The following is a 144,179-nucleotide window of genomic DNA, read 5'->3' as shown; positions in this document are numbered from 1 at the left end:
CAGTAATTTGAATATGAGTCATATATATTCTGTTCTTGGTGGTTCCCATTTATTTATTCATTACATAATGTCATTATTTTGGTAGCACATTTTCTTTTTCTCATCTCTGCAGTTTCCTGTCATCTTATTCTGTCGATTTATCAGAATTTTCTTTTTACCAAACTTGTGCTTTTTTAATCCTTTTATAGCAAAAAATGATTGCAAGCAATTGCCTTCTGACCCTTGAGTTATATTTTTTCCAGTCTCAGTTGTCCACTTTTCTTTTTCATATTGTTTCCTTCTTCCAAATTTTTAAATTATATATTGTTTTCATAGTTGCCATACAATTTTTTCATATATATATAATGTTAATGTTGACTACTCTGAATATATATTTTATTTCCATGATATTCTACTGATGAATTCTCTTCCCACGCTATCTGAGCTGTAGTTTGAGAATAAGAGATGGGTTTGGTGAGATATCATCTTGGGTTAGTGCAGTTTTTGTAAAGTGGCCTTAGTTTTGCTCTCTCTTTTGGTGTTCTGTTAACTATCTCTTATAATTATTTACTTGACCTGGAGGGTGTATAATCTATTCACTGGGGGTATCTTCAGGCCTTTTAGTGTTACCACTATTTAATATGAACCACGTACACTTCATCAGAGTTAGCCTATGCTAGTTGTTAACTTTGCCTATTTTGCCCCGGTCCTTGAAGCCACTTCTATTCATCCAAAACAAGAGAGGAAAAATAAAAGATCAGAATTTGACCTCTTTTATTTCACTAGAACTGATTTTGTGGAGTTGGGGCCAGATCAGGAGCCAACAAAGCAAGGCTCAGGTCTTCTTTCTTTCCATGGCTACATATATTTTTAAATGTTATGTCATAAAACACTGCTCCTATTTCCCTGTTAGATTTCTTATGATTATATTTTTGCTAGTTTTTTTTTTTTTACTGTTTTTTTCTCATTCAGTTAAGTACTAATAAGGAAATTATGTGATTCATCCTCAGGCCATCATTTTTACCCAGGTGTTATTAGTGGAAAATAATGTTTTTATATTTTATTCATTCAACATGCAATATCTATTTATGAAACACCTACTTTGTTCCAAGTAATGTAGCTACACTCCCATGGGCCAGAGGAGAAAAAAGGTTTCCATGATGCAAAATTTGTGTGATCATTTTCTCCAACCTCTCCAAGCTACATCAGCCAGTACTTTTGATTTTATCAGTTTGGCAACTTACAAACTTTTCAAGCTCCCTAGTTAATCATTCATATCCCCAATCTTGTCTACATCACCAGCCATGACTGCTATTCTCTCTTATCTCCTCCAAAAGCTTTGACAAAAGCAGAATGATCTCTGTACCAGAAAGGAAGGCTGTTAGTACTCAAAGAACTGTAGAACTGAAACCACAAATAACAATAAAAGTAATTGATATAGGGCTTCCCCGGTGGCGCAGTGGTTGAGAGTCTGCCTGCTAATGCAGGGAACATGGGTTCGAGCCCTGGTCTGGGAGGATCCCACATGCTGTGGAGCAACTAGGCCCGTGAGCCACAACTACTGAGCCTACACGTCTGGAGCCTGTGCTCCACAACAAGAGAGGCCGTGACAGTGAGAGGCCCACGCACCGCGATGAAGAGTGCCCCCCCCACCGCAACTAGAGAAGGCCCTCGCACAGAAACGAAGACCCAACACAGCCAAAATAAATAAATTAATTAATAAACTCCTACCCCCAACATCTTCTTTCAAAAAAAAAAAAGTAATTGATATAGATTGACATCCATGTGTGGATTCTACAAAAACAAGAAAACAAAGAAATTATACTTTATTAACTAAGTAGTTATCTCTGAATTGTATTTATCTCCAGATTCTTCAGCTTTCAGAGGAGTCCCTTTGGCCTCTGCAAACATCCAGGGATAGGAAAGAGGAGTTGCTGAGGTTACAGACCTCATTATGCCCTAAAGCCTAGTTTACCCTGAGTATTTAGCAAAGAAGAGATGATATGACCATTAGTTCTTATTCTTGCTTGTGCAAAGAGCGTTGTCAAGACTGAGTGTGATTGGCAATCTCTTCAGTTGTTATGGAGCAGATCTGGGGATGTTATCAAGTAGCATAGCACTTTCCAGATTGAGTGCTGCCATGCATGTAGCCGGGTATGTGCCCAGTATGCAAAACTAGAATGTCTCGGTGGAGCAGGTAAACACTTGGTATTTGTTCTCTAATCAGAAATACAAATTTCTGCATAATAACACCCCACTATTAGTTAAGGTATTTCTTTGCAATAAATATAGTCTGTTATACTCTGTTATACAGTGAAACTAAATCACAGGTTGCAATGAGCTCCACATACATGTAAATTAAACTTCAGATTGCTTTATACGTGTACGGTAAAGTTTAAATATATATTAAACTGCTTGCTTTGTCACTTTTGATGGTATCATATATTTTGTGGAATTATTCCAACTTAGCAAGAGTGGAAATCGATGTATTTGTATAACTTATAATGAGGTGTAGCAGAAGCTCTCCTTGACTCTGTAATCTAAGAAAAAATTAGTATTGGTCTCTCAAAGAATGTAACATGATTTTTTATTTTTAAAATGCAAGTCAGTCAAATATAATGCCTTTTTTATATACATAATTTATAAAACCAAGAGGAAAGGTGAGGTTTCCAAGATGTATTTTATAAAGCAGGGGTCCCCAGCCTCTGCTTTAAAATTGTCTTCCATGAAGCTGGTCCCTGGTGCCAAAAAATGTTGGAGACCGCTGGTTATAAAGGATCTAGGGTTTCTCAGACTCCATGATCTGAACTTTATTTCAAGATTCGAAAATCCAAATGCAGGTTTGAAATGTAAACACTTAGGGCTGATAACCCACTAAATTACTGAAACTTCTATGTGGATGATTACGGTAGTTACCTATTATCTTGACACCCAGCATCTGTGTTTTCTTCTCCTGGTAATGAATCTTGATTTTCCAAAGAAAAACGAGTCTCTCACCTGCTTTCTGCCCAAGATCACAGGTGGTACATGTGGTTCAATCCTAATTTAAATACATCCAAAAACAATCAGCCTAACACATCTGCTGGATACATTCAGTGCTTGGCTCTTGAAAGGCAAAGAGATGTTCCCAACAGTAACACTTATACCAGCTATCTGACCCTTCTTCTATAAGGTCTGTAGCTAAGGCCGCCATAGCCAGGACTGTTACAGGAAATTTCTTTTATAGAAATCCATGGGAGCTTGAAGTAGAGGAAAATTTTGAATGGAAAGTTGAGAATGGGACTGAGATATTAAGACTATCTACAGAATCTAAACAGGTTACAGAAAATGAAACCACAGCCAGGAGATAGCAATTGGAATATACATGTGAGAATCAAAGAGCCAAAAAATGATAGGTTAAGCAGGAACCAGAAAAAGGGCTGTTTTCTAAGGCTAGCTTTTTCCATCTTTTTGCAGCCTTATGCTTAGACAAGTCAGCTGCATTTAAATTCAGACACCAGATATCCACTTGTTATACACTTGATATGATGCCTAGATCATAAGATACCTATAAAGCTGACATATGCATTCACAGATCATTGTATATCTGATCTTAATGCTGTCAGGTACTATAGACCTAAACTTAAAATACAACATAACAGAAATCACAGGAGATGGAGGTCTGAGGATCGGAAGGTTCCTTGGAAGCTTCTGTACAGTGGTAGTCCCAGAAAGCATTCCAGAGGAACACAGCGGTGGTTTATGGTTTAGTAACATAGACATTCTGGAAAAATGTGGGGAGAAACTAAGATGCTACTCACTGCAATGTTGAGCTCTCACACACTCAAATGCTCCAGCTTTAAATTCAGCCAGGAGCAAAACAGAAGAATGGGAAACTTCTCTTACCAGACAGTAAGCACAAGGCAATAGCCTCAGAATCACAGCTCTGCTGAATTCCTCATTATAAATTGTATTTTTAATGACCAGAGGCACAAAGAATGCCAGCCATTTAAGAGCCACTCCTTCTTTTCAGAACCCAGCTGGCAGAAACTGTCATTCCCAGCAGCCCTTGAACAGGTATCCGAGCAACAGCACCTTCCCCTGACTAATTACAGGTCAGCAGGGCTTCTCATCCTTTATTTCCTTTCTCTTACCTGTCACTTTATTCCTTATCTCTCTTCAGACACTCTTCCAACTGTGCCCTGTTTCTCTCTAAATCTTGAGTTCTCTGCATCCTGCTGCCTCTTCAGAGGGCCTTCTCAGAACCACTTTTACCAGGGCTCACACCTTCTGTGCAAACACTTCTGGTACACCATTCTTGTACCATGAGTTCCCTTCTGTGTTCTCTCTTTGGGAATACTCCATCTTTTCTCTCATTCTTTTCTAACTTCTCCTCTTTTTCCCTAGCATCTGGGCATTCCCTCATTCCTCGGTATAGCTCCTAATCTTAACAAGAGTAATTTTTCTCATAATTTTTCCTCCAGAGAAACAGCTTAGTGTTTAGCTCTATAGAAGCTGATGTAGACACAGTTCCTTGCTTACCCAAACTTCATTACTCTCACTTCCTTTATTTATAGAACAACTCTGATCTGGTTCAAGTAACCACCATTACTCCACAAAGCCATGTGCTTCAGAAGAAATGAGCTCCCCTTGGGTGAGCTAAGTACTGTAAGTACTGTAAGCCAACTGAAATCATCTCATTCCTTTTTCTTTTTTTTTTTAAATTAATTGATTTATTTTTGGCTGCGTCGGGTCTTCGTTGTTGCGTGGGGTCTTTCTCTAGTTGAGGCGAGTGGTGGCTACTCTTCATTGCAGTGGCTTCTCTTGTTGCAGAGCACAGGCTCTAGGCACACGGGCTTCAGTAGTTGTGGCACACAGGCTCGGTAGTTGTGGTTCGTGGGCTCTAGAGCAAAGGTTCGGTAGTTGTGGCTCACGGGCTTAGTTGCTCCTCAGCATGTGGGATCTTCCCAGAAGAGGGCTCAAACCCACGTCCCCTGCATTGCCAGGCGGATTCTTAACCACTGTGCTGCCAGGGAAGTCCTCATTCCTTTTTCTAAGCATAGGCTTAGAAAAGGAAATCTGTTCTGGCACATGAGACATGAGAGGAAGTCGGCCAGAAGACTTACGGGAAAAGAATTTCCATTTTCTTAAGAAGACCCCAGGTGAAAGCCGCCCCTTTCTTCTAAATGCCATCATTGTGCTTTAATAATAATATTTTAACCATTTGTTGAGATCATATTTCATCTCAGGCTCACTGATTTATAAATGATATTTCATCCTCCACAGTTCTGCAAGTATGTATTATAATCCCCTGAGCTTTAGAAGTTATAAATTCATACAAATAACAAAGCCAGGACATTAACCCACTTCTTTTTGATCTGTGGTACATTCAGTCACTTTAATTAGAATTTTTTCTTCCTTATGTATAAAAATTCTTTTAAACATGAACATAATTACTAACTGGTATTCTATGGAAAGAAAGCTTTTTATAAATATAGTAATAAATTAAGGTTATTAATTTGCTATATCTACATTCAATTATATTTGAGCAATATTTTTCTAATTACCTTATTAATACATTATAAAACTTGGAAAATCAAAAGAGAAACAATTATCTCTTATAATCTAAAAGTAACTGCTATCAATATTTTCATATGTGTTCTACCAGTATTTTTTAATTCAAGCTTATAAGATTTATAAATGCATTGCAAAGTTTGTATCATATTGCATGCATCATGCTGTAGCTCATTTTTTAAATAAAGCAATATATAGTGAACTATTTACCCCACCAAAAATACTCTTCCACAACATGATTTTTAATATCCTTGTATGATATACAAATATATTTTTCTTAATTATCCTACATAGTTGGACATTTGTTTTTTCCAATTTTGTAACTGCAGAACCAGACCAAACTGGTCCTTTCCTGTTTCTAACAAGATACTGAGTTGTTTTTCAGAGACAACAGAACAAAACCACAAGTAATGCAGCAAAAGCATGTGCAGAGAGGAAAATTTTGACCTCGAATAATGATGGGAATCAAAGTTTTTTCCCCACCTCCCACCCCCCACCATGTAACCAAAGGACTAGGATATGACCAGAACCTAAAGGCAGATCTGGAAGATCAGGTGCTGAAGTTTCTTAACCATACCTTACCGTAAATTGCCAAGTTCCAAACCCTCCAACCAAAATCTGTCCATCAGCGCTTCACATATCAACTATCCTCCCCTAACTTATAAAAATTTGACAACCCCAGATGGGGAGAGAGATTGAAGTCCTTTCTCCTGTCTGCTTGCTAGTCGACCTCACAATAAAGCTCTTTCTTTTCTCAAAAACCAGTGCCATGCTATTGGCTTCTATGGGTGTGAACAGTGAGCCCTTTGCTTGGTAACAATTTTTGCTATCATAAATAAGACTATGCTAAACATTTGTATACACATATTTTGTCCATTCCTCTACTTCCTTTCTTATTTTTTTGGTTTTCTTTCCATAGTATGGATTAATTTTATTTTTTTTCTTATTAGTTAACTATTTTATACATATTATTAGTTAACTATTTTATGCATATAAGTGTATATATGTCAATCCCAATCTCCCAATTCATCCCACCACCACCACAGTCCCACCTCCCGCTTTCACCTCTTTGTGTCCATACATTTGTTCTCTACAACTATGTCTCTATTTCTGCCTTGCAAACTGGTTCATCTGTACCATTTCTCTAGATTCCACATATATATGCGTTACTATACAATATTAGTTTTTCTCTTTCTGACTTACTTCACTCTGTATGACAGACTCTAGGTCCATCCATGTCTCTCAAAGACATGTGTTCCTTTCTATGGCTGAGTAATATTCCATTGTATATATGTACCACATCTTCTTTATCCATTTGTCTGTCAATGGGCATTTAGGTTCCTTCTATGACCTGGCTATTGTAAATAGTGCTGCAATGAACATTGGGGTGCATGTGTCTGTGTGAATTATGGTTTTCTCTGGGTATATGCCCAGTAGTGGGGTTGCTGGGTCATATGGTAATTCTATTGTTAGTTTTTTAAGGAACCTACATACTGTCCTCCATAGTGGCTGTATCAATTTACATTCCCACCAACAGTGCAAGAGGGTTCCCTTTTCTCCACACCTTCTCCATCATTTGTTTTTTGTAGATTTTCTTGATGCCCATTCTAACTAGTGTGAGGTGATACCTCATTGTAGTTTTGATTTGTATTTCTCTACTAATTAGTGATGTTGAGCACCTTTACATGTGCCTCTTGACCATCTGTATGTCTTCTTTGGAGAAATCTCTATTTAGGTCTTCTGCCCATTTTTGGATTGGGTTGTTTGTTTTTCTAATATTGAGCGGCATGAGCTATTTATATATTTTGGAGATTAATCCTTTGTCCGTTGATTCATTTGCAAATATTTTCTCCCATTCTGAGAGTTGTCTTTTTGTCTGTTTATAGTTTCCTTTGTTGTGCAAAAGCTTTCAAGTTTCATTAGGTCCCATTTGTTTATTTTATTTCCATTACTCTAGGAGGTAGGTCAAAAAAGGTCTTGCTGTGATTTATGTCACAGAGTGTTCTGCCTATGTTTTCCTCTACGAGTTTTACAGTGCCTGGCCTTACATTTAGGTCTTTAATTCATTTTGAGTTTATTTTTGTGTATGGTGTTAAGGAGCATTCTAATTTCATTCTTTTACATGTAGCTGTCCAGTTTTCCCAGCACCACTTATTGAAGAGACTGTCTTTTCTCCCTTGTATATCCTTGCCTCCTTTGTCATAGATTAGTTGACCATAGGTATGTGGGTTTATCTCTGGGCTTTCTATCCTGTTCCATTGATCTATATTTCTGTTTTTGTGCCAGTACCATATTGTCTTGGTGACTGTAGCTTTGTAGTATAGTCTGAAGTCAGGGAGTCTGATTCCTCCAGCTCCATTTTTTTTCCCTCAAGATTGCTTTGGCCGGGGCTTCCCTGGTGGCGCAGTGTTGAGAGTCCGCCTGCCAATGCAGGGGACACGGGTTCATGCCCCGGTCCGGGAAGATCCCACATGACGTGGAGCGGCTGGGCCCATGAGCCATGGTAGCTGAGCCTGTGCGTCCGGAGCCTGTGCTCCGCTACGGGAGAGGTCACAACAGTGAGAAGCCCACGTACTGCAAAAAAAAAAAGATTGCTTTGGCTATTTTTGAGTCTTTTTTGTCGCCATACAAATTTTAAGATTTTTTGCTCTAGTTCTGTAAGAAATGCAACTGGTAATTTGATGGGGATTGCATTGAATCTGTAGATTGCTTTGGGTAGTATAGTCATTTTCACAATGTTGATTCTTCCAATCCAAGAACATGGTATATCTCTCCATCTGTTTGTGTCATCTTTGATGTCTTTCATCAGTGTCTTCTAGTTTTCTGAGTACAGGTCTTTTACTTCTTAGGTAGGTTTATTCCTAGGTATTTTATTCTTTTTGTTGCAGTGGTGAATGGGATTGCTTCCTTAATTTCTCTTTCTGATTTTTCGTTGTTAGTGAGTAGGAATGCAAGAGATTTCTATGCATTTATTTTGTATCCTGCAAATTTACCAAACTCATTGATTAGCTCTAGTAGCTTTCAGGTGGCATCTTTAGGATTATCTATGTATAGTATCAAGTCATCTGCAAACAGTGACAGTTTTACTCCTTCTTTTCCAATTTGTATTCCTTTTATTTCTTCTTCTTCTCTGATTGCCATGGTTAGGACTTCCAAAATTATGTTGAAAAATAGTGGTTAGAGTGGGCATCCTTGTCTTGTTCCTGATCTTAGAGGAAATGCTTTCAATTTTTCATCATTGAGAATGATGTTTTCTGTGGGTTTGTCATATATGGTCTTTATTTTGTTGAGGTAGGTTCTCTCTGTGCCCACTTTCTGGAGAGTTTTTATCATAAATGGGTGTTAAATTTTATCAAGAACTTTTTCTGCATCTATTGAGATGATCATATGGTGTTTATTCTTGAGTTTGTTAATATGGTGTATCACATTGATTGATTTGCATGTATTGAAGAATCCTTGCATCCCTGGAATAAATCCCACTTGATCATGGTGTATGATCCTTTTAATGTGTTGTTGGATTCTGTTTGCTAGTATTATGTTGAGGATTTTTGCATCTCTGTTCTTCAGTGATATTGGTCTATAATTTTCTTTTTTTGTAGTGTCTCTGTCTGGTTTTGGTATCAGGGTGATGGTGGCCTCATAGAATGAGTTTGGGAGTGTTCCTTCCTCTGCAATTTTTTGGAAGAGTTTGAGAAGGATGGGTGTTAGCTCTTCTCTAAATGTTTGATAGAATTCACCTGTGAAGCCATCTGGTCCTGGACTTATGTTTGTTGGAAGATTTTTAATCACACTCTCAAATTCATTACTTGTGATTGGTCTGTTCATATTTTCTATTTCTTCCTGGTTCAGTTTTGGAAGTTTATATCTTTCTAAGAATTTGTCCATTTCTTCCAGGTTGTCCATTTTATTGGCATAGAGTTTCTTGTAGTATTCTCTTATGATACTTCGTATTTCTGCACTGTCCATTGTAACTTCTCCTTTCTCATTTCTAATTTTATTGATTTGAATCCTCTCCATCTCTTTCTTGATGAGTCTGGCTAAAGGTTTATTAATTTTGTTTATCTTCTCAAAGGACCAGCTTTTAGTATTATTGCTATTGTTTTCTTTGTTTCTATTTCATTTATTTCTGCTCTGATCTTTATGATTTCTTTCCTTCTACTGACCCTGGGTTTTGTTTTTTCTTCTTTCTCTAATTCCTTTAGGTGCAAGGTTAGATTGTTTATTTGAGATTTTTCTTGTTTCTTGAGGTAGGCTTGTATTGCTATAAACTTCTCTCTTAGAACTGCTTTTGCTGCATCCCATAGGTTTTGGATCATCGTGTTTTCATTGCCATTTGTCTCTAGGTATTTTTTTTATCTCCTCTTTGATTTCTTCAGTGATCTCTTGGTTATTTAGTAACGTATTGTTTAGCCTCCATGTGTTTGTGTTTTTCACGTTTTTTTCCCTGTAATTGATTTCTAATCTCATAGCATTGTGGTCAGAAAAGATGCTTGATATGATTTCAATTTTCTTAAATTTACTGAGGCTTGATTTGTGACCCAAGATGTGATCTATCCTAGAGAATGTTCCATGTGCACTTGAGAAGAAAGTGTAATCTGCTGTTTTCAGATGGAATGTCTTATAGATATCAATTAAATCTGGTCTACTGTGTCACTTAAAACTTGTGTTTCCTTACTAATTCTCTGTCTGGATGATCTGTCCATTGATGTAAGTGAGGTGTTAAAGTCCCCTGCTATTATTGTGTTATTGTCAATTTCCTCTTTTCCTAGTTTTATTGAGATATAATTGACATGTGGCACTGCCTAAGTTTAAGGTGTTCAACATAATGATTTGACTTATATACATCATGAAATGATGATAACAGTAGGTTTAGTGAATATCCATCATCTCATATAGATACAAAATTAGTGAAATAGAAAATATATATATGCATTTTCCCTTGTGATGAGAACACTTAGAAAAGGGCATCATTTTAATGCATTACTTTGCGTACTAGAAGGCTGAACTTTTTATTATTTTGTGAATTTCCTCTCTTGACTTTTAACTATGTTTATTTGGAGAGTCATCTTTTGATGTTGATTTGTAACACATGATAATGTAGGATAATAATAATTTGCTATATCCATTACCAAAAATTTCAATTTTCCATTTGCCTTTTATTTTTTAATGAAAATATTTAGCTTTTATTCCTTTTAAAATATATGTACCATTTTTTAAATCAGAAAATAACTAAAAGTATAAGGAAAAAGTGAGAAATCTCAAGTAATTTCCCAGTTTGGAGACAACAACTGATAAGATTTTCTTGTATACCTGTCCAGCCTTGATAGATGGACACATAGATGCCTGGATAGAAATGTGTATGTACAAACAGGCACACACATATCATTTTATAAAAGTTGGATCACATTTGCTGTTTTGTAGCCTGCAACATTTGCACTACTATCCTTACAAATTCATCTTTTTTTTCACTTTTTAAAAATTAATACTTTACTTTTTTAGAATGATTTTTGGATCACAGCAAAACTGAGGGGAAAGTGGAGATATTTCCCGTGTACCCTTGTCTTCACACATGCATAGACTCCCTCATTATCAACCTTACAATTTCATCTTTATGCCTGTGTCAGTTTTTCTTTAGGACATATTTATAGAATGTTTATGTTTTTGATGTAAAGAAGTGAACTCAATTTTTTTACAACTGAACAGTGTATACTGTTAACCACATGTGTAACTTCTATAAGGTGGAGAAGATGAAAGATTTTCTACAGAATGTCAAATTTATACAAGTATAGGCAGTAACAACTGTGGCACTTATTCTATCTGGTGGATGACAAGTTCATTTTGATATCTACTGTAATATTCACATTAGTTTCAGGACATTAAAATGGTGAGAAAATATGTGTTTCTGGGAAACAAGCAACTTTGGATCTTAAAGCTGTTTACTGTGAATTAAAATGTGGAAGTACATGCACCCTCTCATTTTTATTTCAATGTATTCTTATCTGTTTTACCTGTTTTTCCTTCTAGATCAGTGAGCTGCAATTATTTTCTATGAATAGTGAATATTTTAGGCTTTACAGGCCTAATGGTTTCTGTCACACTACTGAATTCTGCATTTGTAGAACAATAGGCACCATAGAGCATATGTAAACAAATAAATGTGTTCCAATAAAACTTTATTTACAAAAATAATATCAGGCCAAGTTTGATCCCTGGGCCTCAGCTTTCAGTTCCCTGTTCTAAATAAATATTAGAATCATTTTGCTGTGGGGGAATTTCATTGGAATTCCTTCAATGGTCATATTAATCTGGGGATGGTTAACATTTTTACAATAATGCAACTTGCCATCTTGGAGCAAGATACATTACTAAATGGATTTAAATTCTTTTATGTCCCATAGCAAAATGTCATCTATCTTAAAAACTGACCAAATTATCTGTCAGTTAACGCCTGTACAGTGCACATACCACGGATCAGTCTCTCTGTCCTTTAATCTCAGAATACGTCACTTTGTATAGAGCCCATTCTAAGGAGAGGGTTATTTTTTTTTATTTTTATTTTTTGGCTGCACCTTGCAGCCTGTGGGATCTTAGTTCCCAGACTAGGGATCAACCAGTGTCCCCTGCATTGGGAACGCAGAGTCTTAACCACTGGACTGCCAGGTAAGTACCAGGAGAGCGTTCTTTTCTCTTCCTACTTTAGTTACAGGTGTGTGGATAACTGACCGTATGGTTCAGCTTTTTTCTTTTTTTAATTTAATTTTTTTGAGAAGTTTTAGGTTCAAAACAGAAATGAAAAGAAGTGACAGAGATTTCCCATACACCCCCTGCTCCTACCCATGCATAGCCTCCCCCATTATCAACACCACTCAAGAGTGGTACATTTGTTACCAAGGTTGAATCTACCTTATACATCATAATCACCCAAAGTCCATAGTTTACCTTAGAGTTCATTCATGGTGATGTACATTCTATGGGTTTGGGCAAATATATAATGACATGTATCCATCATTATAATATCATATATAGTATTTCACTGCCCTAAAAATCCTCTGTGCTCTGCCAATTCATCCCTTCCCCCCAGCAACCACTGATCTTCTCACCGTCTATATTTTTACCTTTTCCAGAGATCAAATAGTTGAAATCAATGCATCCATAGCCTTTTCAAATAGGCTTCTTTCACTTAGCAATATGCATTTCAGCTTCCTTGATGACTTGATAACTATTACTTGATAACTATTTCTTTTTAGTACTGAATAATATTCCACTGTTTGGATGTTCCACAGTTTATTTGTCCATTTACCTACTGGAGGACATCTCGGTTGCTTCCAAGTTTTGGCAATTATGAATAAAGTAGCCATAAACATCCTTATGCAGATTTTTGTGTAGACATAAGTTTTCAACCTCTTTGGGTAAATACCAAGAAATGAAATTGCTAGATCTTATGATAAGAGTATGTTTAGTTTGTAAGAAACTACCAAACTGTCTTCCAAAGTAGCTATATCATTTTACATTTTTACCAGCAATGTATGAGAGTTCCTGTTTCTCCACATACTCACCAGCATTCAATGTTGTCAGTGTTCCATATTTTAGCCATTCTAATAAATGTGTAGTGGTATCTCATTGTTTTAATTTTCCTGATGACATATGAGATGGGCCATCTTTTCACTTGCTTATTTGCCACTTATGTATCTTCCTTGGTGAGGTATCTGTTAAGGTCCATGACCTATTTTTTAATCAAGTTATTTTCTTACTGTTAACTTTTAAGAGTTCTTTGTATACTTTGGATAACAGTCCTTTATCAGATCTGGCATTTGAAAATATTTTCTCCCAGTCTATGGCTTGTCTTCTCATTCCCTTGGCATTGTATTTTGCAGAACAGACATTTTCAATTTTAACAAAATCCAGCTTATGAGTGATTTCTTTTATGGATCATATCTTTGGTGTTGTATATAAAAAGGCATCACCATATCCAAGGTCAACTAGGTTTTTTTCTATGTTATCTTAAAGGAGTTTTATATTTTTGTGCTTTGCATTTAGGTCTATGATTCATTTTGAGTTAAATTTTGTGAAGAGTGTAAGGTCTGTGTCTAGATTCTTTTTTCTTTTTCTTTTTTTTTTTTTTTTTGTTTGTGGATGTCCAGTTGTACCAGCATCATTTGTTGAAGAGATTGTCTTTGCTTCATTGCATTGCCTTTGCTCCTTTTTCAAGGATCAGTTGGCTATATCTATGAAGGTCTATTTCTGGGCTTTCTACTCTGTTCCATTGATCTTTTAGTCTATTCTTTTTTTTTTTTTTTTTGGGTCTATTCCTATACTGCACTTTTCTTGATTACTGTGGCTTTATAGTAAGTCTTAATGTTAGGTAGTGTCAGTTCTCCAACTTTGTTCTTCTCTTGCAATATCATATTGGCTATTCTGGGTTGGTTCACTTATTTTACCAATAGAATTTAGATATTAATAACTTCTTCCTCTTACAGGCCGAGGCTTCAGATCAACTGAAAAGAGAAAGCAAAGAGAGTGAGAAGGTTGATGGAAGAGGGTGATAGATCTGATAAACATATTCTGAGAAGCCAGTATGGCCTTAACGCATTAGCTCCCTTGCCCTCTTAACAGAAACCTGCTAATGGTTTCCATTTATTCCCACAAATACTTTCTCCCTTTCATGATTTATAGATAAGATATAATGTGAGCACATTTCTCTCGTTGGCATAAGAAACAGAGCTAGGGAATCCCCTTTTATTACTGGTTTCCATCCTGAACAGCAACAACCAATTCTTACTTCACTGAGCCTGAGACAATCACATGTTATTAATCAGTGTGTCATTTTCTCCTTTGGATATAAGATGGTATGTTTGGAGCTTTTCCATTTCCATAAAGTTTCCTTAGAAACATTTGCCTTGCAGAAGAATACACTTGCATTGTAGATGGGAGTTTGGTATAAGGGTCATTCTGGAGGCTTTAGCTGAACTCAGATGGAATGAAACTACCATGCACCCTATGTTAATTACACATAATTGATATCTTCTATTGTAGAAGGGAAACATGCAAAAATAAAAGACCAATTTTCCCTAATTCAGTTTAAGAAAACGTAAGATAGAATTCAAAATCTATAGACATTAGTAGATGAATTATTGGGGACAGAATCTAGGAAATTTAATTGAACTCTTCATTCAAATATAAAATGTGTCCTTATTAAGGAAAAAAAAAGCTCCTTTTACCTCACCTTTTTGCCTTAGGTATCTCAGGGATTCTCTGCTGCACAGAACCATATAGTTAACAGGTGATCAATAACATTCATTGAGAAGAAGATTCCAGTTTTGCTTTTTCCATAGCACTAAGCTATATTTTTCTCTTATTCCCATCTGTATTTAATGTTAGGTAGATGCATTTTTTCATCTTTTGATTTTTTTTCTTGCTTCTGGACCACATAAAACCTCTTCTAATTACTTTCTTCTTTTTAAGTGTTCTTAATTCATATCTGTTATGGAAAAATTATAAAATACCAGTAGACAGAAAAGGTGAACCATTCAAAATTCTACTACTCAGAGATAACCACTGCTTAAATGTTGGTTCTTCCTGACCTGTGTATCATGCATTAATATACAATATGTAAAACAAACATGATATTTGATTCTACATATTCTTCTGTACCTGCTTTCATTTGAACATTTTTTGTATTGATAAATATAGACTCATAGGATTCCATAAAATTTCATGATATATAATGTGATAATTTAGTAAAACCTTTATCGTTGAACACTAAGATTGCTTCACTTACAAAGATGTCATTTAAAAAATACCTCTGCGGGTTTCCCTGGTGGCGCAGTGGTTGAGAATCTGCCTGCTAATGCAGGAAACACGGGTTTGAGCCCTGGTCTGGGAGGATCCCACATGCCGTGGAGCAACTGGGCCCGTGAGCCACAACTACTGAGCCTGCGTGTCTGGAGCCTGTGCTCTGCAACAAGAGAGGCCGCGACAGTGAGAGGCCCACACATCGTGTTGAAGAGTGGCCCCCATTTGCCACAACTAGAGAAAGCCCTCACACAGAAACGAAGACCCAACACAGCAAAAATAAATTAATTAATTAATAAACTCCTACCCCCAATATCTAAAAATAAATAAATAAATATTAAGGTGGGAACCAATTTGGCATATTTGAGGGGAAAAAAATACCTCTGCATGTTTTTTCTTTCTGTAGGATAGATTTCTAGAAGAGAAATACTGGGTTTAAGAGTAGGAAGTTCTTCCCTGGTGGTGCAGTGGTTGAGAGTCTGCCTGCTGATGCAGGGGACATGGGTTCGTGCCCCGGTCCGGGAAGATCCCACATGCTGTGGAGCGGCTGGGCCCGTGAGCCATGGCTGCTGAGCCTGCACGTCCAGAGCCTGTGCTCCGCAACGGGTGAAAAAAAAGAGTAGGAAAATTTTAAGGCTGTTGATGCATATTGTCAAATTATTCTTTGAAAAGGTTGTAACAACTTCCACCTGTATTATGTAAAAGTTCCTATATACCTATACTTCATCAATACCAAATATTTACATACTTATGCTAATTCACTCCTAAAGGGCATATTTTTATTATCAAAGTGGTTGCTATGGGTTAAAAGAACAAAGAAAGAAAGATCATATCATTTTTGAAAATTACAAAAGTTCTGTTGGTTGTTCCCCATTTACTGAACCATCATGGAGCCCCATCTCAATCTCTAACTCATAGTAATATAAATCCATATTCCTAATTATTCCTGTAGTTTAATGAAATGTATTAAGAATTGTTTGTTTTCAGCAAAGCCACTATTAAATCTGAGAATACTATTCATTTCAAGATCCTACAATTCTCAATCTAAAAAGCTTTTAACCAACTCCGTAAGGCTGAATATTGGCATCTTTCCCAGTGATTTAATGAAATAAACAACATAGAAAAGAAGCTTAAATTGAGCTGCCAGTTTAAGACTTGGGACTTCTACCATCTTCTGACTGAGATTTGACCCAGCTTTTTTTTTTTTTTTTAAACTTCTAACTGCTTCTATATAGGTGATTCTTCACCAATATTCTTCAAAATGGAGAGATTACCAGACATTTTTCTTCAGCTGAATCTCCAGGTCCTTGATATGGCAAAAGGGAGAAGTAAAATTCTGTAGGTTTTCCTGTTCTCAGCTGTGATTTAAAAAGATAATAATGACAGAACGTTAAAATGAGATATTTTTATCACAGGCGTTTTTGGGGGGTTTTGTTTTGTTTTTTGTTTCTTTGGCTGCTCCATGTGGCATGTGGGATCTTAGTTCCCTGACCAGGGATCAAACCTGTGCTCCCTGCAATGGAAGCGTGGAGTCTTAACCACTGGACCACCAGGGAAGCCCTTTACCTCAGTTTTGACTAATGTGGTACATAGCAGATATCAGACTACAAGTTCAGCCTATAAAGGGGGTGAGGGGTGGATATAGAGACAGGACTTGTAGAGAGATTTCTTTGGAAAGAGCTTGGCTTTTCTGTGATACCCCAACCTACTCCACCCAAAATGAAAAAAGGGTTTATCTCTGTCTCCTTTAGCTACTTGCAAGTTCTGCAAGAACTTTAAGTTGTTCTCTAAAGCTGAAGAACACTAAGGAATGTTTCCTTAACCCTCATATGAGAAAGATTACCATGACCTGCAGTTAAAGGATAAAAGTCGCTGCTTGTTATGAGCCATCACTCCCAGACTGTCGGGGTGAGCCATGAGTGCCTGTTCCTTGTGGGTCTGATATGAACCAGACAAGAGAGAAGACCAGCCTGGAGCTATGTTAAGCCAGTTCTAGAGGAATATCTAGAAGGGTGAAGAACTCCAATAAGGAGAATCTTCTGGAGAGAGGGCTGGAAAACTAGGGACTGGTGTGGCATGGTGGCATTGGGTGGAGAGTGAAAGGCAAAGCATTGCCTGCATCAGGGAGCTGCACTGAGGCCACAAAAGCCCCCAAAAAAGTGAGTCCACTTGAAGGTTGTGAAACTATGTGGCCAAGGTCAGAAATAGCAGTTGGCCTCCTTGGGCAGGAAGTGAACAGAGAGCAGAGGCCCTGGAAGCTGGTGGCTCACCAACTAGAAGAAGTCCAACTTTTCAGTTAACCTATAAGGGAAAATCAGTATTTTGGACTGGATATTTTAAACTTATGATCCAGACTGATTTGAAAGTTAATGAGAATTGTCTCTTGGGACCTGACAGAAATAAAGTTTTATCCAGGAAATGAGCACTATTTCCTCTCCAAAACTATATATATATACTTATGGGGAAAATGGCAGACTATTTTTTTTATATATAACGCTATTTATTTATTTTTGGCTGCGTTGGGTCTTTGTTGCTGCGCGCAGGCTTTCTCTAGTTGTGGCGAGCGGAGACTACTCTTCGTGGTGGTGCACGGGCTTCTCATTGCAGTGGCTTCTCTTGTTGCGGAGCACTGGCTCTAGGTGCGTGGGCTTTAGTAGTTCTGATGCGTGAACTCAGTAGTTGTGACTCGCAGACTTAGTTGCTCCGCGGCATGTGGGATCTACCCGGACCAGGGCTCAAACCCGTGTCCCCTGTATTGGCAGGCGAATTCTTAACCACTGTGCCAGCAGGGAAGCCCCAGTGGCAGACTTAATGATAGTGTTGGAGCCCAGGGAAGGCAGTCTCAAAATATGCCTCAGGGACATTATTTTGAATTAAAGTTACTTAAGAAATGGCTAATGCCAAAGATACAAGTCTCTATACTATTGGCCCAAATTTTCCACCTCCTTTGTGAGAAGTCTCGGTGATACCTCCCTCTCTGAACTTCTGTGTGGCCTTGTCTATGCCCCTGAGCTGGTGTCTTGTGACTTGTAGCTACCTCTAACCAGGCATGATCTATTATTTGATATTCAAGACCTGTCTTAACAGCACTGAGATCAAGGACCTTGCCTCATTCCTCTCCATTTGTCCTATAGCCACATACTCTCAGTGTGGAATGAGTTGAGAAGGAATGAAATCAATACCCGACTGGAGTGGCATCATGGAGCTTAGCTACACAGTAGGTTCTGAAAGATGGCCAAGAATCTCCCTCACAAAGAGAAGAGCTGATACTCAAAATACTGAAACAGAATGGACTCCCAAACAATCAGAATGGACACCAGCTATAATGGCTGCATGTAATGGCTGAATATTCTCCCTGCCTAAGGGGATACTAGTTATGGCATAAATATAGGAATATGAGATCTTCAATTAAATAAACTGCATTGAATCATGTGGCTGTTTAACCATAGAAAAATTTTCTTTGTCTGTACTCAATCTCCTTATCTTTAAAGGGTGTATAAAAATAGTGCTTTCTTCACAGTGTTGTTAAGAAGATTAAATATGCTAGAATAGACAACACATTTAGAATTATACCAAGTATATAAATGCTCAGTAAGTATTGGTAATATTTGTTAATTTCTCTGAGTTACAAGGCCAAGTCTGTGCACGTAGCCTGGTAGGAGGCACCAGGCGGAGGTGGAACTTGCAGTCAGACTGTCTAAGGCTGTTTATTAGTTAGCCATTGTTGCAGCAAAACCCCTGCTAGACAGCAAAAGAGGGACATACTCCCAAGCACAGGAACGAGACTGGGAGGTCAAGCACCTCCAGGCATCTCACTATGAGGTTTCATCCATATATAACAGATGCTGGGGTTACGGCAATGAGATTTACTCCAGAATCCACCCACTGGTAAGGAAGTGATATATGGCAAAGTCTCCTAACACAAACTCAGGGATGGAGTAGGGTACTGATCTATGGGATGATGATCATTGATGTCTATAGCTAAGCAGAGCGGAAGGAATAAGGACCTTCCTGGGTTCCCTACAAAATTTGGGTGCTCAAGAGGATAGTGTTGATGATGATCATGATGATGAAAGAATCATTTAATTATTCATCCCATCAGAACATTTTCTTGAGGGTTTACTATGACCTAAGCACTATACTTTACAATGGGAATGCAATAGAGAACAAGACAGACATGGTGTAGCAGGTCCAGATGAATACTACACAATATTCCAAATTTACCACCCTTTAAAACTTGTAGTGACCATGTAGAAAGGTAAATGCTCTTTACTTTGAAAGGGAGCTGCTGACTTCCACAAATTTGTTTGGCTGGTATCCTAGAAATCAGGGTGGGAAATATTTAGATTATAAATTTCACGATCTGACCCCAAAGCTCTCAACCCCAGGCAGCACCTAATCTAACACTTCTAAATTCAAGTCTTAAAAGAAACTATTTTTAAAAAGTAAAAATAAGAAAATTCTTACTCCTTGAGAGCACTAATCATTCAGGGAAGATATGATGTGCAAATTTGAATAGAAATATCCATCTTAGCACAGTTCGTTTTTTTCCCTTAGAAAGATAACTGCATATTGAATTCTTTCTTTTCTAAAAGGTCTTAGAAAACATGCTGTGCCCAGTAGAGAAAAGCTTTGTTCTTCTCTTTGGCTTCTCTCTGTTCCTTTTTGGTAAGTAATCATGCTTTTTAATAATGTAGTCAAGGAGAGTGTGAACACTCTACCTCTTTAGATTCTAGTTCTACAAGTGGAGCCAGAGGTGTCAGAGACAAAGCATAGGAAGGACTCCAGAGCTTCAGGTCAGTGGCCAGAGACAGCACGATACCCACCATTTCAATTTCATGAAATTAAATTTGCCCACAGTGATAGATGCTTTGGAAATAGAGAACCTCATATCAACACTGCTTCTCTCTCTCTCTCTCTCTCTCTTTCTCTCTCTCTCTCTCTCTCACACACACACACACACTTGTGCTTTTGTTCTTAACCCTTCAACTGGTCACAGGGTGAAAGACACACACCAAATTAAAAAAATTTTTTCTTCCTCTGGCCTTCTAATGAGCTGATCACCTCTCTCACTTGAAGGATTAAATGTCATCCTTGTCATAACGTCAGGTAGCAAATGGCTTCCCAGCAGGTGTGTGGTAGCTCAGCTTGAAACACAGCTGGTATTAGGATCAAGAAGATGAAACTGAGAAAAAGAGTTTCCTCTCCAGCTTTAATCAGTAGCCCTCAGCAGCACCCAGGCCAGCAGGCAGTCTGCATTCTGTACTTGCTTTTCCTCCCACTTGAAGGAAAATAGAGGGTGGTAATGAGAAGAAAGTGAAGGCAGCTCACAGGTGGTCAGTGACCCAGCCATCCTGGGACTGTTGCCTCCCTTTATTACCTGCCTATCACACATGTGTTTTGCTTTTTCTATTCCTAACTCTGTGAGCTTCCCTAGCATTGAGCCCTGGCAGCAGATGTGTTGATAGTTTTAAAATCCACTCTAAACATCGCTGTGCCCTGAGCAAAATAGTTGCTCCAGAAATGTTCGATCATGATCATAAGGATGGAGGATGGGAACATGAGAAAACCCAAGCTCACAATATCTTGATTGTATTCTTACATTCAAACAAATCTTTGAATGTTAAGTAGCTATTGAGTGATTACTATGGGACAGACACTGATGGTCTTCATAAAAGTGAATAAAAATGGTCATAGCCCTGCCCCTTGGAAGTTACATTTAAATGGGGGAAAATAAGTCAAATGAGTGTGAATTTGTAATAGTGATCAGTGTTAACAAGGAGAAGTTCAAGGTGCCAAAAGGGGGAATTTTAGAAGAATTTGATCTAGACTAAGGGGTCTAGTAGGTCTTTTCTGAGCAAGGACAATTGACCTGAGATCTAAAAGATGAAGAATTACTAGAGGTGGAGAATGGAAGGAAGAGGAAAGTATATTTCCAACACATGGAAGAGCATGGGCAAATTCCTGAGGTCAGAAACAGCACTGTGAGGACTGAAGGCCCACACAGGGGAACTATTAGGGCCATGGGGGACACAGTATGAGATGAGGCTGAAAGGCATGTGTATCCTGTGTTAAGGATTTGGGACTTGATTCTAGAGGCAAGGGAAAACCATTTAAGATTTTTTCTGAGGGTGAAGGTGAGACAGGAAGGGGGTAGGGCACAACCTTTAAAAGAATGACATAGCCCAAGGACATGACATAAACTGATTGGATCCAAGAAGGTCCAAGATGGGTTGATTTCCACTAGACCTTGAGCCTCAGTATATGCTCTTTGTAACACATCAGCACACTAAATGACACACCCACAGGGGCCATGACAGTTCCAAGGCTGACCATAAAGATCAAAAGGTTCCTTAAAAAACTACAAATAGAGGGCTTCTCTGGTGGCGCAGTGGTTGAGAGTCCGCCTGCCGATGCAGGAGACATGGGTTCGTGCCCTGATCCGGGAAGATCCCGCATGCCACGGAGCGGCTGGGCCCGTGAGCCATGACCACTGAGCCTGTGCGTCTGGAGCCTGTGCTCCGCAACGGGAGAAGCCACAACAGTGAGGGGCCCGTGTACTGCAAAAAAAAAAAAAAGATATGTCAAAGTTAATTTGCAAATGCAATGCTTATTTAAAGGATACATGATTATAAGGTAGATACTTGGAGAGTCCTTTCTAGTTAATGACGTGAATTTACCACAAGCTAGCCTACTATCAAGGAAGCTATATTATACTTCACACATCATGTCCTAGATGTGTAAATTGGTATAGAAGACATTTGCAACATAACCTACGTTACATAAATATCTCCTCCACATCATCTATAAATACTCAAGACCTCCCCATGCCTGTTATGGCTGAAATAAAATTATATCTGGTTCACTCAAAGGTAGCTATAGACTAATGTACAGGATAAAGCCAGTATATTAATTTGACCCCAAAAATCTTGCTTTTGTAATCTTCCTTACCATAAATAAAACCCCATTGTAATGAGCAGCACTTTTATGTATAATTGTTAATGACTTTGGGCAATTCTATCATGGATCCTTCTTGGCAATAAATAGATTAGCTGGTTGAAGTCAGATACACTCTGTGTTTTGAGCAAAGAATCAATGAAGAAGGTAAAGTGACCTTGGAAAATCTCCCTCACCTTCTCTTATTTCATTCAAACGTTTTCAGAGGCATTCATGCATATCCAATAACCATAAAAAATTTTGGGATAAACAATACTAATATTGAAAACAGTTTGAAAATCCTTGGAGCAATGAGACAACTTATACTTGGTGTAGAAATGTTTATCAGGCTCAAGTTAAATAAATTCTTCAGCCAATAAAACTCATGTGGGAAAAAGTCTTCCAAAGGGAACACCTTTAATGTGAATTCCATGTTCATAACTGTTTCATTTTTCTTTACCCTTATTTTAATGACTGATCTTGGATTTAGTATGGTTTGAAATGGGGTCTCAGAAACAGATCACAAATTTTAACATTGATCCTATAGGAGATAAGGATTCTACTCACAAAGGCACTCTTGTGACCATCATCTAGAAATGAATTAAGTCAGTGGCTTTCAAATTTTTCTCAGATCCTCACAATTCTTCAGAGGTGTCTCAGAGCTGGAGGAGGGCCAGGGGAGGCTAGGAATTACCTGGATGAGTACAGCAAGTTCCATCCCAGTCTCATCCGTTTTAAATGTTAGTGTTCAGTACAACATGTCACTTGATGAAAAAAAAAGTCTGAAGCTTTAAAAAAATTGTTTTTAAATAACTGAATGAGGATTTCTGCAAAGCAGAGGTGAGTGGGTTATCAGTTGTATGGTCCCAAAGCTTCACATACTTTTTATTCTCTCTGCAATCCTATTTTTCCTGTTCTGCCTCTTTGTTTCTTCCCCTCCTCTTTCCTCTTTCTCCTTCTTCTCCCCTTCCTTCTACTTCTTCTCTATCATAATAAATATTCATTCTGTACTTAAAGACAAAAGAAAAAGTTGAGGGTGGAGAGAGTCAGTTATGGGAGGTTTCTAGGAGAAGCACAGTAAACAAGGGTGATTGTGATGCAGATTTAAGTTGTAGCTTTCTTCATGATAAGAGTTTCTAGAGATTTGGTCATCCTCCTCTTCCAGGTACAGAGAGGGAGACACACTTAAGTGGAGGTTTCCTTTACAGATGTGTTTCTTACAAAAGGGCAACTTCTAGTTGGTTTTCAGAGCCCTTCCCCTGTCTGCTGTTTCTCAAAAAATAACCACACTAAAACAATGAATATGCCAAAGAGACATATTTTAGGGTGGCAAACTCTACTCCTCTCCCATGTATAAATGTTACTAAACTTTTGTTTGATTTTCTCCTGTTTGTCTCATGTCAATTTAATTCTTAGACAAGCCAGAACCTAGGAGGACAGAGGAAAATTTTTCTCCCTGACAATTTTATTATCCAGAAATAATCACTAAATAATTTGCCTATTTCTTTCTAGACTTCATAAGGCCTACTTGCTTTTCAGAATAGAAATTCATTATGAATATTTCCCCCTGTCATTATTCTTCTACAGCACATTTTTAATAGCTACGTAACATTCCATGTTAATTTATAAATAGCATGCTTGTTCATACACTTTTAGCACATTTTAATTATTTCCTTTGAATGATTTCCTAGAATTAGAATTGCCAAGTTAAGGAGTATACCCATTTTAAGGCTTTCGATGTATACGTACAGTCAAGATGTTACCGAATTCGTGTAACAAGTGTTGGTTGGAAAGGAAAGGTTTCTTTGTTGTTCAGGAGGCCAGAAACCTGGGGAGAAAGTGGACTCATGTCCAGTAACCAACTCCAAAGATTCTACTTAACCATGAAAGTTTTTAAAGGGAGAAAGGGGAAGTTGATCGTTTGGAGAGGGGGTCAGAGTCTTCGTTGTCTTCCCACCCTGTGTAGACTTTCTTCTGTTTGGCTGGCAGTGAGGTAACAGTGCGATGCTCCAGGACTCTTGTGCTCCTCCACCTCAGTGGGGGACTTAGTTCCTGCAGAAGAACTCAAAGGTATTGTTATGTGTATCCCTTGAGGAGAAACCAGGACCCTGCTTTATCACTGCATTATTGTTTCTTGATTGTTCCTCCTTTGTTTCGGCTTTCCCTCACCTTTCTGATTAGCCACCATTTGAATCTGCCCTTTGGAACTCAGGCAAGATCTAGGAGGCTGAAGCTTTTTTCCTGCAAACAGGAAATGGGAGACCCAGAAAGGATTTGTACCCAGGAGGGCCCCTGCGAGGGTCCTGCTTGGTTTCAAAGATACTCTTCAGAAAGTTTGTATTATAAATAGGGAACTCGCTGGGTGTCATTTTTCGTTACAATAATGCAGGCACTTGCTGGAGGTTATGCATCTGTCCAAGAGTAAGGACAATTTGTGGGTGAAACCTGAATGCATACATAACTGGAGACACAGAAAAATTAATCCCATGTCTAGAGGAAAAGATAAAAGCCAAGAGGTGAGAAAAATGACACAAATGTTCAGTGGCATTTCTGGTCATGTATTTCTTTCATAAAACGACATTCCTTGTAGTTGGTCAATTAATTTGTATCACCTCTAGTCCTTTCCCATTAGTGACTACAATACTTTCTGCCTATTCCTGTTCACTTGTCACTTCACTGGGAGTGTGTGTGTGAAAGTGAATTTCCACCTTTGCTGTTAAGTAGCTCTTGGTGAAACCAAGCAGGACACTGTCTTTGAGTTCTTCTGCAGGAACTAAGGCCCAACCAGGTGGAGGATGGTGACTTCAGGCTGAACACAAGAGTCCTGGAGCTCCACCCTGTTACCTCACCACCAACCAATCAGAAGAAAGTTTGCACATGATGGAAGATAACGAAGACTCTGAACCCACTCCCCAGATGATTCTCCCTTTAAAAACTTTCATGGTCAAGCAGAATCTTGGGAGTTGGTTCCTGGACATGAGTCCACCTTCTCCCCAGGTTGCTGGGCTGATGAACAAAGCAAACTTTCCTTTCCGACTAACGCTTGGCTCTCAAGTATTGGCTTTCAAGCAGCAAGCTGCTGAACCTGAGTTCAGTAACATCGGAAGGGTCAGTTTAAACTTTTCAATAAAAAGCACTTTTGAGGTGCAGTGTAAATATTCAGTGAGACCATGCTGGAGGTTGGAAGGATGGGAAGGATCTAATATTTGTTAAGCATCTACTACAGCCCAGCAATTTGCCTACATATATTATTTAATCCCTCAGTTACTGTCTAGGTAGTTATTATAGTCATTGCTATTTTTAAAGGATGAAATTGCAACTCAAGAAGATTAAGTGACCTATGTGACCCTGCTGAAGATAACTTGCAAAGCAGGGGCTCCACCCACACCCTGCTGAATCCCAAGCTCCCTCCTGCTTCCACCACCTCCTTGAAATGGAGACGCCCACAAATGCGAACTCCACACAGGCATATTCTAGCAGGCTATCCAGTCTTTTTCCATTGCTCCTTTGGGTACCATCTGGATTGATGTGCTAAACACTTAAAAGATAAAGGGCCGGGGCTTCCCTGGTGGCGCAGTGGTTGGGAATCCACCTGCCAATGCAGGGGACATGGATTCTAGCCCTGGTCTTGGAAGATCTCACATGCCAGGGAGCAACGAAGCCCATGCGCCACAACTGCTGAGCCCGCATGCCACAACTACTGAAGCCCGTGTGCCACAACTACTGAGCCTGCGTGCCTAAAGCCCATGCTCTGCAACAAGAGAAGCCACTGCAATTAGAAGCCCGTGCACCACAACGAAGAGTAGCCCCTGCTTGCCGCAACTAGAGAAAGCCTGCACATAGCCAACGAAGATGCGACGCAGCCAAAAATTAATTAATTAAAATAAATAAGTAAATAAAGGGCTGAGGAAGGAGTGGTTTGGTGCCTTGGGAAAGACAGGGGACGTGAGCAGCAAATAACCTGGCACAGAGTAGGTGTTTGGCTACTATTTGTTAAATGAGACATTTAAAAGTACAGGCTGTTTTCAGATGCCACTTTATTATTTTCTTTCACCAAGATACCACCAGGTAGCCACTCTCTGAGATGACAAACGAAATCAGAATACCACTTTGGGATTGGGGTTCAGGTCTTGGTTTCAAGGCTCCTGGCTAGAGTCCTGTGCAGAACTTCAGATCGATTTCAGTCAAGACACTTCATTTGCACTAGAAACCCAGAGCTGAACAGACTTCTGGGAGTGTGTGTGGTGGAGGTGAAGTGGATGCTAAGATTAGGAGGTGTGAGAAGGAGATTCACTTCTTGACACTCTTTGTGGGAATGGGAGGAGCTTTCTACTCCAGATTACCTCTACTGGCTGGAAAGCTGCGTTCAGCTCTGACCTTCAAATTATTCTTGAGAAAACCATAATTCAAAAACAGTCATGTACCAAAATGTTCATTGCAGCTCTATTTACAATAGCCAGGACATGGAAGCAACCTAAGTGTCCATCAACAGATGAATGGATAAAGAAGATGTGGCACATATATACAATGGAATATTACTCAGCCATAAAAAGAAACGAAATTGAGTTATTTGTAGTGAGGTGGATGGACCTAGAGTCTGGCATACAGAGCAAAGTAAGTCAGAAAGAGAAAAACAAATACCATATGCTAACACATATATATGGAATCTAAGAAAAAAAATGTCATGAAAAACCTAGGGGTAAGATGGAAATAAAGACACAGACCTACTAGAGCATAGACTTGAGGATATGGGGAGGGGGAAGGGTAAGCTGTGACAAAGTGAGAGAGTGGCATGGACATACACACACTACCGAACATAAAATAGATAGCTATTGGGAAGCAGCTGCGTAGCACAGGGAGATCAGCTAGGTGGTTTGTGACCACCTAGAGGGGTGGGATAGGGAGGGTGGGAGGGAGACAGATGCAGGAGGGAAGAGATATGGGGACATATGTATATGTATAACAGATTCACTTTGTTATAAAGCAGAAACTAACACACCACTGTAAAGCAATTATACTCCAATAAAGATGTTTAAAAAAAAAACAAAATAAGCTATTCTTCTTCCTGAACCCAGGACACCGACTTCTTCCTGAACCTAGTCTACTTCCTTGAGAAGGAAATGGAAACTCAGAAAGGAGAATACACGAAGCCAGGGCCACACTGAGAGTGGGAGATGACAAAACTCCAGGGCAGAGTAAAATTCTCACTTTGAGTCTGGCGTGAGACAGTCAGTGTTCTGTTTCCCTAAGGCCTATAATGGAATCTATGTTGACTCCAGTGAAGAAGTGGGACCCCAGTGTTGTTGTCCTGTGGTGTTGTTTTCTAGTCTTTAGAGGCCCTGAGCTCTCTTACTTTTGAAGAGCCCACCCTTCAAATACCAAGCCTATTACAAGCACCCACATCCCATATTACATTTAATGCAGGTGCAATATGTTTCAGTTCAGTGGCAAACTTTTCTGGGAAAGACATGTAATTACTCATTTATTCATTTCAATTTTGCAGTTTTTTATGTGTGTATTTTGAGGCCAATGTGTTTTGTTCTTTAGGCCTTGAATGTTTTCATAAGCTCTCGGCAAGTTGGTCCTAGAGATTTTGGCTTTAGGGCTATCCTACAAAATTGAACAAAGGTGCCTCCCTCTAGGCAATTGAATTTTTTAAAATGCTCACCCTTCTTGGGTTAAATTCAAGGCCTTTGTACTTCCAGTTAGGATTCAGCAGGTGATAGAAGGTAGGCAGAGGGGCATCAGAGCTAAGACGCTGCCTTCCTAAGCCAAGGAGGACTGAGGTTGGATCTGAGGTTCTGTGTGGGGTGAGTTTAAAGGCTCAAGGTTGAGAGGCCTGCGGTTCTCACCTGGATTCCCCCTGTCCTTCATCAGACAGCCCCTCCAACTGATATTCGGGGGGCTAAATTCCTTAGCCCAACACTCACTTTCTAATTAATAGCCTTTATTCTCTATCTTTTCTGACTTTCAATAAAGATTAAGGTTGAAACCTCTAAGGCTGAACTTTTCCCAAGGTATGTACTTGAAAGATCCTTGGGCTTGGGGATTCATTACCTTCATCATGGGTGTTGAAAGCTTGAGTCAATACAATTCACTAAAAAGATGAGGGAGGGAAGCTAAAGATGAAGAGTCTCCCTAATCTAAAAATGGCATTAAAACAGGAAATTGAACTTTAGAGCACATGCCAGCCTGGCAGGGACAGATACTTTCTAGGTATCAAAGGTGGTATCACAGAGGGGTCCAAGCTCAAATGCCTTTAGGGACCAGGCTGGTAAGTTTAATGTTGGAAACAGCCAGTTATAAAACAACTGGACATGTGGAGTGTGTAGCACGGGGAGTGTATGTGCCCAAGGTTCAAATGGAAAAAAGCAAGTGAATGAATATTTTCTTTCCCTAAATTTTTCACTGAGAGACTCAAGGAAGGGAGAGGATGTTATCTCTCATGTACTCTTGTACATATTTAGCAGACATACTTTAGTTTCATATAAAGATTAAAGAATTCCTTGTGGAAATTACAATTTAGTAGAATAAATTATTTACCCAAAGGTTTAGATCAGAAACTCAACTACAACAGGGAAAACTGAGAAAGATGTGCACCTAAAGAACTGAGCATCCAACATTTTTTTCGTTTGGTGCGTACCTAAATAATAAATGAGCGAAGTGATCGGAAATTTGGCATGGCAACATCTTCTACATTTTCATTCAATTTAAATTATTTTCGCTCTTCTTTAAAGTCTTTATTATGGAATTTTTCACACATTCACAAAAGCAGAGAGAATAGTATAATGAAGTACCCATCAACCAGTTTCAACTAATGTCAATATTTTGCCATTATTATTATTTCACTGATACCTAACCCCCACACACAGTACATACACACACACACACACACACACAATTTTTTTTCCTTTGGCTGGACTATATTAAAGTAAATCCCAGATATTGCATTCTTTCTCTGTATATATATTTGCATATACACTATATATGACATGAACATAACCACAATATTAATATAATACCCAATAAATTTTTTTTTCAATTCTTCAAAATCATGTAATTCCCAACCTGTGTTTGATTTTTCCTGATAATCTAAAAATATTTTTTATAATTGAAGGTCCACATATTGAATTTTATTAATATGTTTCTTAGGTATATTTCAATATATAGAAGTTCTTCCTCCTTTGTTTTCATATTACGTATCTGTTGAAGAAAACAAGTCATTTGTTTTGTGGAATTTCTCACATTCTGGATTTGGCTGATGGCAACTGCATGGTATCATTTGACATCTTCCTCTATGCTCTGTAATTCTTGGTTACTTGAGGTTAAATCTAGAGGAGAAGTCAGCAAACTGTAGGCCAAAACTATAGGCCAGCTACCTGTTTCTGTAAATAACTGTTTTTGGAACATGGCCATTCTCGTTTATTTACATCTTGTCTATGACTACTACATCAGTAGAGTTAAATAGTTATGACAGAGACTGTATTGCCTGAAACGCTGAAAATATTTACTCTCTGGCCCTTCAAGAAAATGTCTGCCAATTGCTGATCTAGAGGCTTGAATAAATTCAATGAATTCTCTGAGTTTCAAACATACTCCTTCCTACCCCTCCCCATTGTGTAGCAGCAATACTAACCCCTCATGGTAATCAGGGTCCACTGTGACAATCAATATAGTAATTCCTTTATTTACTGGATGGCTTACATGCATGAGGCGCCCAATGTGGCCAGGTGGCTGTCACTGCTTCCAATTCAGGAAACTGTGCAGAGGCTTGCCCTGAAAGGGGCCTCTTCCACTCCCCTGGGAATCAGGACCTCTCACATAGCAGAACTGAAGGTTGTGAGGACAGAAAGCACCATACCCTACCTGAGTCACTGGAAGTAACAAAGTCAAACCTAGTTCCATGCATTGCCTCCTGATCCATCTAGTCAAGCTATTGAGGAACTATGAGAGTATGACATTATAGAAGCCAAGATGATGTAATATTTAAAGGAAGGAAAAGTTATCCACAGAGTCAAATGCTGCCAAAAGATGAAATAAAATAAGGTCTGTGGCGAGGAGTCACTTTTCTGCCTAAATGCCTTCAAAAACTCACCTTTCCCTACAGAGAAATAGTCATGAACATGATGTAATAACTGGGATCTGCTCAGGACACATGAAGTTTTTTAAACAGAGGCACTTAGGATCAGGAATTGGTCACTCAAGTACTGGCAGGCTGAGAGTGCAAAGGGGAATAGGACGATAACCTGGAGAGTAAGAACTGCAGGAAGCAAGAACTCCTTCTCAGAACGGGGAACCTAAAGGGAAAGATGATGTTTCCAGAACCAGAGAACTTAAAGGAGGAGTTCTGAGAGCCTTGAATTTAGACTTCTTGGAGGAAGCTCTGCAAAGCTGGTACTCAGACTACCGAGGAAGGAGAATCCAGCAGAGGCTTTGATTAATTATCAAGGAATTTTAAGGCCCATCTGGTGAAGGACCAGCAGGGCTGGTTCACTGATTGTCAAAGGGGTTACAACCCAGCAGCTGCTGGCACCCAAGGGGCCTTGGAAAGGCTGGAGCCAACTGTCCATGACTCTCGAGAAACATGGACAACAGGAGAAGTCAACTTTCTCCTTCTTTCGCTCTCCAGCGCTTTCTAGTGCCTCCTATTGACAAAATCGAATAGAGAAGCAGCTGGCATCCTAAACTGCTTTAGCCATTCTAAACCTGCCGTGTACCCGCCATGTACTCTTCCAATTCCACACGTCTGTGCGTCTGTTGCCTCTGCCTGAAATGTCCACTGATTCCCCAGCCCCTTTATCCACTTCAAGTCAGTGAGCTAATTCCCATTCCTTACCTGTCCCCAGCCTGACACTCTCCAGCTTGGACTCCTGGAGAGCCTTGGGCATCCCTCTAGAGCACTTATTACACTGTGGCTGCTTCTCTAACAGGACTTGGGGCTGCTGGTGGGCTTGCACTGTGTCTCACTTGTGTCCACAGCCCCAGGGGCCATTAGCATGCCCGGAACATAATTGTCAAATCTGGCTGTTGACTAAGAAGTTACAAGGAGGGGAGAAGAGATGATAAGCCTGAGATTGGACTATGGAGGGGCTTATACTCACAGCTTTGGAATTCAGATTTTATTTGGTCAGTACTGGGTGTCGACTGAAAAAAAATACACCACCTAAAAGTTGAGAATTATATTTTCTTTGGCAGACTTGCTGAGGACTTAAGCCTGGAAGCTTCTCAGATAGTTCTGAGGGACTGCTCCAAAGAGGTAAGAGAGGAGCCAGGATATATAGGAGTTTCTGCAAAAAAAGGAACATAAAAGACTACTGATGGTGGTGTGGTGGTGTTGGTGGGATGAACTGGGAGACTGGGATTGACATGTATACACTAATATGTATAAACTAGATAACTAATGAGAACCTGCTGTATAAAAAAAAATAATAATAAGATTAAAAAAAAAGACTACCGATAATTAAATAAAACATCTCAAAGTAATGAATTTAGGGCTTTTCTATGTATGGGAGGATGCAAGAGCCTGGGCTCACTGAAATCATTCCTTTGATCTGCACCTTAACTGCTGGGCCAGTATCCTGCTTTCCTTCATCCTGAATCCCCTCAGAGTGCAGAGTCTGGGGCAGCTGCCATGGCTGATGGCTTGATGGCTGCAACATCCCTTTCTTTACTGATATGGCAGGCGACATTCTTAGCCCACACTGGGTAACTTGTAAATGTTTTTGACAGCATGGTGAGAACTGACCCTCCTCGTAGTTAGACGGACTGGACCAAGGCAGACTGGGAGCATGAAACCTCTTAGGAAACCAGTGGTATGGGGTGAGCAGAGGCAATGGAATGGAAGAAGGAAAGCACAGAGGGAAGGAGAGAAGATACAAATATCCTGGAGACAGAATCTTCAACGCTGAATACTTGTTTAGATGGGGAGAAGAGGCAAAACTAACTTCCAGACTTTACGTGTAGGTTTCTTGAAGGGTGATGGCCCCATTTTCAGAAAGGCAAAGGGGAGAAAAAAAGAGTTCATTGTGAGTGAGGAGAAGCTGGGTCCAATTTCACTCATGTGGTATTTCGGTTGCTAATGGGGAGAGTCTTGATTTTAGCCTCTCTCAGCTCATGTTAAATTGTATGGGTTCATAAGTCTTAAACTTTGATATTCACAAACATCTCCAATGGTAAAAAAGTCCTTGTGGTTCCTTCCCTCTCTCCCTTGACTTAATACTGAATGATGAATGTCTGTCTCTAGCCACTTGTTTGTGAACATTTCCCCAGGCGATGGAAAGAGATGTCATAGTGAGGACGGGTCGATTACCATTAACGGGGAGGGTTAGGGACAGAGGAAGTGGCAGGAGATCATGGGTGAAGCAGGAATGAAAACAGGTGGGGACACAAGGCAGTGCCAGGCCTCTGGACTCCAGGGCCAGCAGCATGCCATCCAAGCCAAGCTAGAGGCTGCATAACTGTCTACCATCTTCAAATTGCTGGTGTGAGTGAGCTGCAATCATGAAATAGAATTGCCTTTTCTTTTCTTTTTTTCTTTTGGCTGCCACGCAGCTTGTGGCATCTCAGTTCCTGGACCAGGAATTGAATCCACGCCACAGCAGTGTAAGCCTGGAATCCTAACCACTAGGCTACCAGGGAACTTCCCAGAATTCCCTTTTCTTTTCTGCTTTCTATCTCCAGCCTGGGAGACCTGTATCCATCCTACCCACAGCAAAAATTCCCAAGTGCCAGATCTCTGATTAAGAAATATTGGGGTGTTTTTTTACGTTAAAAAATGTTATGCCAGTAATAAATGTTCACTTTAGGGGGGAAAAAAAACACCTAGAAAATGCAGTAAGGGAAAATAATAATCTCATCACCTTGTCTTCTCAGATAAGTACTGTTGATATTTGGTCTTTTATCGGAAATTTATATTATTTGTATATGTGTGAATATATGCATTCACACATTATTTCTTAATGTTTCTCCCAGATTTTAGGTGGAAAAAAATAATGGTCAGTCTTCTGAAGTCACTAATGGATGTTTTTCAGTCCTACTGCACAATCTGGAGTCTGAGTCCCCTGCTGACCTCAAAAGCCCACCTAGCTAAATCCCTGGCATAACCAGGTCAGCTTCCTGCCAACTCTGCAGTGGTGCACACACCCCAAATGACGAGGGTCTGTCTTGCATAAGTCCATGACAGATTTTTTCAACTAGGGAGTCCTAAATGCCAGCAAGAAGTCTCCAAATTCTTGGGACTATTTCAGGCTTTAAGCGTGCTCCAAATGGGAGGACTACAAAGGCCAAGCATTTCCTTTGGGGCGGGGGATAGTTGGGGAGGTCGGGGAGAAGAATGAAGAACTCTCATTTGGAAAACGCCCACTATGCACCAGTCAGGCACTGCTGAGTGAACCATTATTTATATCAAAGGTTCAGGGGATGCAGGGGAGAGGCCTCTGTCGGCATCCTGTTTGAAGGCCGGCCGGAACATCAGACTCTGGGGAGAAGTCCTTCACTCTGAATTTTTCAGAAACACCTGAAAAATAGAGACAAGTCGAGGATTTCAAAACCAGCCCCTTAAGAACAACTGCAGGTGACGCTGTAGTCACTCTGTAGGGCTGGACTAGTAATGACAGCTTCACATGCGAAGCTTCCTATAGATGACCAGCAGGTGGTAGCAGAGCACAACTCAAATCAGGAGGGCTGTGGGCAAGATCTGGGAAAGAGAAGTTGGAACAATCATGCTTTTTTTTTTTTTTTTAATTGATGGATGCTCTTTTCACCTCATGTATAACTATTTTTTTTGCGGTACGCGGGCCTCTCACTGTTGTGGCCTCTCCCGTTGTGGAGCACAGGCTCCGGACGCGCAGGCTCAGCGGCCATGGCTCACGGGCCCAGCCGCTCCGCGGCATGTGGGATCTTCCCGGACTGAGGCACGAACCCGTGTTCCCTGCATCGGCAGGCAGACTCTCAACCACTGCGCCACCAGGGAAGCCCCACCTCATGTATAACTTAATGAGTCCCACCGCAGTTGATTAGCCCATGATTGTCTCCTAACCCTTTGGAGATTTGGAGTCTGGGGATCCTATGTCCTCACCCACCACCATTCTGGTTTTCACACTCCCAAGTTAGAAGATCTTTCCTGTAAGAAGCACAATATTTGATAAGCTGGTTTCAATCTTGGACTCCTTTTTTGACTCGACCACTTACTAGTTCTGAATTGGAAAAGTTACTAAGCCCCCATTTTCTCCTGCGGATGTTAACCATTATGAGGATTGATTAAAATAAGAACATAGGGTTAAATCACTAGCAAAACACGGGCCATTTGGGAAGTTCTCAGTAAGTGCCAGTTACCTTGCCCCAGGCAAGACAACATAACGGTGAGGTGAATCAAGAGATTATCTATTATAGGGAGAGGTATCATTTCAAAGAGCTTTAAAGAGGCAGAGAAAATGATTTTCAAACCAGCATTTTGCTTGTTAATTTATTTTTAACTCTGCTGTGCAATGCAAGCATGCCAACACTTCTTTGTCCTAAACACTCCACTCAAATTGATCTTGTTCAATAACATTCAATAAACAGTTGCCGAAGACTTACTAGGTAGCACACACTATCGTAGACCTTGATGGTATAAACACAAGACATTTGATTTGTTTATATTTTCAAGATTTTATGTTGATGTTTGGGACTGTATTTTTTTTTTTCTTGTAATGTCTTTGTCTGGTTTCAGTATTGGGGCATTTTTAGCCCCAGTTTTAGGAAGTATTTCCTCCTCTTTTTTTTTTTTTTTTTTTTTTTTTTTTTTTTTTTTTCGGTACGCGGGTCTCTCACTGTTGTGGCCTCTCCCGTTGCGGAGCACAGGCTCCAGACGCGCAGGCTCAGCGGCCATGGCTCACGGGCCCAGCCGCTCCGCGGCATGTGGGATCCTCCCGGACCGGGGCACGAACCCGTGTCCCCTGCATCAGCAGGCGGACCCCCAACGACTGCGCCACCAGAGAAGCCCTTCCTCCTCTTTTTTGATTGTGGAAGAGATTGTGCAGAATTGGTATTGTCTCTTCCTTTAAGTTGGAAAAATTCATCAGTGAAAACATCTGGGCCTAGAGTCTTCTTTGTGGGAAAATTTTTAACAACAAATTCAATGTCTTTAATAGATATAGAACTGGTCAGGTTAACTATTCCTTTTCAACTAAGCTTTAGTAGTTTATGTTTTTCAAGGAATTGGTAAAATTTATGTAAGTTGTTGTACTCTCTAAATTTTTACTGAGTTGTGCCACTCTGAGCTATTAAACAGAGAGCACAATGGGCAGAAAATAACACCTAGAAAAAGACTGACTTTGAAAAGTGCCTGGCTTGAAATGTGATGAGGAGCCCGGTGATGCTGAGATTATGGTTGGGCTTCTAGCAGCTCGATATGTATTTATTCAGGAAAAAAAAGTGATGGGTGTACTTTGTTTCAGGCACTGTTCTAGGCATTAAGGATATAAAATTGAAAAAACAATTCCATGCCCTTTGAAACTTATAAGATTATATTTTAATGAAATATACAGGCTATAAAAAGTAAGTTATTAATATAACTTTAAAGAATGGTTTTATTTTAAAAAGAAGAAGAATGACTTGAAAAGGCACAACTTAGCTAGTTTCATTTTGGATGGTCTCTCTGAGGTGAGGAAATCAATTTGAGCAGAGATCTGCCTGAAGTGAGGCAGTGACCCACGAACACACTGGAGCATTTCGGGTTCACAGGTCCTAAGTGAGAACCAGGGTGTCAGTGTTCTGACAGTCTGACTCTCAATTTGTTCTTATCCAGGTTAATTTATCTGACCTCTTGACAAGGATCTTTGTGGGTCCTCCTTATTTGTGTTTTTCTTTAGCTTTCTTTAGGAAGAGTAAAAAATTTCTCATGCAGCCCATTTTAACATATATTACTGCCATGTTGGAAGAAATGTAATGTTTTTCTTTCTACAAAGACACTAACTTATGAATTTCCATTTCTTTTCTGCTGAGAGGATACAAACATTTCTCTGCCTTTCCTCTGCCTTGTTCCCCTCTTTTCCACACTTCTCTTTGCCCCAGAAGGCTGACCTGTATGGACTGCAGCAACAGGGCTCCAACTCCTCTTTCTCAGGTTGGGTTTGGCTGGTTGAAGGTCTGAGAGGAAACTGGAGGGAGATGAGGAGAGCCATGCTGATGTGGTTATTCCCTGGATCTCTCACTGAGGGGAGCTGCAAGGCCTCCAGTTTTCTGTGTCCCTCGGCCAACCCCACTGCTCCTCTCAAAGTGGCTGATTCTCTTTCTCTCTCTGTCTCTCCCTCTCTTGTTCTCGGGTGGGAGCTCCATCCCCTCATCTCTTGGGACCCAGGACAGTAACAGTTTTTTTGTTATTTTCTTGGCATCCTTTTGAAAAAGGAGACCAAAGTCTTAGAGAAATAGGTGGGTTGGAATGGATATATGATGGGCGACCTGCTCAGGATCTCTTATCATACCCTCCTCAGAGGACTTGAGGACCCTCCCTTCACTATCCAAGTCCTTGTGAAGAGGCACCTGCATCCTTGTAGAGCTCGGTGGTGACTCCTGTGAGACTGGAAATGACCATGCAGTATGATGCCATGGAATTGGGTTCCTGGCTTCAATGGGAAAAATAGATATGAGTGTGGTAGAGGCCAGGAGATGACACTTAAGAAAAGCAATAAAGTGGCACAAATGCTACTGTAAGCCACTGGACAGAGAGTTAATCCGAGTATTTAACAGTAGCCTTAAACTAGAAAATGAGGAAAGAAGATAGCTAGGAAAATAAAGAACAAAAGAATGAAGATTTAAGCATGACAATCTATGTCTTATTCATTGAATCTGGGGAAAAAGATTTATATATTTCATGCAGTCATCTGCATGTTTGAAGGTTTGAGGGTCTAGGGTGAGACCTGTCATCTTAAAGGAGACCATAGGTTTCCAGAAGATTCCCAAGAATCCCCAGCTTGAAGTCTGGTAGGAAGCACCACAGTTGCAGCTGTCATGGTGGCAGTTAGCTCTACAATTGTCCCCCTGGGTGGAGCAGCTCCAAGGCCTTCCACTTGGCCTTTCCCACCATAATAGCTCTCACTCCTTGGGTCGGAGAACAAACATGGTGATTCTGACAGTTACAGAGAAAGTCTATGCCCACTCCATAATCTGGGACTGGGAAAAGAAATAACGTAAATCTGAGGCTCAGGCCAAGACTCCCCCATCACTGATCTCCATAAACTCTAATCCATGGAACACTGTGATGTTTCTGATCTCTGGGAATCAGTGTAAATTCACAGCGAGTATCTAATAACATTTGGAAGATCTGGGTATTTACCTGTCTGCAGTGCACCATTAACTTAGTAAATGGCTGCAGCTTCTCTTTGTCAAGGGTCTTTGGTTCTGTAAACTGGCTTAATTCTAGCAACCTGGTAAGAAGCTGTGAATCTCCACTATGGGTCCCCATGTCTTCTCAGCAAACCCCCAAAGTTTCATCCTATATATGTCAAGCAACATCTTACTAGGGTGCCCATCCATTTCATTTCTAGAGACTGTTATCACTTAGCCATCACCACAGATCCTTGTGGTTAAAACAATCCTGCAATTCTGCTTTCCCTATCAAATTAGTAGGTCTGACATCACAGAAGAGGAAAGAATGTTCTTTGGTTAAAGGTCTGAGGGTAAACCCAGTCATGGTCTGGAACATGAGAAATATCTGAGGTTTGTTAGGGATACCCACCATTTGAGTTTGTTGATTTCAAGGGAGCTTGGGAATTTGTGGTAAGGTTTAAGGTTTACATTGCAGTGCCTATGGATATAAAAAATTTGCAAGGTAATCCTTTAATATTGTATGCAGAAATTTCTCCTTGTGAGTTAGTCAGAATTTGTATTATTGTTTAATTCAGTCAATTTACCCACATGCTTACCAATTTGTTTGCTGAAGAATACATCTTGTATCTCACTCTGTCCTTCTGGATTCCATTTCTTTCTTTCTTTCTTTTTTAAAATATACATTTATTTATTTATTTATTTATTTATTTATTTATTTTTAGCTGCGTTGGGTGTTCGTTGGTGCACACGGGCTTTCTCCAGTTGCCGCGAGCAGGGGCTGCTCTTCGGTGCAGTGCACGGGCTTCTCATTGTAGTGGCTTCCCCCATTGCAGAGCACAGACTCTAGTCACACGGGCTTCAGTAATTGTAGCTTGTGGGTTCAGTAGTTGTGGCTTGTGAGCTCTAGACCACAGGCTCAGCAGTTGTGGCACACGGGCTTAGTCGCTCCACGGCATGTGGGATCTTCCCGGACCAGGGCTCAAACCAGCGTCTCCTGCATTGGCAGGCAGACTCCCAACCACTGCGTCACCAGGGAAGCCCCATTTCTTTCTTAGCAATGTTATTGGGTGGCTCTTTTAGCAAAGATCTGTCAGTGGTAAACTCTAGCTGCACTGTTCTTTTCTCTCATGACTTCACAGATATTATTCTATTTTGGTTCCCACTGTTGCTTTTGAGAAGTCTATTTACAGTTTAATTGTTCTTCCTTCGTAGATTGTCATTTTTTCTCTGGTTTCTTTTAGTATCTTTTCTTTGTGTTCATGGTTTGGAAGTTTCATCATATGTCTGGGTATGGATATAGTTTTATTTATAATTTGGCCTTGTGATTCCTGGGTTTTAAGATTCATGTTTTTCTCTAATTCTGAGCCATTGTCTGTCAGACAACTCTTTGAATAGTACTGTTCTTTTATTCTCTTCATTATCTCTTCCTAGAATTCCTATTACACACCTTTTCTCTTCACCACCATATCTTTTAACTTCTCTTTCATATATTCTTTTTCTTTATTTTTAGGGGCAGCATTCTGGGTAAATGCATGAGCTTTATCTCCTAGCTCACTAAATCTCTCTTTGATTGTATTTATTCTGTTGTTGAATTTTCCATTACTTTTAAAATTGTAATGACTATTGTTTTACTTTCTGGAAGTTAATTTGGTTCTTTTTAGAATCCACATGTTTGATTAGTAATAATAATTTTCTGTGTCACTTTTCATTTTTTATTTTATATCTTTAGTTATTATCAGCATGCTAATTTTAAAGTTCTTATGTATCTAACCTGGTTTTCATTGGGTATGATAACTTATTCCCATAGTGCATGGTTTATTCTTTTGATTGTGAGCTTCTCTTTAGTGAAAGTTATCTGTGGGAATCAGGTGTAGCTCAGTTGAAGGCAATTGCTCCTGCTGTGTACCTTAGATTTACCAGTGGCAGTCACTACTTTTTAATTTCAATAACTATATATTTTATTTCTGTAAGTTGTACTTGTGTGTTTTTCAGACCTGCCTGATCTTTGTTAATATCTCTTTCTTATCTCATATATTTTATTCCTTTGTTACTTCAATTAAGTTACTCTCATCCATCTTAGAGTCTGATAATTCCAATTTCTTAAATTCTTGAAAGGTCTAATTGTGATGTTTTTCTTCTCTCTCTTATTCATGGATGGTTGTGTCCTCATGTGTTTCATAATTTTGGACTGTGAGTTCATGTCTGGCTGATTTAAATCTATGTAATCCTGTGGAGTCTGGATTGAAGATGTATCCCTCTAGAGTAGTTTTGAATTTGCTTTTGGCAAAAGCTGTAAGGATATTACACAGGACCACATGTATATTAACATCTTGACTTGTTGGTTATAGACCTTGCAAAGGGTGTAAATTTATTTCCCAAACTTGTGCCAGGACAGAACTCTGGTTATAAATTCTCAGGGAAGATTTTTTTCCTACTCATATCCCAGGACAAAATAGACAAGGTTAATGTTATTCCCCCTTGCTAAAAGCAAAATTTTATCTAATATTTTCACTGGTGGTGGAGTCCTTCAAGGAAGGACTAATCTTAGTTCTAAATCTATGTCTCCCAAAGACTTGACATCTCATTTGCCCCTAAGATGCTACTAAAACATCAAACTCCTGTGTTAGACCAGCAAACAGTGCAGAGAATCAACAGCAGAAGTTCAGGTGCTTACAGTTCTGGTTTTCAGTTCCTATTTGTTTTAAGCCCATGAAAATATGCCTTCATTTTTGTGGGATTATCTAAGCATTTAAAAAGATATTTATCATAATTAATGTGTATTTCTAGTTCTTTTAATAAGAAGAATGTTTAACTTATTTAACCTACTCTAATGCTGGGAGAAGAGACCTCCTTCTGCATTATTTAGAATATAATTCTAATATTAACCCTCTAGGCTATGGCTCTTTGTACGCAGCACTTTATCACCACCAACAACGCATGGCTCTTTTAAATGAAGTTCTGGCTTTCCAGACTCTTGTTTTGTCCATAGTCTTAAAAGACTATTATTTTGGCCACAGTCTTAAAAATTTTATTTGGAAAGTCAAAGCTGAAAAGTGACCTCTTTGAGCTGTATATATCTTCCCCATTCCCTGGACTAATGAACTTTAGCCCATGACTTAGTGTTAATAGGAACATGGCTGTGGAATAAGGAAGTCAGGACATTACTGGGAAGAAAAAGTATGTCAGGTAATAGTTCACAATATACCGGCTAATAAGGCTTATATTTTCCAGTATCTTCTTTTTTAAATATGGTTCTCTTTCTTTCAGCATTTTATTATAAAAATTTCAAATAGAAAGCTAAAAGAATGATATAATGCACACCTACAAATCTACCACCTGGATTCAATAATTGTTTACATTTTTCTACATTTTAAATGATATGTATGCATAAAGAGATTATATATGTATGTATTTGTATATATACTTATATACAATCATTTGAAAGTAAGTTGTAGACATTTTGTACTTCACCTAAGAATGAAGACATTTTCCTACATAAACTAAGAAGGTTGAACAATAATTCCCAGATACCATCTAATTTCCAGTCCATTTGTAAATGTCCAAGTGTGTATTATAGCTTTCCCCACACCCTTAACAGTTTTAGATAAAGAGAACACTCTTGGCTGATACTGGATGTTTTTAGTATGACAAAGCTTTGGAAGAAGGGGATGGTTATTTCATTATTTGTACAAAAAGCCCTTGAAAAGAAGGATATAATCTAAATAAATATTCTTCATTTTCCAGTATATGAGAATATTGGAGCTGCAAGAGTCACTTTATCAACCTCAGTTTTTCAGGTCAAATATAAATCTCCCAAACTCAACAAATTTTTGTATGCTATAATGTTTCCTATTTAGAATGTTAGTTGGTTCCAACTGCATATAAACTTTTTAATCTTTGCCAAACTGATATTATTACAGAAACTGAATAGTTATACTTTCGATTTAGGCTTTCAAAAACTACCTGTGATAGTCACCTTAGGACTGAAGGCATGGGCACTGAATCTGCCTCTCTTTGTTTCCCAGCCATGATTCATGAATATGCACCTAGCTAGCCAGGTCCTAATGTAGCCACAAGGAGTGTAAGTGAGTTGGTCTAGAAAGCTGATGCATACCCTAGCTGTAATAATGCAGACAACACAAATATACAAAAACACCATCTAGGCCTGATTCACATCAAGCCATTCAGAGCTACAGTTTAGCTCCAGCTAACATTTTGCCATTACTATAAAGCCAATGGCTTCATTTTTCAATTTGTAAATTCCCTGGCATATGCCTCCCAGTGCTTAATATGCTAGTCTTTAACTGGGTAAGATTTCAAAAGTAATGATCATAATATGTTAGCTATTTAAAACAGGATTAATGGGCTTCTCTGGTGGCGCAGTGGTTGAGAGTCTGCCTGCCGGGTTCGTGCCCTGGTCTGGGAGGATCCCACCTGCCACGGAGCGGCTGGGCCCGTGAGTCATGGCTGCTGGGCCTGCGTGTCCGGAGCCTGTGCTCCGCAACGGGAGAGGCCGCAACAGTGGGAGACCCGCGTATCGCAAAAAAAAAAAAAAAAAAAAAAAAAAAACAAAACAGGATTAACATTACATGTCTGTAAGGAATTTTTATTTTTAGAAAACTAATTTTCTCCTATGGAATGTTTTAAAACCATATAGTTTTCTAGCTGTAAGTGTGCATATTTCTGATGAAGTTAAGGCTGATATGGCATTTCTATACTTCCAAGTACTACACGGCATGAATCTCTTCCTTCCCAGCCTGATTTTTCTCTCTAAATATTCTCTCTCTTCTGCTATGCTATACTCTCCATGGCCAAAACACCTGTTAATCCCCTTACTCTCCAGCAGGCTTGGCCTACACATCTGGTGGAGCTATTGAATCTATCTGCAAATCTCAGCTGGGAGCAGTTTCTCGGCTCAGTCTTCATGACCAGAGCACGCAGGGCAGATAGGCTTGTACCAGAAAATGCTGAGAACATATTGCTGAAGTTACTGAAAGGGGAATTTAGGGAATCTGAGGCAGTTAATTTGCTACAAGGACTCTAATGGGTCAGATGCCCTGGAGAAAATGATGAACACTTCTCAATTCAAGTGCCCTCTACTGCAGATCCAATACCTCAGAGCTGAGAAAGTATAGCTGCCTCCTGTGCACCTCTCATCCACTTCACCAGGCTTTCATTTCCTTTCGGCATTTTCCTATTTAAATGACCTCATTTGTTAGATACAATTATCCTTTCCTCTGATGTTTTGATGATATTAGGAAGCGTTAAAATGTGATAATTCTATGTGGCACAGAGGGCTTTAGAGCACACAGCACTCAAAGTGATCTTCTACTTTTAATCTTCCTCCCAACCCTACCCCAGGGAAGAAACAACAGGTAATTCTTTCCACACTGATACCCAACAACTGTATCAGTGGTGGGTGCGTGACTAAAGGCGACATGCATCTAAGCAGAAGAACTGCCTAATAGGAGTGCTGGAAATTAGTGAAAGCAATCAAACTATCTCCCTCTGTTATTCAGAGAGTAGAATACAGAGAAGAGCTTGAATCTACACATATTCAGAAAAAGAGATGCCTGAAAGACAACCTGCCCTGGAGTTGGGACAGAGATCATGAAATTAGCCTCTCCTGGAGCTGCCTCGGTCGCTGACAGGCTTCTGGTTCTGGTGCCAGCTCCAATCTTAATCTGAAGTAGTTGGCCGGATAGGTGGGTGCTCAAGGACCATCACAGGGAAATCAAAAGGGGCAGACTAAGAGCCCAGGTGCTCAGTACTAAGGTAACTAAGAATGTAATTTTTCAAAATTAAATCTAAAGTATCTCCATTCATTCAAATAATATTAGTTTTGCAAAGATGAAAGATTTTACATACAGTTGGAGCCAACTAAAGTAGTAAATAGGAAAGATTCTTGCATATAAAAATTTCTTGAGTTTGGGAGATTTACATTAGGCCTGAAATAGTAAGGTTGATAAAGTGATTCTTTTGTAGCTCCATTATTCCCAGAATAATTGGGAAATATACCATAGAAGATCTATCTGGTTAAGGTTATTTCCTTAAAATAAACACTTATTTCCTTAAATTCTCCTAACTATTCTTTGAAATCAAAGAGCTTATCTCACTCAGAGATATACAACACCTTAAAGTAATTAGATAATGTCCAAGACTAAATAAAGTATTACATAAAGCAGAATTGGGGAATCTGCTTTAAACAGGAGGGTAGACCAGAGATTCTCAAACAAATAGACATCCCACTGCAAAACACTTAATGCTGGGCAAAAAGTTAATGAAATCCTCAAGGTCTTAAAACTTGACCAGGGAGCTGAAACAAGAAAAATAAGAAAATCAAAATCCAGTTATTAAATTTAGCAAATAAAAATATAGAACACCCAGTTAAATATGAATTTTAGGTGAAAAAAAATTATTTCATGGGACATGCTTGTACTAAAAAATTATCCATTGTTCATCCTAAATTCATATATAACCGAGTGACCTGTATTTTATCTGACAACACTGTCCCAGGACCAAATGGTTACTGCTTATATGCTACTGGGCTGAGGCTTTGTATTTGCAAACAGTGGGGGCTAAACCTGGGAGCTTCACACAAAGCTAGGACTCTCTTTCTGTCCAAGGGAACCAACAGGGAAATATGTCTGTCTCTCCTACATCTCTGATTAGAAAAAAAATACATAGCCCTAGTAAGTCTCCCCATGAGAACATGGACTGGAATTCAATTTGTATTTACAGTTTGGTGGGTGAAATTAAAGTTCTAAAACCTTGGTAGAGCCCTTGACTCAGAAGACGATGCAAATTTGCTCTGAGGGAAAGCATGTTTAACTCAGATCTCTTATAGTTTCCAAAAATAAAGTTCAATCAAAAATGATTCCACAGGGCTTCCCTGGTGGCGCAGTGGTTGAGAGTCCGCCTGCCGATGCAGGGGACATGGGTTCGTGCCCCGGTCCGGGAGGATCCCACGTGCCGCGGAGCAGCTGGGCCCGTGAGCCATGGCCACTGGGCCTGCATGTTCAGAGCCTGTGCTCCGCAATGGGAGAGGCCACAGCGGTGAGAGGCCCACGTACCGCAAAAAAAAAAAAAAAAGATTCCACAATTTTAAAAAACATGCAACAGTAAACAAGCCACTATGAGCTAGAGTTAACAGAAATAACAATAGATTTAGATGACCTAGGACTTCAAATATTGACATTATCAGCTACCGAATATAAGGTAATTACTAATAAGCTACATTAAAAATAGATATTGAGATTTTTAAAATAAGCATAAAACAAGATACAATAAAAATGCCTAGAAGATTTGAAAGAGAATTCCTCAAGTTATAAAATAATGTCATTGAAATTTAAAATTCAATAAATATTTAATACAATAAGGCTAGGCTACTCTAACAAAAAGATCCAACAATAATTCAATGCCTTAAAGGAGACTAAAGTTTACTTTCTTCCCACATAATAGTCTGAGGGAATGTTCAAGGTAAAAGTTGAGCCTCTATTTCATTTGGCCATTCAGGGATATACTATCCTCCAGGTCCTTGTTTTCATCTATAGTTGTCATGGGCTCCAGATAGCTAGAAGGGAGAAGAGAAAATGGAGGAGTTATGAAGAGGCCTTACATTTCCATCCTGGAAGTGGTACACTTCTATTCTGTTCATGTTTTATTGACAAGAACTTAGACCTAAGTGTGCTCCTTGGTAATTCCTCCTCTCACTCCTCCCCAACCCACTGACCCCAGGCATACATTGTCCTACTTTCTGTAACCATAAATTACTTTGAATTTTCCAGAATTTTAAATAAATAAAATTATATGGTATATACCCTTTTTTTTTTTGGTGGTGGTGGTGGTGGTGGTGTTGGGGTCTGGTTTTTTTCACTCAATAAAATTATGTTAAGATTCATCCATGTTAGGATGCGAATAGAGATCATCATACAAAGTGAAGTAAGTCAGAAAGAGAAAGACAAATACCATATGATACACTTATATGTGGAATCTAAAATATGACACAAATGAACCTATCTACAAAACAGAAATAGAATCACAGATATAGAGAAAAGACGTGTGGTTGCAAAGGGGGAGGGAGTTGGGGGGAGGGCTGGAATGGGATGTCAGGGTTAGCAGATATAAGCTGTTATGTATGGAATGGATAAACAGCAAGATCCTACTGTATAGCACAGGGAACTATATTCAGTATCCTATGACAAACCATAATGGAAAAGAATATTTTAAAAAAGAATGTGTGTATATATATATATATATATATATATATATATATATATATATATAACTGAATCACTGCTGTACAGCAGAAATTAACACAATATAGTAGATCAACTATACTTCAATAAAAAAAGATATATCCATGTTACTGTATATATTACAGACGTTGGTATATATTAAAAGCGTTAGTGCACAAATCTTTGTATGAACACGTGCTTTAATTTCCCTGGGTGAAATGGCTGGATCATATGTGAGGTGTATATAACATTTTAAGAATGTTAAAGCAACCTTGCAGGTTTGGAATAAATCTCACTTGGATATGATATATAATTCCTTTATATATTGTTGAAATAATTAGGTAAAATTTTATTAGAAATTTTTGAATTTACATTCAGGAAGGATGTTATTCTGTAGTTTTATTTAGTCGTAAGGTCTTTTTCTTGATTTTGGCATCAGGGAAAACTGGTTTTATTGCTTTCATGAGTAGGGAAAAAATTCCCTCTACTTTCATTTTTCCTGAGGAATTTCTGTAGAATTAGTATTATTTATTCCTTAAATATTTAGTAGGATTCACTGGTGAAATTAAGTGGGCCAGGAATTCTCTTTGTGTGAAGATTTTTAACTACAAATTTAATTTCTTTAAGAGTTATTACGATGTTTAAATTACCTATTTCTACTTGAGTGATCTTTGGTAGTTTGGGTCATTCAAGGAATTTGTCCATATCATCTAAGTATTGATTTTACTGAGAAAAGAATGTTTATAATATTCCCTTATTTTCCTTTTGATATCTGCTGAAACTGTTGGATATCAATCATCTCTGTCATTCCTGATTTTGGTAACTGTGTCTTCACCTTTTTTTCCTGCTCAGTCTGGCTAGATTTTATCAATATTATTGGTCTTCTTAAAGAACCACTTTTTTGTTTTTCTCTCTTGTTTTTAGGCCTTCTATGTCATTGTTTTCTGCTTAGGTCTTTATTACCTTTTTGCCTTAAAATATACCGTGTCTGATATTATTATAGGCACTTCAGTTTTCTTTTAATTAGCGTTAGTGTCATATAACTTGTTTCATCATTTTACTTTTAGCTTATTTGTATCTTTATGTTTAAAATAGGTTGCTTTGCTAAGGTGTAGCTCTTACATATTTCATCTTGATAAAAGAAACTATCAGAAAAAACCTACTGAAAATATTATATTTAACAGTAAATTGTTGAAAGATCCCCCTGGTATTGGTAATGAGATAAAGATGCTTCTTCTCACCACTTCTATTCAACATTATAATGGAGGAGCTAGCCAGTGAAATAAAACAAGAAAAAGAAATAAATGGATTAAGAATGTATGAGAACAGGGCTTCCCTCGTGGTGCAGTGGTTAAGAATCCACCTGCCAATGCAGGGGACATGGGTTCGAGCCCTGGTCCAGGAAGATCCCACATGATGCAGAGCAACTAAGCCCATGCTCCACAACTACTGAGCCTGCACTCTAGAGCCCACAAACCACAAGTGCAGAGCCCACGTCCCACATCTACTGAAGCCCACACACCTGGAGCCCACGCTCCACAACAAGAGAAGCCACTGCAATGAGAAGCCTGTGCACCACAACAAAGAGTAGCCCCCACTCACTGCAAATAGGGAAAGCCCACATGCAGCAATGAAGACCCAATGCAGCCAAAAATAAATAAATAAAATTTAAAAAAAGAATGTATGAGAACAAATAAAACTGTCATTATTCACAAATTAAGTCATTGTGGATGTAGAAAATCCAAAAGGACCTACAGACCTTTTATTAATTAGAATTAATCAATACATTTATAAACACTATAAGGTTTGTATACAAAACCAAATGTATTCCTATATACTGACAATACTAATAGGAAATAAATATTTTTAAATTTTATCACTTGTAATAGCATCAAAAAAGCAACAAACATCTAGTAATAAATCTAAGAAAATTATATATGAACCTCCACACTGAAAAAAAAATTATTGAGTCAAATTAAAGGAAATCTAAATGAATGAAGATCTATACCATGTTCATGCATTGGAATATCTGATACTTCTGAAATATAAAGTCAAGGAAATTCCTCTCAAAATTTTTGACACATTGATTTGGGAAATTAACCAACTGATTGCAGTAAGTCCCCTACATATGAACCAGTTCCATTCCAAGAGTGCATTTGTAAGTCTAATTTGTTCATTAGTCCAACAAAGTTAGCCTAGGTACCCAACTAACACAATCAAATATATTGTACTGTACTGTAATGGTTTATAATACTTTTCACACAAATAATACATAACAAACAAACAAACACAAAAAATAAAACATTTTTAATCTTACAGTACAGCACCTTGAAAAGTACAGTAGTACAGTACAACAGCCGGCATACAGGGGCTGGCATTGAGACAGCAAGCAAGAAGAGTTACTGACTGGAGGAGGAAGAGGAGGTGGGAGATGGTAGAGCTGAAGGATCATCAGCAATAGGAGACGGAGGGCAAGCTGCAATTTCACTCATGCCTGATGTATGTTGATGGAACGCATGTTCGCATCTTTGAAAGTTCACAACTTGAAGATTCATAGGTAGGGGACCTACTGTATAGGATTTGTATGGAAATATAAAGGACTAAGATCAGTCCATGCAATCTGAGAAAGAACAAAGCTGAGGGACATATTATCAGATATCAAGATTTATGGTAAAGTTACAGTCATGAAACAATATGGATACTGGCACGAGGGCAGACAGAAAATAATGGAACAGAATGGTGTCCAGATACAAGCCCACACATAATATGTTTAAGACAAAGTGATACTATAATTCAGTGAGGGAAATGATAGTTTCTTCAATAAATGGACCTGAGTCTATTATACCATGGGAAAAAAATAGAGATTGTGGTAAGCAGAGTACTAAGGATGGTCTCCCATGATTTCTACTCCCTGGTATCCATGCCTTTGTAAATTCCCTTCCCCTTGACTGTTGGCAGGACCTGTAACTTGATTTTAATCAATAGAATATGGCAAAGGTTAAGGGATTTTTTAGAGGTTATTAAGTTCTCTAATCAGTGGACTTTAAATTAACCAAAGGGCAGATAATCCTGAGTGGACCTCACCTAACCAAGAGAGCCCTTTACAATAGGATCTAGGGGTGAGCAACCCAAACAAGCCAAATATCCCCCTCTCCCTAGCTGACTTTGAAGAAACAAGCTGCCATGATTCAAAGCTGCAAGAAAATTAATTCCGCTGTCGTATTAGCTTGGAAGAGGACATCGAACCTCAGATGAGCCCCTAACCCAGTTTACACCTTGATTGTAGCTTTCTGAGTGGAAGATCCAGCTAAGCAATTTCAAGGACTGCTGACTCATGGAAACTATGAGATAATAAAATATGTGTTGTTTTAAGCTACTATATTTATGGTGATTTGTACACAGCAATAAAAAACTAATACAGAGAATTTAAACTGATACCATACAAAGAAAACAAACAAGAAAAACCAAAAAAAAAAAAAAAACTAACTCTAGATGGATTGTGAAAATAAGTAGAAGAATGTAATGATGATCCTAGGATAGGTTAAAAGTTCTTAAACAGAACTCCAAAAATGCTAACCATTGAGAAAAATAATAAATTGTACTATATTACAATTATGTTTGCAAATTCACATATGTGACAAAATATTCACATCCAGAATATATTTTAAAATTTTTACAAATCAATTGAAAACAAAAGCAAATGACCAAGTAGAACAAATAGGCAGAAGACTTAGTCAAATACTTTTTAAAAACAGATTATCTGAATGACCAAAACATATAAGAAAAGATGCTTAATCTCATTTCTCATCAGAGAAATGCAAAACATTGGTCTACCATACTATTACGCATTCACCCAGATGCCTGAAATAAACAGACAATTGCCATCATCTAATGAGATATCATGGAAGCCTGGATTAGAATGGTGGTAGAGGGACTTGAAAACCATTACAGATTCAAAAATATTCCCTGACAGCCTTCCCATGAATTTACAGTGCCTTGAAATATCAGACTTTGAGGCCGTAGACAAAATATTTAGTAAAAAGATTTTCATAAAGATAGGCCATCAATATTCATTTAATGTACTCTGGTGTCTTGTTTTATAAGTATATCATTTTGCTTTAAAATATATACATATAAAACTACCTCTATTTATATACACACACACACCCCCACACACACAGACACATATTTCTCTCCGTCATGTACCCCAGTGTGTTGCCAAAATAGTCTGTGTGAAATTGCAAGCAATTCTCAACCAATCTGAGACTCTTAAGACTAAATATTCTGCTTATGTTTTGCTGGACCACACAAGTAGTATGAATTTTGACCCCAAATCCATGTGATGGGAAATCTGAGGACAGAAATCTGAGGGGGACGGAAACCTGAGGTAGGAATACTCAGAGCAGCTTTTCTTTTTCCTTTTCTTTTTTCGACTCAGTCCTTAGCAATGGCTGAGATAAAAATGTAAGCCCCACCATTTTTCTCTGCTGAGCACGATTTTATCCTGTTCACCTCTGAGGTCCTTAACTCATGGGAAGGTCTCCCCACTCTTTTTCTCCCTAGATGTTGCCCTCTCAAAACTAGGTTAAAGGTCATGGAGATCAGTTGACTCCAAAGTTAGCATACTCCTCTGGGGTTTTCTTACTATCTCTTCAGTGTAACCATACATTAAAATGATGTTTTAATCTAGCATTTTTTTTTAGCTATGCTATATTGGGAGAGATTTCTCTGAACATCTAGTTTACTGTATTGATGAATAAAGAGAGCTTTTATGTTATTTTTGAGAAGGAGATACATATATACAAATAATAGTAATTTGCTAATAGACAATTGTTTCCAGGTGATAAAATAAGAAAATTAAAGCAATATCTTGATGCTCTTTAAAGTGTTCCATGATTTCCAAATGTTCTACACCTGAAAAAAATTTGATAAAAACTGAGATAAAAGAGAAAAAAACAATGTTAACAATTATTGTCAACAAGGCTAGTTCTTTACAGTATGAACATATACTCTGTTGTTGAAACTGAGACACTTATAAGATTGAAAGGCCTCTCATATATACATAAAGGGAGAGTAGGCCAGGCACAATGAGATGGCTAATCACTTATTTATAACTCCACATCTAAAGCACAAAGTTTAGCTCACCTATCACATTTCTATTCTCTAGTATCAAAGGTGAATTCTGGGAAGAGTTTAATATTATAGATATGAATTATTTGTCTTTATTATTTAGGAAGATAAAAGTAATATTTTGCTCTCAACATTTAAAAATTGACAGATAATCTTGGGCAACTAAATACTGCAGTGATGACATTTTTCAGTATTTTTATCTTAACTCTGAATGAAATATCAGAAGAATATTTTTTACAAAAGTTTAATTAAACAAAAATTGGTCTAGAAAGATATCAGTGAGGTAAAATGAGCAGAGCTGAGGGATCCAGCCATCCAGATATTAAAATATTGAGTAGCTGGTGATAATTAATAAACTTAGTAGTAGAGGAAAATAGATTGAACAATCAACAAAAAAGAATAGAGAGCCCGGAAATAAAAATATACTTGAGGATTAGTAGGTGATAAATGTGGCATTTTATGTGAGAGAAAAAAAGTTTTTTTTCCCAGAAACAAATTGTGTTGGGACAACTGATTAGCCACTTGGAAAACATAAAAGCTAAATCATTATTCCACTCCTTATTATTCCACTCCTTATATCAAAATTAATTCCAAATAAATGAAAAATATTAACCCCAAAATAACAACACAAATATAAGAAAAATTAATTATCAATGAAGTGTTAGAATTTGGTATACTTTTCTAAGTATGATGCAAAACCCAGAAGCAATGAAGGAAAAGTTGAAAAATGTAATAATGTAAGAATGCAAAATGTATGAATGGAATAATACTACAAAGTCAAAATATAAGTGAAAAACTGTAACAAATGTTTCAATATATGAGAGAAAAGGAAAAGCTTTTTAATAAAAGAATTATTGCATACTTCTAGTAGTAGCCATGACAGAGTCTTATCAGATTTACTCTCCCATAAGCAAGTACAAAACTTAACACAACTGCTTTCTGGCATTAGACAGAAGCTATCACAAGGAGATGAGGGAAGGAAGCACATGGAGAAACCCCATATTTAACATGGCTTTCTCCCTTATTCTCTAAGCACAAGAAAATTAGGCCCAGAAGAGAGCATCAGTGTTTCTGGGAGTGTCAAAGTTTGAGTGGTAAGGCAGTTGGTATTTAGAGGGCAAGATACTCAATAGGAACAAGTTGTTAAGAATCTTCAAAACTCCACAAGAGGTGGGGTTCCTTGGGTCCTTGACCAAATTCTAAGCTGTGTATTTACTGGGTGAAACTCTAATATCCCTAGTTGAAAAGAGCTAGTTGTGAATTAAGAGCTGATTAGTAATAATAGCACAATATTGGGGAAAGTTTAGAATTTCATCCCAGCCATAATGAAAAGACATTGAACAACACCCAGGAGATTTAGTTGTAACTCTAGAAAGGTCATACCTAGGAATAATAGTAAAGACTAAAACCTAGGATGGGACAAAACTGAAATATACCCTCCTCAAGTAGCCTAAAACAAATGTAAATAAGATCCAAGTGATCCATAAATTCTTTAACTGCCCAAAAGAATGAAACTCAACATTTGGAGGGAAAAGATAACACAATCCAGAGCCCCTACAGCATATTATTCATAATATCCAGCATACAAGCAAAAATTACTACATATATGGAAAAAAACAGGAAATCAGGAGATAAACCAATTAATAGAAGCAGGTCCAGAAATTCACACATTGAAGCTAGAGAAACATGTTAAAATCATTATAATTAACAAAAAGGAAATAGAAGAAAATATGGACAAAGTAGAGGAAAAGTATAACATTTCAAGAGACTATTAAAAGATATAAAAAATAATTAAAAGAACAAGAACACATTGGATAGTTTTAACTACACTCTGTTCACAGAAATGACATTAACTAGTGACCTCAAAGACAGATCAAGAAAAAATAAACAAAACTAAGAATAAAGACAAAAAAAGATTGGGAAAGAAATAGACATGTGGACCTAGACCAGAATAACTAACATGTGACTCAAGAGTTTCAGAAGGGGGCACAACTAGGGCACCTACCAGGCACCAGTGGGGGGACCACAGACACCTAAAGGGATGAGAGGAACCCCCAGTGACCAGGTAGGACGTGGGGCATGGGGGGATTGAAGGGGGAGGAGAAGTGGAGGGGGGATGGGGCTGGTGCCCCTGAGGGGTGGCTGGGGGAGGGGAAGGGATCCCACACCTGAAGGGGGAAATTGGGGAACCATTAAGAGGGCAGAGGATCAAAAGGGAGTGTGGCCAATTTTCCCCTGCCCACTTGGGCCCCCAGGAACCTGCTGAGATCCTGGGCCTGATCCTCTGCCCACCGAGACCCCCTCCAGCCACGTGTGTCCTGAGGGAGTGGGAGGGAGGGAAGGGGGAGCAAAAGTAAAGGCCAGACCTCTGAGACTGACACCCCTGAGGGGTGGCTGGGGGAGGGGAGGAGTTCCTACACCCAGCGGGATCACCCACAGTTTGGGGTCCAGCAGCGATGGGGGAGACCCTGGGGGAGATGGTGGGGGAGTGGTGCAAAGGAATGGAAGGGAAAGCGGCCAGTGTTTTCCCTGTCCACTTAAGCACCGGGGAGGCCTCTGCCCTCAGAGCCTCCCTCCTGCTGTGCAGAACCCAAGCCCCGCCCCTACAGCCCCCCCACCCAGGGCCCTACCTCTACACTCAGAGACCCCCTTCAATGTGCTGGGCCTAAATCCCAACCACACATCCTCACTCAGGGCCCTACCTCCAAACTCAGGAGCTCCACACTCCAGAGGCCCTCCTTTCTACATGCTGCATCTCCCCTTCCGTGCAGGTACTAAGTAGAGGCCCCCACCCTACACTTGAACGTCACCCTGCCTAGGCCCAGCCCCAAACTGAAACGTCACCCCCCCACCCACCTAGACCCCTCCCCACCCTAAACCCCGCCCCACCTAAGTCTCACACCCGCCTAAACTCTGCCACCATAGCCAAGTCTTTTTTTTCTTTCTTTCTTCCTCTTTTAGATTGGGATTCTGTTTTACCTTGTTGATTCATTGTTGTTGATTCTTTTATATGGTTATTTTTCCTAATAAATCTTTATTTTTCTAAGTTTATTTTATTCTTTATACTTTGTTATTGTTCTCTCATTTTGGCTTGTTACCCCCCCCCCTTTTATTTTTTCTTTTTTTTTTTCTGATGTGGTTTTATTTGACCTTGTTGCAGTTGTTTAAATTATAGTTTTATTTTACCTAATATATTTTTTATCTTTCTAATTTAATTTTGTTTTTTATTCTTTGATATTGTACTGCTCCTTTTTTTCTTTCTTTCTTTTTTACCGTGCCACAAAGCTTGTGGGATTTTGGTTCCCAGGCTGGAGGTTGGGCCAGAGCTCCTGTGGTGGGAGCTCCAAATCCAAACCGCTAGACTAACAGAGAACCTCAGACCCCAGGGATTATTAATTGAAGTGAGGCCTCCTGGAGGTCCTCGCCTGGCTGTATGCAACTGCATTCAAACTCCAGTGCTGGACTTCTCAGTCCAAGCAACCAGTAAGACAGGAATATAGCACCACCCATCCAAAAAAAAAAAAAAGAAAAGGCAAAAAATATGTTACAGACGAAGGAGCAAGGTAAAAACCTACAAGACCAAATAAATGAAGATGAAATAGGCAACCTACCTGAAAAACAATTCAGAGTAATGACAGTAAAGATGATCCAAAATTTCAGAAACAGAATGGAGAAAATACAAGCAACATTTAACAAGTATCTAGAAGAACTAAAGAGCAAACAAACAGAGATGAACAACACAATTACTGAAATTTAAAATACTCCAGAAGGAATCAGTAGCAGAATAACTGAGGCAGAAGAATGGAAAAGTGAGCTGGAAGATAAAATGGTGGAAATAACTGCCATGGAGCAGAACAAAGAAAAAAGAATGAAAAGAATTGAGGACACTCTTAGAGACCTCTGGGACAACATTAAATGCACCAACATTTGAATTATAGGGGTCCCAGAAGAAGAAGATAAAAAGAAAGGGTCTGAGGAAATATTTGAAGAGATTATAGTCAAAAACTTCCCTAACATGGGAAAGGATATAGTCAATCAAGTCCAGGAAACACAGAGAGTACCATTTAGGAAAAACACAAAGAGAAACAGGACAAGACACATATTAATCAAACTATCAAAAATTAAATACAAAGAAAAAATATTAAAAGCAGCAAGGAAAAGCAACAAATAATATACAAAGGAATCCCCTTAAGGTTAGCAGCTGATCTTTCAGTAGAAACTCTGCAAACAACAGGGGAGTAGCAGGACATATTTAAAGTGATGAAAGGGAAAACTCTACAACCAAGATTACACTACCCAGCAAGGGTCTCATTCAGATTCAATGGAGAAATGAAAAACTTTACAGACAAGCAAAAGTTAAGAGAATTCAGCACCACCAAACCACCATTACAACAAATGCTAAAGGAAATTCTCTAGACAGGAAACACAAGAGAAGGAAAAGAACTACAAAAACAAACCCCAAACAATTAAGAAAATGGTAATAGGAGCAAAAAAATTGATAATTACCTTAAATGTAAATGGATTAAATGCTCCTACCAAAAGAAATAGACTAGCTGAATGGATACAAAAACAAGACCCATATATATGATGTCTACAAGAGACCCACTTCAGACCTAGGGACACATACAGACTGAAAGTGAGAGGATGGAAAAAGATATTCCATGCAAATGGAAATCAAAAGAAAGCTGCAGTAGCAATTCTCATATCAGACAAAATAGACTTTAAAATAAAGACTATTAGAAGAGACAAAGAAGGACACTACATAACGATAAAGGGATCGATCCAAGAAGAAGATATAACAATTGCAAATATTTATGCACCCAACATAGGAGCACCTCAATACATAAGGCAAATACTAACAGCCATAAAAGGGGAAATCGACAGTAACACAATCATAGTAGGGGACTTTAACACCCCACTTTCACCAATGGACAGATCATCCAAAATGAAAATAAATAAGGAAACACAAGCTTTAAATGATACATTAAACAAGATGGACTTAGTTGATATTTATAGGACATTCCATCCAAAAACAACAGAATACACATTTTTTTCAAGTGCTCATGGAACATTCTCCAGGATAGATCATATCTTGGGTCACAAATCAAGCCTTGGTAAATTTAAGAAAATTGAAATTGTATCAAGTATCTTTTCCGACCACAGTGCTATGAGACTAGACATCAATTACAGGAAAAGATCTGTAAAAAATACAAACACATGGAGGCTAAACAATACACTACTCAATAACGAAGTTATCACTGAAGAAATCAAAGAGGAAATTAAAAAATACCTAGAAACAAATGACAATGGAGACACGATGACCCAAAACCTATGGGACACAGCAAAAGCAGTTCTAAGGGGGAAGTTTATAGCAATACAATCCCACCTTAAGAAACAGGAAACATTTCGAGTAAACAACCTGACCCTGCACCTAAAGCAATTAGAGAAAGAAGAACAAAAAACCCCCAAAGTTAGCAGAAGGAAAGAAATCATAAAGATCAGATCAGAAATAAATGAAAAAGAAATGAAGGAAACGATAGCAAAGATCAATAAAACTAAAAGCTGGTTCTTTGAGAAGATAAACAAAATTGACAAACCATTAGCCAGACTCATCAAGAAAAGAAGGAAGAAGACTCAAATCAATAGAATTAGAAATGAAAAAGGAGAAGTAACAACTGACACTGCAGAAATACAAAGGATCATGAGAGATTACTATAAGCAACTCTATGCCAATAAAATGGACAACCTGGAAGAAATGGACAAATTCTTAGAAATGCACAACCTGCCAAGACTGAATCAGGAAGAAATAGAAAATATGAATAGACCAATCACAAGCACTGAAATTGAAACTGTGATTAAAAATCTTCCATCAAACAAAAGCCCAGGACCAGATGGCTTCACAGGCGAATTCTATCAAACATTTAGAGAAGAGCTAACACCCATCCTTCTCAAACTCTTCCAAACAATATCAGAGGAAGGAAGACTTCCAAACTCATTCTACGAGGCCACCATCACCTTGATACCAAAACCAGACAAGGATGCCACAAAGAAAGAAAACTACAGGCCAATATCACTGATGAACATAGATGCAAAAATCCTCAACAAAATACTAGCAAACAGAATCCAACAGCACATTAAAAGGATCATACACCATGATCAAGTGGGGTTTATTCCAGGAATGCAAGGATTCTTCAATATACGCAAATCAATCAATGTGATACACCATATTAACAAGTTGAAGGAGAAAAACCATATGATCATCTCGATAGATGCAGAGAAAGCTTTCGACAAAATTCAACACCCATTTATGCTAAAAACCCTGCAGAAAGTAGGCATAGAGGGAACTTTCCTCAACATAATAAAGGCCATATATGACAAACCCACAGCAAACATTGTCCTCAATGGTGAAAAACTGAAACCATTTCCACTAAGATCAGGAACAAGACAAGGCTGCCCACTCTCACCACTCTTATTCAACCTAGTTTTGGAAGTTTTAGCCACAGCAATCAGAGAAGAAAAGGAAATAAAAGGAATCCAAATTGGAAAAGAAGAAGTAAAGCTGTCACTGTTTGCAGATGACATGATACTATACATAGAGAATCCTAAAGATGCTACCGAAAAACTACTAGAGCTAATCAATGAATTTGGTAAAGTAGCAGGATACAAAATTAATGCACAGAAATCTCTGGCATTCCTGTACACTAATGATGAAAAATCTGAAAATGAAATCAAGAAAACACTCCCATTTACCATTGCAACAAAAAGAATGAAATATCTAGGAATAAACCTACCTAAGGAGACAAAAGACCTGTATGCAGAAAATTATAAGACACTGATGAAAGAAATTAAAGATGATACAAATAGATGGAGAGATATACCATGCTCCTGGATTGGAAGAATCAATATTGTGAAAATGACTCTACTACCCAAAGCAATCTACAGATTCAGTGCAATCCCTATCAAACTACCACTGGCATTTTCCACAGAACTAGAACAAAAAATTTCAAAATTTGTTTGGAAAAACAAAAGACCCCGAATAGCCAAAGCAATCTTGAGAACGAAAAACGGAGCTGGAGGAATCAGGCTGCCTGACTTCAGACTATACTACAAAGCTACAGTAATTAAGACAGTGTGGTACTGGCATAAAAACAGAAAGATAGATCAGTGGATCAGGATAGAAAGCCCAGAGATAAACCCACGCACATATGGCCAACTTATCTTTGATAAAGGAGGCAGGAATGTACAGTGGAGAAAGGACAGCCTCTTCAATAAGTGGTGCTGGGAAAACTGGACAGGGACATGTAAAAGTTTGAGATTAGATCATTCCCTAACACCATACACAAAAATAAGCTCAAAATGGATTAAAGACCTAAATGTAAGGCCAGAAACTATCAAATTCTTAGAGGAAAACATAGGTAGAACACTCTATGACATAAATCACAGCAAGATCCTTTTGGACCCACCTCCTAGAGAAATGGAACTAAAAACAGAGATAAACAAATGGGACCTAATGAAACTTTAAAGCTTTTGCACAGCAAAGGAAACCATAAACAAGACCAAAAAACAACCCTCAGAATGGGAGAAAATATTTGCAAATGAAGCAACTGACAAAGGATTAATCTCCAAAATTTATAAACAGCTCATGCAGCTCAATACCAAAAAAACAAACAACCCAATCCAAAAATGGGCCGAAGACTTAAATAGGCATTTCTCCAAAGAAGATATACAGACTGCCAACAAACACATGAAAGAATGCTCAACATCATTAATCATTAGAGAAATGCAAATCAAAACTACAATGAGATATCATCTCACACCAGTCAGAATGGCCATCATCAAGAAATCTAGAAACAATAAATGCTGGAGAGGGTGTGGAGAAAAGGGAACACTCTTGCACTGCTGGTGGGAATGTGAATTGGTACAGCCACTATGGAGAACAGTATGGAGGTTCCTTAAAAAACTAAAAATAGAGCTACCATATGACCCAGCAATCCCACTACTAGGCATATACCCTGAGAAAACCATAATTCAAAAAGAGACATGTACCAAAATGTTCATTGCAGCTCTATTCACAATAGCCCGGAGCTGGAAACAACCTAAGTGTCCATCATCGGATGAATGGATAAAGAAGATGTGGCACATATATACAATGGAATATTACTCAGCCATAAAAAGGAACGAAACTGAGCTATTTGTAATGAGGTGGATAGACCTAGAGTCTGTCCTACAGAGTGAAGTAAGTCAGAAAGAGAAAGACAAATACCGTATGCTAACACATATATATGGAATTAAAAAAAAATGTCATGAAGAACCTAGGGGTAAAACGGGAATAAAGACACAGACCTACTTGAGAATGGACTTGAGGATATGGGGAGGGGGAAGGGTAAGCTGTGACAAAGCGAAAGAGAGGCATGGACATATATACACTACCAAACATAAGGTAGATAGATAGTGGGAAGCAGCCTCAGAGCACAGGGAGATCAGCTCGGTGCTTTGTGACCGCCTGGCGGGGTGGGATGGGGAGGGTGGGAGGGAGGGAGATGCATGAGGGAAGGGATGTGGGAACAGATATATATGTATGACTGATTCACTTTGTTATAAAGCAGAAACTAATAAAAAATAGAAAATAAAAAAAATAAAAAAATAAAAAAAAAACAGAGAGTATTACAAGAGACAGAGAAGGACACTACATAATGATCAACGGATCAATCCAAGAAGAAGATATAACAATTGTAAATATTTATGCACCCCACATAGAAGCACCTCAATACATAAGGCAAATGCTGACAGCCACAAAAGGGGAAATCAACAGTAACACAATAATACTAAGGGACTTTAACGCTCAACTTTCACCAATGGACAGATCACCCAAAATGAAAATAAATGAAGAAACACAAGCTTTAAATGATACATTAAACAGGATGGATTTGATTGATATTTATAGGACATTTCATCCAAAAACAACAGAATACACTTTCTGCTCAAGTGCTCATGGAACATTCTCCAGGATAGACCATATCTGGGTCAGAAATCAAGCCTTGGTAAATTTAAGAAAATTGAAATTGTATCAAATATCTTTTCTGACCACAATGCTATGAGACTAGATATCAATTATAGGAAAAGAACTGTAAAAAATACAAACACCTGGCAGCTAAACAATACATTACTAAATAACCAAGATCATGGAAGAAATCAAACAGGAAATCAAAAAATACCAGGAAAAAAGTGACAACAAAAACATGACGACTCAAAACCTACGGGATGCAGCAAAAGTAGTTCTAAGACAGAAGTTTATAGCAATACAATCCTACCTCAAGAAAAAAGAAAAATCTCCAAAAACCTAACCTTACACCTAAAGCAATTATAAAAAGAGGAACAAAAAACAAGCCCCAAGTTAGCAGAAGGAAAGAAATCATAAAGTTCAGATCAGAAATAAATGAAAAAGAAACGAAGGAAGCAATAGCAAAGATCAATAAAACTAAAAGCTGCTCCTTTGAGAAGATAAACAAAATTGATAAACCACTAGCCAGACTCATCAAGAAGAAAAGGGAGAAAACTCAAATCAACAGAACTAAAAATGAAAAAGAAGTAACAACTGACACTGCAGAAATACAAACGATCATGAGAGATTACTACAAGCAACTATATGCCAATAAAATGGACAACCTGGAAGAAATGGACAAATTCTTAGAAAAGGACAACCTTCCAAGATTGAACCAGGAAGAAATAGAAAATATAAACAGACCAATCACAGGCACTGAATTTGAACCTGTGATTAAAAATCTTCCAAAAAACAAAAGCCCAGGACCAGATGGCTTCACAGGCAAATTAGATCAAGCATTTAGAGAAGAGCTAACTTCTCACACTCTTCCAAAATATAGCAGAGGGAGGAACACTCCCAAACTCATTCTATGAGGGCACCATCTAAAACTAAACAAAGATGTCACACACACACAAAAAAAACTACAGGCCAATATCTCTGATGAACATAGATGCAAAAATCCTCAAGAAGATACTAGCAAACAGAATCCAACAGCACATCAAAAGGCTCATACACCATGATCAATTGGGGTTTATCCCAGGAATGCAAGGATTCTTCAACATATGCAAATGAACCAATGTGATACACCATATTAACAAATTGAAGGAGAAAAACCATATGATCATCTCAATAGATGCAGAATAAGCTTTTGACAAAATTCAACACCCATTTATGATAAAAACTTTCCAGAAAGTAGGCAGAGAGGGAAACTACCTCAGCATAATAAAGGCCATATATGACAAACCCACAGCCAACATCATCCTCAATGGTGAAAAACTGAAACAATTTCCTCTAAGATCAGGAACAAGAAAAGGTTAGCCACTCTCACCACTATCATTCAACATAGTTTTGGAAGTTTTAGCCATAGCAATCAGACAAGAAAAAGAAATCAAGGGAATCCAAATCAGAAAAGAAGAAGTAAAGCTGTCACTGTTTGCAGATGACATGATACTATACATAGAGAACCCTAACGACGCTACCAGAAAACTCCTAGAGTTAATCAGTGAATTTGGTAGACTAGCAGGATATAAAATTAATGCACAGAAATCTCTTACATTCCTACACACTAACAATGAAAAATCTGAAAGAGAAATTAAGGAAACACTCCCATTTGCCATTGCAACAAAAGAATAAAATACCTAGGAATAAGGTATACCTAAGGAGAAAAAAGACCTGTATGCAGAAAACTATAGGACACCGATGAAAGAAATTAAGGATGATACAAACAGATGGGGAGATATACCATGTTCTTGGATTGGAAAAATCAACATTGTGAAAATGACTATACTACCCAAAGCAATCTACAGATTCAATGCAATCCCTATCAAGCTACAAATGGCATTTTTCACAAAAAATTAGAACTAGAACAAAAAATTGCACAATTTGTATGGAAACCCAAAAGACCCTGAACAGCCAAAACAATCTTGCAAAGTAAAAACAGAGCTGGAGAAATCAGGCTCCCTGGCTTCAGACTATACTACAATACTACAGTAATCAAGACAGTATGGTACTGGCACAAAACCAGAAATATAGATCAATGGAACAGGTTAGAAAGACCAGAAGTAAACCCATTCACATATGGTCACCTTATTTTTTGATAAAGGAAGCAAAAAGTATACAATGGAGAAAAGACAGGCTCTTCAATAAGTGGTGCTGGGAAAACTGGACAGCTATAGGTAAAAGAATGAAATCAGAACACTTCCTAACACCATACACAGAAATAAGCTCAAAATGGATTAAAGACATAAATGTAAGGCCAGACAGTATGAAATTCTTAGAGGAAAACACAGGCAGAACACTCTGTGACATAAATCACAGCAAGATCCTTTTTGACCCACCTCCTAGAGAAATGGAAATAAAAACAAAAATAAACAAATGGGACCTAATGAAACTTAAAAGCTTTTGCACAGCAAAGGAAACCATAAGCAAGACGAAAAGACAACTCTCAGAATGGGAGAAAATGTTTGCAAATGAAGACAGTGACAAAGGATTAATCACCAACATATACAAGCAGCTCATGAAGCTCAATATCAAAAAAACAAATAACCCAATGCAAAAATAGGCAGAAGACCTAAATCGACATTTCTCCTAAGAAGACACATAGATTGCCAACAAACACGTGAAAAGTTGCTCAACATCACTAATCATGAGAGAAATGCAAATCAAAACTGCAATGAGGTATCACCTCACACCTCTCAGAATGGCCATCATCAAATAATCTACAAACAATAAATGCTGGAGAGGGTTTGGAGAAAAGGGAACCCTCTTGCATTGTTGGTGGGAATATAAATTGATACAGCCACTATGGAGAACAGTATGGAGGTTCCTTAAAAAACTAAAAATAGAGCTACCATATGACCCAGCAATCCCACTACTGGGTATATACCCTGAGAAAACCATAATTCAAAAAGAGTCATGTACCACAGTGTTCACTGCAGCACTATTTACAATTGCCAGGACATGGAAGCAACCTAAGTGTCCATCAATAGATGAATGGATAAAGAAGATGTGGCACATATATACAATGGAATATTACTCGGCCATAAAAAGAAACGAAATTGAGTTATTTGTAGTGAGGTGGATGGACCTAGAGTCTGTCATACAGAGTGAAGTAAGTCAGAAAGAGAAAAACAAATACCATATGTTAACACATATATATGGAATCTAAAAACAAAATTGTTCTGATGAACCTAGGGGCATGACAGGAATAAAGCCACAGATGTAGAGAATGAGCTTGAGGACACAGGGAGTTGGAAGGGTAAACTGGGACAAAGTGAGAGAGTAATACTGACATATATACACTATGAAATGTAATAATAGATAGTTAGTGGGTAGCACCTGCATAGCACAGGGAGATCATCTCAGAGCTTTGTGACCACCTAGAGGGGTGGGATTAGGAGTGTTGGAGGGAGACGCAAGAGGGAAGTGATAGGGGGATGTATGTATGCATATAGCTGATTTACTTTGTTAGACAGCAGAAACTAACACAACATTGTAAAGCAATTATACTCCAAAAAAGATGTTAAAAAACAAGTTTCACAAGGGAAGGATAAATGAAATGGGATGACATTGACATGTGAAGAAATAATGGCTGAGAATTTTCAAGTCTAATAAAACCTATTGGTGGTCAAATAAAAGAAGCTCAATGAATACCAATCTGGACAAGTAAAAAAGAAAGCACACCTAGACTTATAATAGTCAAACAACTAAAAACAAAAGATAAAGAGAAAAATCTTAAAAACAAACAAACAAACAACGAGAAATTACCTTAAGGAAACAACAACTAAAATGACGGCTAACTTCTCAACAGTAACAATGGACACAAGACACCGGAAGACAATAAAAAGACAACTTACAAAGATGGAAAATAACTGCAAACTTAGAATTCAATATTGAGCAAAAATATCTATCAAAATTGAAGATAAAATATAGATGTTCCCAAACAAAGCCTGAAAGAATTTGTCACAGTTGATTCACAGTACAAGAGAGTTCTTTAGGATGAAGGGAAATTATCCCAGATGGAAGCACAAAGATGCAAGAAGTAATAAACAAACAGTACAAAGGGGAAATTTGAAAGACTCGGTACTGCCTAAAGCAGCAATGTAACAATATTTTAGATGTTTATGAAATACACAGAAATAGGAGAGGGATTCGTTAAGTGTCTCTCAAAATTATTACATTTTAGAGAAGTGCAAAATAAACTCTAAGAAACCCTTACACAACCATCGGACTGACTAAAATTCAAAAGGCTGACAATATCAATGTTGATTTGGAATTGGTATATAAAGCAACAGAACTCTTCTACCTTACTGACAGCAGTGTAAATTAGTATGTATTTACATATGTATTTGGCAGTATGTATCTATTAAAGCTAAACTAAAACCTATCCTGTGATTCAGTGACTTTACTCAGATATGAAGTGTGTAAAAATTCATTAAGCTTACACTGAAGACTTGTGTACTTTACAGTACATAAGTCATATCTTAATTAAGAAAACTTAGATCACATAATATGAAAAATAATGATAAGAAAGCAATAAAATTATAATAGCCCAGTAGAAAATTAGGCAACGAATAGGAAGCTAGAGAAAAACAAATGGCTTATAAACATGAAAATATGCTCAACTTCATTCATCAAGTTAAAATTAAAATAGCAAAAAGATACTTTAGACAATTTCAGTTGGTTTCTTACACTTGAAACCAAGAGTCCTGACAAGTAGATTTGTAAAAGTATGCCAAGGCATAATTATGTATGAGAATGCTCACTTCAGTATTGTCCATAAAAGTGAAAGATTAGAAACAACCTAAAGTTCACCAATTTTGAACCGTTTACATAAATCATTGTACTTTGATATAATGGAATAACTATGTAACCATTAAAATAATCAAGTAGGTATATTTGAGTTTCTATGGAAATATCACCAAGATATATTAAGGGAAAAGGGTAATTTTATAACAGCAAGCAGAATATGATCCCAACTATATAAAAACTTTAAATGTATGTGGTATAATAATAACAGGTTATTTTTAGGGAATAGGAACTAAAGGTTGAGAGTGGAGGGAGACAACAATTTTTATTTTATATTTCCATGTACTATTTGAAATTTTTATGTTCGTTTCATTTACATTTTAAAACTAAGCAAGAAGGAGAACATATCTGAATCCTAGCCCCCAAACTAAAATTGCTAGAAAACTAAGTGATGAAACAAATGTTCACAAATGACTGCAAATCAAGATTTCTAAAGGAAGTAAAGAATCAAACTACAGAGCTCTTGATGTTTAAAATGAGTAATTTTTCATTGCAAGTGGCTATAATGCCAGCAAGTATTTAGTGTGGGTGATATACTGAGAATACAGAGAGTATAACAGTAAAGAGAGACAGCTGGATCTAAAATGTTTTTAAATCCCTTCCAAAGGCAAGGCATGTTTGTAACAATTTTAAAAACACAAATGCTAACAATGGGTAAAAATAATATAGTAACTATTCACATAAAATACAAGGATTACTTCATATTTTTCAAATCTTTGCTGAAAGCAGTAGCAGTAATCATACAAACATAAAATAATCCTAAAATAACTTAAATTCATAAAAATTTTATTTGGACTTTCCATTTCTCATATTTGATCTCATATCAATTCCAACATTGCTTATGATTTTTTTTTTTTTTTTTTTTTTTTGTGGTATGCGGGCCTCTCACTGTTGTGGCCTCTCCCGTTGTGGAGCACAGGCTCCGGACACGCAGGCTCAGCGGCCATGGCTCACGGGCCCAGCCGCTCCACGGCATGTGGGATCCTCCCAGACCGGGGCACGAACCCATGTCCCTTGCATCGGCAGGCGGACTCTCAACCACTGCGCCGCCAGGGAAGCCCTGCTTATGATTTATAATGATAAAAATTTCACAGTCATAATTTACACATCTTTCTTTATGACTTTAGGGACAAAAAGGAGAATTAGGATAATTAAATTTTATAAAACAATTAGTGATGCATGTCTCAGCATTTATGTTTATAATGTTTATTAACATACCAATTGTGACTAAAGAGAAAGTGTTATCTGCTTGCCAAATACTTAATGATAAGTTTAAAAAGTACAATATCTACAATATAAGTATTTCACTACAAAATTAAATATCTTCCAAATTTTTTCTCAGTTCAGACTTTTTGAATGGACATGTTATTTAAAATATCCTGTCAAAGATCCTTACAAAATTGAATTTGATGCCATACATTTTACGTATAATTAATTTTGAAAAATAGACAACTTTCCACAATAAATATTGATTGATAAACTTTGTATAAAAATATTTCATTCAATATAAAAACCCATGGAAACCATTTCTTGATGCTCATACAAATGCAAGTAGCAATATTTCAGTTCTAAAGCAGTCTATTGTATTCTAAGCTGCTCTCCCAACATCATGATGAGGTACAAGAACACTTTCCAGCTTTAAACAATTGTTCAAGAAGGAGTAAAACGGCTGACTTACCCAGTTTCTTTTTATAAACAGTTCTTCACATTTTTGGTAACTATGTTTAAATTTTTTTCTCAAATGTGGCTTCTTTTAATCATAATAGAGTGGACAATTTTAATTTTGTGTTTTAAAATTTGAGACTGTGTTTTCTCAATAGTAAATACTTTAGAAGAGTCTGTAACTATCAAGATGACCCTTGGAAGATGAAAAGTAGAACACATTTCTTTTAAAAACTACAGGAAATATTTAGAGAGAGGGTTTTTTTTCAGCCAAGTCTACGTGACATATGGTTGCAGTATGTCTTGATTCATTTAGCACGTTGTCCAAGCCCACGGGAGACCCGTGGGCACAACTCTTACAGCCTAATTTTTATATTGTGCCAACGAAAGTAGCTTTGGAATCTGGTATCAATTTGTGGAGGACGTTTATCTTCTCTCAACTTTTGAGTAGTTAAAATGGATATTCCTAAGAGAATATGACCATATGTTTGATATATGGAAAGAGGGAGTTGGTTTTATTGGAAATGGATGAGAGGAGGTAGAAGAATGTCATGCTTAGGGTCATAAAACCAGGATCACCCACTGGTTTGGGACTTTCATCCAGGTCTTTTTACTACTCGAGACTAGGTTTAAAAATAAAAGACTATCTGTTCCTATTCCTCTTGTCACTATGTAGCTCATCTCTAAATGGAAACACAGGGCTCCAATAGGAGGCCCCTATTCATACTGATGTGTATCTCATCTTCTTTCTCCTTCTTTGTTCTTGGGGGCTTTAACCTAGGACATCTATAATCTCATTAATCCTGACAAATGATTTATCTTCAAACAATCTGTTTAAACTTGAAGCCATAGCTCAAATTATTAATTTCTGAGTTTATTTTCATGAAGCTCAGATTTAGAGAGACGGATTCACAGCTTGTGTTGCAATTTTAGGCCTTTAAATGAAATACTCAAAATTCCAGATTTATCCTAAGTTTAAAAGTCCAAACCTATATTTCAGCTCCTCTCTCCCTTAAATTTTTTTAACAGAATCTCTGCAAAGAAATGGAGAATATCTAACCAAACTGAAGTACAAAACATTCTAAATGTTCATCTAAATGGTAATTTTCATAAAGACCCAATAATATACAGTAATACATACAGTGAAATGAACTTTTGAAAGTGAAAATCAGAGCCCTAGCACACTGACAGTAAATATTATCTAAATTTATATATACCAATAGGCCAGACTGCACCACTTCAACCCGCTCTATGAAAAGAAAGTCCCTTGGAATTTCAATTTCTGAAATGTTCTTGTTTGTTTGGGGAACTGAAGCTGCACCAGAATGGTATCAGTGATCTCAGGTTTAATGTGCTGTCACAAAATTCCTTTAACTCAGACCTGCAGCACTACGGTGGTCCTGGGACGTCTGAATTCACTACAGAGTACACACAGCATGGCAAAACCTTGGGCTGACTGGAACATTTATCAGTTTCTCTTCCCTCTTGTTCTGGGTCCCACACCACAGGAGAATGGGAGGATGTCATATCTCAGAGGACTTTCTCAGTGTTTAATCTCTAATTATATGCAGAATGGGGCAAAATGTAATTTTCTATCTATGTATATTCTGTGAGCAGTATTAAAAATAATGGTCAATTTTACTAAAATTTCCATACATGTAATAATTCTGTTTCTGAGACTATAAATCACTGAAAAATCATTGAAAAAAAATTTTTTCTCTCTTTATCTTTGTATAGAACTAATTATTCAGTGAGTTGATATGAGTCCTCTACCTTTCTCTTGTAAGAGAGTCACTGGTTGAGTGTGTGAGATCCTGAGATATCTCAACAATACTTATGGCATGAAACAGCTTTATTGATTTCTAGTTGGCAAATGATCATGAAAGGTGTGAAAAAATATCTATCAATTGGGGTCTGAACAGCTCATTTCATATGGTCACAACTGGAATAGAGACAGGGGGAGGATTTTATTTATGTTAATAGTAAATCAGTGGAATCCTCTCTCAGTCTAAGTATGAAACTAGTGATGTTTAACAACTCATAGGAATATTTCTGAGGACTGAAGTATTTATTTTGATGATACCGATAATCTTGAAATTCTTACTTATTGCCATTGAGCAACTATCTCTGCAGGTTCCTTAATTTAGTTTGTTGTTCAATATGCTGTCTGGGTTTTCTTGCAGTACCAAGAACTGAAATAAACAATAAACATTAAAGTCTTTAAAGGCAAAGACAACATCTGTGTAATTCTCACTTAATTTTCATCCAGTGTTATATTTCTACTTAATAAATTTTATTTGATTACAAGTCAGTTTTTTTTAATGGATGATAATGTAAGGTATGGGTTAAAAACATAATCACTAGCATTAAAAAGATCCAAGTTTATATATGGATTCCACTAACTCTGTGACCTTGGGCAAATTACTTATTCTTCTAATCTTTAAAAGGAATGTAATAGTAGTACATGTCTCATACAATTATTTCAATAATTAATTGAGCTAAAGTATGGAAAATATTAGCACAGTTGTTGATTTATATACAGTAAGAATGCTCGGTAAGTGAGGTAAAAAACAGTGTACATGCAAGTGGGAATGGGGAAGATGATTCCAGAGTGATACACAGTAACATTTAGCAATCTAACTGTAGCAGAAAGTGAGCATTTCAACATCTTTTATAGAGAAGAGGTGAAGCAGACATTATGTTTTCATAAGGGCTTGTGTTCTCATCAAAATACTTGTTGTGGGTATCACCATTCTAACAGGTAGTTTCACTCTATGGTACAGATCTTAGATTTGATACATAAACATTTGTTTCCTGTATATCTTCACAAGTATATCCCCTAGACCAGGGCTAAATCATCTATCTGCAACATTCAGTTGAGTGCCTACCACAGAGTAAGCACTCAGGGAAAGTATGTTAAATAGAAACATCTTCAAATCACACAGTTTAGTAGCACAAAATACAAATACATTGCACACTTTTAAAATGCACAAGGATGCCTATTAGGTATAATTGTGTGTATGTGTAAATTAGTGCACAGCAAAGACAACTCAAGGTAAAATAACCACACCCTTGAAAATACAGTTACATTTCACAAGTGTTAGTGTGAAGTGTTCTTTCAGATGTGAGTGTAATTCAGATGACTAGCTCTTTCCACATGGGTTCAATGTTCAAAGAAAATAGTATTGTTGGGTTTATGGCTAGCTAGACACAAGCCACTGGAGACCTTCCCAAGGTGCTGATTAATCATTAGAAGAGTCGGTCTACACTGCTAGGCTCTTGAAGGCTTTCTCACATTTTTTGTCTATATTACTGAATGAGGACAAACAGATACCATTAGTTTTGAAACAATCATTTTCAAATTTGCCTCTGACAGTTTTCTTTTCTCTCCCCTAACCAACACTATAGTGGAATATATTACCCTTCATATGACTCATTGCATCATAAATCTGAGATGTGTCTGGAATGAAATTAGACAGTTAGGTCACACATCTTGTTTTCCACTATTTTCTGAGTCTGAGTAGAACAAGTCTGAAATTGAGGTATGTAAGATACAAAAGTCTTCTGATCAGAAGTTCCTAAATTGAAGTTATTTTCTACAAGGTGTGAGCAACTTTCCTGGAGGATTCTGATGTCGGTGAATAAACAATGGGATGGGAATGGGGACAACACTCTTGACTCATCAGTCAAAAGCACATCACTCTCTCTCTTTTTGATTGAAGTGACTCCTAAATAATAGACAGACCTTTCATCATTATTTTCTTCAGGGAAATTTCCCTCGAGTTTCAAAAGTTCATCCAATCCTCCTGAGAATGGAAGGTGTGGTGAAATTATATTGGGGTGCTGATCTGATAATATAAAAAATGCCTGGGTTTCTATCTCCCATGAGTTATTAGAGAAAGAATCCTTAGGTAGAGAATTGTTGCTAGAGAAGCATTTGCTGACTGAGCTATTTACAAGCCCTTGCTCTTCCTCAGTTTCACCTGATTTAGAGTTGCTGAGCAGGGTGGCATATTTAACAGAGGGTTGTCTCCTGCTTTCCTCCTCACAGGTTATCTCTGTGCTCTCAACCTCAGAGAAGTGAGCACTGCTGCATTGGTCACTAATACAAATAGAACCCTTTTCAAGATCCCGAGTCACCAAAAGCAGAGAGACTGTAGTTGGTGGTACCATCTCATCTTTATTTTTCCATGATGTATCAACACTGATATCTTCTGAAATAGTTTCAGGCTCCAAAAGAAGAGGACCAAATGTCACTGATTCTGTATGCTTGATAAAAAGATGCTCAAATGTTTCTGGCTAAAAGAAAAGACACATTTTAATACTCAATTGTGTTAATTTTTTTTCTTTTTGCTTCACTGTGATATCATGGAAGAAATAGAAGTGTGAAAGGTTAATACCAAAGGACATAAGTCAAGCACAAATTAACTGGTTTTGGTCTGAAATAAACAGATCAAACATCATAAGGGAGAGGCAGTATAAGATAGTGTTTAAAAGTGGGATGAGACAGACATGAGTCATTCTGTTTCTATGACCATGGATAAGTACATCAACCTCTCTGCCTTTCAGTTTCCTCATCTGTAAAATTGTGTTCAATATTTACTTCATGGTGTTGTGCAAGGAATAAATTAGATAGTGTCTGAAAGTGCTTAGCTCTCAATAAAGATTGGTTACTGTAATTAGAAAGTGCTATCTTCAGAAGAATTCTTAATATTTTATAGCAAATTACACGTCCATGAACTAAAAAATTTAACCCAAGTTTAAAAAGTAAATTGATATAAAATTGAATGAGCAAAACAACTTGTCCAAAGATAGCTAAAATAAGTACTCCATGACATAATATATGATATGAAGGTAAACTATATGTGGCCTTATCTGCCTTACATCATACTAAAAATCTGTTTATGACTATCAGAAAATAAGAACTAAGAATATCTGTTTGTTGAAAACAATGAAGGTGAAAGAGATGATCACAGACTTTTAAATTACCATTCCTTATAAATAACTTCATATAAAAATACAAACTATAGGACATGTGGAATGAAGACAAAGATGCAAAACAAATGTACATCATATTTTTTATAAGAACAGTGGTTACATCACAACAAAAAGTCCTGCCAAGCAGCTACAAGCAAGAATCTGTGCGCAAAAAAAGCTCAACTCATACAATGTAAACACGTTGAAAAAATAAATGCAAAATAAAAAATACTGTAGACACATCACATTAAAAAATTAACACAACTAAATGAAGCGCTATAGAAAATGTGCTCAATTTTTTTGTTATACATATAATTAAACTTTTGAATTTTACAATTTTTAAACTAATAGAATGAATTCAGATTTATTGCTTGAAATAACAATATAACCGACTATTCTTCACACTGGCAAATATATTCCATATAAAAACACAATTCATTTAACATAGTTTTGAACTCTTAAATGAAATATATTGGTGATTATAGCCAAAAAGGAATAAATATATGAAACACCAACTATAATGGAATAGACTTATACAGATATTAAAATACTGCATAATAACAAATACTATATTAACACAACCTTTTCTTTTATTCTATGAACATAGTATGTGAAGAGAAAACTGTTCCTGTGCCTATTTTCTTTCTGACAGAAATATATTAGATTTATAATTTCCTTCAAATATTTTCTTGCTCATTTTGTGTTTCTTAAGGTTATGACTATATATGTATTGAATTTCTTAAAATTTAAAGTAACCTAGAAATTAAGATCTCCAAATAAAGGAATGTCATGCTATCAACATGAAAACAAAAAATACAAATAGCACATAGCATACAGTCAAACTCACAGCTGTTCTTCAAATGATGTGTTTGGAATATTTCATGCCCTCTAAAACTTCGTAATTGGTAACTAATTATTATGTCAAATAACTTACATGTCTTCAAATGCATTTGATGAAAGATTTCACTAATAATTAAGAAATCACATATCCATAAATTATTAAAGTATATTTTATAAATGGGTCACAAACATTTATTAAAAGTATGTTTATTAAAAAATCATTTCAATCACCATATGCATCTAATTTTTCAAGATTTTAGAACAGTCTGGAAGCATATTGAATATGTATTCAGCTGGTAAGAATTAAAGAATATCCTTTCATATTTTCACACTTCAATTTTACATTACAATGTCTATTTAAAGTTAGTGAAAGGGGAAAGGACACATTCTTCCTGATTTGGGGGGGGGGGTTAGATTCAAATCAAACTATGAATGGAATCTAAATGTAAGTAATATATATGTAGCCTAAATCTGAGTATTATTTGGGTTCATCAAACAGAGGCTTTGGTTTATTTTGAATGTGAGCAATATACCTCACAAGTTAAATTCATAGAAATAGCAGGTGGTCTTTTTTTCAGGTAGAAAAGTCCTATGTTTGCCTTGAACTAGTTCTAAAAACTCCAGAGAGTCTCCTTTTTTGCATCACTGCCCACTTACCTGACTGCCAGAAGCTTTGGGTGGTTCAGTGCAAATAAATTAAATTTAGTAAAGAATTTCATGAGGAGGTTGAATTGGAGGCTGATGTGTTTTCTGATCTGGTCAATTTGACCTGGATATGTCAGGTCATCCTGATACAAACTGTAACTTCTATTGGCCTTTGACCAGAACAAACTGTCTTTCTTTGAACTGAAATGGAAGTTAGCACTTAAGCCATTTTTAAGGCTATTGAAAATGAAAATTCCTATATTGATCAAAGTTAGATATACATAAAAGCTATCAATATAAGACATTCAAAAGAATACCCAAATGGGTCAGTTTATAGGCTGAAGTGTCTAAAAGAATATAAAATGGAAAATTTTGGACATAAAAATATGAACTAAATATTTTGACTGCATTCTATATTTAGAGCCATTGTATTTGCAAAGCTATGTGTCAGAAGTTGCAGTTTTCACCTAGTCACAGCATAGTCTACTATATATTTGATGATGTCTAATAAATCTGTGGTAAGAGCAACAGTCATAATTCTTTAATGTTTTATGACCAAATGACAAATCAAAAGCTAGATATCATAAATATTACTTTTTAAACTTTAGATGAATTAGACTCAGACGTACACCTTGAGTCCAAATTTACCCATCTATTTTAAGTTCTACATCAACATAATCCACCATATTTTAGTTCTCAATAGTTCCACCAAAATTTTTTAGATTGTCTCCCCTTCTTCAAAATGTAAAAATCTTCTAATACTCTATAGAATGTTGGGAAGTTGGTAGATTGGGTTCATCTGTAGTGATCATGATTAGACTTCAAAGAATGTCCATTCTCTGTTCAGATAAAATAAAACAAAATAAGAAAGAAAAATAAAAAAATCACTCAGAAAGCAAAAGATAAAAGATTTCCAAAAGATGTTCTGTCAAGCATGAGTTCTGGATTATAAATTCTTGTGTTATACTACAGTAATGCATGTTTTTAGGAAAAGATAAAATTCTGACATAAGGTAGCCTCTAACATTTTCTTAATGCATGCCCGAATATCACACTCTAAGGACACTCTTAATGATCCCAGAAAAGGAAAAACTGTAGAGGAATAACAGAATAAGTAGAATGAGAGAAAAACAAAGAGCTGGAAAAATAAAAAGGAAGTAGAGGAACAGCACTATTAAAGAGTTTGGAAAAAGAAAGAGTAAAATAGTGTATCTCTGAAAACAAATATTTAAAAATTAAAAGAAAGAAGAGTTGAAATAGTGAAGAAGAATAGAATGACAGAATCATTATCATGATTTTTTTAATCTAGAAAAATGTTCTAATAAATCATCTGGTCCACATTTCTCCCTTTTTATAGACAAAGCAATCAAGCATTAAAGTTGCACAGCTAATTATAGCAGAGTGGGACCCCTGACTTTTTTTCTACTCCAACAAGCTTTCTATAATACAATGGAAGATGAAAAGATATTCCAAACACAAGTAAGGAGGAGAACATGTTGTTTTGCTTTTTCTATTTGTTGTCATAGATTTGAGCTGATTAAATTCATCCTCTCTTCTGGTTCCTTATAACCCAAGGACATATATATATAGATATTAAGAAGAACAAGAAAATAGAGAAAACTGAAGTCATATTTTAGGGATGTGAAATATATACTTCTAAGCCCAGTCATGTGCCCTTCTAGAAAGAACTTCTTACTCAAAGCTGTACCAGCTCTTCTACACTTCTGTACAGCCATTCTAGCAATTTCAGGGATGCTCTGCCTCAGATCCATGAGGATGGTGTTCTGGGAGCTTGTGGGTTGCTGAGCTTCTTATTTGGAGAGCTAGAACAGGCTGAGGAATCTAGGATGGTCTTTGAACCACAAGAAAAAAATCCATTTGTTTTTAGATTTAACACTCTTAAGTAGGGTGTTAAGTGGAGTACACTCTTCTGGAAATGGTCATAAATGTAGACAACAAAGGAGCAGGGTTAGACTCCTCCCACCTCAAATATAGATGGTTTGGATTTAGAGGAAGAAGGTAATATTTTAGGCAAAAATGCTAAGGAAAAAGGTAAAACAAAAACAAACTGGCTACAGTCTTTTAAACACTGCGAAATTTGAATTAGAAGAAAAACAAGGTTATTGACCCACTGCAATACATTTTCCTACCACAAGAATTCAACCTTTGTTTAAAATTTTTATTTTTATCCTCTCTAAAAACTTTTTAAGAGATTCTGTTTTTTTTCATTTATTTTATTGGAGTATAATTGATTTACAATGTTGTTAAAGATTCTGATTTCTCAAGTATCATGAGAAATGGTGTAGAGAAGTATTCTGGTTCAAGATGGCAGTTTGAGCATATATATTTCTCTCTTATCTCTGTAGAGACTCTGTTAGGATGAAAGTATATGAATAAATCAAATATATACCCACAACAAAGAAGATAGTCTGAGAAGGTTAAGAGGGAATGAGATTTTGAATTTCTAAAAGATGGAAAACCAAAGGAGATGAACAAAGGAAGCTGCAGACCAGAATATCTCCAGAGTGGGCTATAGCTGAAAAAAGACAGTTTGCCCTGTTGAATACAGTGAAGATGGGAGGAAGGGTGATGGGGGGCGAAAAAATGGAAGGTAAAAACACAGGAAGAAGTGAGACCTCTGGCTGAAAACTGGAAACTCTGCATATGAATGGGGATCTTCTAACTCTGCTGCACATGGAAGAGCCTTCATACTCTCCACACCCAAATTGAGGTTTTATTCTCAAAAGTAATTAAGAAATTATCTGGGAAGGAGACCTTCAAGATGGTGGAAGAGTAAGACGTGGAGATCACCTTCCTCCCCACAAATACATCAGAAATACATCTACATGTGGAACAACTCCTACAGAACACCTACTGAACGCTGGCAGAAGACCTCAGACTTCCCAATAGGCAAGAAACTCCCCCACGTACCTGGGTAGGGCAGAAGAAAAAAGAATAAACAGAGACAAAAGAATAGGGATGGGACCTGCACCTCTGGGAGGGAGCTGTGAAGGAGGAAAGGTTTCCACAGACTAGGAAGCCCCTTCGCAGGCGGAGATGGGGGGTGGCGGGGGGAAGCTTCAGAGCCACAGAGGAGAGCGCAGCAACAGGGGTGTGGAGGGCAAAACGGAGAGATTCCCGCACAGAGGATGGGTGCCGACCGGCACTCACCAGCCCGAGAGGCTTTTCTGCTCACCCGCCGGGGCGGATAGGGGACTGGAAGGTGAGGCTCGGGCTTCAGAGGTCAGATCCCAGGGAGAGGACTGGGGTTGGCTGTGTGAACACAGCCTGAAGGGGGCTAGTGCACCACAGCTAGCTGGGAGGAAGTCCAGGAAAAGTCTGGAACTGCCTAAGAGGCAAGAGACCATTGTTTCAGGGTACACAAGGAGAAGGGATTCAGAGGACCGTCTAAACAAGCTCCAGAGACGGGCTCGACCCACAGCTATCAGCACGGACCCCAGAGACGGGCATGAGACGCTAAGGCTGCTGCTGCAGCCACCAAGAAGCCTGTGTGCGAGCACAGGTCACTGCCACACCTCCCCTCTGGGGAGCCTGTGCAGCCTGCTACTGCCAGGGTCCCGTGATGCAGTCACAACTTCCCTGGTAGAAAACACGGCACACCTCAGGCTAGGGCAATGTCATGTCAGTCTCTGCTGCCGCAGGCTTGCCCCGCATTCCGTACCTCTCCCTCACCCCATCCTGAGTGAGCCAGAGCCCCTGAATCAGCTGCTCCTTTAACCCCGTCCTGTCTGAGTGAAGAACACACGCCCTCAGGTGACCTACATGCAGAGGCGAGGCCAAATCCAAAGCTGAACCCAAGGAGCTGTGTGAACAAAAAACAGAAAGAGAAATCTCTCCCCAGCCTCAGGAGTAGCGGATTAAATCTCCACAATCAACTTGATGTACCCTGCATCTGTGGAATACCTAAATAGACAATGAATCACCCCAAAATTGAGGCAGTGGATTTTGGGAGCAACTGTAGACTTGGGGTTTGCTTTCTGCATCTAATTTGTTTCTGGTTTTATATTTAACTTAGTGTAGTATTTCAAATTTATTATCATTGGTAGATTTCTTTATTGATTTCGTTGCTCTCTCCTTCCTTTTTTTTAGTATATAGTTTATACATATTTTTTCCTTTTTCTCTGTTTGTGACTCTGTATGTGTATGCTTCTTTGTGTGATTTTTGTCTGTATATCTTTGCTTTTACCATTTGTCCTAGGGTTCTGCCCGTTTTTGTTTTTGTTTTTTTAAGTATAGATTTTAGCACTTGCTATCATTGGTGGATTGGTTTTTTGGTTTGGTTGCTCTCTTCTTTTTTTTTTCTCTCTTTTTTAAATTACTTTTTAATTTTTTTTATTTTAATAATTATTTTTTATTTTAATAAATTTCTTTTCTTTTTTTCTCGCTTTTCTTCTGAGCCATGGGGCAGACAGGGTCTTGGTGCTCTGGCCGGGTGACAGGCCTGTGCCTCTGAGGTGGGAGAGCCGAGTTCAGGACATTGGTCCACCAGAGACCTCCTGGCTCAACATAATATCAAATGGCAAAAGCTCTCCCAGAGATCTCCATCTCAACATAAAGACCCAGCCCCACTCAACGACCAGCAAGCTACAGTGCTGGACACCATATGCCAAACAACTAGCAAGACAGGAACACAATCCCACCCATTAGCAGAGAGGCTGCCTAAAATCATAATAAGGTCACAGACACCCCAAAACACACCATTGGACACGGACCTGCCCACCAGAAAGACAAGATCCAGCCTCACCCACCAGAACACAGGCACTAGTCCCCTCCACCAGGAAGCCTACACAACCCACTGGGGGCAGACACCAAAAACACCAGGAACTACAAACCTGCAGCCTGCAAAAAGGAGATGCCAAACACAGTAAGTTAAGCAAAATGAGAAGACAGAGAAATACGCAGCACATGAAGGAGCAACATAAAAACCCCCCAGACCAAACAAATGTACAGGAAATAGGCAGTCTACCTGAAAAATAATTCAGAGTAATGATAGTAAAGATGAACCAAAATCTTGGAAATAGAATAGAGAAAATACAAGAAACATTTAACAAGGACCTAGAAGAATTAAAGAGCAAACAAACAATGATAAACAACACAATAAATGAAAAAATTCTCTAGAAGGAATCAATAGCAGAAAAACTGAGGAAAAAGAACGGATAAGTGACATGGAAGATAAAATAGTGGAAATAACTACTGCAGAGCAGAATAAAGAAAACAGAATGAAAAGAATTGAGGACAGCCTTAGAGACCTATGGGACAACATTAAACACACCAATATTCAAATTATAGAGGTCTCAGAAGAAGAAGAGAAAAAGAAACTGACTGAGAAAATATTTGAAGAGATTATAGTTGAAAACTTCCCTAATATGGGAAAGGAAATAGTTAATCCAGTCCAGGAAGCACAGACAGTCCCATACAGGATAAATGCAAGGAGAAACACACCAAGACACATATTAATTAAACTATCAAAAATTAAATACAAAGAAAAATATTAAAAGCAACAAGGGAAAAACAACAAATAACATACAAGGGAATCCACATAAGGCTAACAACTGAACTTTCAGCAGAAACTCTGCAAGCCAGAAGAGAGTGGCAGGACATATTTAAAGTGATGAAAGAGGGCTTCCCTGGTGGCGCAGTGGTTGAGAGTCTGCCTGCCGATGCAGGGGACACAGGTTTGTGCCCCGGTCCGGGAGGATCCCACATGCCGTGCAGCGGCTGGGCCCGTGAGCCATGGCCACCAAGCCTGCATGTCCGGAGCCTCTGCTCTGCAACGGGAGAGGGCACAACAGTGAGAGGCTCGCGTACCGCAAAAAAATATATAATAAAAAAAATTAAGTGATGAAGGGGAAAAACCTACAACCAAGATTACTCTACCCAGCAAGGATCTCATTCAGATACAGCAGAGAGATTAAAACCTTTACAGACAAGCAAAAGCTAAGAGAATTCAGCACCACCAAACCAGCTTTACAGCAAATGCTAAAGGAACTTCTCTAGGCAGGAAACACAAGAGAAGGAAAAGACCTACAAAAGCAAACCCCAAACAATTAAGAAAATGGTAATAGGAACATACATATTGATAATTACCTTAAATGTAAATGGTTAAATGCTCCCACCAAAAGACATAGACTGGCTGAATGGATACAGAAACAAGACCCATATATATGCTGTCTAAAAGAGACCCACTGCAGACCTAGGGACACATACAGACTGAAAGTGAGGGGATGGAAAAAGATATTCCATGCAAATGGAAATCAAAAGAAAGCTGGAGTAGCAGTTCTCATATCAGAAAAAATAGACTTTAAAAGAAAGACTATTACAAGAGACAAGGAAGGACTCTACATAACGCTCAAGGTGTCAATCCAAGAAGAAGATATAAAAATTGTAAATATGTATGCACCCAACATAGGAGGACCTCAATACATAAGGCAAATACTAAGAGCCATAAAAGGGGAAATCGACAGTAACACAGTCATAGTAGGGGACTTTAACACCCCACTTTCACCATGGACAGATCATCCAAAGTGAAAATAAATAAGGAAACACGAGCTTTAAATGATACATTAAACAAGATGGACTTAATTGATATTTATAGGACATTCCATCCAAAAACAACAGAATACACTTTCTTCTCAAGTGCTCATGGAACAATCTCCAGGATAGGTGATATCTTGGGTCACAAATCAAGCCTTGGTTAATTTAAGAAAATTGAAATCATATCAAGTATCTTTTCCAACCACAATGCTATAAGACTAGATATCAATTACAGGAAAAAAAATCCGTTAAAAATACAAAAACATGGAGGCTAAACAATACACTACTAAATAACCAAGAGGTCACTGAAGAAATCAAAGAGGAAATCAAAAAATACCTAGAAACAGATGACAATGAAAACAGGATGACCCAAAACCTATGAGATGCGGCAAAAACAGTTCTAACAGGGAAGTTTGTAGCAATACAATCCTACCTCAAGAAACAACAAACATCTCAAATAAACAACCTAACCTTACACCTAAGAGAAAGAAGAACAAAAAAAAACCCAAAGTTAGCAGAAGGAAAGAAATCATTAAGATCAGATCTGAAATAAATGAAAAAGAAATGAAGGAAACGATAGAAAAGATCAATGAAACTAAAAGCTGGTTCTTTGAGAAGATAAACAAAATTGATAAATCATTAGCCAGACACATCAAGGGAAAAAGGGAGAAGACTCAAATCAACAGAATTAGAAATGAAAAAGGAGAAATAACAACCAACACTGCAGAAACACAAAGAAGGATTATGAGAGATTACTACAAGCAACTATATGCCAAAAAAATGGACAACCTGTAAGAACTGGACAAATTCTTAGAAAAGCACAACCTTCTGAGACTGAATCAGGAAGAAATAGAAAACATAAACAGACCAATCACAAGCACTGAAATTGAAACTGTGATTAAAAATCTTCCCAAAACAAAAGCCCAGAACCAGATGGCTTCACAGGCAAATTCTATCAAACATTTAGAGAAGAGCTAATGTTAATTCTTCTCAAACTCTTCCAAAATATAGCAGAGGGAGGAACACCCCCAAACTCATTCTATGAGGCACCATCACCCTGATACCAAAAAAAGACAAAGATGTCAAAAAGAAAGAAAACTACAGGCCAATATCACTGATGAACATAGATGCAAAATCCTCAACAAAATACTAGTAAAGAGAATCCAACAGCACATTAAAAGGATCCTACAACATGATCAAGTGGGGTTTATCCCAGGAATGTAAGGATTCGACAATATACGCAAATCAATCAATGTGATAAACCATATTAACAAATTGAAGGAGAAAAACCATATGATCATCTCAATAGAGGCAGAACAGCTTTTGGCAAAATTCAACACCCATTTATGATAAAAACTCTCCAGAAAGTAGGCATACAGGGAACTTACCTCAACATAATAAAGGCCATATATGACAAACCCACAGCCAACATTGTTCTCAATGGTGAGAAACTGAAAACATTTCCTCTAAGATCAGGAACAAGACAAGGTTGTCCACTCTCAGCACTATTATTCAACATATTTTTGGAAGCTTTAGCTACAGCAATCAGAGAAGAAAAAGAAGTAAAAGGAATCCAAATCAGAAAAGAAGAAGTAAGACAGTCACTGTTTGCAGATGACATGATACTATACATAGAGAATCCTAAAGATGCTACCAGAAAACTACTAGAGCTAATCAATGCATTTGGTAAAGTAGCAGGATACAAAATTAATGCACAGAAATCTCTTGCATTCCTATACACTAATGATGAAAAATCTGAAGGAGAAATTAAGGAAACACTCCCATTTACCATTTCAACAAAAAGAATAAAATACCTAGGAATAAACTTACCTAAGGAGACAAAAGACCTGTATGCAGAAAACTATAAGACACTGATGAAAGAAATTAAAGATGATACCAACAGATGGAGAGATATATCATGTGCTTGGATTGGAAGAATCAACATTGTGAAAATGACTATACTACCCAAAGCAGTCTAAAGATTCAATGCAATCCCTATCAAACTACCAATGGCATTTATCAATGAACTAGAACAAAAAAATTTCACAATTTGTTTGAAAACACAAAAGACCCTGAATAGCCAAAGCAATCTTGAGAAAGAAAAATGGAGCTGGAGGAATCAGGCTCCTGGACTTCAGACTATACTACAAAGCTACACTAATCAAGACAGTATGGTACTGGCACAAAAACAGAAATACAGATTAATGGAACAGGATAGAAAGCTCAGAGATAAACCCATGCACATATGGTCACCTTATTTTTGATAAAGGAGACAAGAATATACAATGGAGAAAAGACAGCCTCTTCTATAAGTGGTGCTGGGAAAACTGGACAGCTACATTTAAAAGAATGAAATTAGAACACTCCCTAACACCGTACACAAAAATAAACACAAAATGGATTGAAGACCTAAATATAAGGCCAGACACTATCAAACTCTTAGCGGAAACACATAGGCAGAACACTCTATGACATAAATCACAGCAAGAACCTTTTTGACCCACCTCCTAGAGAAATGGAAATAAAAACAAAAATAAACACATGAGACCTAATGAAACTTAAAAGCTTTTGTACAGCAAAGGAAACGATAAACAAGACGAAAAGACAACCCTCAGAATGGGAGAAAATATTTGCAAGTGAAGCAACTGACAAATGATTAATCTCCAAAATTTACAAGCAGCCCATGCAGCTCAATATCAAAAAAACACACAACCCAATCCAAAAATGGGCAGAAGACCTAAATAGACATTTCTCCAAAGAAGATATACAGAAACCCAACAAACACATGAAAGAATGCTCAACATCACTAATCATGAGAGAAATGCAAATCAAAACTGCCATGAGGTATCACCTCACACCAGTCAGAATGGCCAACATCAAAAAATCTACAAACAATAAATGCTGGAGAGGGTTTGGAGAAAAGGGAACCCTCCTGCACTGTTGGTGTGAATGTAAATTGGTATAGCCACTATGGAGAACAGTATGGAGGTTCCTTAAAAAACTACAAATAGAACTACCATACGAACCAGCAATTCCACTACTGGGCATATACCCTGAGAAAACCATAATTCAAAAAGTGTTATGTACCACAATGTTCATTGCAGCTCTATTCACAATAGCCAGGACATGGAAGCAACCTAAGTATCCATTGACAGATGAATGGATAAAGAAGATGTGGCACATATATACAATGGAATATTACTCAGCCATAAAAAGAAACAAAACTGAGTTATTTGTATTGAAGTGGATGGGCCTAGAGTCTGTCATATACAGTGAAGTAAGTCAGAAAGAGAGAAACAAATACCGTATGCTAACACATATATATGGAATGTAAAAAAAAAAAAATAAGGTTCTGAAAAACCTAGGGGCAGGACAGGAATAAAGACGCAGATGTAGAGAATGGACTTGAGGACACAGGGAGGGGGAAGGATAAGCTGGGACGAAGTCAGAGATTGGCATGGACATATGTACACTACAAAATGTAAAATAGACAGCTAGTGGGAGGCGGCCGCATGGCACAGGGAGATCAGCTCGGTGCTTTGTGACTGCCTGGAGGGGTGGGATAGGGAGCATTTTGGGGAGACACAGGAAGGGGGAGATATGGGGATGTGTGTGTATGTATAGCTGATTCACTTTGTTGTAAGGCAGAAACTAGAACACCATTTTAAAGCAATTATACTCCAATTAAGATGTTAAATAAATAAATACAAAAAAAAAAAAAGCAAATTATCTGGGGAGGAATCTAGTAGCTGTGAGGTACTGGTGTCTATGACCATATCTCTCCTCATCTAGCCAGAGCCCTGTCCACCCACGTAGGCCAACAATCCCTGCTTATGTGCATTATGCTCTCCCAGTCAGCCTTTCTATTATTTCATTCTTAAACATGAAAGAAAAACAAAGGGTCTCTAGATATATGGGGAAATTGTGAGATTAAAAAAAATAAAGTCAAGATAAATAGGAGGAGAACAGGATCCTAGCAGAAACAGAGAATTCAGGGAATAGAAGAAAATAGAATTTCTAAAACAAACAATGATCCTCTAAATTGGTATTTCTAGTAAGACTTAAGAAAATATTTCATGCATAAAACCAGGACAGAATACAATGAAAATGAATACTTGGAAATTTAAAAATATAAATAGCAAATAAATGTCTAATAGAAGCACTGAGGAAAACAGGGTACGGCAAGGTCTCAAACATAAAACAAACATATTAGAGAAGTGATAAGAAATATAGAAGATCTTTGCAGAGGGTTCAACATCCATGTAATACAGATTCTAGAAAGAGATCCAAAAAAATAAGAGGAGAGGAAGTTATCAAAGAAATAATATAATTGCTTAGAGTTGCCAGGAGACATGGAATCAAAAGTGTCTTCAAATGAGGACAAAGTTACATGAAAAAGAACCCCCTTAAATAGATTTAGACCTATCTCTAAAATTTTAGAACATCAATAATGGGGAGGATATTTTAAAAGTCAGAAATCTGCAAGTAACCAGTGAGGAGTAAAAATCAGAATGGCATCTGACTTCTCAGAAGTGATACTGATGCTAGATGATAAGGCAGGAATTGTCTCAAAGTTTTATTGGAAAGGCTCGTCGACCTGGAAATTGATATTCCACCAAACTGTCAAGCGAGGAAGGCACAATAAAAAGAATTTCAGGCATGCACAGACTCCGACTTACACAATATTTCCTGGCAGGTCATATAAGGAATTAGTTCATTAATAAGGAGGAAGGGAAAAATATCTAGAAAACAGTATCCGTTAGAAACCAGTTAAGGGAAAATTCAGAGTGATGGCTTGCAGCAATTTTAGAAAAGGCCTAATCCAGATTGCAGTAGGAGGATAAAGGGTTTCCTGGACAGGGTGCTCTGGGAACAGGTCTCAGTGAAGAAGCTTATATAATAGCAGCACACAGAAGGTTTAAAAAAAACATTTTTTTAAGAAGCAATTAGAAACTCCAGAAAAAGCAAAACAAACACAAAACAAAACATAAAAACTAAAAATGAAGCCAAGTAAAATTTAGCACAATTTAAATCAACAGGGTAGAATGTTTCTAAAATTTTTTTGAAAAACATTCTCCTGTGACCTGTCTCCTGGAACCACCAAAAACTGTGGTAATATAATCACATATTACTTGCTTCTGCAAGGAACAATATTTACATCTCATAACAATGCAAATGCAGTTTATTGGGTTTTTTAATTTTTTTAAATGAACCCATAGACAAACTATAGCACAGAACATATTATCAACCCTGACTTAAGTAAAAGTGTAAAGTTACAGTTGACAGAGATTGGGAAGTGGAAGGAGAAATGGAGGGAAGGGTAAGAGTGCTAATGTCTTTATTTTATTAAAAAGAAAAAATGGGGGAAGGGGAGCTCCAAGAAACAGTCTCTATTTCGTTGATCAAGAAATGGAGTTTAAGAAGATTCTTCTGAGGTTGCAGAGTGATTACTGAAGGAACTGAAAAAAGTGACAAACTATATATGGTAGGAGCATGGGGAAAGAAGGGGAGAAAAAGTATGTGTATAAGTAAATCCTCATTATAGCCAGAAATTAGTAAATAATGTCTACATTTCATAATGCCATAAGCATATTATTTTTAAAATATAAAGGTGACCTGCCAGAAAAATTAAAAGCAAACCAGTTTAAAGTAATGGCACTTGGGAAGCAAAACTAAAGGTAGAGAAGGGTGCAGAAGAGACTATACTGTCCAATAAATGTTTTTCCATACTATTTCACTATTAAACCATGCACACTAGGCATACCGTAATGCAAAATTATTTTTTTAAAATAATGGGACATATCAAGGCATATACTCCCAGAGAACAAAGAACATATACAACCATGTGTCCTGTAGCATTGTTTGTAATAAATAGAAATAGATAGAAAAGTTTTCTATCTATCAGCAGGGGAATGGATATACGAATTGTGGTATGTATTCATAGGATGAAATATTATGGATCAAATGATTAAACTAAATGAAATATATCAACATGAAGATATCTCGAAAAGAATGCTGAGAAAATAATAATTTTTGAATGATATGGGAGATGTATTAACAATAACCAAATGCATTATTGTTCATTGGTCATGGATACATACATGCAGGTGTAAGAAAAAAGGTGTTGTATAAAAGCATGAACTAGACAAATACATGCTATATTCTTGAAAGTGGGTGCCCTAGGAAGGGAAGGAGAGACCAAAACTAGTAAGGGCAACAAGGAGGACAAACTTTATCTATAATTTTTATTAATAAAAATATATGAGGCAAATATGAGAAAATTTTAAGATATTGTGTTAGTACACAGACGTTTTTATATTACTCCATTTTATGTACTTATATTGTCTTAAAATAATTTTAAAGGGTAAAAGGAAATGGAACATACAAAAGAAAGAAACTCAAGGGGAAATTATGTTAGAGAATTTTCATCACATATGGTATCATCCTATACTGACGTTGTTTTAAACAAATGTGGGGTTTTTGGGAAATACCTCAGAATACTGGCTTTTTTCATCTTTGATTTGAGTACTTACAGGTTTAGTATGGATTTTGATTTACTATAAAGGGAAGGAGAATGACAGCTTAAAAAGTGGAAGAAATTAATTAATTTTAGGGGACATTTTAGAAAGCAGGTTTATTGTCTAGAAATTACAGGTATAGATAAAAATCAATGTTCAAAAAGATCTGAATTTGAAGAACAAATTAAGGGAAATAGTTTATACAAAAATTATTACCTCCTTTTAAACAATACTGTATTTGAATTGTTTTTAAAAACAATGGGCTCCCATATTCTGTTTGCTTTGCAATGCGTTGTGGGTTTTTTGTTTGTTTCCTTTTGTTTTAGAATTGGAAATCTCAAATTTTGCTTATCCATTTCATCATTTGATGGATATTTGGGTTGTTTCCATGTTTTGACCATTATGAACACTGTTGCTATGAACATTCATATACAAGCTTCTGTGTAGATATATGACTTCATTTCTATTGGATATATACCTCGCAGTGGATTGTTGGGTCATATGGTAATTCTATGTTTAACTGTTGGAGAACTGTCAGACTATTTTCCAAAAGCGCTGCACCATTTTCACATTCCCATCAGCAGTGTAGGAGAGTTACAATTTCTCCACATTCTCACCAACGCTTATTATCTGTCGTTTTTATTATAGCCATCCTAGTTAGTGTAAAGTGCTATCTTGTGTTTTTGGTTTGCATTCCCCTAATCGCTAATGATGTTGAGCGTATATATATTCACTTGTGCTTATGGCTATTGGTACATCTTCTTTGCAGAAATGTCTATTCAGCTCCTTTGCCAATTTTTTTGCTTGTTGATATGCATAACATAAAATTTACCATTTCAACTATTTTTAAGTGTATAATTTAGGGGCATTAAGTACATTAAGCAATACATTGTTAATATGGAATTGATGGCTAGGGTATCAATGTGAGTCCGATGGACCTGAGTTTAACCAAGATTTTCACACCTACAGGCTGGATGATCAAGACAAGCTACTGAACCACTCTGTGCCTCAGTTTTGTCATCAGAAAATATAAGGCTATTAGGTCTACGAGAGAATTAAATAAAATAATATGAATATGAAAGTATGGAGCAGATAGTAAATTTGTCTTGTCCTCTTTAGAAATATAATGTGAATTATACTATATTACTTTTCCCTAAAAAATATATTTTAGTTATTTAGGAGATTAAAGTAGAAGATGAAATTTTAAGAAGTTATTGAATTTTAGAAGATTAGATTTTTATCATTAGTAAAACTTTTGAAATTATATTCTTCTTTACTCTTCAAATATTCCTGATATATTCCAAAAACTGATTTATTCCTAATTGTGTACCTGTTAAACCCTAGTAATAAACTAAGCATCTTGAGGGCTAGTTATGCTTAAAGAATATCTTAACAAGACCATGAAGGCTAACACTGGCAAAAGTAAAAAAAAAAAAAAAAAAAAATCAGTCTTACAAATAAGGACATTCACACCTACTGTACTTAAAAAATTCTTCACACTTCCTCAGTTTACCAGAACCTGGGGAAATGTGATGATATTTCCATCTATTGTATATGTCTGCCAGATGATCTGCTGTGGCATTACACTCCTCCTCAGGGAGCTCAGCGGGGTAGCGCATAGGCTAAAAACAGTCACTGACTGAACCTACATCCACCAAGTGGTTCCTTTGTGTCGGGCATTTTCTGGAAAAGGGAAAAGCCATTTGGTGCAGGTTCAAACTGCATTTTGCTGAGGTGGGCCTAATCATTTCCCTGCCCTGGTAAACACTTAGAAACCATTTTCCTGGTGGTTCATAGAGGAGATTTCAGAGCTTAACATATTGAAGACAGAGTGTTTTAGCTTCTCTGAAAGAGAAAGTAAGATTGTAATAATGCAGTAATAATGCAGTTATTATAACAGTAATAATGCAGTTATTCCCTGCATTTATATGTACTGACATGGTGAAGCTTTTAAGTTTTTATTTAGATAGGTATTTAGATTTTTTAGACAAAACTCCTCTCACATTAAAAGAAGAAAAAAACCCAATATTTAAGAAAAATCATCTCCTCCTTACTCTTTGTCTTTTAATCTCCCTGCTTTCAGCTTGCAAATGTGCTAAGGTACTTCCTACCACAGGGCTTTGTATTCACCAGCGGACTTGCTGGGCTCTACCCTCCACCACAAATCCTAGTTAATGACTGCTCATCTTCCAGATCTCAGCTCACCCCCATCCCACACACGACACTCAGCACACTGGGCCCTTTCTTTCACAACACATAGTTTATCATTATTAGTGTCTGTAATATTATCATAATATATGTTACATATAACATATATAATGTATATTATTTGTTATTTCAGTTATAAATTGATTAATGCTTATCTTCCCCATCAACTGCACGCTCCAAGAGTTCCTGTTTTCTGACCATTTTAACCCTAAGGCCTAGCATAGTGACTGGCATAGGATAACTATTCAATAAATACCTCTTGAATGAATGGATGGAATGAATTAATGAATTTTAAAATAAATAAACCATTTTAGAGAGAGAAAAGAAAAGTTCTTTCTATTCTGCTTTTAACCAAGTCACTCCTCTATGACCTCACTGTCTTACTGCCTAGATGGTAAGGAGAATCTCTTACAAATTGTTTTCCCAGAGCCTAGCAACATCCTAGACTTACATGTAAATACTTATTTTCATTTTGTGCTTGCTGAATGAATGACAAACAAATACATATGGCTGAAATATCACTATCACTACAATAAACATCACTGTAAGAATTCATAACGGAAGAGAAAGAAGAGGAATAAATGCTTTACTAATTGAAAAAACCATCAGCTCTGCTTTAATGAAAGGAGACTCCGTGTCTTACAGTGAGTAAGGGCATAGCTGAGAAGTGTATGGGTGTGGGGCTGGTTAGATTCAGGCTAAGTTAAGTTTCTATAACAAGAATGACCATAGGTAAAACTACACTGCTACCATGTTTGAAGATATGGCACTGTCTCTTCCGCTGAAAGATTACAATTTAAATGTCTGCATTATTTTGCCCACATTATTACATATCTGTTCACTCATTCATTCATCAGTAAACTGTAGAGCAGTGTTTTCTAACTGCAAATCATATCCGTTAGTATGTGAATGAATGTAGAGGGTTGTAACCAGTATTTTTGAAATGAAACAGAATTTTGAAAACAGAGGGCGGTGCAAATAGTAAAACTGTTTTGAGCATCTTTTGTTTCAGTTTTGCATATTATCTACATCTACTCATTTACTAGGTTGCAAGGTAAAGCATTTTTCTCACTGTGGATCATAGTCAAAAAAAAACAAAAAATCGAAAGCCAGAGAGAACACTTACTAATACAACAGGCTCCAAAGTCAGACAAATTAGAAAACTAAGCCAGACTCTAAAACAAGTTACTTAACCATTATAAGCTTTAGGTTTTTTCTTCTATAAAATGGAGATTATAATACTTATCCCACAGGGTAACTGAAAGAATAACATAAAACATGTAAATATGTAAAATAATGATAACTAATATTTGTTGAGACAATACTATGTTAGAAGTACTATCTTCTTTAGTCCCCCAAACAACCCAATGAGGTAAGTTCTATTAAACCTCATTTTACAGGAGAGGAAACAGAGATACTGAGAATTGAAGTAAAAAAATCTTAATGAGTGTAAGAATATGTATCTCAGTGACTTGCACATAAATAAATGGACATTATTATAAGATATCAGCAAGTCATTAATAAATCCTGACCCTAGTACTTTGCCTTTAGCAGGAGAAGCTCAACAATAGTTGTGATTGGTAAAACACAGCCCTTGAACTCAGAACACTCTTCACAATAAAAAATAAAATGCTCCAGGAACTTAAAGGGGGCAGAAATTCTTCTGAACTACATTTGTTCACAAAAGGCTTGGGGAAAGAAGAGCTTAGAGCAAGGTCTTCATTGACGTGGAAGGGTCTGTAGAGGTGAGGAGAATAGTATAGGCATGACTAAGGCTCACGGACAGAAACAATGACATCTGTAGGTTGATAACAGATTGTAGAGAGAAGTCATTGAGTACTTGATCTTGTAACTAAAAGAAAACCACTGAAGACTTGTAACAGTGACTAATGATGACACAATTATTGAGACTGCATAATAACCTCCATATGATTATTGTTCAAAACAGCATGAAGATATTTTGCCATTAAAATTGAATTCTATTTTCCCAATTTTAAGGATGGAAAACCAACCTTGCTTCAAGGGAAATTATGGGAATTAATGATACTTTTGTTAAACTCTAGAGTTTTCTGAGAAATTCTATTATAAAGTGCAAATTATTTGATTAGAGTTGACTGTCTCATAAAGTAGCTTGAAAGGAACTATCTTCATAAATGTAAGTTTTATTATGATAATTGCATTTTTCAGATTGCAGTATTTGAGGAAAGGATTATTTATATAGCTTTTAATTGATTTAAGTAATTATGGAGATAATTACAAGGGTTAAAAAATATTGATTCCAGCCTTTTCCTAAGGACAATCAATTTATACCAAAAAAGTATATACAAATATTTGTTCTCCACCAGATTTGACTCTAATATTCTAATATTTATTTTATTATATACTGTGACACAGAAGAAAGATATGTATTTGTTAACTCAGATGATAAACTACCTATTGAATTTTTTTGTCCTGGTTTCAAATCCCTGCATCTTGCTATTCTTGAAAATAACAGATTAAATAGACTCATATTAAGATGAATTGAATAAAATAAGATTTAAACCTTATCCTTAGAATGTTTTAAACCTTAAAAATGTTTGAAGCTCTAGAAGGCATATAGCATCTAAAATGTGCTCTTATATATTCTGGGGTTTAAAAAACTGAAAAAGGGACCTTCTGAAAATTAAGTCCTTGTGCCCAGGAACAATTCTTGGGGTTTGGAACATCTTCCCAAAACAGCTTTTTCATCCTACAAAAGATAAACAAGGCATTATAAGTAAAGAAAAACATTCACATTGAAAATGTTAACAGTTAATAAATGTACAAACTAGAAATTTATCTACCAGACTGGTTATGCCTCAGTAGGATCAGATTCACTTTCACATGCTCTACCATGAAGATCTCTACCAACTTTCTGTCTAGACCAAAGTTAATGATCACTATAATAAACATAGCCAACTCTTACTGAAAACTGTTTGCCAGGCACTGTGCTAAATGCTTTGCACAGGTTTTTCTCAGAGAAAATTAAATATTAAATATGGCCATCAATTGAGTTTCAGACACAATTCTACTGGATGTGGCCCAATCAGCTCACTTGACTGAAAGGTAAATTCAGATTGTAAAATCACTTTTCCCTCTTCACTGCTAGAAGACAAAATTTTCTGTAGAGATTTGGCATGTGTGAAATAACCTCAATGGTCCGGACCTCTCAGCACAGAGTAATGGGGCACCCGAAGAACCATCCAAGAAATTCAAGGCCATTTGCCAAACCAAACAGAATGGAGCCACTCAGCGCTGACGTTTAAAAAGCAGAATGCCTACTGACCGTAAGTGAACTGACGGCTTCAGATAAATCTTCACCACTAAAAGTTCTCAACCTTGATTGTACAACTCTGAAAGCTATTCTTCTCATCTCTAAGAACATACTGTCTAGGATTTCCTATTATAAGCTTGTTATTTCATGAATGTATATACAGTAAAAAAAAAACACAAAATCTAATTTCTTCCCTGAGGCTTATGTGTACTAGCAAAATGGAGTGTGGTTTCCTGAAATCAGGCTTTTTCTTTTTATGCCATCTCATTGTCATCAAATATATAAAAAAATATTTAGAACACTTTAGTGTTTCTGATTTGGATTTAAAATCAAGGTTTAAATATGTTCAAGATTTTAACACCAAGTACAATACCTTTGGTGTGATATTAACAAGGTTCCAAGCAATAAGATGGAAGAGGAAATAATTATTGGCACAATTACATATAGACCTGCATCATGCTGGTGTTTTTCATCATCTGAAAAAGAAAAAAATTCACACAACACTGAAGCTTGAGGAAATAACACCTTTCTGGATCAGAAATTATAATAGACTTTTTTTCTGATTTCAACGTAAATCTGAATGACCTTTAAAGATATAAAAATCAGAAAGAGGAAGATAGAAGTATAGCTTTGACCACATTAATAAAATTATTATTTTGGTCAGAATTATGCTTCTTGTAATTTAGCAAAACATTTTTTCAAAAGTATTTATTTGCCAGCTCTCTCCATCTGGTCATTTTTAGGTTATATGAGTCCAAGTGTCAATAAAAGTTGTTATGATGACTCTTTGTTTCAGCATCTGCTTTTAGAGAAGGCAACCTACAACACCCACCAACCTCTACCTTGCTCACTCCAGACACATTGACCTCCTTACTGTTTCTTGAACCACAAAGCATGCTCACTCTTCAGGGCCTTTGCACTTGCTATCCCCTTGCAGAAAGCCCCTTGCAGGGCTTTACCCAAATATCACCTTCACAGAGAAAAAGACCATTTTTGGCCATCCTTACTAAAGCACCACATTTTAACTCTATCCCTTCATTTTATTTTGCTTCATGCACTTATTTCTATCTGACATTATATTATACATGGTTTGTTTATTATCTGTCATTCTTATTAGAGTACTGGAGTTTAAGCTCCATTTAGGGCACAGACTTATGTTTACTGTTCAATCCCCAGTGCTTAGAACAGTGTTCAGTGTGTATTTGTTGAACAATACATGAATGAAGCTTTATAATTATTTTAATTCTAAAACCAGGTGAAATGTTTCTCTCTTGAAATTTCATTATTGGGTTGCTTGGATTTGAAGACAATCTGAAAAGTAATAGCAAAATCAAAATCTTCCCACTTCAAGTACAGTAAGGTGAATCAGAAATATAAGACACCCTGTGGACTTTTTTCTATAATTATTGCTACAGTTTTATTTTTAGAAAAAGATTTCCTTTAGAAGATGATTAAAATTTAAAAACTCATAAATATGAGTCAAAACATATTGTTTGGGGTAGGCATATTTATATTAATTGTACAGAAAATTAATATTTTTCCAATTAATCTTTATGATGATGTATTTTATTGTATAGCTGGATACTTCCCTTTATTTTTTTTCCATCAACTTTTAGACTGAAGTTTTTACTTACCAATACAAGAATACAATACCACGCCTGATTATTCTTCTTACCACCACCATGGAACCATGTACCCTTACTGCAGTCACCCATGAGGCATCTACGTAAGGCTCTGGGCTCTTCCATGATTCCATCAGAAAGAAAATAATCAGATGGCAGCATTACTGCTAGCTAAGGAGGAAACCACACATCTGTGTAAAAAGAAACTAAAAGTAAACATTTTTACCTTGGGTGAAACTATCAATTATCTTCGGTTTCCCCACTCCCTCCATAAATATTGGGTAAAGACTGAACTGATACTTCTCAATGGGGATAAAATGATCTGAGGAGAAAAAACATTTTAAAGAGTCATTCCCACTGAATTAATATAAATGAATGAAATCTATGTAAAAAAAAATGTTAAGTGACTCTCTCTTATATTTCCATGGATGTAAAACTGATGACTTATGGGTTGAAACTGATGGATTAAAAACTGATGATTGTTACCTATGGATTGAAACTGATAATTAGGGAGTTTCAAAGACAATCTAAGCACTACCAATTCTACTGTAATGACAATAATTTCACAAATAATGTTTTAAAATCTTACCCAAAGATAGAAGATTGCAATTTTTAAAGGCATGTTCCAGTGATAGCCGGTTTGTTCAAGTTCAGGGTGTAGGAGTTGTTTTATTTCCCTTTCCAGGACAATACACTCTACCTCCTAAGACCAAAGCCAGCAATATTCCCTTTTCATAAGAATTTAGTTTATTTAGCCTCCCCATTCAAGGCAGCTGGGAGACTAAAGTCTCATGAAATCCCATGCAAAGAAGATGGGAGTGGGGACCAGGAATTACCTTATATATCCAGGTATCTAGATCTATGGAGGATGATCATCTTCATAGCAAAGCTCAAAATGGATCTATCAGTGATCTATCATTTTTACAAATGCTAATAAGATATAAATATTATTCCACAAGAGATAAATCTCTTTGAAGCACAGAGAGTAACCTCCTAGACAACAGTATAGTAATGAACTGGATTTAGTTCTCTATCAATAATTTGTTTCTATTTACCTTGATGCTAAATTCTAGGGTCTTTGCAATGAAATAGAAGTAGGTGCCTTTGGGATGATGTTGTAAATAAGAACATGGCAATTCTTAGCTTCCCTGCTTAAACCTTACTCAGACTCAGAGACTCTGTATTGTGCACTAATATTTTGCATTTTAATCACCTTGTGGGGTAACTGGTCTACTTTGGGAATATTATGCTGGCTTATGATCCTCAGACCTTCAGCCTGGCCCTCCCACTCATTGTTAGTGGCATCATAAGTTGGTACACAATTTGGGAAAACAATTTGTCAGTAGATATCAAAAGCCATTAAAATGGTTTTTAAAAAAGGTTAAGCTGGAAGCAACATAAATGTTCTCAAATAAATAAATGGTTTATGTAGATTCTGAAATAAAATGCTATACAATCATTTAAAAAATAGTTATAAGGATTGTGAACAAAATAGAAACATGCTTGTGATATATCAAAGGAACAAACCATAAGAAAAGTGGTAGATGATATGATTACAACTATATAAAATATTTAAATGGAAAAGGATCAAATGAAATAGAATTAATTGTAATAGGATGACAATTTAGGCAGCAAGATCTATCATCTATATTTTTGAAGTTTTCATTAACTGACTATGTTATTTGAATTAATAATCTGTAGCATCATACTAATCCATAGGAGAAACTTAATTAAAGTACAGTAAGCTTACCGTGGACATAATACTTCTTAACAGAGGAAGGGATTCTAAGCCATTTAATTTCATTGTCTTCATGAAGAATTTTCCACTCAAGAATAAAATACATCGGATTGTAATCACTGGGTGATAGCATCCAGGAAAGAATTACACAACTGCTGTTTAAAGGATAAGCACTGAGTGACTGCACGATATTTACTGGGGGGGAAAGAAGGAAATTTATTTTTAAATTCAAAATTAATGAAGATCTCCTAATTGCCTTTAGGAACATATAACCTACTGAAAAGGGGAGAAGGAAGAGAAAGCAGACATTTATACAAATAAATAAAGCAGACATTTACACATGGCAATTATTTTTGTATCACAAGAGTCATATAAGCAGAGAGGTGTGGGAATATATGCTATGAGGAGAAATAAGATTCTACCTAAAATCCAAAAAGGAGATTTTTCGATATGGTCAAAAGGTGTTCTCTACTGTAATACTGTACAAGCCTATTAATCATTCTAATTCCCTCCAAATCTTCTCTCCCGCTGATGGAGTCGTGCTTTCAAAGAACAAATCTGATCATTTTAACACCCTCTCCACAGAGTCCCACTTAAAAGCCTCCAGACTTCCGCATGTGAGAACAAAATTCCTATCATGCCTACAATTCCCTGAGAGCCATGCCTCAGAGCCTCTGTCAGCCTTTCTGGACTTTTTTTGCACCAGCGCCAACCCGGTCTTCCTTCATATCCTCTCCTGGACCACAGGACTTTTGGTCAGATTTTTCCTCTCGCGGGAGCGCTTCCCCTGACCTTCTGGGGAAGTTTAATTCCTCTACTGTATCCTCAAGAAAGCTTCTCTGACCCTCAATACCAGGTTAGGCTCTTATTTTCTTTTCTTTCATAAAATTATACTCCTTTCCTGGGAACACTCGTCTCAGTTTGTAAATAGGCACTAACTTGCATGATTATTTGATTCATGTTTGTCTCATCTACTGGACTCTGTGAATGCAAAGTGAGGTGTACCTTTTCTTACCTTTGCTCGTGGGCCATGAGAATGTTAAATTAAAATTTGCAGAAGAAGCACCAATTGAATTGATGGCCAGAACGGTAACAGAGTGTGCTTGCTCTGTCCAAAGGAAAGTGAATTTAGTGTGATTTCCTACATCTTCTGACCATGTTCCATTGCGGGAAGTATGATGTTTCACCACGTATCTTCTCACACTGCACAATGAGTCATTTTTCATCAGGGGCTGCGGTAAACATAAAAATTGATTAGCTCAAGGGCTACAGTGCTTTTTATACTGACTGAGCTCACGGAAATCCTATTAAACATTTCCCATTGGTAAGCAGGGGTCAGGCCAGAGCAAGCACTGCTGAATTCAAGGCTGAGGTATGGGGGTCTGACCACAGTCTCCCTGAAGCCGTCTGGGTGGCTATGGAGCATGGGAAACTTATCTCCCTCCTTTTGGGTTTTTTTTTTTTTTTAAGACTCAAAGACTAAATAATGAAGTATGGATACAAATAGGACACTTTTCTACCTGGAAGTTTCACTCTAATTCTAGAGAAAAGAAAGACTGAAAGAGAGTTGAGAGTTTCTTCATCTAAAAAGCAAAAAAAGGAATAACCCTCTGTTTTCATAAAGCAACAACTAGAGAGAGTTGAAAAGATATTAATCCTGGTGAGACTGGTCACTCATTTTTTTTCTTCCCTTGATATGCTGCCCCTTCCAGTAACAGAGGCTATCAGGACCGTGTACATGGAACCCCAGAATTTGTGCCTTTAGTTAAAAAAAAATCATACCAGGTCATTGATGATTCAGTGTAAAATATATAATTAGTCCAACTGTATTCATCCATTCTACAGAATATAACAATATGTCCCACTTCTCCCATCACCTTCATCTGTTTCAGGTAAGATTTAAGTGCTACCAATCCCTTGTAAACCCTTAGAAAGCTTAACACAATAGACTAGAACAGTGCTTCTCAATTTTTGTCACTGAGATTCTTCTAAGTCAGAAATTGAGAAACATAAATACAAACAAACATAAATATGTCCCTGCAGGGCGTGGAAGAACCTGGGTAGGTAGTGAGTAAGATTTTAGCAGCCTCTGCAACAAATAAATGTCTGAAAAATCATGCAAATTTTGCATTTTGTTTTTTAAAAAAATCTATGTCAGTTTTCATATACAAATATTTACTTTTGTAACCATCAAGTAAAATTGATGATAAAGTCCTTACTTTCTAGTCCTACAAGCTGCTCTAGGCTCATCTTGTGTTATTTCCTGCCCTAGCCCTATAACCAAGCATTTTTTCACAGAGCCCTAGTTCCTTTTATTGGAGGATAGTATTAGAAACAAATGTGGGAATACTCCTTACTACCAGAATATGGATTTCTCAGCTTACAGATCAAGGAAATACATCTGTGTATACTACATCTGTATACACACATATCTATGAAAATTTCTAAATGAATCCATCTGTATCCATATTAAGCTAAACATGAGTTCATACTGATGTCTCCAACCCTAATCCATTACCACATGGATCATTCCCATCTTCTCCTTGCTTGTCTGTAACCAATTTAACAGTGAGAAACCTGGGTCCTTCCTACCATCCATCATCCAATGTTTAATTGTTCAATTCCAGTTTGCATATCTAATGATACAAGAATTGTTAACCCATACCTCGTGAGAGAGATGACTTTATCAACTAGAATACAGTGGTTATGTACAGTTTCTTTTGCCTTTAGTCTTAAGAATCTACTCATTAACAAGGTTACCTAGGCCTGAAGCTTTTTCTCCCAACTCCTTCACTAAGACTGTTCCACACACTTGTAATACAGTTAGTTTCTCTTATTGCAGTCTGGATTCCATCCTGGGATTCTCCAACCTCCTAATGATTTATCTTTAATTTGTATACACTAAGGTTTCTTCTTTGTGGTATAAGGTTTTATGAGTTTTGGCAAATGCATAATGCTATGTACTCACCAGGACAATATTATACAGAATAGTTTCACCATCATAAAAAATCCCCTGTTCTTCACCCATTCAAACCTTTCCCCATCAACCAAATCCCTGGAAACCATTGATCTTTTTGCCATCTCTACAGTTATGCCTTTTCTTGAATGTCCTGTAAATGGAATCATAATGTAGTCCTATAGGCAGCCTTCTAGCACTTAACAACATTCATTTAAGAGTCATCCATATCTTTTTGTGGCTTTATAGCAGTTTCTTTTTATCACTGAATAATATTCCATTGTATGAAAGTAACAAAGTTTTTTGTAAGAAGCTACCAAACTATATTCCAAAGTGGCTGTACCGTTTTCCATTTCCACCAGCAAAGAATAAAAGTTCCTGTTGCTTTGCATACTAGCCAGCAAGTTATTGTCAGGTTTTTTTTGGATTTTAACCATTCTAGTAAGTGTGTAGTGGTATCTCATTGTTGTTCTAATATGTATTTCCCTAATGACAAATGATGTTTGCTATGGACTGAACGTTTGTGTCTCCCTAAAATTCGGACCAAAAGAAATACATTCACTAGGGATAGAAATCAATTCATTTGGGGGAGAGAACACTTTGAAAATTTCTAAGCTGTATACTCATTGTTTTTGGAAATATCCGTTGTGTATTTGCCATCATACAAAAAGAATAATCTAAATGCCCTTGAGATATGTAGGGAAGGCCACGTTTACTCTGTCTAGAATTAAATACAAATGGAATTTTTGGACTTGAAGGAGCACTAGATATCATCCAGTCCAATGTTATATTGACACAGATGAGGAAACTGAGGCTGAAGGGTCTAAGTGACTTTGTCAAAATAGCACTGATTAACTATACTATGTTAAGCCAAGAATAGAATTAAAGTCTCCAAACTCCAGGCCAGTGCTCCCTCCATTCTACAACTTGGTTCTCTGTAATCACTTCTCCAAATTGAAATAAACTTGGGATTGCAGAGACTAAAAATGATAGAATTATTAAGTAAGTCTTTTATACAATGAAGTCTTTTTTACAATGAAGCAAATCTTTCAAGAGTGTAGAAGTAAAATTTAAGAATAACACAAAAATCAGGAATACCTTCCAAAGCAAAGTGACATTTCTCTCTTTTTTAGTGTTGTCTTCATTAATTGTTCTCCAAAATTCAGGTCCTCTGATAGGAACTGCAAAATAACAAGGAGCCCAAGTTGTACATGTGTTCTTGGAAGGATTACTTTTCAGTCACACTGGAAGCACATACTTATGCATTTTTAAGACACATTCACAAAATCTTTGCAAACCTTTTATATCCGTGACAATTGTGTAGGCTGGAGTACTCCAATTACTCCAATATCCCAGTCCATCTAGCCTCTTACAGCGCACCTGGACAGCATAGACTGCACACAGGTCTGACACCGGGAAACTGGCAGATTTTAATTTTGCATCATACACCTCAAATACCTATAAAATAAGTCAAACTATTAGATTGATCATTACTAACACATATGTAGCTAAAGGGCCCTGAAGTGCATTTTATTTTAAACCCTAACACTATTCCAAAATTAAGAGAGAATTGACTTTGTGTTTTCTGGCTTTATAAATACTCTTATTAGGCTTGAATCATGAGCTCCTTCAAGTTAAGGATTGCCTCAGTCATCTTGTTATTTCCATCTCGTGACAAGATTTGGACTGGCCCACTTGCAACCTCACTTCCCAATCACTCTTTTAGCCTATTACTAATCTCTGTCCACTAATCCTCTATACACCAAGACGTTTAAGAATTTTAACCTAGTGGTTAGATAGGGCCTGCTGTAGAGAATGTCTGATATTCAGTCTCCTCAATAAGCAAGTAAACTGTCACATTTATTACAGCTGAACTCATTGTGATCTAATTCTATTCTAGGGTTCCTGCTATTTCTAGGTCTTTGCAGGCTGCCATCAGAAAACTGACATAGGAAGGCATCACATGCACACTTGCCACTATGGGTATGATTCTGGTTGTTTGATAAAAGCAGCTTCTTCCAAAATGTGTCCCATTGAACATGTGTGTACTAAAGAACATTGTTAAAGGGAAAAAGATTCCTTGGTAAAATGAGTTTGAGAAACATAGGATGAAATAAAGTCACAAATGTTTTTTAAATTCAGGACTTCTCTAAACCTTTAATGTGTAATATACCATGATTCTACACCAGGGACATATGGTGATTCAGGGTTCCTTAAACTTTATTAAGCCATGTGACCTTTCTTCATGAAACATTGTATGGGATCAATGTACTATAAAACACATTTTGGGAAATGATAAATAGCAGGAAAGTTCATTTCTTAAAAGGGTTAAATTAGATCAATCTATTTAATAAAAAGAGCTATGGAATACAGGAGGATGTACTCTTATGCCAATAAAATAAACCTTATGCAATAAAATTCTTAAACAGTTATAAGAAATAATACTTAGTGAGGCAAGCTGAAGAAATTTCCAGGTAAAAGGTACCTTCCATTGTACTTCTTTTCCACTTAAACCATAGCGAATCTGGAACTGAAGATTATTCTCTGGAAAGACTGGCTTCTCCCAAGATATTTTCAATAATCCAATTTTTACAGTAATTTCTGCTTTCACACTAGATGGAGGCAGTGGTTTCACTAGAAAATTTTTTAAGTATTATATAACAGTAATTTAAACAGTAACAATATTTTTAAAATGTTATTATGATGTTATAATCTTCCATATCTTCTATTTATAAAGTAACATCTCTTTCTCAAAACCTTCTCCTTCATTATCTCATTTGATCCCCTACAACTTTATGTGATACATAAGAAAGGGATTATCTCTATTTTGAAAATAGAGAGGTTGATTGAAAAAAGATCAATTCATCGTCCATGTCACTCTGCACGTTAATTGTAAGACCCGATTAGAAATGGAACCATTGGCTCTGCATGCAAAAGATACCATACTGATCACATGAGGAATATCAGTAGCAAACTCTGTTCTACATAGAGCTTTACTTAAAAGCAAAAAACTATACACCGCATTCATTTCCACATGTGTTTCAAAATCTTCCACTGTCTGTTGTTAGGTATTTCTAGGTCAAGGTCAGAGGAAGTCTTGCAGAGTAAAGCCTTGATTCTGTACAATCTGAGGAAAATAAACTTTTTAAAGGGTAGAAATAGAGGCAAAGATGAACAGAACAGCAAGGGCTTTAAAAAATAATAAAAGGCAACATGCAAACTCAACGTATTTGGGAACTAACATCTCACAGCTCAAGCACAACAGTGTGAAGCTCTGAAGCTACAGACTTCATCAACAATACTTCTTTAGACTGTTGATGATCAAAACACCTAAACTTTTTAATTACTATAGAGTATCTCATGCTTATTCAATTCCTCATATGCCAAGAAGACGTTCTTCACCAACTAGTAAGATGACATATATTTCATCTCTCAAAAAGATAATTCCTCTTCAGGAAAGGAAGTATGAGCATTCAAGAGACCCAAACACATTAAAGCTGTGATTGCACTTGACGGAATCATATGGCTATCACACGTATATATTCCATGAATATCTAGTTTATAGAAAGAATGCTTTGAAGTACAATGGTTTATGTGATACCCACAATACCCACATTAGGGAGGTATAAGGAGCTTTCCACATTCTATAGGTGACAAAATAGTCATGGAGCACTTAAGTGACTAGCCCAAGTTTACAAAGCTAATAATAAGTGGAGCTGGCATTTGGATTCCAAAGTTGAATTTTCACATTGTTTTCTAGTACTCAGTAGGCAATATAAGCACAATTTAAATGTCTGTTAGTACTGAAAAGAATAACATCAAAAATTGTTCAGATATCGAACTGAATCCATGCTGCAATTGTCATATAATACATGTGAGGGTATATCTGTGCATGTCTGTAGGGTAGGGAGGTAGGACAGTTCCTTGCTATCTTAGTATATTTAGTACCAGAGAAGTATTGCTTACAGTAAACTCACTTAAAATGGAACCAAACTAAATTGGAAGGAGTGGTGAGAGGGCAGATCAATTAACTGGGACTTCATATTGAAAAAATTTTTTTAATTATGACAACTTTATGCTATATTTAACAAAATATAGATTTGAATTCAGATGTGTACTAATTATTTGAAAATACAATGGATCAAATGTTAATTTTTGGTACAATTCCCTAACAAAATATTATATAGCATCAAAAGATACTCTTCTACATTTGCTGCAAAATCATAAATGGATCATTTCCCAAAGATTTCACAGTGATACTTAGAGTAATATATCAAAATCTCCAAAGGGTCTCTTATTCCTTTGAAATCAAAATATCCTTTTAAAAGAATGTTTAAAATGTTATTATGGATGTCATCATCCTTGTCTATTTTCTCTTTATTTCATTTGAGTTATTTTGAATCCTTTGCTCCTACCCAGCCTTACAAATTAAAGCCTTGAGCTATGACTACTCAGATTAAAAAAACTGTCAGAATATCCAAATTAAACTTTTAGATTAAAAGCATCAAATGTTTTCATAAGTACATTGGGAAAAAAACATAAAATAGTGCATTATTTAGAATAATATTACTACTAAATTTATACCCAGTGATCAATATAATTCATCAAATTATATGCTGAAAATCTTCCTATTATTGATTTAAAATAAAGCCAAAAGTGTAAAACTTTCTAAGGCTAATTGTCTTTTCAATTCCACTGTAAGTAGGAAAAAAAATTTTTTAATCTAGTGTGATCAGAAAATTCAACAGTTACCCTGAACCAACCTGAATCCAAATATGCTAATAAAAATGAAGACATACATATAGTTTTTGACATACCCACGGAATCAGGAATGACACATGTTGGTGGAGAGTCCAGTGAACCCAAGGAGTGATTAATTCTAATCCACATTGTATAGCCGGATAATAGAAAGATTGGCTGAAATAGGCATTCATAAAAACCATCTCTCTGCAAGTGGCAGTCTTTGGGTTCAGATATGGGATGAATAGATGGAACATCAGAACAGTAAAGGCTGCTCCTTAAAAGATACAAAAACAATCAATAAATATACAACACTGATGAAAGCAATATTTGAGAATTCTGCTTTGTTGTTTAAAATAGACAGTTTCTGCTCCATCTAAAAGTAGTTGTTCTTATTAGAAAGGCATTTTTGAATTCTCAGCTATATCACAATCTTTCCATGAAAATAGAAAATAACCCTTCTTAAATATTTCACTAGACAGTAAGTGGGTATGCAAATGAAATAAATGACAATGTTCTAACAGGGAGGTAGGGATCCAATTGGAGATAGAACTTACAACACTTTGGAAGCTACGCTAATATTAAAGCGAAGTGATCGAATTTTTAAAATAAAGATCACAAGTGGCAATGGGGAATCCCTGAGATGGAAAGGAAGATAAATTCCTTGCACTTTAAATTCCACAAAACAAATTGAAAACATAATGATAGTAAATTGTAGCTTAATTGACATTGTCCTAATCTTTTCTAGTTCAAAGCAATATAATTAAAATAATATCAATTATTGACTTCTATATGGATCATATAGTCAGGTATATCACTTATTTTCTCAGAGAAGAAAATTAGGAAAATATATTTTTATCACTACATCCCAATCAACACTCCACCTCAGAGAATACAAAGCATTTCTCCACTTCTTTGCAATAGCCCTTCTGCCATTATTTGCTTTAAATATGGTATTTAAGTGGCTAAAGTAGTAGTTACTGTTTCCATAAGAATGGGAGTAAGGTTACAAAAAAATGAAAAATCTACATTTTTCTGTCTCTCATTTTCCATTTTTTTGTGACACCTTTTTCTTCCTATTTCCTCAAAATTACAACTGTTTGTGTGTGTGTGTGTGGATCAGTGTGGTGGGTGGGGTTAGATGAGAAAGAAGGATGAAGAGTCATTTGTGCATAAAAAATAAGAACCATGACCTTGTACAGAAGCACACTAATAGTCCACTTGGAATCCAAAGGTTAGCATAATTATCGTCGTGACAGATATAACCATTTATTGAATGTTTACCAGCAGAAATCATATCACTTAATTATAATTAAATAAAATGTCATTAATTCTCACAGAAACCCTGCAAGTCCTATTATTCATTCCATTTTACAGACAAGGAAATTGAGGCCTTAGAGAGGTTAAAAAAACTTGAACATGTATATTCAGCTAGTTTCATGGTTCTTCTATAAATATTAGGAAGATAAATGAGTCCAAATGCTTATGGAATAGTTGTCCACAAACACCATTTTTAATGTGAAAATGCCATGGAAAGAAAGTAAAGACAGATTACAAAAGTAAAATGGTATGCCATGAATATTCTATTGATTTTAAAGTTCTCATATCAGGTAAGATGAAGACAGATATTATTCCCACGTGAGAAACAAAGAAATTGCCTCATTTTTTTCTAATATTACTTAAGAATAGACTGGTAGCATTAGGAATAAGAATCGAGCACAGTATTTGAGGAAATGGATTTTTTTCAAGCAGAAATTTTAGATTTTAAGAATAAATGAGCACAAGCTCTACAAATTGAAAGTCCCAGTACAAACTGAGATAGGGTGTTTAAGAGTAGTACACACACTTGAAAACTACTAAAGAATGTTATAAAAATTGTCCTGATCAAGAGTGTTATTATTTTAGATAAAGGTCTCTGTAGAGAGAAGAATACTAGAGGAAGATGATGACTTGAATTCTTTTCAGATCAGAGAACGGTAAAAAAAAAAAAAAAAAAGCCACACAAATTACTGTTTACTAGAATTGTTTAATCCTTATTAAGTAAACAAAGTTATGGTTACCAAAGGGGAAAGGGCGGGGAGGGAGGGATAATTTAGGAGTTTGGGATTAACAAATACACAGTATTATATATAAAATAGATAAACAACAAGGATTTACTATATAACACAGAGAATTATATTCAGTATCTGATAATAACCTATAATGAAAAGAATCTGAAAAAGAATAGATACATATATATATATATATATATAACTGACTCACTTTGCTGTACACCTGAAACTAACATAACATTGTAAATCATCTATACTTCAATTAAAAACTAATAATAATCTTACCTATTTCTAAAGACCATTCATATTATCTCTTACAATATCTGTACCACTACCTCCAACCTTTTTCTAAAACATTAATCTTCAGCAAATGATACGAGGCTTCTATAATCCTTGATATTCTCCTCTAGCCAATTCTCCAAGTCAAATTAAAATGTATAGACATTAATTTTTTGGATTTCATTTATTAACTAAAATACAATTGTGGAGAATTAACTGATCATCAGAAAAAAATAATCTGAAGCAAAAACAAATTACAATCTTTTTGTGTGTGAATTTTTTCAAGAATCACCAATTTATTTAACCCTCTAAAAATTTCCTAATTAAGAATATTCTACCTTCCTCTTTTGGGAATAAATCTACAAGACTACTGCTATGGTGATATTTTACAGGAGATGTTTATCTCACCATATCCACAGAAAAATACAACAGCAAAAATATACATACCTCTGATACCTCAACTGCAAAGTGCTTCCCACAAGTGATTGGATTGCACTGGGTGACCATCTGCAAGTCATTTTAGTTAAGTACCCATCAGTTTCACATGATATATTGATATTGACATCTATTTAAAACACATTAAAATATTACTATAAAGCAAACACACCAAAACATTTTTAATGAAAATTAAATTTCCTTAACATCTTCAATGGGACTCTAAGATAGAGTCCATAATAAAAATGTATCTCATGGAATAAAATGAAGAAAATCCCGGGATTCTTACCAATCACATATAACTCAGCATAGCGATGGTGGCATTCATGCTCATTGCAGCAGTACACTGCGTCATAGGTGAACTTTCCTCGGGGTTTGGTTGCATTCAAATTAGGAAAAGTAACTTTGCTAACATGGTCACCCACAACATCATACTGGCTTTGGGGAATTTTCTCAGCTAAATTCATCCACCAAACAATCTTTTTTGAGGAAACTATCTTGTTTTCATTTTTATAGATGCAGTGAAAAGAAACGTTAGACCCAACAGTTGTCAGAATTTTAGGTGGAAAGTATATGACATCTGTAATGGGGAAAAAAAGGTAGGATGTTAGATGAAGACAGAAAACATCACGTAAGCAATTGATACCATGTAAAAAAGATTCACAAGGCATTCAGGATTATACTGCCCAAAATAAAATGAGTGTGCTGAGAGACTGCAGAACTGTAGCTGCCTGTTCATGCACAATTAGTAAGTGTCCCAAGCATTGCCATTCCCAAGTGACTTGAGCCTCCATAAATGTCCTCAGTATTTTCTAAACACAGAGACTTATGCATTATAAAATATGTTTTAGAGAGTAATTGTCACTTGCTAACTGATAGGCAGAAGATTAATGAAAATGAAATGTAGTCTAATTCCACAATGGTATGTCTTCCATCAGACTCTGCTTTCAGAATCAGTGAACCTTAGCGCAAGTTCTTAAGTCAAATCCCTACAAAACAAAATCTTGAAGAATAAATGGTGATAGCCACTGTCTCATTTGGATACATGAAAATTTCAAGTAAGCAGGTAGAGAAATAAGCTTTAAATAAGAAAACTTGTTAGGAAATGTAAAATCAATGATGCCCCAGTAAACAAAGTGGCAAAACTGTAAATACTGTTCTGTAGTATCATTTTAAGTTATTTAGTGCCGATACCCTGTGGTTGAGGACAAGGGGAATCAGTATTTTTCTAAAATATCATTTTTAATGCCTATACACTATTCCATACTACTCTTTCAGTCTCCTATTGTTGGAAACATAGTTTGTCTCTATGTTTTATTAGAAACAATAAAAATAAATGAATGTTTACATAGGACGAAATTATTTCTGCCATAGTGTATTACAAAAACAGGGTATTTCATTTGTACAATTTAAGGTAAGCTATTTTCTGCTGATAGAATATGAATATCTGTTTTCATACATATTTGGATTACCCTCAAAACAAGTCCAAAAAAACCTTGATTCGTTTTTATTATTTTTCTCTTTTCAGTAATAGCATGCTAAACTACAATGCCTTTATATTTATAATTCATATAAGATATTTGCATCTTGTATGTCTACAGTCAAGCATAAACAGGAAAATTTTTATTTATTTATTTATTGTAAAATAAGGAAACAATAATGATTTTCTTCTCATGACCAAGTATCAATACCTTTACAGGATCTACATTAATAAATTTTATTTTAAAAGGAAATTCTATTGATAAATATTAGTGAATTACTCAAAAGAACATAAATTATGGATCAAAACATTTTAGATAAGTTATTTTAAAATGTATTATCATAGCTCCAGAAAATAGCTTTTTAAAAAATTCTTGGAGCAGATTACCTATCTTTCTTTAAGGATAAAATATTTTCTTTAACCTGGTATAAGCAACATTATAAAATATGTAAGATAACATTGCAGCAGATAAAGCCTTGCTGCCAATCATTTATTTAAGAACCCAGTCATTGGGGCTTCCCTGGTGGTGCAGTGGTTGAGAGTCCGTTTGCCGATGTAGGGGACATGGGTTCGTGCCCCGGTCCGGGAAGATCCCACATGCTGCCGGGCGTATGGGCCCGTGAGCCATGGCCGCTGAGCCTGCGTGTCCGGAGCCTGTGCTCCGCAACAGGAGAGGCCACAACAGTGAGAGGCCCGCGTACCGCAAAAAAAAAAAAAAAAAAGAAAGAAAAAGAAAATTGAAAGTAAAAACTCTGAAAAGCAAGCATCTGGAGTGAAAAGAATTGCTTAATTATATAATATGTAATACTCAAATAAAATTTTAATATTTAAAAATCTATACCAAATAAATATATCTGATTTTCAAGTGTAAATTCAGGAGCTGTCAATACAAGTAGTGTTCTGAATTTGTAAATTTGGAACTATTATATTAACTCTATCTTTTGGGTAAGAAAGAGTAATTCAGCAAGATACTGCTATGGATGCACATAAATGTGGGAGCTCTCACACAAGTTTTCATTAACAGGTTAAAAATTTTAATTGTTCAAAATTTAAATTAAAAGTTAATATGGTGTTCCTCCTTTAGGTTTACTGCCACAAAATTTAAGATGCATATAATATGACAAAGGCAAATTCAGGAACCATATTCCCCTGTCAGTAGAAGTGACTCTTATAAAACCTACCTTGTGTGGTAAAGGTAAGGGGGGTGCTCCAGTCACTCCAGATTCCTGGGCCATCCATTCTCTTGCTCCTCACCTGAACTTCATATGAAGACCCAGGAAGCACACTGTCTACTAGCAGGGATGTAGCTGAGACAATCTCATCAGCCTGTTAAATATTATTTGAAAACATCAGAGCATCAGGTCGGTGTGAAACCTTTACCAAAACTGATCACAAGCAGGTCTCAACTAATCTCAAAGAACTAAAATCTTACAGAGTACTTAGCTGGTCACAGTGGAATTTAAAAGAGATCAATAACCCAATAACAAATGTTTGACTGACAATAGTCAATAAAATTTTAAATAGCCTGTAAGTCCAAGGAAAACACTCACAATGATAATCAGCATTTAACTGAATGATAATGAATATTGACCTCTCAAAACTTGAGAGATACAGCTAAAGTCAGTGGGAAGCTTCAAGCCTCTGCTGACATCTGTAACACACACGGTAGAAGATGATGCACGGGGGTGGACAGAGAACTATAAGCATCCTAGAGCAAAGTGTCACAGAAGGAGAGCATGAATAATTTTAAGGACCCAAGGCTGATGATCAGCTATAGTGAATCAAAATATCCAAGAGACCTAACTGCATGAAACAACCAATGATGTACTCCAAAGATATTGAACTCCCTGGCTCATTAGACTGTGGAGCACCACAGACTAAAAATGGTGAAAAGCATCAGAAATGCATTAAACAATTTCAGATCACCTGTAGTTAAAATCCTATTATCTCCATTTTACAGATGAGAAAGCTAAAGCCTAGAGAAGCCTCAACTGCTTTTTCCATACATGACACCAGATTCCCATTCTGTTCTTTATGAATATAAAGTCTTAAAAAATTAGCCCAGATCTGAAAAGACAGGTTTTTACCTCTAAATTCGATAACAATTAGTTTCACAAATTAAAGTACCAAAGTCTCTGCATGGCCCACAAGGCTCTTTATGACCTCCTCCTCCCCTCCCCCTCTTTGATCATCCACTAATACTATTGCCCTCACTCACCACCCTGGCCTCCAGCTTCTCATCCAGCTTAGGGCCTCTGAATTGCTATTTTCCCTATTTAGACTCCAATTCTCCCAGATATCTACATCACCACTTCCTTCAAATCCCTGCTCAAATATCACCTTCTCAAGGAGAGCTTCCCCTACCTCCATTTAATATTTCAACCCACCCTCTCCCACTAGCATTCCCAAGCTCCCCTCATCCTGTTCTACTACACAATGGATCCTGAGTTCTTGGCACCTAGTAGGCGCTCAATACTTACTGAAAGAATGAAAAAAGGATTTGACACACTATACATGTTTGTACTGCATGTAAACAAATACATTGAGCAATAAGGAAAAATAAGGATGACATGTAAAATCAGAAACCAGAGAAGGTCTTTAGGTGAAAATATTATAATTATGAATTCAATAATTCTGTATCTGGACTTCTTGTAGCCATTAGTTGTGCGTGTGTGTGTGTGGTGTGTGTGTGTGGTGTTAATGAGAGGGAAAGGGAGAAGGAGTGAGAGGGAGGGTGAGAAGAGAGAGAGAGAGAATTAATCTAATATACATAAACTTTTGGAAAAGAAACTTTTCCTCGCAGTAAATTCTGGGAGGAATTTGTCATGCTCCTCAAAATATAACATGGATCTACATGTAAGACATATTGAGTAACATCAAACAATTTTTCTAAAATCATTTTATGGAAGATGCAGAAATGCTGTATATATGCTCATTTCTTATGCTGCTCTTGAATGAAAGCCAATGGTATGATATTAAATTATGACTGATTCTGCTCCAGAAGCAGTATGCACATTTGATATGCAGAGGTGTTCTGTATGGGATTTGGAGGGGGCCTCACCTTTCCTTAATTGCTTCTCAATTTTTCATTTTATTTACTAAAATATACTTACTTTTCTCATATTTTTTGTAGAATTCTCTGAATATTTCACTTGATATTGAAGTTGAAATGGTACCAATGTTGGGCTGGACCAAGAAATCTTTAAATTACCAGTATCTGTGATTTTCATACACAAACCTAATGGTGGATCAGGCTTCACTTAAGAAAAAAAAAGAACACTTTTAAGTCATGTAATTTTCATGATAATCATAAAGTGAAGTCAAAATGAGTTTTTAGCATATCCTATTCTTTCAACTAAAGCGTCTTTATTCAAAGGCTACTTACAGAACCAAAATATTGGTTCTACTCCTGCACCTTACTATAGCAATCCATGTATCTTCATTTCCTTCTCCCTACATGGTAAAAACTATAAATCAGTAAATGATGTTATTTTGATAAATGTGAATTCCTGCTGTAAAAAAGCCTGCCTTACTCTATTTAACCTAGCTTTTGCCATGCTTATTTGAAGCCTCCCCTGACAAAACCCACTGTTTTAGCAAACGACAAGGGGAAAAAGTATATTACAGAGCACTATTTGGAAAATGCATATAAATTTTGCATGCAAAAATCAATGCACATATTCATGCAGATTCATGTAAATATGCATGCAAAATGCAGTATATTTATTACTTTTAAAATACAACAAATCCAGATATACCCATTCAAACAGCCCAAACCATGCACAGTTTACACACAGTAAACACAGCATTAGCAGGCCCTGGCTTGTCACACCAGAAATGGGGATGCAGTTTCTTATCCTAATGGGGTATTTAACTCAGTTTATAATTTCTGAGTTCACGTGTATATGTGTTTTTATGTATGCCTATGCATTTGTGTATATTCATACATGGAGATTTGTTTGTGTGTGGCTTTAAACATAGAATATAACCTTTAAATCATTTGTAGAAACAACGCAAACAATAAAGGATTGATTCATCCCTTTAAGGGAAATCTATACAGCCTTTAAAAATCATATTAGAGAAGAATATTGAAAATGTTTAATACTGTTAGTTTTAAAAGTTTATTAAACAACATCTATACTTGGATTCCTGATTTATTAAAATTTAAAAATTAAAGGATATTTGTAAATACATATTAAAATAGAAATAAATGCCAAAATAATAGATAATAAATGAATAAAATAATTTTTCTTCTTTGTGCATCTCTAGGCTTTCAAGATTTTTGTGATTAACAGGAATTACTCATGAACACAGAAATCACCATTACACTGAAATATTTACTGACTTTTATTTTCAAGAAATAAAATGGCACATTCTTTACACATTCCATATTTTCATGAATTTAGTCATAGTTTGTTTTTCTTTCCTTGAGTCAAAATTAAAGAAGTTTTTACTTTCTGTGACATATTACAAATTGTAGTTACTTTAAAGCAGGGATATCTAAACTCTAAAGTCCAGAAACAACAGGTGAAATTCACTGAGTTCTTGTGACAAATAAGACAGAAAACAAAGACACCAAAAGAAGTGAAGTCATAAAATTATAAACTATTTTACATTTCCTATTTGCACACATATGTCTTCATATTAGAAATCTAAAAATAAATCTTTCCCTGGACCCCCTATATACTCAGTCCCAGACCCCATCTACCTGCATCTTTCAGAGGAAAATTCCTCCAAAGAGCTGGCATACTCACTTTCTCCACTTTGCATCCCATTTTCCTGAGCAACCTATTCTGATCAGGTCTTTCTTCTCGCTAGTCCACTGAAAATACTCTTACCAAGGTCACTACACTTTGCCAAATCCAATGTCAACTGTCTGATTCATTTTACTCCATCTCTCAGCAGCATTCCTACTGCTTGTTCCATGAGTAGCTGAAATACTTTTTTCACTTGGCTTCCAGGCCACCACACTCCTTTACTCCTCTTTTCTCTCTGATCATCCCTCAGTCTTTCTCTCACTGAACTCTAAATATGTGATCTCATACAATCCCATAAACATCTGTATGCTAGAGACTCCCAAATATATATCGCCCCTGAACTCCAGGCTCATATATCCAACTACATACTCAACATCTCTTCGGTTTCTAATAAGCATCTCAAACATAATATGTCACACACCTAATCCTCTCTAATATCCCCATCTCAGCATCTGGTACCACTATTCTGGTACCACCCAGGTCCAAGCCTAACTATTATCCTTGATTCCTCTCTGTCCTTCACATTCCATACCCAATCCACTAGAACGTTCAATCAGCACCATCTCCTAAATAGATGCCAAGCCTGATCATTTCTTTACTTCTCCACTGCAACAACCCTAAGCCAATGGGACAATTCCAACAGCTTCCTATCTGATTCCTCTGCTTCTACTCTTGCAACTATCCTTCCTTCCTTCCTCATCAATTTCTTTCTTCACATGCAGCATAAATTTTAAACATATGCATGCTTACACATGCACACACACACACACCCTTGATCATATCACTCTCCTGGTTCAAAAGCCTCCATTGCAATTAGAATAAAATCCAAAAGTTGTAACCCTGGTTTATGGTATGACCTGGACCCAGATGACTCTCTAACCACATCTCTAAATATTCTCCTACTTCATTCACTCCAAGCAAAAGAGTCTTGTATTTGGTTCTTCCAACTTCCAAGCTCATTCCATCCCAGGAATTTTGTGAGTGCTATTCTTCCTGCTTGGAGCACCTTTTGTTTTTGCATGGCTATCTCTTTTCTTTCAGCTTAAATGCTATCTCCTAAAAGAGGACATCTATAACTGAAATAATAGCCCCTACACCTGACATTCTCCATCACACAACTTCTCTTATTTCTTTCATAGCACTTTTTTAGATATTATCACATATACCCCAATACGAGGAAAGATTTTTTCCCCAAAATTATCTGAAATAAGACAAGATCATTTTTAAGGTTCTTATAAAGTCTATCGCAGCAACTGCTCTTAACTACTTTACTTTTAAAAACAATTTAATTCAATGCTGGCTCTAAATATTTCTAAATATCACCTGATAGAACTGGTTTTAAAAAGAGAAAATAATGATACTTTATAGATTTTGTATTTTTCCCTGTGGTATAACATCATGACTGAATTCCTTGGATATCATTGTAATTACGTTGTGGAGATCACAAATATATCCCTAGAGGACAAGTTATTTTAAAGTCCTAATGTTAAATATGATGTTATATGCAGATTCAAAAAGTGCTATTTCCTCAGTAACTTAGACAGAAGTGAAGGTAAAGCTGTGTGGGAAAGTGTGTCAGATACTTGGAAAAGTGGCTCTAGTGATGTCAAAAACAATGATGCAGAGATGCATATAAAGAGTTTGTATACAATCGTTTCAGGAAATGTAAATGTAAAATAGTAACACCGTTAAATTATGTATCATATTAATATATAATTTAACATACACATACAAAGCTGACTTAATAAATTAAATAGTTTGTTAACATTCGCCTATATTATTCACACGGAATAACTGAATACACTGAATATATGTAATTATACATTCCAGTTGATCAAATAAATTTGGGGAATCTTTGCACTGAAAATATGGGCTTTGCCTATTATTTGAGTTTTTCTTAAGGTCAGATTTGTACAGCAAATTATTTGTTTACATTTTTACTCTTTCTCTCTGCCCACTACTGTCTGCCCCTGTTCTGTGAGGCATTCACCATTGTTTTCCCAGCTCCTAGGTCAGTGGCTGACACCCATGAGCCTCTAAGAAATGCTTACTGAAGGCATAAATTCAGGTAAAAACAAGCTTTCAATTATTTTCAGAAATAGTTATCCGAGATGTGAAAAAGTAATAACCAAGCAATAAATATCCATTAGATGGATCCAGGATTTAAAGAAATCAAACTGTTTTCAAAAAGAATTTAAGTTACAATTGCAGAGATATCTATACTGCTGTTAAATCATTCCAGAAGCTGCTTTTAATACTCCCTAGAACTACACTTACCATCTTTAGAGTGTTAGTCAAAGCAAGATAAGCTAGTGAAAAATTTTGTAAGCAATCTTCAACCTGTTTGTATGACTGATGTTGATATCTATTATCTTTTTTATGCACAACTTACCAACATTAATGGGCTGAACTGACATTGGAGGTGAGTGAAAAATTACTCCACCAGATGTGATTTTCAAATACATAAGAAGGGTGTAACTGATTTTGACTGTTGGCACGGGCACATGACATTCACAACTTTCATGAATGCTGCAGTTGCACTGAACAATCTGAAAACTGCTTTTCTGGGGGAGCAGAGGCGACTCTTCTAATACTTCAAGCCTATATGGAAAAAGAAGACCTAAATATTAACACAGATGTGAAAGCACTGGATATATTTAAAATGTAGGACACAATATCCAAATTGAGGGCAGCTATTCTGCACACTCAGCTTAAAGAGCATCTGGGGAAAAAAGATACATTATAACAAGGATACAAAGACAAGGGTTAAAGCAGGTTAGCCATCAGAAATAATATAAACAATGGGCTTCCCTGGTGGCACAGTTGTTGAGAGTCTGCCTGCTGATGCAGGGGACACGGGTTCGTGCCCCGGTCCGGGAGGATCCCACATGCCGCGGAGCAGCTGGGCCTGTGAGCCATGGCCACTGGGCCTGTGCGTCCTGAGTCTGTGCTCCTCAGCGGGAGAGGCCACAACAGTGAGAGGCCCGCGTAACACAAAAAATAAAATAAAATAAAATAAATAAAATAAAAAAGAAATAATATAAACAAGAAGACAGTGAAGAACTGAAAGGAAAGAAAAATTGTGATCCTAAACCCTATATGCAGTAAAAATATCTTTCAAAATAAACATGCAATAAAGGTTCTTTCAGACACGCCAAAATGGAAATAACTCATTGTCATCAGACCTGCATTATAAAAAATGCTAAAGGAAGTCCTTCAGGCAAAAAGAAAATGATAGTAGATAGAAGTCTGGTTCCACACAAAGAAATGAAATTTAACTAAAAGGGTAGATATTTATTGACTGATTAAAGCAAAAATAATAACAGTGTAGTGTTGGGTTTATAACATAGGTAGAAGTAAAATGTATGGCATTAGTACCAAACTTGGGGAAGGGGGAGATCTGTAAGTACACAGTTGTAATGGTCTTCTACTATACACAAAGTGGTGTAATAGCAGCTAGAGGTATAATATCAGTTCGACTATAATAAGTCAAAGACCTACATTCTAAATCCTAAAGCCACCACTCAAGTAATAAAACAAGAAGTTACAACTAATAAGCTACAATAATCAGCCATTGGAGTATGAGTGTAAAGATAGAAAAATAGATTAATGGAACAGAAGAGAGGCCAGCACCTATATGTACAATCAATTTTCTACAAAGGTACAAGCAGTTCTGTGGAGAAAAAGTAATCTCTTCAATAAATTGTGCTGAAACAGTGGGATATCTACATGCTCCCCACTCCAAAAAGCAACTTTAATCCATACCTCCCACCAGATCTAAAAATTAATTCAAAATGGATCATCAATCCAAATGTCAAGTCTAAAGCTATGAATCTTTTAGAAGAGAATATGGGAAAAAATTTTTGTGGCCTTGGTTTAGATAAGAATTTCTTAGATGCAACACAAAAGCATGATCCATAAAAGAACAAATTGATATTGTTATAAAGTAGAAACTGACACACCACTGTAAAGCAATTATACTCCAATAAAGATGTTAAAAAAGAAAAAGAACAAATTGATAATTGGACTTCTATCAAGATTGAAAACTTCTGTTCTTCAAAAGACACTGTGAAAGATAAAAAATAACAAAAGACAAGCCATAGACTGAGAGAATACATTTGCCAGTCATCTCTCTAATAAAGGACTTGAATCCAGAAGATATAAAGAACTTTCATAACTCAATAATAATATTAAAAAATCCAATTAAAAATAGGCCAAAATGTCAAGTCACTTCTCCACAGAATATATAGAATGAAAAGAAGCATGTGAAAAGAAGCCCCAAATCACTAGTTATTCAGGAAATGCAAATTAAAACCCCAATGAAATACTACTATCCACATATTAGAATGGTCAAAATTGAAAAGATTCATCATATCACATATTGAAGAGGTATGCAGGAACTGGAACTCTAATGCACTGCTGGTAGGAATGTAAAATGATACAACTTTGGAAAACAGTTTTGCAATTTCTTAAGTTGTTAAACATACACCTACTATATAATTTCCATATTCCATTCCCAGGTATTCATCCAGGAGAAATAAAAGCATATATCCTTACAGAGATCTGTACACAAACAAGTACAGAGAATTGTAGCAGCTTTCTTTGTAAGAGCCAAAACCTGTAAACAACTCATTTATCTATCAATAGGTGAGTAGACAAACAAACTGTGGTATATTCATATAATGGAATGCTACTCAGCAATGAAAAGGAATGGACTGCCAGTAGATTCACACAGCATTAATGAATCTCAAAATAATCATGCCATGTGAAAGCAAGACAAAAGTTCTGTAGGAATGTATTTATATAAAATTCTAGAAAATGCAAAGAAACCTGCGGTTGCAGAAAGGGGCAGATCAATCATTGCCTGGGGACAGTGGGGGATGGGAGGTGGGGCTGGTGGTAGGGTACCACAGGTAGGAGTAGAGGGTGGGATTACAAAGGGCAAGAAGAAATTTTGTGATTGACAATAGATTCATTTTCTTTATTATGGTGAAGACTTTATGAGTGGTTTCATATATCAAAACTTATCAAGTTTACACTAAATATGTACAGTTTATTTTATATTCTTATATGTCAAAAAAAAGCTGTTTACCAAAAAAAAAGAAATCTAGGGAAAAGTTTTTAAGCAATACTTTGCCTATCACTGTAAACCTACAAATGAATGGGTTAACTTTAAAAAATAACTGTAATTATCTTATAGGGTTACCCAACTCAAGGCACAGAGAATAACAGCATGCAACCAAGACACAAACAGTTGTTATTTCTGATTTTTTCGTGTTTGTTTTTTTAATCTGCCTCATCCCATGGAGAGTCTAAGCCTTGGTATAAATGAGAAAACTTTAGGGTGGAAGTTCATGGCAGGGGCCGGGGGGTATCCATGCCTCATATTCCCTGTCTTGCTTGAGCTACCCCCATTCTGTCCATAAACACCTGCTGCCTCGTATCCAAGCCACTGCATGTTTTTTAAAGAACCTGGGGACAGGGAGAGAGCATTAATATTTAGGCATGATCACTGCCTTCAGAAAAGACCTCAGTCCTTTTGGAGGAAAAAGCTGTAAGAGATAAATATACTAACTAAAAATTCAATGTCGAGAAAGCGTTGCTTTAGAAACCGTGCTAACTAGCCTATACATGAGTATTCATATGTAAACTCAACATGAGAGAAACGGACCCTAACCTTTCCATACACACCCCATGAACTATTAAGTGTTTTGAATTATGATAGATTTTTCAAGTTTCCTGAGCTAGGTTTAGTATTCCTTTAGTCCTAAAAAAAACATCAATCAGGAAACAACATGTACAAGACATTTTAATGTGCAAAGCAATATCCTGGGCACTGTGGAAGGGATATTGTTATTGTAAGAAGCACACTAAATTAACATTGGGACCTAAATCAGGTTTTTCTGTTTGCTTATGAACCATAAGACCATAGACAAGTAAGTTCATCTTTGTGAGCCTTGGTCTCCTTAAACAGTAAAACAGAGAAAATGCCTGAACCATCTGTCTTTATAAAGTTGTTGTGAATATAAAAGATAATTACATAAAAGTATTTTTAAAAACTTTAAAGGGCTATACACCCATGAAATTCCATTTTGAATTGGAGGTGGAATGACTTAGCACTTTCAACTTTATCTAAATCTTTAAACAAATCCAATGAAATGTTATTTTTAAAAATAGCATGCCGTAGCTTTTACGTGTTTTTCAAATATTAAAATAAAAGCTTTTATCAGAAGAGTATGGAACAAATTAAATGAATTGTGGTATTTATGTCAGAAATATGCTTGCAGCTTGTATTATGTTTTGACTGAAGAACTCCCCAAATTTTAAGCCACAAATAGAACTGAACAGAAAACAAGACACATATACTCCAGTAATATTTTTTAAAGGATAGGAAATTCTGGTGATATTTTTCTTTTTTAAAACAAAAAGAAAAGTTAGAATTACACTGTCTTACTTTACATGGTCTCACCAATGACATCTTTTTCTAAATATAGTGGACATTTGTAGAATACGGATGATTACCAATGAAATTAACTCTGTGGTTTCTCTACCACTTCACTGTTGTGTTCTATTTAATCAATCTATTTTCATTTTCTTTACAATTTAAATATATGCAAATATATATATTCATAATAATGACTATATACAATGATTATATATTATATAGTATGTATATATACAACATATATTGTAGTATTTCATAATTTGTGGTTTTTTTAAAAAAACAAACTCCATTCAGTAATTTCCCAAACCACTCCAACAGATAACCCCATCATGAAAGTCTAAGAATAAACCTAAACCTAGTTTTCAAATGCTCTAAACAGGGGTGAGAAACCTGCAGCCCAAATAACATCCGTTTTTAGAAGGACTTCTTACACTAACCAATGGTTTAAAACAATACAAAGAAAAGAGGAAGAATATTCCATGATTCATGTAAATTATATGAAATTCAAATTTCAGTGTCCATAAACACAGTCATGCTCATTCATTTACATATTAATTGTGACTACAAGGTTGTGATAGAGACAGTATGGTGGGCAAAGACTAAAAATATTTACTCTCTAGACTTTTAAGAAAAAAATTTTTAATCCCAACTATAGGCCAAAAACATTTTGTACTCCCTACAGGTGGGTATTTGATGGGCAAAAGACACAAAAATAAGGAAACCACATTAAATATATCATCAAATTTCATTACATAACATATTTGCAATGTACACGAAACACCTTGAGGATCACTAATTCAATTTTTCAAACCACCTTATTAGTTCCCTTATGAGGGAACTAGTATCACCTACTTTACAAGTAAAAAACTGAGCTCAGAGAGAACGTAGACCTGGAATTCATCTTAAGTCTCATGCTTCCATGTTCAGTGCTCGTTTCATTACACCCAAGCTGTCTTATCATTACAAGCTGTCTTATCATTACAAGATAAGTTTCACTTTTACCATTGTCATTTTATTTAGGAGATTGATAAAGACTTTAATGGCCACAACTAAAGAATAATTATAATCTGAATTATGTTAATATTTCTATAAATCAGAATATTAGAGAATTACAGAATTATTTCAAATTATTTTTTCCTTGAGGAAAACATTAGATATTTCTCATATTTATGACAGCAGAAGTTTCTCCAATTTTGTGTGAAACCTGGAATACACCAGCCTTGTTACTTGCCAAAGTCAGCATAAGAACTTCTATTACCTTCCAAAAGATTTTTTAAAGTTTTAAGTATTTATGAACATCAGGGGCTTCCCTGGTGGCGCAGTGGTTGAGAGTCTGCCTGCCGATGCAGGGGACACGGGTTTGTGCCCTGGTCCGGGAAGATCCCACATGCCGCGGAGCGGCTGGGCCCGTGAGCCGTGGCTGCTGAGCCTGCGCGTCCAGAGCCTGTGCTCCGCAACAGGAGAGGCCACAACAGTGAGAGGCCCGCGTACCGCAAAAAAAAAAAAAAAAAAAAAAAAGTTTTAAGTACTTATGAACATCAAATGATACTTTAAAATTTTGATACTACTACTTTTAAACCATCAAAATTTTAAAGTAGTATAAGTTAAAATGATGATCAAATTTTTAAAATAAGAAAGAGATACACTGGCTTAAAATAACCAAAACTTAAGAATTTCTGAAGTTCTTGAAAAATGTTTATGCAGCAAAATATTTTATGCGTTGCCAACACACACACACACACACACATTGTGTCACTATTTATTTAATTTCTCTATATGTGAGTAAACTTTACTTGCAAGTGAAAATAGTGAAAAAAATGGTCAAATAAATTTTAAATTTGGCTTCTTTGCAGATTTCACAATTTGGGCAATATTTCTACTCAAAAATTAGATATATAATTAGTACTGAAATTTCATCTTTTAGCCACAAATGGTTTATAGAAAGCACATTCTATCATCTGACCTTTGATCAAATTACTTGTTCCCCCAAAATTTTTCTATGAATATATTAATGTTTCTCTAAGCAAAGATCTATACTATATTATTATAGGAATAACAACAAATGAGTGTTCTTGATTGTGACATAAACTGAGAGCAAAACATAGTGGGCAAACTAATAAGCATGAATTGGAAAATTTAGCATTAGCTTTGTGTATAATTTAATCAATTCACATTTTAAATCTCAGACTGGTAACCTATACAAATGTTACTCCCCAAAATCTAGTTTACCAATCCCAAGTAATTTCAAAGAACAGGTTAGTGTTCCAGACTAGTTTCATCATAATAGATTCCTGGACCCTCCATGGAGAATTCAGTAGGTCTGGGGCCAAGGAATCTATTTTTAATAAGTGTCATAGACCAGCAGTTCTCAAAGTATGGTCCCCAAGCCAGTAACATCAGCATCATCTGGAAATTGATAGAAATGCAAATCCAGCCCAGACCTCATGAATTAGGCCCAGGTGAGAAGTTGACTTAGATGTATTTCATCAAGGAGACAAATTTAAGGAGCATTCTGTAAAACACAAAGTACTCGTCAGATGTACAATATCACCAAACAAACGGAAAATCAACAAGGATGAGAGGGAGGAAGAAAGAAAATAAAAAAGGAATGCAAATGAAAACAAATAGACCTAAATGTACATCAAGTTAACAATACAACCACCTGAGGCAGAAGGGGAGGGGATATCCTAATTAACTTCAGAACACAGAATTTTAGCAAAGGCAAAATGAGTCTAAACAAACATTGCATTCTAGTTACCCTATTTGTTTTCTATGGTGGTATGGCTTAGCTATTCCAAAACTACTTGTGTGTATTCTAGGACTGAGCAACTAGGTAATATATTGTTAGAAGGGGAAGCAAGATTTCTCACTGCTAGAAAAAGGAGTTACAAAAAAAAAAAAGAAAGAAAAGAAAGGCTAGGATAGATCCTGTGGTTTTGAACTAGAACAAGAGACATTAGTATTGCCAGAATGAAATCCAACATTCTTTGGATTTTAATATGCTTTTAATATGTGTATATACAGAGATATAAAACTATAGACTTGTGAGTATTATATATACACATTATGTGTGTACTGTGTGTATGCATACATATAACTAACTCTGTAGCTGAGAGGGCCTAGAAACAATACCACCCAAGTAACAGTGAGCATCTAGCCCCCTGATACCACTTTGTAAACATCATTCTCCAACAGAAAGGAATCAGGGCTCCTTGGAAAAATGGCTGATTCCAGTGTCAGAGCAGGAAAAGTATAAAATCAACCTGAAACATCTTGTAGTGCTAGAAAGTAAGGAGTCCTATTTAAAAAAAAAAAAAAAAAAGATCTAACACATCAAAAGGACACAGAGGCCAGTTTACATAAGCACCCACTGCCAAATATGGGACAGTGTGAGCAATAAAATAAATAATGATAGTAACTAAATATAGCTCACAAAATAAAATAATAATCCATGAGTCCATCTTGATAGGAAGGAAGGAAGGGAGGGAGTGAGGGAGGAGGAAAAAAGAAGGAGGAAGGAAAGAAAAAAGGTAAGAGAGAAAGAATGGAAAGTGTACTTCTCACAGAACCTAGCACTGTGGCCTGCACACACTGGTTCTTAATTAAATAACACTATGCCTAAAATGTCCCAATTAACATTGAGCACGTTTGTTTACAAATAATGCATCTTTTTTCTCTAAAAATTTCAGTTGTTCTTTTTTATATTGTCAATTTCTCTCCTCATTATGTTCAAGTTTTCCTTCATATCCTTGAGCATGTGGAGCATGCTAAAACTAACTGTCTGCTAATTCTATTATCTCTGCCATTTCTGGGTCTGCTTCTATTGTCTATTTTTTCTTTTGGGGTTATGTTTTCCTCTTCCTTCATATACGTACCATTTTTTACTGGATGCCAGACATTGTGAATATTACAATTGACTGTTGGATTATGTTGTTTTGCCTTAAAGAATGTTGGATTTTGTTCTGGCAATCAGCTAAGTTACTTGGGTGACTTAAGTGTGAACCTTTTAAGCTTCTTTTAAGCTCTTTTGAGGGGAGTATAGAATCGCCTTGACTCTAGGGCTAATCTGGCCCCACTTTTAAAGTGTGGCTATTATGGGGTTTCTACTGAATGTCAGTGATATTCAACAAGGTCTCTCCAAGTCTCCCTGTTGGAAACTTTCATTATTCCTGGCCCTGTGTGACCTCTGGGAATTGCTTAGATAACAGCTCCTGGTAGTTGTTCTCTTCCTAGAAGTTTTCTTGCCCAAGATCATAGACAGATGGGTATTCAGCCAAAGAATCAAGGGGACCCCTGTGCTAATTCCTGTGTACCTCCCTGCTTCAGGTACCCTGCCCTATGAATCAAGCCCCCTTTTACCCTCTGAACTCTTCTCTCTGTCTCCTCAATCCAGCAATATTGCTGGGCTCTGCTTGAGTTCCCCAGCCTTGTGCCATGTCCTGGAAATTGCCTCCAGCCCGGAAAACCTGAGTAAAATAGAACTTACTTTGTTTCCTCCTCTCAGGAATCACGTTCTGTTCTGCCTTTGTCCAATATCTGAAAATAGATGTTTTCTACTTTTATCGACTTTTCTAGTTGTTTATGACAGAAGAGTAATCCTAGAACTTATTATTCCCTCATGGCCAGAAGTCACTTTTGCTGACTTTTTATATTAACTTCTGAAGATATATATTCACATAGTTCAAAACTTGGTTTTCGGGCTTCCCTGGTGGTGCTGTGGTTGAGAGTCCGCCTGCCGATGCAGGGGACACAGGTTTGTGCCCCGGTCCGGGAGGATCCCACGTGCTGCGGAGCGGCTGGGCCCGTGAGCCATGGCCGCTGAGCCTGCACGTCCAGAGCCTGTGCTCCGCAATGGGAGAGGCCACAACAGTGAGAGGCCCGCGTACCGCAAAAAAAAAAAAAAAAAAACAAAAAACAAAAAACTTGGTTTTCTTTAAAGGGAGTAGTGAAATGGGGTGATTACTTGATGGAAATGTGTGATCAAGGAAATCTATGTTTTGAATGGGAGTTACTGCAGCATGTGTATCGGCTGAGAGGAAAACTTGATGATGCAGGAGAGAGAGGGGATAATTGCCGGAACAAAGTCCTTGAGTGACAACAGGGGATGGGACTCAAAACACAGAAGAAAGGGTTCATTTTATATTGGAACCCAGAGAATTCATCAGCAATTAAAGAAAACAAGGAAACTGCATAGGTACTGACATGAGCAGGCTGGTAGATTTTGGTGAGAAAAGCAAAAACTTGAACCCGCCCCCTCCACCTCCTGCTTTCCCAGTGAAAATCAAAAACAAGGTCATCAGCAGGTCTCTCTGGCTCTCTCTAAGGGAAGCCAGCTGCCATGTTGTAAGGTGCTCTATGGAGAATACACAGGACAAAGAAGTGAAGAAGGCCTCCAGTCACAGCCTGGGATGAATTAAGGCTTTCTGTCTAGTGGCCCATGAGGAACTTGGAAGCCTAGGGAGTGAGCTTGGAAACAGATCCTCCTGAAGTTGAACCTGGAAATAACTGCACTCCTACCTGACATCTGCATTGCAACCTTGTGAAAGACCTTAAGGTAGATGTCCCAGCTAAGCTGCACCTAGATTCCTGACCCACAGAAATTGTGAAATGATGAATGATTGTTGTTTTAAGCCACTAAATTTTGGGTAATTTATCATATGGCATAGATAGCCAAGGAAGATATTGGTACCTGGAAGTGGGATGCTGCCATAACAAATACCTAAAAATGTGGTTGTGGCTTTGGAGCTAGGTAATGGACAGAGGCTGGAAGTATTTGGAGAGGCATGATGGAGAAAGCCTAAAACACCTTGAACAGACTGTTAGTAGAAATCTACAGTTTGAGGACACTGCCAGTGAGGACACGAAAGGAAGTGAGGAACATGATATTGGAAACTGGAGGAAAGGGAATCTTTCTTACATAGTGGTCGAAGTAACACATCTGCAGTTCTGTGGACAGTGTAGAATGTGCCTACTGATCTGGTGATCTATTTCAGGAGATCTCCAAGCAAGTGCTGAAAGTGCCTCTTGGTTCCTTACTGTTTCAAGAGGAGAGATATTCATTGACAAAAGGGCTGTTAAACAAAGGAACTAGTACTTGAGAGTTGTAAAACTCCCAGCCTCTCCAGATGGCTAAGGATGTTTGAAATGGCTTCTAAGCAAAGATCAAAGAGAAGGCAGAGAAGAGCTTATTTCTAAGAGACCTGCGGGCTTTTATCTAATGGAGTGAACCCCAGAAAGATTCCCAGGAGGCTGTGTGATCTTGTGAGAGAATTACAGTAGCAGAAACACTGCTAGCTTAGACTGAAGGAGTACAAAATGAAACAAAGCCACTAGGTTCCCAAAATTGTGCCAACCGGAAGCATGCTGAGAAAACTACTCAGCTGCAGAGATGTGTAACTTTTCATAAAAAATGGAAGGTGACTCAGAGGGCAGAACCAAGGGTCCAGAGAGCAGAGCCAAGGAGCATGAAGATTTACTCCTGAGGTTGAGGTGACAGAGGGAATAGGCCTGACATGACGGGTAGGGGGAGAGATGGTCAAAGAGTGGGATCCTTGAAACTGAGATTAGAGAAAGAGCAAGCTTATCAGCAATGACAAGATCCATGGGAATGGGTAAACTAGGTTGGATGAAAAAGAGAAGAGTAAAAGTAAAGTTTTCAAGAAATTGAAGATCACCCAGGTTGATGCTGAAATCACCAAGAATGCTGACAAGAGTGACAGTGAAGAGACAAAGTAAACTAGGTATTAGCAGTTACAAAAGTCCAAACTCCCTGGACGACCCTTGCTTATTCATCCACCTTGATTTCTCATCATTCCCCAGCTTCCCAACCACAGAACTTTTCAAGTCCTCAAATGTCTATATGTGACTGTGTTCCTTTGCAAATGCTCTTCACTCTCTCTGGCTCACTCTTCTCTGCCCCCTTATAATCTAGGCAGATACTTCTAGCATATGTTTCTGAAAGTCCCCATATTTATTACATCACAGCATTTTCAAACTTTGTTACGTTCTTTGTCTTTACTATCAGCTCCAAGAAGGCAAGGGTTGAGTCTGAGTTGTTTAACACTGTTCCCTACACTCGGCTCAGTGTCTGATGTACACATAGGCACCTCACAAAGGAAGAAGAGGATTTCCTTCCTAGGTCTAAGAGAAAATTCAAAAATAACACATTTGTACGGTATCTCTCCTTCAGTTTCTCTGACAAACATTAATATCTGACCTTAAACAATGCTTTCCCTTAAGGGACATATTTATAGGGCTTTAAATCCCTTATAAACATTAGGTTTTAGTTCCTTTTAAATACATACTTATTTACATGGAAGCATTTGAAAGACTTCTCTCATGAATTCTCTAATGTCTTGGGGAGGTGATTTTGATGAAAAACTTTTCTATAGTAACCATCCTTATGGATTTCCTCTTCCACAGAGGTTTCATTTGTTATATTGCCCAGCTCTTCCTCCTGATCTGAAGAGTCTTGTTTAAATTTTTGGATATATATTGCCCAAAGATGCACACAAAAATAGAATTCAAGGTGGAAATAGTATGTGACAATTGGTAAAACTAACCAAATCATACAATGGAGAGGACAATGAAAATGGCAAGAGAAAAGAAAAGAAAAGAAAATGCTTCTCAAATTGCATGCACTTAGGTTTTCCTGTATTAATATTTTTAGAAACCTGAGTTTGAATAAAAGCAGGTCAAAAGAATCTACTAAATTCATCATATGAGCAAGTTGAAATATCTATTTAGTTTATCATAATTTTCTCATTTTCCTGGGTCTTACCATTTAGATGAACAGACCAATGACTACTTAGCTGACTGAAGTTCAAATTTGCAGCTGTAGCTAATTTACTATGCAATTTTGTAATGTTCTGACATATTCATATATATATTATATCTTTTTCAGAAAATGCAGACCTCAGACATAACTATGGCCTATATATACATTATAAAAATTATAAAATATAAATCCTTACACATAGTCACAGAGCTTTAAAACTGAGCACATTACCCTAGCCCACTGATGTTATTTGAAATTCTCTTGAATAGGCACCTAGTGAGATTTTAATCATCACTCAAAGTATTCAGGTCATCACAAAAATGTACTACATTGCAAAGGAATTCTTTTCTCTGAGCTAAAATCTGTCTTGGTTAATAAAGCAGGAAACTTTCTGCCCAGGCTTCAAATATATCCTCATCCACCCCAGTGCTTCCTTTCTTCTCTCAATACGTTTTAAGACCAACCCTTCATCTGTGCTCTTTTTCTGGAACTTGCCTATTCAACCATTCACTCTCTGTCATGTATCTTCAATGGGTCCCCTTCTACCACATCTTCAATTTCTCTCTCCCTGCTGGGTCATTTTCTATAGACTAGAAACAAGCTCATTCCTTCCCATCCTTTACATGTTCACCTTTGGCTGTGCATTGCCCATTACTCCTCCACCTTCCCACTTTACTACTTCAGCGAGGCTTCTTGGGCCTCTAGAGATTTACAGCCCAGTCATTCTGTTGTGGACATTTATCCACCTGGCTGCCCAGCATCTGCCTGGGAAATCTACTCTTCTGTTAGGCTGAAACACTAGCAGCTACGGCACATTCTCACCAATCAGATACTCCCATTCAAGACACTGGCCCTAAGGAGAATTGTACTCATTAAAGCAACAGGGGGTAGCAGGGGCTTCTAGATTCATCTAGTGACCAGCATTAGAGGTGGAAATCATCACAGAGACACTCAATGTCCAGATGTGAGAGCAGGGGCACCCTATCTGGGCTACTCCTGTGGGGTGACTTTAAGAATTAGTTCAGGGAATTCCCTGGAGGTCCAATGGTTAGAACTTGGCACTTTCACTGCCAGGGGCCCAGGTTCAATACCTTGGTGGGGAACTAAGATTTCACAAGCCTCGCAGCGAGGCCAAAAAAAAATTAGTCCAGCAGTCTAACATAAGTTATAAATATTAACTACAGTCTGATAATCAGTACATAATGAGGATGGTAGCAGCTATGCAAATTTTCTTCTAAAATTTGTCTTATTTACCTTTACACCAGAAATTTTCAAATTTTAGTTCCATCAGATTCATCTAAAGGGCTTGATAAAATACAGATTGATGGGCCTCACCCCCAAAATTTCTGATTCTAGTTCTGGGACAGCATTATCAAATTTAAATTTCTAAAATATTTCCAGGTCATGTTGATATGCTTCTCAATGCTACCTGCCCACATATTTTTGTTATTAGCTCTTATTCATTCCTGAAGTTTCAACTTAGCTATCTCCTTCCTTGGGAAACCTTCACTCCTTTTGCCACCAGTGCTCTAGACATCCCCACATAAGGCTCTCACACCAGTCTTGTGCTCCCACACCTTCATGTGCCTACCAAGTGCACATCAGTAACCACTAAAACTGAAACCCTATTTTGATACATATTTGTACATATCTGTCCCAACCACTAGCCTGTGAGTGGCTCAAGGACAGAGATCATAACTATTCTTTTTTTAAAAAATATAAGACAAAATATATATTTAAAACTAAAGGCAAGATACAAAACAAAGAAGAATGCTGTATAAAGGTTAATGGTAAAATACATCAAGAAGATGTAACAACCAAGAACATAGATCCACCCAACAATATAGTCTAAAAATACATAGAACAACATATGGCAAAACAGTGAGAATAAATACATAAATCAACCATTGCAGTTATTTTTAAAAGTTGAGGTAAAATACACATTTAGTGGGGCTTCCCTGATGGTGCAGTGGTTGAGAATCTGCCTGCCGATGCCGGGGACATGGGTTCGATCCCTGGTCTGGGAGGATCCCACATGACGCAGAGCAACTGGGCCCGTGAGCCACAATTACTGAGCCTGCGCGTCTGGAGCCTGTGCTCCGCAACAAGAGAGGCCGCGACAGTGAGAGGCCCGCACACCGCAATGAAGAGTGGCCCCCGCTTACCACAACTAGAGAAAGTCCTCGCACAGAAACGAAGACCCAACACAGCCAAAAATAAATAAATAAATTTATTTTAAAAATTCACATTTAGTAAAATCTATGAATACATCTTTTTCTTGACATCTTTGTTTCTTTAAAATTTTTTTACTGTGGTAAAATATACATAACATTTACCATTTTAAGTGTACAGTTCATGACATTAAGTACATTCACATTGTTGGGTAACAATCCCTACCATTCAACTTCAGAACTTTTTTCATCTCCCCAAACTGAAACTCTGAACCCATTTAAACAAGAACTCTTCAATACCCCTCCCCTAGTCCCTGGTAGCCATCATTCTACTTTCTGTCTCTATTCATCTTTATATGGACAGTTTCTAGCACACTGCCCCTTAATTATATGACCTCAATAACTGCAGAACTGAGGGAGGTGAGTGACATTCTTCTTAAGCATCAAATAAAAGAACAAATGAGAATGAATTTTAAAGAGTTAAAATTCAAATAGAAATGGTATGTATTATCACTGGAATTATTAGAAAACTTGAATGACATATTAGCTGTTAGAATCGTAAGTGTATGGCTGTTTGAAACCACCATCGTGGCTCTCTACCTAGCACAAATAAATAAAAAGCACTTACATTTTTAAGATAATAAAAAGATCAAATATGAGAGAAAAATCCACCAGAAAAAGAAATATAAACTATTTCCCTTTCTCCACTCAAATATCTAAGACTACTGAATTGAGTTCACACTTCTTTGAGAATATATGCCCATCCATATCTGCAATGCTTTGCTACCTGAACCAACATGAGGAGAAAAGAGGAAACCTAATGGAGAAGAAGGTTGTATAAAAAATACAGAAATGTACATTGATATAAAAGGAAATGCAGAGATAGAAGAGCTTTCATAATCTACTTCTGTATATGGAAGCTCCTGCATTTCAAAAAAACTGGTGTCATGGAAATGTCCAAATTTATTTATTTGGTACTTACAGAAGATATAAAAGATGGACCTTAAGGTCATAATTCTTGAAAGGACTCTTAAATAATGACTCCATATAACAGATGAATAATTTCAAGTCCTCTTTCATCCAGCACTGTATGTTCCAGTTTGCACCTGAATTAAAAATAAACTAAATTAAACCCGAGAAAAGCATTCTGAACAACTCAGTGAAAGAGAAGAGCTAAATTAAATTTACCGGTGTTCTGATACAACTTCCACTGCCCATTCTGAAAGAAAAAGAACAGGCTCTAACTGATCGTATATGTTTGCCCATTTAGTCCCTTTGGCCTTCAGTTTCCTTTTTCATAAAGTAAGATAATTAAATTCAATTATTGTTTCTCAAACATTTTTAAAATCCTGAACCACTTAAGTAGGACAGAAGACCCTAAAACTCACCTAGCTCAGTTCATCCTCACTTTCCAAGAGACGAGAGAACATGAAATATCAAGGTACAAGCAAATTTGGGGCAGTATTTAAGTGTCTGCTTTAGCAATAAAGCAAGGTGATTCACTTTGGAACTAAGATGCATATCTTAAATTCTTGTTATTGTAATATTATAGACCCCACATACAACTTATGTGAGTATATTTCACTGCACACTGAAAAACTCACCTGACAATGATAAACTATTAGTGATTTGTAATTTAGAGAGCAAGAATAGCAATAGTTGAAAATCATGACTAACTTAAGACAACACTAATACTTATCTTTAAGCACCACTAACATATTTCCCCATTTGAAGGCTTTCTAGCTAGTAGGGACTTTGCATAGGTTGAGCCCTATGAAATAAACAGCCCATATGGCAGAATATTAAATGGAAATCCTGAATAACCACCACTTAACCTAGTAATTTTAGTTACAAAAACTTAAACTCATTTAAAAATAATGAATTATTAGCCTTTATATATATACGTAAAATTAAAATCTGCATCAAAATCATTTCACTTAATAATCGAAAAAAGTGCTAACATTTTTTGATCATTTCACAGCTCATCACAGGGACCCTAACATTTTAAGTTCATTCTTAATATATTTAATAATCATTGGAATGGCTAAGTTAAGTTCCCTTACAAATTAAAGAAGTGTGTCATTTAAAATTAACTTAAATGCTTATAGTCAGTTGGAGACACTGGGAGTTATTATTTCTAACTTGTTTTAAAACTCTGATTTTATTGCAGTTATGCTTTATCCTTACTCCTAACCTGATTTCAACAAACTGAGTGTTTCTTCCATCTAATCAGTGGTGCTTTGGCACTCCAAGGGACATCTGGCAAAGTCTGGAGATATGTTTTGATTGTCACAACTGGGGAGTGAGTGTTAACAGACATTAAGTGGGCAGAAGGCAGGGATGCTTCGAACATCCCACAATGCACAGAACAGTCCCTGATAACCAAGAATTATCTGGCCCACAATGTCAATAATTTTGAGGTTGAGAAATTCTGACTAACCCTACATAGGAGTGTTATATTATGTACGTCTTTATTTTCATACTGTAGGTCTCTACAGTGCTATGTCAATTGTCTCTGCTCTATTTAGCTTTTCCAGAGGCTTGGAGATAATTTTGTTGTTTAGATTTCCAGATGCAGAATTATTAACAACATGAGCTACATTTAGTATGCATTACACTTAAACAATAAGAAAAACCTTGATTTGGTTTTTTTTATCTCTCCTTGGTTACGGAGAGATTCCTTGCTTGCTTTAACTAACTCAACAATATTATCTGCCATTTGATATTTTATCTACTTAACAAAAATAAGTTGTTCTTTTTCTTTTTTAAAGCCAATTTAGAAGACTACAAGAAATGTATTTTAAGGTTTAAAAGTTCCCTCATTACATTTTTATTTTATTTTTAGGGGATAGAAAATAATTGGGGACTTATTAGTTTGGTCCTAATTTTATTACTAATATAAAATAATAATGTGTGCTCAGAATCACATCCATAAGACATCTATTTCACACACAGGTTTCAGAGAATAGAACCATTTTGTTCAATACAGTTAAGTAAGAGGTAATGCTTGGAACATTAAAATACTCACCTATTTGTTGAAAAACTAAAGAATTTACTGTTGAAACAAATGCCTTCCCTTCAGTGTTGTCTGCATGTACAGAGCAGTTTTTATCTTCCTCGCTCCAAAAGCAACAGTGGAAAGTTGTTTTGGATGATACGTTAGATAGGTAGGTACCGCTTGAATTAAGTTTAGTTTCAACAACTGCCTCATAATGTCCACTCAAATTTGAAGTGTTCTTTGAGATTCCAGCAGGCAAGAGGAAGTCATATGTTGTATTTGGTGGCATGCAAGACAACTTAAATTTCCAGGGAGTAATTGGATACGCCAAGTTAAATGCAGTTATCACATAAATAAATTCTGTTAGGACATTTAAAAGACACACAGAAAAGCAATTAATCATTTTGACTAGACATAAATAGGAAGTATCTAAGATTAAGCCATGTAGTGCTCAATAGTAATTACTTAACTTTCTAAGTGTTCAATCAGTGCCTAATGCATAGCTCTGTGCTTCCACTGAACAAAGTGTTACACTTAAGAGGGTGAATTTATTTATAGAGGTAACTTCACTTCTTAGCACCCCTTTTTGGAAATTCACACTTCATTTTCCTCATTAATCTAACATCTCATATTTATATTTTAATGATAGGAAATTATAGCTAAATATTTCAATTTCCTTTTCTAAAAAATAAATTATTCTAATGAACTTCCAGCATAAATGGTAAGTATCTGGATGTGCAATTATATAAGCAAACATTAACGTGCTGTTTTAATATTTCTTAATGAGAATAACACCAAAATGTTAACACTACTTTCACTGAGTGCTTTTAGAAAGGGTTTGTCTTCAACATCAGGACACCTGGATGATTTCCTGAATCTGCCCATGGTTCTCCAGATATATGACATCATATAAGACATGTCCTTAATGCATTCTCCAATAATTGATGCACAATGACAGACTTCTTACAGGAAATGCCCACTGTTGATTAAAGATAATTTATCACTTTTTAGACACATAAAATTAAGAACAATTTTATAATCCTGTACCCCCCACAAAAATCCTCAGAAGTGATACCTGTATTTTAATGAGTAGTTGTTTGATAATAAAATAATGAATTCTCCATAATTCTTTCTTTTATAAGTTACCCTAACGATCCAACAGCTGTGTTTCCTCATATACAAAGTAATGAAGAATGAAAATTCTAAGAATTTTTCATTGATTTGTATAGAATGAGACTTCTGAAGGATTATGGTAAATGTAAAAATGTAAGAAAATAGAAATTTTTTTTAAAATTCACAAAAATATTGTTCTAAATTACAAAAGTAATACATGTAAAAATATTCAAATACACAAGTGATGACTGTTAACAATTTGGTTTCTAGAACTTTCTATTAATGTTAATTAATATAAACATGTATCAGATGCAAAAATTAAGGTAAAAATTATTAACATGACTAGTATTATTTTTCCCACACTGATAACAATTAGGTATTATAACATCACCAAAAGTGAATCCTCACTGCAACTATGTTCCTTTGGACTTCAATCCTTCTAACATTTATTTCTGAAATTAGAACTCACTAAAAAGAGAACTGGGTATTTCTTTCATTTTACAAAACCATGAATATGTATTGGTACTAATTAAAAGCATTATATTTCCTAGCTGTACATGGAAGATTCGGTTGGCTGAACTGAAATTAGCCTAAAATCCTCAAAGAAGTATTTAAAACTTAAAATGTAATAATGAATGTCTTAGACATAGTAACTACTGAATCAGTTTAATTAAAAGATGATTCTATTTTGTTTACATGCTTCCTTTGCAAATGATATTCCTTTCCCTCCAAAGAGGGAAATATATATTCATCTGAAGGCATATGTTATCATGTTATCACATGACATCTGTTATCATCCTATCATATGTTATATATCAAGGCCCCAGACCTCTTCCAATTCACAAAGCTTGACCAAACCACAAACCTTTTGGAAAGCCAATGTGAAACATTAGCATGGAGCCTAATAAAAATTAGATAGAGGGGCTTTCCTGGTGGCGCAGTGGTTGAAAGTCCGCCTGCCAATGCAGGAGACACGGGTTCGTGCCCCGGTCCGGGAAGATCCCATATGCCGCAGAGCAGCTGGGCCCGTGAGCCATGGCCGCTGAGCCTGTGCGTCTGGAGCCTATGCTCCGCAACGGGAGAGGCCACAACAGGGAGAGGCCCGCGTACCGCAAAAAAAAAAAAATTAGATAGAGAATATAAGAGAGAATGTTACCACTCTTTGATAGCCCCCTGTGGTCTAGTTTTTCTGAGATCTGTAACAGTGGAATTATCCTGTATATTTTCAGTAAATATATATATGGCTAAAATGACAAAAAACAGAATATATAACAAGGAAAGCTCCAAGCACTTTTAAAGATTGGAAGTTTGGGATTGACATGTACACACTGCTGTATTTAAAACAGATAACCAACAAGGACCTACTGTACAGCACAGGGAACTCTGCTCAATACTCTGAAATAATCTAAATGGAAAAAGAATTGGAAAAAGAATAGATACATGTATATGTATAACTGAATCTCTTTGCTGTACACCTGAAACTAACACATCATTGTTAATCAACTATATTCCAATATAAAATAAAAATTAAAAAAAAAATTAGAGTAGCCAAAAAGATGCCCAGAACTAGCTGACACACAGGTAATGGTTGCTAGAGAAAATAGATTTTGTTAAAGATAGCTTGACTTTAATTTCAAAAACTTGGAACACAGTCTAAATAGATGATTTGAGTTTTAAAAAAATCAAAATATCTCTAGAATGCTGTAAGAAACAACTGAGAATAGTACAATGCGGAGATTAAGGGCACTGACCCTCTGAGCAGTGGGAAATTTGCATATAACTTATAGTTGGCCCTCCTTATACACGGTTCCTCTGCATACACAATTCTTCTGCATCTGCAGATTCAACTAACCTTGGACTGTGTAGTACTGCAGTACTTACTATTGAAAAAAATCTGAGTATAAGTGGACCTGCGAAAACCCATGCTCTTCGAGGGTCAACTATATACTCAAAAGTCACTGGCATTGTGTGACTACTTTCCAACAGAAGCCTGCTATGCTTCACAGAAATTTAAAACACAAGATTCTAAAAAAATGTCTATTAAGCTTTCTCTCGAGGATATTTGAGAGATAGGAATAGGTAAGAGGAAGACTATTATACATTTAATTTTTGAAAGCATTCTTCTGGTGATAGTCAAGGTGGGAATTCCCAAGGTATACACCATCCCTTGATAACATCCCCTTATAACATTATCTTGTCATTGTTTACCAGAGTCATAATGGGGAATACCATTTAAAATGACATTTCCTTTCCATTTTAGAACAAATCCGTTATTCTGTATGGTAGCCATTTATTTTAAATATTATCACCAAATATTATCATTCATAATTTAATAATGTTACATTTGCTAAATAAAATTAAAATATTTAAATGTCATGATATCTTGTTTCCAAGTATGTATAAGGGTGTTAATGTGTATGTATAAATAATTCTGAACTGTAAAAGAAAACCAAGTTAGAAAATAAATGATGGGCAAGGAGAAAAAATCTGCAAAACATAATAAATTCTTAGGGCTTGTGATGGTTAATGCTATGTGTCAACTTCACTAGGCCCACGGGGTGCTCAGACATTTGGTCAAATGTTAATCTGGGTGTGTCTGTGAGGCTGTTCCTGGATGAACCAGTAGACTGAGTAAAGAAGATGCCCTCCCTGATGTGGGTGGGCCTCATCCAATCAATTGAAGACCTAAATAGAACAAAAATGACTGGGTAAGACGGAACTCCTCCTGTTTGACAGGCTTGAACTGGGACGTCAGTCTTTTCCTTCCTTTGGACTCAAACTGAAACTTTACTCTTCCTGGGTCCCAAACCTGCCATTGTTTGGACAGGAACTTACACCATCAGCTCTCCTGGGTCTCCAGCTTGCCAACTGCAAATCTTGGGACTTCTCAGCCTCCATAATCATGTGAGCCAATTCCTTATAATAAACCTCATCCTAGATATATATAAATCCTATTAGTCCTGCTTCTCTGGAGAACCTTGACTAATACAGAGCTAAATATCTACATTTTAGAAATTTCTAAAAATCAATTGAGACAAATAAAATCCAACAACAAAATAGTCAAAGTATGTGAATTAGAAAATCACATAAAAAAATAGAAATGGTCACTAAACAGTACTCAATCTCACAAATAACCAAATAAATAAAATTAAAGTGAGATGTTGTATTTTGCTTTGACAGGGCAAAAAGGTAAAAGAATGATAACATGCATCTTTGGCAGGAATACAATGGAATACCACTCATATACTCATGTTGGGACTGCAAAAGGCACAGAGCTTTGTGGAGAAGATTTCACAGTATCTATCAAATTCAAACATGTGCTTACTACTCAACACAGAAATTCCTCTTTAGGAATTAATCTATAGAAATACTCTTCCAAATACACAAAGATATATGTATACGAATTTCAATGTAGCATTATCTGTTATGGAAAAAGAAATGTCTATCAATGGGAATTGTTCAAATAAATTTATAATTTAAGGTACATTCATACAGTTCGTTGTCATGCAGCCATTAAACAAATACGTAAATCAGTAAACTCTGGCAAGAATAGTTGTGATGATAAATTGAAAAGCTGTTAAGTGGAAAAAAGAAAAATGCAGAATGTATAGACCAGTTCTATTTTTGCAACTAGAGATATGAATGTGTGTGTGTGTGTGTGTGTGTGTGTGTGTGTTATGTTCCTGGGAGGATACACATCACATTGTTTCCAGGAGGTTGGGAAGAGTTTTCATTTTCACACTTATACGTTTGTTTGGTTTGCATTTTTAACCATGAGCAAGAGAATTCCTAACTGGAAACGGGAAATTTGATTAGCCATTAAAGGAAACAGCATCTCTAAGGGCAAAATCTCTACCTCATATATGGATATTTAAAAAGCAAATAACTTACCCCAATGTAACAAAGCCACACAGAATTTCTGACAACTCATCTTACTTCAGAGAAGTGCGCCTGAAAAACAGTAAATCTAAAACAAATACACACGCACATAAAAAAAAACTGACATATACACAAGCTGTCTGTGGAAAAATATAAAAGGAAAAGGATTATAATTAAGAATTCTTTAAATTGTAATCCTCTATTATACTCTGGATCAGTATCAGTGTTTAACATTAACGTAAAACTGTAAGTTATAGATTCATTCCTATGCACATGCTATTTTACATAGTTAAAACATAAATGATACATTCACACATGGCTTACTCAAAAAAATGGCAATGTTCCTTTATGACATGACAAACCAGGACAGGTATCACAGATGAGATTGAATTTTTAACTAAAGAAAAGTGCTCACAATGTTAATTAAATATGTACAGCTGATCTAACATTATAAGTATCACACTCTTCATTTTATGTGTGTGCTCAGTTCTTAAATTTCTCTTATTTCCTAAAGCCTTTATCTTCACTATGATACTACAAAGCCAAATGATTATAGCATAGGTAATGCACTACACATTTATTTCCAATAAAGACGAGGAAATTTTCCCATATGCTTTTGGAAACCCCCATTCATTTGCAAATGAGGTAATATTCATTCACATTGGCAAGTTATCAGTAATTGAAGGAAAGTCTGATGGCTTCATATATGCAGATGATAGGGATGACTTCAGAGACAAACTTTCCCATGAGTTCTACTGAATTTGAATATATTATGAATAAGATTATTTGTACTACTATGTTAAAATATTGGACTTAGATTTGTAAGGAAACATTAAAGGCTTTTGATGTCCGAGTCTTTTTCATTATCTCATATTTGGAATTCAGTTCACTATATGAAAATTAATCTGAGGTAAAATGCCCTGAATTAAGCATCGAGAATGTTGGGTGCCAATCAAGGCTCTTTGTCTAATCAGCTATAGGACTTGGGACATCACCACTCTAGACCTCAGGTTCCTCATCTTCAAATCAGACTGAAGGACGATCTCTACAATCCCTTTCAGAGCTGCCTATGATTCTGGGGAGACTTTGGTTTAAAACAGTAATCACAGCTTGAGCACAAAGAATATTATAAAGTATTGAGTGAGAAACATGTCTCATAAGTCATATTTGAGAACTGGTAGCATGTGATGAGCAAATAGAAAAACGTGTTTGTTTAGTTCACAACTTACATGACTCTTAGGAAAAAGATGGATGAGTATGACCATTTTGTAGTCTTGTAAATTTGTTTGTCAGACTGAGTTTTTCACCAGGATTTTGGTTCTTTACACACTTGACATCAGAATGTATCTTTAGGGTTTCTAGAAACTGGCTCAGTGTGCAATCTTAATTATCTAATGGTATTAAATGTGTGCAAAGTCCTCCCAGTTTTTTTATGCTATCTGTTTCTGATACAGCATTGTCTCATAAAACAAACCCAAGGTCAATTTCATAATCAGGATGTGTCATAAATGCAACACATCACTAGACTAAGTGTTTCGACTGAACTGACTAGTGACTAAGTAATTCAGTCCAACAACTGATCTGACTCACTGTTAACTCAACTGTTCTACTGAGTCAAGTGGATCAACAATACATCATATTGTTCTTCCTTACATAAGAAAACCATTCTTTTATTTAATGTTCCAGGTAAAACACAAACTACTCTTAGGTTTGAATTCTTGCAATCAGGTTTCACTCTTCTATAACAGAGTAACAATCACAAGTGTAAAGAGGGCATAGCCATAACATTGAAGAGACTGTGAAAGGTGATATTTACATAGACACAAAGAAAGAAATATTTATATCCACCCTAAATTGTACCAGAAAGGAATATACAAGGAGGTCTATAAAAATGTAAATAATAGGGGAAAAATGACATATCTTAAAACTGTGAGGAAAAAAATCAAGCAAAGGGAAAAATTAATGGTAAGATGACCAAAATGAGTATAATATACAAAACGCCATTAATTGAAATTCATTTCCTACAGATGAGCTTTTAATTTGTTTTAAGCTTTTTTTTTAATTCAGAGAACTTAAAGTGAAACCAACAGTTTAGGGGGAAAGTACGAATAATCTAGGAAAATAATCTAACACTAAGAATAGAAAGAACTTTTGCCTGAGTAACTTCATAAGATAAAAAGTAACATCCTCATAGGTATCCTAACAGCACCGAGTTTCACGGGAATTTCAAAATTCAATCATTTCTCACTCCCTCCACTGCCAACACCCTGCTCCAAGCCATGATCATCTCTTCCCTGGACAATCAGAAGGGCCTCCTAACTGGTCTCCTGGCTGCAGCCCTTGCTCCCCAATTCAGTCTGTTTCCAGTGCAGCAGCCAGAATGGTCTTGTTAACATATGGGTCAGCCCATGTCTCTTTTCCAAAACACTGCAGGGCTCACCTTTTCACTCAGAGTAAAAGTCCCAGTCCTGTGCAACACTACAAGGTCCTGGATCTCTAGTGCCCCTCTGACCTCATCAACTGCTGCTCTCCCCTTTGCTCGAGTCACCTTCTCAGAGGAGCCTTCCCTGAACAGCCTACTTAAAATTCCAACACCTTCCCCACCCCGTCATGTCATATCTGCTGTTCTGTTTACTTTTCTTCTCCTTATTACTTAACACTATCTAACATGAATATGGTTCATTATTTTTCTTGCTTATTTTCTAACTCTTCCTGGTAGAATGTAAACTCCTCTAGACCAAGGAATTTTTTGACTGTGTCCTTTTCATGATATCCTTCCCACATAGAAGCCTGCCTCTCATACAGAAGGTGCTCCATATATAGTAACTGAATGAATGAGTGAAGAAATGAATAAATGAGTGTCAAGATAAGACTCTTTCTTGAAATATCCTTCGAAATAGGCTGGTGGATCACACCAAGACAAAATTGAATAAAAGCAATCTTTAAAAGAGGCATTCTAATATCATCCAGATACAGCTCTTTGAGAAACTGTTGTAATATCAGAGAGAACTTCAGAATGGTGATTCCTAACTATTTTTGGATCATTGACCTTGTTGAGAATTTGGTGAGAGCAATGTACCAACTGGCAGGAGGAGGCACATATACCTAAAATTAGGGCTATAATTTCAAGGGGTTAATAAACTCTCTGAAATTTATCCAAAGCTCCCAGATTAAGAATTCCTAATGTAGGTAAATGAAGTGCACATCCCTCTATAATTATAGCTCCATGAATTGAGTCATTGACAGACATCAAGTTATGAGGAGCTTGAGATAATACGGCCTAGCATTTCTCCTGGAACGTAATCATTCTACGTTGACAGTTAAAAGGAGTAATGTGTCTTATCTGAAATATCTGAAGAAATCTTTAGTAAATTATACAAAGATTCACCCATAGTCTGATCTAAACGACACATCCATTATATCTGGATGTACAGGCACTAATTCAATTTGCAGAATATACCAAACATAGTAAAGCATATTAAACATATCACTAACTCTTCAGTTATTACTGAACTTAAAACAAAAGGAAAAATTAAAATCTGTATTCTACATAAATTATTTTATCAGACTTTAATATCTATTGTAGAGAATTTTTGTGTTATTTTTATGTATCAAATTCTACTTATATATAAACAGAATAGTCTCAATTAGTGTTTGAATGAATCATTGGGCAGAAAAGAAATTAACTACAACTTTCTCCAATGATGTCAAAAAGTCTCTAGATTTGTAGAAAATTTTACGAGTAAGAAAAGCAATTCTGGCAATACTGTTGTTTTGATGAACAAACTCAATGAGCTCCATCTGCCACTAATTTTTGCTATTACTTTCTGCTAGAGAAGCAGCCATGTATCTTTCACCTAAATAACAACATTTAAGCATTTTATTTAAATATAAATGAAAACCACTCTTAGAGTGTCAAAATTTAGCAAATATAGCCTGGTCTATTTCTAGTAACCTCATTATTTTAAGTATGTTTACTTTTATTTCTTCACTTAGGAAGGAAATTGGTCATGTTATTCCCATTAAGTAGCTGTTACAGACTTAAATTAGTTTTTTAATTAAAAAATAAATTTCTTCCTTCATCCTGGTATAAGCATTTGTCCCTTTGAAAACATAATTTCGAGCTCTTTAATTCCTGATATGACTCTAACTGTGTGTTCTTGTTGCAAATTAATTCCTTGAAATTAGAGTAATAAGCTATGATTTATTAACCTAGGTACCAAAGTCAACACAGTTGAGTCAAAATAGGCATCTTATCAATGTGAAAAGTAACTTAAAATCTGTACATAAATCAACTCATTTAAATATTAGTTGAATACTTGGTAAAATGTAAGTTATTACATGGGGTGTTACAAATACAGAAATTAAGAAGAAATCATCATTTACTTTAAGAAATAATATTATTTTTAAATTTTTATTTTATACTGACATTATTTTATTATTTTACATGTCAAAGTACTATAATTCCAGTATGAATAAAGTGCCATGGGACTTCAGATTCAAGATGGCAAACTAAACAAATTGATCTTCTTTTTCTCCTGAGATGCCTTTAGAATTATAGTAAAGTCAATCCACTTAGAACAGAGAGAATGATGGGACCAGCAACAAAAAAGAGATTTAAACAAACTTCTGGAAGATGAAACAAAGACTAACAAAGTAGAATGAAGGAAGGAACTACCTAGGACATTTGGGTAAGGCTCTGTCATCAATGAGGAAACAAACTTGCTTGGGGGAGCCCTGGATGTTGGATAGTTTGGTCTCTATATGTAATGTTTGACTTCTTTATCCCCTCATAAACAGCAAAATCTAGCTCCCTGTAACTGTCAGTGGAGTGGTTTACAAACAACAAAAATCAACTCTGGCTAGTTTAAGTAATGCCAATTGAAAACTGTCACTTGCCATCTGGAATGAAGTCATTAGCCACTGTAGTCGCTGATCTTCAACACACCCTGAAGTGAGTTCAGGGTGGAGATCAGGAATGAGGCACTCTGTGCTCTGGGAAAACCTGGCAGAACAGGCCTCCAAATAGTTAGATATTTTCAGAAGACTTTATGAGCCCAATTTCTTGCATCTTCTCACATCTAGAAAAGCACAGTCATTAACAGAGACATCTGATCCTCGTGCCTAGCAGCTACCCTCTGTCAAAATGTGTGCTTGATTGCACGTACCCCCTTCACCAAAATCACATATATACTGCCCCCCACACCTCTTCAGAGCAGTTTCTTAGAGCTGTCTGAGAGACTCTCTCCCAGGCTATAGTGCTCATTTTGCCCCAAATAAAACTTAACTTACAACTCTCACATTGTGCATTTTTTTTAGTCAACAGTAGAAAAGGAACTTACTAAAGATTACTGGGTACCCCACAGAACCTCAGCGAGGACCAGAGAATCCAGCCAGTAAAGCACACAGTCAAGAACCATACCCAATATCTAATGTAGAATTGCTCTAGAAAAGACAGCCCTGACACCACAACAGGACACTGTATGTTATGACTGAAACCATAGTGCCTACTACCTCTGAGTTCTTCTGAGCTCATCTGTCCCTTCATGTCTCACACTTCTCATCTAAAATCTGGCATGAATGCCTCTAAGTGGTAAAACCTAATTCACAATCTACCTTCATACAGCCAGAAAACTTGGTAAAATATGGATCTATAATGTGGGGAATTCCCCAAAGACAAGCAAAGTATTCAAAAGTGTCAAATGGCCAAAGAGAATAAATAATTGTCCTTTATACTCCTATATGATAAAGGGAGGGGGGGGAATACAAGTTATCTGAGGAGAACTTGGGCTTCTAGTATAGGCTTGGCACCAACATGGTAAAGACCTTATACATCCTGACACTTAAGGGGATAAGCCTTCAGCATAAATGGCAGCTCCTTACTCAAGTGCCTAAAATGAAGCCTGTCAGATGGCAAACAATGCCGATACACTCAGAATTCACATTCTTCTTATTTCTTCACGTAAAGCCACCCTGAATGGAGACATGAGCTAAGACATGAAGAAAGTCTTCAGCATAATGGAAAAATTTTGTAAAAAGAAAGATAGAAAAAAGAAAACCTACCACAGGGGACACAGAGATAAATCAGAGAAAAAAAAAGTAGCTTTAACAAATGTTAAAGAGAACGTGTCAAAAGACTTTGCACCCATAAACTCAAAGATTGTTCTGACAAAGGAATATCAGAGGAAGAAAGAGCTTTGGGGAAAAAAAAAAGGAAGAGTTGCGAAAATTTTTTCCAATGGAAAGGTTAGAAAACACATTTGCATAATTAATTCCTCCCCAAGGTGGGGGGAGGGGAATAAAGTCAAGTGATTCATATCTAACCAATAGCATTTACAGAAAAAAAGAATAAAGAGAAAATGATCAGCGAAATAATATAAGAAAATTTCCCAGGGCTGATAAGAGACATAAGTCTTCAAACTGGAAAAAAAAAAATTCTACCAAGTTCCAAGAAAGAGGAATGGAAAAAAAATCCATTCCTAAGCATATCATTAAGAAATTGCAGAAGAGCAAAGGAGAAGATAGGAAGAGTTTCCAGAGTGAAAAAAATCACTAAAGGAATGATAAACAGAATTAAAACAAATGTTTCATCTCAAAACACTGAATTCTAGAAAACAATCCAGTAATGACTGATGGAAAATTATTTATAGTTTAAAATTCTATTAGCCAATCAAGCAAGTATCAGAGCAGAACAAATATATTTTCAATAATGCAATGGTTTAGAAAATTTATATCCCATGAATCTCTTTCTCAGAGGTAATTTTATGACGTATTCCAGCAAAATGAGGAATAAACCAAGAAAGAGGGATTCAGGGACTCAGGATACAGGAAAGCTTGACTACAACCCAGATGATGACCCTGCAGACTTGAGAATGAACTCTCCAGTAGTAGATGGGGTACAGATGACCACTGAAAGGAAATGGCCAAGAAAAAGGTGAGGACAGAAGGCAGCTTAATGCATAATATGATTCTGAAGATGCAAAAATCTGAAAATAAAACAAACAAAAAACCAGAATAACACGAGGGAAGAAAGGAAGCCTTAGTTCAAAATTGAAGCCACTAGTCCAAATAAGAATATGCATTCAATAAGCTTCAAAAAGAAGAACGAAATGGATTCCAAAACATAAAGGAAATGAGTAAAAAACTTAAAATTCAAGACATAATGAACAAGGCTCACATATCTTTTCCCAATAAGAAAAAATTCAGCTAATTGGAAAAAGCCTTATTAAAAAGTCCTGATCTAAATAAATAAATTTTTGGCCTAACCAATAGACAAAAATGAAAAATTTAATTGCAAATATTAAGCATAAAATATTCTCACTGTACAGCTGTCAAAATTGGAGTGGTATAATTATAAAAGGTGAGAGGGCAAAGGGTGAAATATCCCAACCTCATAAAGTAGGGAGTCAAGAGAAACCATCTGTAGTGAATGGAACAAGAAATGGTCATGGAATTATAAACGGAACCAATAAAAGAGGTCAGAAAATTAATATAATTATATGTAGAGGAGGGTTAGAGAAAGAAGGTGAAATTAGTAAGCTAAATTCTTTCCTATTATGGTACCTGTTTAAAGTTGATAAATGAAAAGAAAAGGAAAAAAAGTCAATATAAGCATATTATTTAGCCCTACAGAGGTAGCCAATGGAGGAAACAAACCCAGAAATGATTAAAGTTAGTTGTTCTCAAAGTCAGGAATAAAAAAGTGAAGGGAGTGGGGCAAGGGACCACTGTGTTTTATTACAGTAGGTTTTTGTAACCATGTGCATGGATTCTTTTCATGTAAAATTATTATTTTGTCCTTTTAATTAAATTAAGTGCTAATGGATTTCAAAGAAAGTAGCTACTAACAAAGTCCTAGGAGCTAAGTAAAGGTTCACAGAAATGACATATTAGTTGAACTCCAAGAAATACAATACAAAGGGAGAGAGCAGTATTGTATTTCCTCTATTCTAAGATTCACAATATTTTAACACCTCTGACACCAGGATCCTTGTTAAAATCGATGTCATCTTAAAACCACTGATGGCCTGGTAGCAGCTGTGATCTCGTTGTCATTGATTGCATACACAGAAACCTGGGGTGCTTTTCTAATGACAGACTGGACAATTTTAATCCATCAATATTTCAGTTAACAAACTATTTAAAGACCATTTGAGGAAGGAAGGAATATGAGCCCTGTGTGCTATCTGAAAACCTACTGTGGAAATCTTTTGTGAAGATCAATATAGAGCCAGCATAAAATTTACAAAATGGACCAACT

General features: G+C 36.6%; 1 protein-coding gene across 1 annotated transcript; it reads right to left on the bottom strand.

Annotated features, from left to right (window-relative positions):
- Positions 1-69,915: 69,915 nt before the first annotated feature.
- LEPR (leptin receptor) lies at positions 69,916-135,971 on the bottom strand (the record flags this gene model as incomplete). Its single annotated transcript, XM_079697290.1, has 18 exons — positions 69,916-70,743; positions 90,839-90,914; positions 91,852-91,954; positions 93,327-93,422; positions 94,851-95,033; positions 95,854-96,070; positions 98,893-98,975; positions 99,093-99,252; positions 100,280-100,428; positions 102,612-102,811; positions 105,312-105,429; positions 105,589-105,879; positions 107,961-108,105; positions 109,893-110,038; positions 113,929-114,137; positions 128,912-129,035; positions 130,958-131,287; positions 135,932-135,971. 18 exons carry the CDS (start codon positions 135,969-135,971, stop codon positions 69,916-69,918), a joined length of 3,498 nt encoding a protein of 1,165 aa, XP_079553416.1.
- Between the last annotated feature and the right edge of the window lie 8,208 nt (positions 135,972-144,179).

This window comes from Hyperoodon ampullatus, assembly GCF_949752795.1.
Source record: "Hyperoodon ampullatus genome assembly, chromosome: 2".
Lineage (NCBI taxonomy): Eukaryota > Metazoa > Chordata > Mammalia > Artiodactyla > Ziphiidae > Hyperoodon > Hyperoodon ampullatus.
This window is presented reverse-complemented; position numbering and strand designations above follow the sequence as displayed.